We start from the raw sequence: 121,896 nt of genomic DNA on the forward strand, positions 1-121,896 counted from the left end.
GAGCCTCCTGAATACGGCTACATCTGTAGCAACAGCAGGACAGTTTTGCAGTTTTGTTCATTACCTAGACATCTATTTTTGCAGACGGAAAATTGCTGCATTTGCAACAATATACATTTATTTTCACATATATTCACAATATATACATATATTCATTTATTTCTACCAGCGATACCAGGGCAAATCTAATGTGGCACACTCTTTTCTGAAACAATTACCAAAAAGCGTTGATTGTTTGATAGACTTTTATCATCAGACAAAGTCTGAAAATTATTTTGTATTACAGAGGCAATATTTGCCACATACAAATCGAAGATACAAAGCTACAAACATTTGACACAACATTGAAACTTCAAACAAATATCCAAAGGCCTTTGAACGTGCTTTTGTCTAAGCTTCAACCACATATTCAATTGGCAATTTCGATTAACTTGTGTACAACAGACGGCTACAGGCTGACTCTAAATAGCATTGTCATCTAATCTTTTAAAGGCTATTTGCACTGGCAATATACTGTACTGATAAGTCTGCATTTCCGTCTGCAGCCGGAGAGAAGACAAGCTGAGGATCCCAAACGGCTGGCTGTGTCACCTGGCCCCAGAAATCATCCAGCAGCTCTCCCCAGACACAGAGGAGGACAAGCTTCCTTTCTCCAAACAGTCAGATGTCTTTGCTTTTGGGTAAGTGTTCTTAATGCCTTACTATTTGACAATCCAGGCATAGTGAATGTTGAGGAGCCAAGAGACGTACTGTTGGTGACTTTAAAAAGCAGAAGGAATGAGTCAAAGAGCAGAGGGGATAGATTTACAAGGCACAGATTTTCTGATTGAACATATGTTTAACTTTACCTCATGGAAGCTTTTTTGGGCCTCCAAACATCTGCTGTCTGGTTAAGGTTTTGCAAATGAGAAAGTCTGAGTGATTAAATTTTCAACAATGGGACCCGTTTGGCAAAACCACATTTTTTCTGCATAAAAATGATTGTAGTATTCCTGTCTTCATTTCAAGCCTTTTCAGTGTGATCTATTTTTCTTGACTTTACACTCAACCTCAGTCTGTACCTCTGCGCTTTGTAAAGCACCTTGTTATGAAAAGTGTTGTTTAAATACGTTTGGGAAAGTTATCCATTTCATAATTTTTCAATGAAATGAAAAAAGCACTACTTTCCTTGTGCCTCTCTGTCAAAACTCCCTTTTACTTTTTGGACTCAAATCTTTTTACCAGCCCCATTGGGTATTAATAAAGAAAATACAGATTGCTTTTTTAAGTGTCACTTAGGGCTCTCAGATCAAGGTGTCCTCCCCCTTTGAATCTAAAGTCCAATTTAAAAATTGTCCGACTTATTTTAAAAATACCCACAGCTCCTGCTCCCCTTCCTCATCCGTTAATGATTCACTTGTGGAGGAGGACCCAAACCTGTTGACATCTAGCACAATTACATTTTCAGATCCCACACACACACACACACACACACACACACACACACACACACACACACACACACACACACAGGTTTTGTTGCTATATCACACTGAGGAAAGAAGAGTGCAGCACTGGTGCCCAATGCCCAGCTGCTCTTTTAGCTCTTGTGTTACCTTGAGGTGACCCCCATGGCTGTTTTACATATTCATTAACAATCAGCTGTCTTTTATTTTACCATACTCCTGGCACAGAGCTATTTTAGGCTTGTCAAACATAAGACCAGAATGGAAACAACAGCTCATTTGCACAGGGAGGGGAGGTGTATGTTAATTTTGAACAACCCGTAATTATAAATGTATTCTTTCTGAAACTTATGGATAGAATTGCTCTTCAAAACTTAAGCTGAAGAGAATATGTATCCAGACAGGTTGTTTGTGTCTATCCATAAGAGGAAATTACCACAGAGTTTAATGGCTTTTAGTTGCCTTAACAAAAATCTTTCTTAATAGAGGAGATTTAAATCATCAACCAATCACATCGCTGACATCTCCTTCATAGGAAGCCCATATACTCTTTACAACAAATTTTGTGATCCAGATTTGACTTAAGTGTTTTAAACCTCACCAACTGTTTTCATTTGAACGCTTCCAGATTGAACAGTCACTAAAAATACAACCAAACGTTAAAATCAGGAGGGACAGTTGTTCTTATTTGATCACATGAAAGCTAAATATAGACCACAGCTAATGATAGCAGTAAGCCAACTTCTAGCTAATATGACAAATAAGATAATAAGATAACAGCTCTTGTTAGCATACAGCCACATCATTGTTCACTTAACTATCATGAGAACTTACTCAAAACCACTTGCTAACACACAGAAATTGGCGAGTTAATGAGCTATCTTAACTTAAATTTTAAAGATGATGAGACACAAAGAATGGGTAATGTTGAAGCGAGGAACGTAGCTGAATGCCAACATGTTATGGTCTTTAATGCTAGCCAATTTGCTATTTAATATGTTATCTTAATTCGAAATATGATGAAATGTCACTCAGGCTTTTATTTGTCATTCTCAGTTCAGTTGCTTATTAATTTGGATATGTAGTAATAATTCTCAATCAGTCAAAGAACTACTGCATTAATGATGTCAGGAGAAATGGCTGCCAAGTGAGTGTGGTCAACAGTGTTTTCACAATAATGATATTCTTCTTTTACCAGAAAGTTCATAGAACCTTATTTTCCTCTTCCTTTACAGCACCATCTGGTACGAGTTACATGCACGTGAGTGGCCTTACAAGAGTCAGCCAGCAGAGGTGATCATTTGGCAGATCGGCAGTGGGATGAAGCCCAACCTCGCCCAAACCGGCATGGGGAAGGAAATATCTGTAAGAGCTCTTTTTTCATTTAAATTTGTTACACTATCTGTTTTTTTCATCTGTGATGAACTTGCATATTGTATACACTGGATTCACTGGAGAGCTCTCAAAGTGAATCATAACACAATGTTCAGGAATAAAGAACAATTTCTCGAAAATGATTCAAAGTGAGGCGTCAACTAAAAAACTCTCTCGAGATGAAGCTTAGTTATTTTTTCAGCCATCACAATGTAATTAAGCATAAATAACATCAGTAGTTATACAATATTTGGAAAAGTTTAATTATACAAATTTTACATACAAGTTTTACCCATCTTCAGAATTGATTACGTTTTGGCAGTACTCATGAAATGTGTTTTCATGATCTATAATTAGACCTGCTGTGCTACTCTGTGCTCATGTAGAAACAGATATCAGTTTGAGCTAGACTTTTAGACCAGTGGTTTTCATTCTGAATCTGTCAACCCCCCCAAATAAGGATATTTTTTAAGATACCTGTCCCCCATGTGATAGTGGCTTTGTCTGGTTTTTTTTCATTTGCAGTTACACATTGTTTCCTCCTTGTTTCCCCCTAACTTTGCTAAACTCATCTACCAATCTTTCTCCTTGAAACAACCCAAGATTCTGTTTTTAAAGATCCAGATGGTCTTCACTAAAAATAGACCCGTGTAATGGTGGTAGTAAATGTGGCGGGAGCAAAGGACGAAGTCAGATGACGTAGAATAAAGTGCAAGTGCAAGAAAATGTGTTTGAGGTGGCAGTTTCCTGTGTCAAACAAAAGCATGACTTCAATCTGGGAAACTGGTGTCTGAACATAGAACATAACCTTAGGTGGATGTAGCCTTTAAGCATGAAACCAGTATGGTAGTGCCTTAAACCTATATTCCTTCAAATGCTGACTGTATAGAAACAAATGAGAAAGTAGCCTTACTCTGTGATGATTTATGTAATCAGTAAGAAAAAAAAACAGTAATTGGTCACAACACTTAGCTTAAAGTCTTCTTCAGTAGAGCATGATGCTAATTTTGTAAACTATGGCCCAATGGCAGCCAAGTATTGTCACCTTAAAATCCAGGATAAAGATGTCTCGATGCACATCAACGCGACGATCCAAATATGCTCATGTATGGTTTCCGAAAACAAGATGGTGTCACAGTGAATACTAGTATTTGAATACTCAAATACACATGAATGTATCTTGAGACCACCTCTTCAAGTAGACTCAGGCACAGTAACTGAGTACGTAACAAGTGCGGTATGTTTGTGTTCACACTGATCAAATGAACCACACTTGGGGATCCAGCATACTTGGAACCAGGCCAGGGTCCTTAAAGTGAAACTACCCTAATTTAGGCATTAATAAATCTACTAATTCCTTTGCTGGATTAGTTAGATTGACTGACCAAGGATGACACAGAGTTATAGCGTTATTTATAAAGTGAAAGGCTGGGATTTCCAGAAAACAAGACATTCATTGTCTGCTATTTTTCTCCTTTGGCTGTTCTTGGCTAACTTCAGCTGTTTTTCTGCAATTGATATGATTGAATTAACTATCCAACAAAAAAAGTGTTTTAGTCATCCAATAAAAAATACTGTTACTTCAGTGAATATTTTTTTTGCCCTCACATAGTTCTCAGCCTTTCCAAGTAGTTAACATGCCTAAACTTACACTGCATCCCATTTAACTTGGAACTTGGTTCTAGGACCTGGGAATGACGTCACACCCACATTAACTATGTTCCAGTTACAAGTTGGACAAGCACCATTGGTTGCCTTCAGGAGTACCTTTGTTTTGTTAGCTAATACATGGCAGTAACAACTCAATAACTGATAGTTTGCATGCAAAAATAACATAGATAGAACTTGCACAATACTTTTGGTGTCATTTATTTAATTACACTAAAAGAGGAAACAGCTTAAACGTTACTGTTGGATTTTGCCTCAAACTACTTCAGTAGATTATAGTTTCCAAGTCAGAATTCCGACCTCAGGGGGGCGATCCTGATGACATATCAAACCAGCAACTTGGAGTTTAGGACTTCCAAGATCAAATGGAACACACCATTAAACAATACTGTACCCTGTCAAATGAGACACTTGTGTGGCTCTGTGGTTGTATGGGTTAATGAGTTTTTAGATTGTTATTCTTTGGAGCTTAGTTAATATTTGCCAGCTTAAATGGAGGTCCCCAACAACGTTTAATGAGTAACTTTAATGAATTGGATCAAAGCCCGGTACATTTCTGATTTTTGATATTTTGATTATGGTAGCTATGTTTTTAGTTAAAAACTACAACTGCAAAGCAAAACAACAATAACTTTTTGTTGGGGTTTTTTGCCAGAACATGAACCTTCAATTTCACAAAATATATTTCCCTTCAATTTTTTCCACTTTAAGCTGAAAGCCGGCTTGAAAACAATTATTTGAAGCTAGATAAATGTAAAATTTACCCTAAGGACATAAATGTACGTTCTGCAATGCATCTCAAAATGATTAAGGCAATTTCCCATCATTCTCTGTTTTTTCTCAGGACATTCTTCTTCTGTGCTGGGCATACAAGCAGGACGAGCGGCCCAGCTTCTCCAAGCTGGTAGATTTACTGGAAAAATTGCCAAAACGGAACCGTCGCCTTTCCCACCCAGGGCACTTCTGGAAGTCAGCTGAGTATGTCAAATGAGTTAGGGACACAAAACAGCAAACAATCAGCAACAAGTATAAAAACAAGCAGCCGCCATAACTCTCTTCATAAATAACCCACCTCCTTAAAGAATGCACTGAATCCAAAAGCCAGCCCAGTGATGAAAACTGCCCGTGCTGTGTGTACTTTCATGGAATGTTGGCATGTGTGTGTACAGATAAGTTGACTGTCCAGCTTCTCAAAAGTCGGGACTCATATTTTCTTTGGTTTGATTTGAACCATACAGGATATTTTTTCCTCAATCTTTTTTTTTGTCTTTCTATTGACCTGAATCGCTCATAAAAATTGGTTTACTTCCTGGATTTATCTTGTTTGTACCTTTCAACTGATCACACCATCTTGGACTTTAGAAATACATGTTTGAGTACAAATGAAGATTTTTTTCCTTGTGTTTTTTTATTTGTATGAATGTAAACTTTGTATGTCATGCATTGTATAATTCACGACATTGTCTTGCCATTCTTGTGTCTGTCAACCGTGAGAAAGCATTTTGTCAATGTTTTGTCATCGTCTCATGTGTGGATGTCAGCACAGGTTCTACGTTTGCCTAAAAAGCTTTCTTTGACTCTAAAATGTCCTCTTATTTACACCGTACCATTTGAATGTGAAGAAGCCAGCACCCCTGTTTGTATGGGGATGTGATGGTGCAGTTTTGGAGGGAGATTGTTCTCTGATCAGCCTGTGCTTTGAATTTTGCCTGTAAACATAATTAAGACAATAGAACAATAACTTAAGAAGGAAAAAAAGGCGCTGGTCAGACCGGGACTCCCACACTTGATGCTGTCCTTTGGAATTCTGACACTTGAAATGTATTTTGTCAACAGAACTAACTACACAAGACAAATGCTACCACTGAGCCCCTTGCAAAGTCCCTTTTCTTAGAAATAACTATAATGTATATTATTTGACTTAAAATAGCTAATCACAGAGAAAGAATCTAATAAAAACAGATACTTATTTAAACATTTTACTGTTCAGTAACTATGTTTATTTACGGAGGTTGTTATATTCTTAAATACACAAAATATGTCGATCAGGAATAAGAATTACATTTCTGAGTAATGAACTAAATAGTCTAAAACAATAGTTTGGAAACTACCTTTTGCTGATGGGTCTGAGGACTGAAAAAATAGGATGCAGAAAGTAAAAAGGAGGTTTACAGATTTAGAGCTCTATAATGATGTGACTGTTAGACACAAAAAAGCATACAATATGTGCTTAGAAACCTAAGATTTCAGTTTATTCTGAGCTCTTTTCATTTGTTCATAGTTGCCCAAAGGCAGTGTTGTTGTCACTTTGAATAGTCATTCTTAATGCATCCTACTTGTTTTTCAAATATTTGATCTATTTTCTATTTATGTTACTTTTATGCTCAATTTTAATCCATTTCTGTCATAAACAACACACAACAAGTAATTGTTTTACAAAAATTATGATCTAAAAAGCCTCATTGATAGGTTATACTGTGTAAGCTATACAGTATAAAGGTGTGTGAGAAAGTGATGCACATTTAATTTGAGAGACAGCTTGATTGTGTTAAAAAACAAAGTAGAAGAACAGAACAGTTTACTATCAGATGCTCAAGATTTGTTTTAGGTGAGGGCTAATTACAGAAGCTTGCTAAGTGCCAAACTCCAATAAGAGTCACAGAAACGGAGAAAAGTCAGAAAGAACCAGCAAACTGGCTCTGAAATTTCCCTCACACAAGCATATTAGCTTAGTTCCAGCAATTATAAATTGCTGTGTTGCTGAATTGAGCAGTGGGGCATTTTAGTATGTGTGGCTCGTAGTTTTACTTAATATTTCAAGTTTATATCATCACTTTAAGTTGGTTTAAACAGAGGACAACAGTCTGAGCTGTAGTTTACAGAGGCTGTGCACATAGCGAGCTAGCCACAGAATAGACACATGAACAAAAAGAGCAAATTAAACTTTAGTCTAAACAACCGTAGAGAATGGTGTAAAACTTGAGGAGCAGTTGAGAGAAATGTGTCTCGTCCTCTCACATCAGTAATAATTTCTCTGATGTTTTAAGTTATAGCTAGTTCATGGGGCTGCTATCAGACCGCAGAATTTCATATTATTATTCTTTTTCACTTTCTCATTGCACATATCCAGTTTTGTTTTTTTAATTTATGATTTTTTTTTTTTTTTTTTAAACAGAAATTGTCATAACTGAGCTGCTCGACTTCAACACTGCTGAAAGGGTGACTGTGGAAGACAAATTTATCTTTTTAAAAATCTAGAAATAATTTATGTACACAGACATGAAATGTGAATTTTCTTGGATTATAAAGTTAAAGTAACAACTGAGTAACTTTAATCTGGCTGAACTTTCCCTTTAACATATCAAAACAAACATATCAGGATGCTAAAGACCACCCCCATTTTTCTACTTCATACTGTATATCATAGTATATTTTAAATGTCATGTTTTTTAGATATTGCAAATGTAAGCTATATCACCATGAACTGGAAGCTGTGGCGTCATTCAAGCTGTATACTGCTTTTGATTCTCTCTAGCCACGTGGAATAGATAGAGACAATCCGATCATGTTAAAATAGCCATTTTCCACCTCATTATATACACATCTGTGTGTTGGAAAATGCATACAAACAATCTGCTGCTGATTTTTGGAGTCTGTCTGTCTATTTTGGAATTGCTGGGACTCAAATATTGTAAGTGGGTCATTTATATTTGTACTGTTTACAACTTTCAAGTGCATGAGATGGACTATCAAAGATTGAGTCTTGTAATGAAAAAAATACTCCTTCTACACTATATATAATAAGTATGTGAGCATTTTTTCTGATGAACTGTTGTCCATTGAGCAGTTTGATCTCAATATCTACTGAAGTTTTTCGTCAGGCTTTGCAAAACTTTTCAACAGCTTTGTTTGAGGGAATGATTGTTTCAGAATATTTATAGATTATATAATGATTAAACTAGCATTTAAATTAAAAAAAGAAGAGTTGCAACATGTGCACATTATAGATTTGACAACAACCTGACTGGACAACAATTAAAGATCTTACATTTAGTGCCAAGTGTACATAACAGATTGTAGACTATGTTTTACCGTCACTTGCCGTAATATCAATATTCCTTGTGAGATTTTTTGACTTCTTTCTTTTGAATGTACAAATTGTGTTGTGTTACTTTTTTTGTTTGTTATTTGTTTTCTGTTCATTTGAGTTCTCTTTTTCTCCATTTTTCCTTCTTATTGCATAGGCATTGATGCTGTGTTGTTTCTTTTTCTTGATTCCGTCCTTGTATTGTAGATGATAGTTCCGAAAAGCTTGTATTTAATGATGCCTTATGGTTCATGGCTTAGTGATGAGTAGATTTTGATCACAAGCTCTTTTATTTGCACTCATCCTTTAAAAAGTGTATGAAAAATAAAAAGATGTTTTCATTTTGGGCGTTTTCTGTTTCTTTTTATGTCATCTTTTATCTTAGTCAACCCTTATCCATATTTTACTTTGTTTGAAATTGTTCATGCCTTCGGAGAGAAAACTTAAGAATGAACCACTTTCTGCTAAGTCTATTCATCTGAGCTTTTAGGATCACTCCATCAGGGTTGCTGCACTCATGTTAACATAGGATAAAATACTCTTTAAAACTCAAACAAAGACACATTTATATCATCTTTCCTTCTAACTTTATTGAAGCATATGGGACTAAATGGCTTTGATGCCATTATCCTAACTTTAAAAGCTTGTTTGCCTACCTTGCAACCATTCCCTGTATCTTTCACCTTAAAGTCAAATTTCCTTGAACTTGCATTTTCCTTCTCCCTTCCATTACCAGTTCAAGTTTACTTAACTCAATATGCTGCCATAAATGCCGCTGTAGTTGATTTGAATTGCTGCCTGAACAAGAAAATCAACAAAAGGAATGATAAAAATAAAAATAAAAAAACCTTATAAAGCTAACTAAACTTTTGGTATCATAATCAGATATATCTCAGTCCATCTACAATTTAAGAACCCAGGAACCCTGTCCGTGTTGAGAGATGCAAGCTCTGTTCTGATTTTAAAAGTTTAATTTTGATGATGTCTGTGCTCTAGTTCTTCAATATAACAATAAAACACAATTATCCTCCAAAAAATGTATGAAACACCAACCAACTAAAGACATTAGCAGTGCTGTTAGAAGGCTGTACCTTCATCTTTGACACAGAAATATGCTTGTTTATCTGGAACATGAACCCTCAGAAGAATAGCTTTACTGGGATAAACACATGGGGAATAGAGTTATGGGTTAATGTCAAGAGACCATCCTCAAAAATACTAAATGTCTTTCCATCTGGCAAAAAGATTGTCTGACACAACATCTCATAACCACAACTGTTACACTTTTTAAAGATGAAATAAGGATTAGCCTTTTATATTTCATTCTTGAATTAAACACTGGCTAAAAATAAGGCTTCTATTTGTTGCTGATGTAGTACATATGCAGCCACCTTGAAGCTTCTTGTGAATGAAAAAAGTAACCCTAAATGTACATCCTATTAGCTTAAAAATACATGTGGTTGTCCTCCAAATAGAAAAATGCATAGATTTTGCTTCTATAAATAGGTAAGTGGGGACAGAAAATAAGAAAGACAAACTATACCTCTCTATTACATTCAGGTGAAAGATGTCTATATTTGAAGTCCACTGGCTTATTCATTTCTACACTTTAGCTCTCCTGTTACCATGGCATCCATGAACTGAGCTTGGTTGGCTTCATCGTTCAGAAGAGCTTTAACATCTTTGCAGTTAAATTAAGAAACCATTTTCAGCTAACTTAGTTGAAAGCAGGAAAATAAATCTGCAATAACCCTGAAAACAAATAGTTTCTTTTAGTATTTTTTTCATTGGGAAACAGTGAACCTTTTGTGGTTGTAGAGCTGTTCTTTATGCTTGATACAGATGATCAAAGCAAAGAACGACTCCATTTACACCTTGTACTTCTATTAAAAAGGTGAGAGGATTTCCTCAGTGTATGAACTAAAAACTATAGCTGTACAAAGGAGTACTTCATGCGTGTGACCCTGTTCAAGCTGTAGAACTACTTAGATCTGCTGTGTTTTTGTCTCTCATTGTCCTTAACCTCATCTATGAGCAAGTTGGTATATTAAAGACAGTTTGAGCATTTTAGTGTTTGTGTTTGGGTAGATAGCTAACCAGAGAGAGTGAGTCAGTGCAATCATGGAGCTGTAAAATGCAATGATAAAGTAGAATGGGTAATTCCTGAAGTAATTGCAGTGTGAGAGCTGGCAGAGCAGGGTTAAGCTACCATAAGAGCCATGGTTGTTGTGGCTATCGCTACCACAGTCTCATTTTTTGCTTTAACACCATAACCTGCTCCTTTCATGGTTCAAACCTGCAACCGTAAGATTACCTGAGATTAGCAGTTTTACCAAATGACCTAAAAAGAAGACAGACACCATCAACGATACAGCAAAATAAGGCAATGTCAAAACACAGGAACAGCTTTGTTTTAACCTTAAACTTAAAATACATTTATTTTCAAGCTGTGGAAAGTAAATGTAAAAAAGAACAGTGCAGTGAACGTCCAAATCAGTGACTGTTAACACAACAGGAAAAAGATCATCCATCAAAAATGAGTTCCACGACTGCTCTCGATAATCAAACCCCCAATCGGATTATGAGTAGCAGTTTCACCTGCTGTGCTACAGAGAAGATGAGACACCATTGAACAATACCACAAATAAGGCGATGAAGAAACACTGTAAAAAAAAAAGAAGACCTTAGACTTAAAACATTTTTATTTTCAAAATGTTGATCATCACTATCTAAAATATCAAGAGCAGTATACTTCTAACTTGACTACAGATTGTAGAATAGCAAACAATCAGTATAATCCAATGAACTTTCCAAAGGCTAATGGAAACAAGTTATTAGCCTTGAAAACAAAACTCTTGGCGATTGACCCGATGGTGGCGCTATAAGATCATTTTTGAGTATACTGAGCATTGTCTAACAAGTAGGGTACCTATTGTATGTGGCCAAGTTTCAATACTAGAGAACGTGTGGTTTTTGAGATCAGCGTTCTCCAATTGCTTCAATTGATATTTAATGTTTCAAAAGTTCATACAAATTCATTTAAGTGTTGAGAAAAGCAGAAGCCCTCAGAACACACATGAACTGGACTCTGCGTGTTAGTGAGAAGCTTATGTGTCCTTAAGAATTGAACCCAGACACTTTGAGTTAGGTGGACTTGTCAGCAGCCTAAGCCACTGTGCCACAGTTATAAGACTTAGCAGGGACTTTGACTATATGAGGCAATGACATCAGGCTGGGAAAACTCACCAAATATCCCACCATATGGTGGCGCTATAAGTAACATCTTTTAGTATGTTAAACATTCCACCATTTTACATTTCTAGAACATTAAAACACTAATAAAGAGCAAAGATAACATAAGTGTGTGAGCTGCTGCTAATCTAACACTAATAAAAAGATGGACAGATGAAAACTATACTTATCTATGTTAGCCAGCTGTTCATACTTTTCTTCTTCTCCAACTCCACCTCCACCTCTGAAGTCCAGCCTTGCACACTGATGTGGAATAAGATCCACATCATCCAATGTCAGGGAGGCTGAAACCTGTCAGAGCGTGAATGTTCGGTTTCTGTCAAGAGTTTTCAAAGTGTTAAAACCTTATAAGGTTCAGTGCATTACTTGTCGCAGAGAACAAAAATGAATACCGTTTAAGATTTAGGTGACAATTCCAATCAAACATTTACAGGTAAAAATTCTTGAAGGTAATTTTATTCATGAATAATAAATAAAATAAAAATCCACTCTGCACATTCCCACAGATAATATAGGTCATGTGTAACTCCTTAACAAATCCCACTATGCCTATACAATAATAGTTCCTATTGATATTGGTTTAGTGAAGCAGCATTTATAGGCTAAGGAACCAAATCAAGTTGAGTCAAAATTGGAAAGAAAGAAAGAAAGAAGAGTTTCATTAGAGTTCAAAGAAATTCATTGATTGGTGTCACATCCAGAAAGAAATCCTCCACTAAAGGCATTTCTAAATAGAAATAACAGCCAACTCTTTTATTGGTTCACACACAAGACCAAATGTGAACCCTGTGTTTAGAAATGCTCAACCATTTGCTTGTAATAAATGCAACAAGACACCCTGAAAGTGTTTAATGAGTCATTCTGGATGTGTAAGGTGTGTAAGACGCCAACAAATACCTGAACATATATAGCACCAAGAGTGAATGAAGAACATCAAACACCACATCTGGCAGACAAAAATGTATTTTGAAAATAGCCAATTTTGAGCAGCAGATTAGGTCTGCCAAGTATCCTCGAAGGACCATTGAGATCTCTTTATTCATTTAAAGGCACCCACATGGATGTGTTTCATTAGTCCAGAGATTGGAAAACGAGTGAGAGAGAGAGAGAGAGAGAGAGAGAGAGAGAGAGAGAGAGAGAGAGAGAGAGAGAAAGAAAGAGAGAGCAAGAGAGAGAGAGAGAATATGAGCAGTATAAAGTGTGCAAAAGGTGGATGTCCTCAAGGTTTAGCTTTACTGAGCCAAAAGAAATACTAGTTAAGGCTGGAAGCTAGAAAAACATGTTGGCAACACCTTTATGTGCACAGCAGTAAATCCCACACAGCTGTTGGCCTAATTCAAAGAGCAAATACATTAAACACTAATGCCATACACTACACTATCAAAACAAGTGGAGATGTCTTTCTGACTGAATAGTTAAAACCAGCGAGGCAGTTTGTCTGAAATAGTTGTAGAAGAAATTTTTGGCGCAGTCAAACTGTGCTGATTTCACATTGTGCTCAATAGCCTGAGAGTGGTTGACTGTCTGACAACCACTTGGCAAACCCACACTGGTTTGAACTGTACATCCCAAAAATAAATCTTACGTAATGCAAGAGGATGGAGGATGTGACCCTGTCTTTCCCTCCAGCAGGCCCTATGCTGGCCCATCTGGCAGATAGTGTGCAATGGCAGTGCCACTAAGAGTCGCTACCATCTATTGTGGTTTTCCTGGATAGGAGATTTGAAATCTCATCTGCACAGTATTGATAATAGTGACTGTTGTCTTTCTGAGGATAGCCTTTTTAAAATGTATTGCTATATATATACCTATAATATACCTATTATCATTTTGTGTTGTTTTCATGTAAAAGTAAATCATGAAATTTAGAATTTGTTGTATTATTTCAACCTCAGTTGTTTGTGTCCATGCCTCATTTAACTATGTTTCAACCTGAAAATACAATTTGTTGTTAAAAATATGATATATGTTACAAATTACAAACCAACACATTCCCAAACCTCCTTTCCTCTACTCAACCACTGCTATGGAATCATGAAGGGGAATGTACAGGTGCAAGGACTCCAGCTCCATTCCCCATAAGGCTCCATGTAAAAAAAAAGCTAGACTTAACAGAATAATTAAACATATACAGCCTGGTTCAAACAATAGTTATGCTCTCTAGATCTTATTGTGTGCATTCATGATAACTGTGCAGGGATGAGTGTTTTAAATATGACATCAAATTTATATAATAAAAGGTCTAATGTTATTCATAAAAAGGGGTGACGTAAGTCTGAATTATAGGTAGATACTACCTAAGTATCAACACAGCAAATTTAGTCACTGAACTTGAGATAGCTGACTGACTTTAGATTATAAATTACCCACCAGTACCATTTTCAGTAAACCGGTCTTTTTAAAAACTGTCAAAATAATCATTCATGTCGTTGTCATCCAATTCCTTTGTGATTTTTCATCTGTTTTTTAATCACTCTTCTTTTGTCCATTGTGTTAAAAGGCTCATGGACACATTTTACTGAAGAGGGAAAGTTACATTTGTTGGACATATTTTTGTAGATTGATACGATAAAAAATGGTCAGACAATAAGATGGGCTCATACCAGCCGTTAATTATAACAGCAGTCTGTTATAAATACATAATAAGCCACATAATGACATGATTGAACAATCAAAAAAATATTTATCCTGACATTATATTTTCAAACAGAGTCCATCCCACTTCCTATAAGTAAGAGAAGCACAGGCAGGACAATAAGAAAAAAAGAGTACTCTTGCATGTGAGTCCCAGTACATAACATATTTATACAATAATTTCATGATGTCAAGTGTTCTTCCATTGCTGTTCTTGTACATTCAGAGGAGCACTAAAACACGATTTGTGGTGTCCCGCAGGGCACTATGTTAAGACCTTTTCCAATTTAATGTTGTTTCTGTTTTCCTTCCCTCCCCCTCCCCGCTCTAGGCTGTAACGGAGGCATCGATGGGACTGTGTCTTTGCGTGAAGCTCGTCGTCAGCTCTGCTCACATCTGCTCCACCGCCCACCCACCCTCTCTTGCCCCACCTTGCTTTCTCAACCCCCACCTTTCCTTCTCCCTTTTCCTCCTTGCTCTGACGCATGCACCTTCCCTTAATGCCTGATTGGACCCTTTAGTGGTCAGTATTGGCCCACTTTGCCAGAGTGGCTGACAAACACTCTGCATACTTTCAAACAGAGAGGCCTTTCTCCGCACTATGCCTGAAGCCCTTCCCCAAAATGACATCCTTGTCTTTCTGTTGAGGAAATTCAACATACATACAACACCTTTCATGCCATGCTACAACTCATCCAAAGCTGCAGTTATGTTGTTTTTTTAAAACCACAGTTGTTTAACATCATTGCCAGCTTTATTGTGGGAACCCCTGAGGTACAATTATCACAACTCCAAACAAACTTAACATCTGGCATGTAAAAAATATGCAAAGAATTTTGAAATGTTTCGTAACTTGAATAATTGCCAAATTTTAAGACAGCACATCTCCAAAATGTCGACTGTCAGTATAATGCATTATTCTTTTCTAATACATTTGTTGACATGTTTTTATACTGATTTAAAAGTGTAAACTTTCTTTCAACTTTAAAGGAGACATTAATTGTTTAGACAAAAGAGTTTACTCATTTGGAGATGAATAGGAATTTGCAAAACATTACCACTGTATTTCAAAATATGTATTTCTGTGATAGGAACTTACCAACTAATGCATTTCTTTATCATTTTTCATTTTGTTGTCTGTAAAATGAATCTTTTTTTGCACCTGAAACAAAAACAATCTTACACAACACCACATAACATTTTAACCTTGAAATCATGATACAATACTCTTAACTTACAAGCAAACAGCAATTGCCTTTCCTAGACAAAAATGGTAATGATGGAAATTAATAATTAAAGAGAACATAATGAACAAACCATGTCAATGACCTTTCTGCCAAGACACACTTAATACACCATCTCCAAAATGCTAACGTACTTGCGTTAATATGGTTCCTTATTAAGGATCCTATAAATGAATAGAAATACAAAGTTAGCCTCTTACTTTACTTTAACACAACTTATAAACATACACAGATATTTCCTGGGAGACAGGGTAGAAATGACGGAAAACTTTGTGCAGTGTTGTGATTGCTACATCCAGTCAGCTCACATCTGCAGAATGCACTGCAAAGCAACACGTTCCACTTCCTACTAGCACCATAGCAGCTACAGGTTAAAGGGCCCTTCAGTAGTGATAGCAAAAGAAAGGGAAATCTATTTTTTCTTCAGCTTTCCAAGCAGCTCCAACTTTTCTCTTATTATACATTGACAGACTTAAACTTTGTTTTATTCCACAATGGTACCAATTAATGCAAAACAGCCAACATTTGTTTTTCGTATTAGTTCACCCTTCTTTTTTCTGCACAATGGTTAAACTTCAACAAAACTGCTTATTTTTTACTTTAAACTCAGATCCAAGCTAGACATGTGATGGCTTTAGAAAAAGTATTTGTTGAGAGAATTAAACCTTCAAACGCAAATATCACACTTAAAGATATTCTATTATATGGTCAGCATCACTTTTGTCCAGACTCGGAAAATTAACCTCTTACCATTGAGGAAAATAAAAGGAAGTACATTTAAATGTCTTACTCACCACAAGACAATCGTGAAAATGAGACTTGCATACATTTAAATCAAAACGGTTAATTATTTTTAATACCACTGTCTGTTATTTTAAACCTCCAAGTGTAACACATTGTTTTTGAGTCACATTTTGCATCCTGTCAGAGAAAATTGCACAGGCAATGAAACAGAAATAATGAGAAAAATACATTTGTTTGTGAGACAGTGAGCTAATGGATGACTCAACTCTTCCTAACACAGATATACAGTAGGTGTCTAATGACCTTGATACTATGCAATTGAAATTAAAAGATACTTAAAGCTTAATGTTTTTCAAAGTAAGTCCTTGATTCAAGTGCGAATAATGCTGACTTCATTACATTCTTCAACGTCTTGGTAATGCATCATTCTAGCTGTCATCTAAAACAATACAAGTATTTATTCTCTTTTAATACATTGTAACTGTGGTTTATATTCAAGGCATGTTTTAATTTTGGGGGGGAGAACATCTTTCAATAAGGTCTGATTCTGATTTGCTAGTTAAGTTCAAGTATTGAATATAAGCCCTCCCAATACAGCACACAAGGCTTCACACCGCTACATTTGACTACAGTCAACAGAGACCAGCATCATAAAGAAAAACATGCACTCCAGTCGTAAAGATATAGCATATCTTTGCAATTACTTTTGCAAATCTCTGGCTGTCATGTTCTTTCATTTATTTGAACAGGTCCCCTTAAATGAAAACAATATGCTGTTGCTAATAATGTGAGCTCATAGTTTCACACTGTCCACTCCACCCAGTTAATAGTATCATTTCATCCCTTCTGACAGAATTGTGAAGGGTTTTCTCTTGTCTCTTCTCCCTGTACTGTTGCTATTCAGTTTCACATTAATCTCAACTATAATTTTCACCCACATATTAAGAATTCTAATTCAAAGTGAACAATACTCAATCAAGGTAGGAGTAGAGGAATGTCTCTGGAATTGTTGTGCTGTGTGCTCCGTCTGCAGGTTTGAAAACTGCAGCATCTTGTTTTCAAACCTGCAGCCTGACCACAAAGGAAAACTACAACTACTATGCCACTCATGTGCTGCTGGCGTTGCCAGATAAGGCTGTTTCTGACAACAAATCCCATCTAAAGGCCAAAACTAACAATGTGTTAATCTAACCTCCTATACTTTCTGGCTTCCCTCTCCTTTTCTGGGGCACTCTGCACAAATAAGGCACAAATCTTTCAAGAAAAAAATAGGTTTCCTAAATCAGCAGGGTCCTGTGGGTTTTAGCAAAAGTAATTTGGCAGTTTTAAGTGACTATTTTTAGCTTTGGATTTGGAGCTAGTATTAACTCATTCTCCGCCATTGACGGAATATTCCGTCATTTGGAACCCAACCGTTCCCCGCCATTGACGGAATATTCCGTCAATTGGTGTTTTCAGTGTAATACGATAGGGGGCGCTCTGGCGGACATTGTGAAAAAGTTACAGGACTGTGGGGTCAAAAACCAACAAACAAGACCACCCGCGGGAAAGTAGAGAGAAAAAAAATAAACATTTTCTTAGTCCTTATTTTCCAGCGGGCGGAGTTCTATCAGTCTGTATGTGAGTTTGACGCGCGTCAAAAAGTCAACATTAGCCGTATAGATATGAGATAAAAGCTCTTGAACAGTACAAACATGCCGGCGCCAGCAAGGAGATATTCGGCTGCGGAAACTACAGAGTTAATTATCGATACAGACTCTGATAATTCATTTTTTGACCTCCGTGAAACTGATCTGGATGAAGACAGCAGCGGCGACAGTGAATGGAGGGATTCAGGACGTGTCAGAGGTAAGATATGATCACGTTATTTTTTGATTCACCATGATAGCATATGCATCTGATAATTCATGAGATAACGTGACGTCGAAATAACATATCTCTCAGTTTTGTACATAAAGTATGTACAAAACGAATTTTTGACGGACATTTTATTGTAATTTCCAGACACAGAGTCCAGGTCTCCAAGGTCCAGACATACACGTAGGTGCAAGAGGTGAGTCATGATAACATATTTTATTTAGTTTGATAGTATGTTACTTGGATTGTATGATTATTAGATACTACAAGACAAGAGCATCTGCTAACTTGTGAGAGAAGATAAAAAAAGAAATAATTTAGCTTTCATTTTGTACACAAACTATTTACCAAATGAATATTTGTTTGACATTTTACTGTCATTTTACACACAGAGTCCAGGGATTCAAGGCCCAGGTGTCCTTTATACAGACCTACCCAAGGTGAAAAAGGTAAGATGTGATATGAAGAGGCCGAAAAATAACGTTTCTCTCTTTGTGCACATCACACTGTTGAATAAAAAAAATGTCTTTCTAATTATTTACAGGTCGAACACAGCAAAGAGGCAGAGGTCGGACCTGTGGATCTTATGGGTGTGGTGGAGGTCAAGTACCTGGTGACCAAGCAAGAGGGTCTGTAAACCAGCCAGGTGCAGGTCCTGGTCCAGGTAATCTGATGTGGAAAGAAATGAACTGGCAGCCAAAAGACTTTCCTTTTCACTGAGAATCCTGGACCTCTAAATGATGCTGCTGCTCTTGATCATATCATTCGTAAGCCTGACCTTGAAATGTACTGGTCTACAGATGACATTTTGGTCACCCCCTACTTCAACAAGGTCATGTCCCGCAACCGGTTTGAAATCATATGGAGATTTCTACACTCCAATGATTATGAATCAAGGCCAGCAAATAGCACTGACAGGTTGTACAAAGTCCGCCCTGTCTTATATTACCTTATATCTAAATTCAGTCAAATGTATCAACCTAACACCAACATTTGCATTGATGAGGGTATGCTTCTGTGGTGTGGACGGCTAGCGTTCAGGGTGTACGATCCCCAAAAACCTGTCAAATATGGGTTCAAATCCTACATCCTTTGCGATTCTGACACAGAGTACTGTTACAACATGAAACCCTATTGCGGAGAAGGCACTTCCCTGGAAGACACAGCTGTCTCTCTTCTTGATCAGGTTTTTGTTCAACTAATGTTTTATTATTGAAAATAATAATGATATTTAAGTGTTTGTAAAAACAAAGTATTTCTGAGTGTATAAGAGAAGAAAAATGTATAATATAGTTTGTAAATGTTGTAGTGCTACACTATTCAAAGAAAATTAATAATTTTATGTAATCATTTTTATTTATTTTAGTTATTTATTTTAAAATATAACTGTAGTTGGCAAATGAAAGTAAAAAGAATCCAAATGTAAACTCAAAATCACTTTTTTTTCTTGAAAATAAGTGTGTTTTACAAAAGTGCTGTTTTCTCAGCTTTTTGTCCGGAATGTGGTTTTTTTGTGAAAATGGCCGATATTCAAGTGCTGATAAAAAAAGATTGAATGAAGTTTGAATAAAATAGTTTTTTGTATATGAAAGCAGAGGCTCTGATCTTTCTTTTGATGTATTCAATATTTACATATTCAAAGAACAAAATATTCTGTGAGTCTTGAAAGATTGGTGAAAATGGTGAAAAAGGCTGGCGCTGGCTGGCAAACATTCTAGAATTCTCTGGCGGGGAAAGAGTTAAAAGCATGAGGATGCTGGATATGGGATTGACTAAAACACACTTGAGTGTCCATTTTTATGTTAAAGCTATGATATATAACTTAGTGCAAAGAGAGGTTCACTGATGTGTTGGAGGACTAAGGTAATCAATGCTTTTTATTAGAATAAAGTCATCTTTGGTTTTAATGAGGTTTCATTATATGGCATTTGCATAGTTTTGTCCTGCTTACTTAATTGTCATTTTCACATAACTGAGTTCAACCGTCACCCATTTTTCAAGATTTGTGGAAAGAATGAAAACATACCATACAGCTCAATAAATTGATTCACGAGTCATGACCAAATAAAACTAGTTAAAAGTCTTGTCCAATCTAGCTCAAGTTGGCTTCCAACAGTTTTTTTAACACAATAAAGCTCTGCATCACGTATGAGTGTACACGGTGTGGGCAGAGGACAAACCCTGTTAGACCTATTTCTCTGCAATTCCTCTTAACCTTCCTACATACACTTGGCTAATAGGGCCCTTCTGAGATCAAACACTGTGGCAGGACATCAAAAACAGCAAAGGAAACACAAAACATAATTCACAGAGGAAGAAAGGCAGCTCTGCAAAATGAGTTGTTCGTAGCTCCCCAGTTTGCCTGTTTTCCTCCAGCTTGACAAAATATTGACGTGAGTGTCTTGCAGCACACTCTTGGGAAATCTGCTTTCCATGACAAATACAGATGAGTCCATGCAGATGAGTGGATACAAAGAGGTTAATTTTCTTACTAAGAAGTCTTCACAGTTTATCGGCAGCAACAGTGACAAACATGACAGACTGCATGAATTGTGTGAGCTTATTCCCTATGTGATATTTCACTCTATTTCTTTTATGAACAGGCACATTATAGAACGAATAAAAACATCTTCTTTTAAATATCTTGAATTCAAATTATTTAAAAACAATATTGTTATTGTTATGATCTTTAATAAATATTATTATTTTTGTCTAAATTAAAACAAATGTAATGTACTTCTTATCTGTACGGAAAGCAAGCGTCACCAGCCAGCTAACTAAGTTAAAAATGACCCATCTCTAATCTCACTAATCAACAAAAACACATTCATTCAAAGTTCACTTCAAAGTTAAGTTTTCACTAAGCCAACAGGCTGGTGGTTAGCTTGAAGGCAAAGAGTGAGTCAACACTCTTTAAATGTCTCTTCCTTTAAAAGTGTTTCAAACTGTCTAAAAATGCAAGGTGTTGTTATAATTGCTTTTTTTCTTTGTATTATTCAGCAGAAATGCTGGGCCCTATCCTAACATTTACTGTATGGACATTATGTTTGTATTCATTTTCTCATCAAGTTTTCAGAAGGAAGACAAAAAGCAAGAAAATGAATAAGTAAGTTAAAATAAGCTAAATTATTGAAATTACAAACCCTGTCTTTTAAACGAAGAGGTGAAAGAAGTAGAGTGAGTCTGTTGTGCTTGTTGAGGCTAAAAAAACATGAAATTGTTCTCAATTTGACTGTTATTCAAGGAAACACACAGAAAGGGCTTCTCAAAATTGTCCTGTCTAGTTTTGTTTGGTTTAAAAGGTCACAATCAAATCAAAGTCATAAAAACTTGAGAATGTACAGGATGATGTCAAATATGAGAAGCTTTTCCCAAAAGGGAAGGGCTGATCAGATTAGCCTAGATATATCCTTCTTACTTATGGAAACCTTTCACAATTCAAATGTGCTATGAATCAGCTTTTATCCTTTCAATGATTACTGCGTGCCTACAGGAAACGTGTTTTGTCTCAACTAAAAATGCCATTGTTTGTCATTTTTTACCTAAAATATTCTGCTGCAGCTCAGTCATTATGTAACACCATGTTGCTTCTTCCTCTTTTCCACACCTTGATTTGGACAGATCCTCAACCTCAACCTAAAATCAACATCATGGTTCTCATGATAACACATGTTGTCCTTATGGAAAAAGCACATGTCATTCAAGCTTTTGACAGATCTTCATTTGTATAATTTGTACAGAAAAGTTTATAGAAAAGTTTTCTACCCTTTCAGAAAATGTTTAGTTTCTGCCGTTCAACTGAATGTCAATGATAACAATTTGCAGCCCTTGTTATAAAGTTTGTGTTTTTTGTGCAACATCTGGGTTTGTTCTACTGTCCAGAGGAGAAGAAAAAATTGTCAATAAAAACCATTAATGATAAATCCATGTTGCTTCTGTTGCAGGTTGTCTCCTTCTCTTTAGCATTTCAAGAGTGTAAACTGTCCCCAAAGCTAAAAAAAACAAACAACAACAACTAACTTTTGGATACCTGAACTAAACAGAGAGTGGTGGAAATGACAATGACTTTGTGTCTCTCATTGAGACTGATATTCCCAAACAGTGTGACTCATCTTGTGCCCCTAGGCATCAACATTTTTTGAGTCAATTTATTATTATTATAATACTGACCAAGAAAGCCAATTGAACTCATTAATGCTCTGCCATTATGGCTCATGGATTTTTTTTTTTTTTTTGATATAGCACACACTCGCTGCACCTTCAAACTAAAACTGGTCATCACACACTGAAACATTACTATGTAAAACCTGTTTGTCACATCTTTCACAGTTTAAAACAAAGTGTTAGGTGACTATAGGCAAAATGCCCAGAATACATGTTGACCGTTTGAACTGACATGCTTCAGTGTAGCAGCTATTTAAACAGGTTAATGTTGACATGATGACATTTACTTACTTGAAAAATTACAGTTGAGGCAAGTGGTTCAACGGATCACAGCTTATCCGCTCTTTTCTGAGAGCCAACACCAATCCTTCCTCCTTTCAGCTGTTTCTAATATTTATATAAATAACAGTCAGATAATCATCTAACAATAGGTCAAATTAAAACAACACTAGAATTTACTCTCTCATGAAAAGCTTGCTTACATACTTCTTGCACATGCAGTCTAGCAGTCAGCCAGCAGGTTGCCCCTGTTCCCCAAAATGACCATACCCCTAATTATGAGCAACTTAAGGTTTGAAATGATTAAAATAGGGTATACAAAAATCAGAAAACTAATAAATTTTTCTTATTTTGAAAATAAATAGGATACAAAATAAGAAATATGAGAAGTGAGAAATACCGAACAGCCTCCTGTATACGACAAGAATATAATAAATATGTGTTGTACATGGCTGTATTGACTGCATTGGTAAGTGTAAACCCATAGCAAGCAATGTTTTCATTTTTAGGAGTTAGATTGAGAGAATTATGCAACAATTTAGAAATTAAAAAGACTGATTAGTTTAGATAGTAAGATTAGAAGCAAATTTAAGACATGTTTTTGATTTGATTTTATACAGTACGGTTTTGATGTGTCTCTTTTTGAAAGTGTCCTGTAATAACTGGGCACTGAATAAATACAAACGTATTGATTTTTCTAAATAGTACAAGGTTGTTTTGATATCAGTATTGGGTGTACAGAGGCTACAGTCCTCTTCAAAGCCGCCATCAGTTTGTGTATACAGCATGTCAGCCCCACTCTCTTTCCTGTCTCTCTTCAGCTGACCTATACAATCAAGGCAAAAGGCTCCAAAATATATTCTTAGAAAAGGAAACTAAAAGTGGGACCATAAATAAGTATTAACGATCACTTGCCGGTCAACACGGGTGTTTTTGTTTTGGATAGGATAGACTATTGTTAATAAAATCCAAAGAGTGGAAACCAGCAGGTCTTAATTTTCTCACTGATTACTGCTGGTTTTCTCTCCTACTACTCACTTATAACCAATTATGGTTAATTGCAGTTAATTGATTTCACCTTGGTTTCATCTTTGGCACATCACACCGTGATGAGATGGTTAGAGTAAAAACTAACAGGAATGCTGAGACCAAGCATTATTAATCCCAAACTTGTGTGGTTTAAAGAAATCATGAGGAAGCAAGCTTCAAAAGAATTTTTGGGCAATTTGTTGGATATACAGAAATAAATGTTAGATGGAATATGGTGCCCTGTAGAGAAAGCTGTAACTTATATTATTTTAAAAATGTACTTTCAAACAACACAAGTTGTTGCAACATGAAGGCACTGAACAGGTTGTGCATTTCAAAGTTTCACTGACAGAAAAGACATCAATTTCGACAAAGAGAAAGGGTTGTTCAGATAAGACATCATGCTCTGTGACACTGTAAGGCTAAATGATCCTTGGCCTCCTCCAGCAATTATTTTTCAGAGTGCTCCAGATTTGTGTGAGAGGAAGCTGTAAAGAGCCTCTGAGGTAATGACAAGTTTGACCTTTCATGGTGAGAAAAAAAAACTGGAGTTATTATTTTTCCCCTGGTGGTATTCTGAAGGAAAATGGGATAGGGATAAGGACATGTTTAAAACACAGACATGAAAACCAGCCTGTCATTAACCCTCAGCCTCTTACTCAGAAATAAAAACAATCATGATTGGTACAGTTTAAAAAAGAAAAGGGACATGGTCCCACACAACATGATTAGAAGTAACATTTTAACGTTGGAGAAAAACTGACACATTCCTTCTATTATTGCATTAGCAAGTTCACACTGCCGAAATAATTTCCATTATTGTTGTTTTCCTGAAGAGTATGTATTGGTTGCAGGAGCCATTATAATTATTTTCCATTAACACATCAATTGTTTTGATTTATTTCAACGCCAAACTACCCATGATTCGTTTGTTAGAAGTTTTTGCAAAACTAATTTAGAGTTCCAGAGATCAATAGCACCTGAGGGCTCATCTAGTGACTTATAGATTATGAATCTGAAATTGTTCACCACTCCCATGGAACCAATTACTATGCATCAATGAAAATTGGGGAAGTAATTTCCGCAACTAATGCAGCTAACTGTTAAATCTGTAATGGGTCCAAGCAGCCTCATGTGGACTGTAAAATATCCGGTCATATTCTGTTCATGGACAAAGTCTCAGAGGGAAGATTTAAAGGGCTTAAAGCCAGCAGAGAACCTGGATCTAACCAGACATCAGTTATCCTACCCAAATTTTCATCATCATAATGCAATTTCAAATGTGAGAGGATTTCACAGTCTGTGCTCACACTGTTGCTTTTGAATTTGTGGAGAAACTCTTTGAAGGGCTCAAGAGGAAAATGAGCTGTACAAAGCCTCCTTCAATCAATTTTTTCATAACATGACAGGTTTCTTTGAAAGGCTTTGCAAGGTTTTTACAGCCTGAAGTTTAAATCAGAAGCTAATTTTCTTCACACACAATGGTTTTATTTATTTCAGGATAATCAAACTCAAGCTTGACAAGAATGGAAAAGTGAAAGTAAATTTAACTTAAATAAAATTATAATGAAATTCAAAGCTGAACATTCAATGTTCACTAACGTGGAGTCTTCGTCTCACTGTGATTCCAAATTCATTGAAAAAGACAAATGTTTCAATGGAATATTCCTTCAGTTTAACTCTGAGCAAAAAACAAAGACAAGCAAAGGTACCAAAAATAACATTTTGTCTCTGTTTTTATATGTTATATTTATAAGTCATAACTTTTGTTTTAGAGTTTTTCTTCTCATTTTATCTAAAAATCTTTGTGTCTTTTAAACTATTTCAGGAATCAACCCTAGTGTAAAGTTTATACCTTTGATGGGATTAGTTATGGAAGATGCCATAGCCACTTGTTTTCAAGTTTTGTGTCATGCTTTAAGTACTCCACCAAGTAGTTTCAGGTTTATCCTCGCACTATGAACTGTGTTGGTGTTGGTTATAAGTATGCAGCATAGAAACCAATAACAGAGGCAGTTGACGCACATCCACATTTCTAATTCTTATATCTTTAAGAGTTGAAATGGCTGTAAAATTCATAAAATGCCATACTGCTAGAAATAGAATATTTAAAATCAATGTCAAACAGGAGTAGTTAAGTGTGTGGTTTAGATAAAAGACTTCCCACATCTAAAACACTGCAAGCTCGTGCAAACCACCCACCAGGATTTGGGGGCTGCCTCCACATAAGCTAACATTATCATCCTAAACCGAGTGTCAAGACGCAGAGAAATAAGATAAAAAGTTTACATTAATTCTGCCTGAAGACCTTGCCAAACTGAGAGCATCGCCCTCGTTTTTTTTGTTTTTTTTTCAACTTTGTCTATGCTGCTGCAGCGTTGACCCTTTTAGCTGTGCTCACTTTCGTGGTTACACGACAATCTCAATGCCAACAAAGAGTGGGAGTTTTCTTTTCAAGTAAGATTATGCATGAAAATGTGCGTGCTGTGTTCATGCCTTGCTGTGGCCCACTGGTCCTAACAGATTTTTTTCAGTATCACCCAGGAGCTACAGGGAATTTACTGATGTTATGTTTCGGATCACATCAAAAGGAACAAGTCCTCCACATCATTGCTAGTGGGCAGGTGCTGGCCTTGTCTTGCATACATTAAGACCTTCTCGTTTTATCACCATTTTGCCTGCACTGCCCACTTCATTTGGTATTCTGGAATGTTGCACAAGCAGTAAAGCTGGCAACTTCTAAGCAAGCTTCCAGCCCTCATGCTGGGGAGAAAATGTATTACAGGTTCTCTCTGAAAGTGGGCAGTCTCAAAAATAATTCTTCTTACCTTTTGCCAACAGGGAATTTCCCACCTGTTCAACTGAAATGAGTTTTAGAGTTTTTTGAATGATGGTTAGAAAGGACTGCAGGTGTATAAGGCAAGTGGTAATAAAAGAAACAATACATAATATTTGAAATAGGGATTAATCCAGAATTTTAGAAAGGATATGTTAAAAAAAACAACTAAACACAATAAGATTTGACTAAACATGTTTTGTTCTTCACCTCTTGCATCCACATCCACATGATGAATGATACACAATAATATTTTCTGAAAAGCGTGTGTAATCTCGTATGTAAATGAATACTCTGAACCCGCAAAAAGACACACACTCTTAGAAGAAATTAAGGGCATTTACTAGACCCACATTGATCACCATGGCAAAATGAATATCCATCAAATCTTGAGAGAAAGAACTCCAAAGCTTTGCCTCTTTTGTATGTTAAGATTCAAGGAAAGGCAGCACAGATTAGCCGAGTTAAGACATTTAGTCTGTGCTTGATAAACTGGGTTATTTTGCTTCTCAATATTCTTATTGTTATTATTCTTATCTGATAATATGAACATACAATGCTTAGTTCAAGGTTTAATTTTTATTTCCTTATTTTGAAGATTTTTATGATCTCATTAATTCACATCCTTGAATTCTGAATGGGCTTTTTTTCTAACTCTTCAGTCTATATTTTTGTTTAAAACATTACCTATACCTATACATTACTATACCTATCTATAGAGTAGATTACACATTTAGGATAGGATAGGATAGGATATAACTTTATTGATCCCCAATGGGGAAATTCAAGCAGCCCGTAGCATGTATTTTGTGAAAGCAGCTGGAGGCTAAATCATTAGATCCATTCAAAAGCAGATGTGCATTTAAGACACCAGCTATCCTTTCAGTCTGTTCTGTTTGTAATGCAATTTAACATTAAAAAGCATCCAGTGCTAAAGTATAGAGAGATGAGGTACATCTGCCTGGAGCAGAAAACATAGCAAGTCTGGAAAAAAATTGAATAAACTCAGGGTGTTTCTTGCATTTACAAGCTGAGAGGCAGACATATATGTCAACATTATAGACACAAAACTTACTTTGGTTGCAGAAAAGCCTGTTATGCTACAAGTTACACAGAATGATTGTAATCATAGCTGGAAATATTAAATAAAAAAAAGAAACACATTAAAACAATAAGGACAAAGAAAGTACATAACACAGTTATGTATTATGAACATTTTGCTTTTATTAGATAGGACAGCTGAAGAGAGACAGGATATGTATGGGAAAAAAGAGTGGGGTATGAAATGCAACAAAGGGCTTATCTTGGATTCGTACTGTACCCACAGCTACCAAGACTACAGTCTCTGGACACGGGTCGCAGGTCTCAACAGCTCGGCTATCCAGTATACCCAGTTGGCCAAGGTTTTGTGGATGACTGCACAAACATGATTGGTGAATACCACTGAAACAAGATTACTTCACATCAAAAACCTTGTCTCACAGTATATGTGGAATTTGTGTGTAACTTTCATGATTACCATGTTGGTCGAGCATGTTATAATGTTAAAATTGAGAAATTATAAATTGTAATACAGGCTGATGGGCTTCAATCTATCTCAGGTTGTTCAGATATTCAACTTGAAACAACATAATCTCAAACTATCAGTGTCAATAGAGGTCAGGTAAAGGGATTACAATTTATCAAGATCATGCCTTCTTATTTTCAAGTTTATTTTAGGGCTTTTTATGTCTGTATTCCAGAGACATAACAGTGGACAGAGTCAGAAACTGGAAAGAGAGAGAGCAGAGAACAACATGCAGCAAAGGAGCCACAAGCCGGACCCAATCTCGCCTGAACTCCAGCCTTTGCACGTGGGGCGTACACATCAACCACTGGCAGAAGAATCAAGTGACGACAAATGTAATTTGGCTTCATCCCTTCAGAACCATGAATTTCGACAAGTCAGGATGGACATTTTTAAGTTAGAAACAAAAAGAATTAACACTGATATCTTGACACAATGGTTTTCAAGACATTCATGTTAGAATCATCATAAAATTAATTATTATTGACATAAAAAAATAATTTGAAAGAATGGAAACACTGGGATACGATTCTGTTCATTAACATGTATTGTTTAGATGTTGTATTAATCAATATGACTAAACCTACTGTTCTAATTAAAACTCAACATGCCAGCATGCAATCAATCAGCAAGCATTTCAGTGAAGTACTTTTGAGCATGTTTTTAAATCATAAACACATCGGCCAAGTGATTTCACAATAGACAAAGGGATTCTAAGCAATTAATTTGTGTAAATTGGCTGTAAACACTTTTCATTTAATTTATAAAACAATCATTGAGCCGGCAGGTTTTTGTAAATGCTGATAAACTGTCTCAATGGATCAACTGAGAAGCAGAACATTAAGAAAAAATATGTAATTAGATGTTTCCATAGAAACAAAAGACAGAGCCCTTGTTCAGAACAATGAGTTATTCAGTGTCTTAAACATCTTGAAAAGTGGTGAGATAGAAAAGCATTACGGGAGTGGAAAGAAAAAAAAACATGTACCTAGAGCATGTCTTCATTGTGCTGCATGTTCGGCAAACATTTATAAATGAGGCTGCACTCCTGCAGTTTCTTCTTCATGAAAGGTAAATACAATCAAATCCCCAGTTCAGAGTAAATGAACGACAGTAAGATTTTGTAAATGTAGCGATTAACGGGTAGTTTTTATTCAACAGGTCGATAGTGGGAAGAACACTACATGGAAAAAGCTTTAAGAGAGGAAAGGGAGGTGAATTATGGTTGGTCCTGGATTACGTGTGTAGAGTAAACCACTGGCATAGGCATTCATGCAGGCATAAAAATACAGTCATGCAAACAAAAAGTCTCCTACAGCTACATACAGTACACACTCACACACAGATGCTTACAAGACAACTCTGTGTCTTTGCCTGAAAAAGAACAGAAAGAGGCTGAGGGTTTAATATGAAAAGGGAGGGGGTGAGATATAAAAATACATTTTAAACAGCGAGTCTTAACTCCAGGCAATGTGCGATGTAACGGGGCTAAGCAGGGGCTTTGCACAGTGAGCCACATGGTGTGGCTTTATGAGAGGGCAGATGGTACCACTCAAGCAGGAAGTGATTGACATAATGACATGGCCGGCCATGGAATGTGGGTGTATGAGCGTACAAAGAGTTTGTATGTGGTCTATGTGTGTTTCCATGGATACATCATTAAAATTGATTTTTTTTTTTTCATTAAAAGTCTGTTAATCTTGAGTTTATGAGTGTGAGTTAATATGTATGGGACATGTTGTATGTGACTCTGCACATTACCTGATAGATGATGCAAGGAAAAGGCCAGTCCGGTTTCCCTGATCATGCATAGATAAATGCACAAACACTTTGAACACTACCAAGTTATTTCTCTGTGCTCAGCTAAATAATTTTAATTCAGTTGTGCCAGTGGGCTCCATATCTGACAACCTGAATGTCTGTTTGTCATCTGCAAGATAACAGAGAGAACGTGGTGGAAAACTATACTTCTAAACCCGCCATGATAAATGGAGGTAATTATTTTTCTTCTATTCTGAAGAGAACTTTACAAAGTGCTGGGGAAAAAAGGCTCACTCAGCGGTCCCATGCAGAGAAGCTCTGCTGTAATGTCTGGACTGCTATAATTTGTTATCACTTTTGTACCAAAGAGAGGAAGACATAGGGACAAACCTGAATGTGTATGGTGATTATGTAGAGATGATTTGAAAGACCTACAGGGGTTAAACTTTGTCTGTCCTCGACTAAGGGTTTATAAAGTCAAATCTGATTTGTCAGACTTTGCTTATATTATTATTATTGTTATTGCTTTATCAGGAAGACTGAAGGTATATTTAAGACACAAAGTAACATACAAGTAATAATATTAATAATAATAATATATTGGGTCAGCCATCTGCAACAAGAGAGTTGTGAGGGTGATTAAACTTTAATCATTAAAGTGTGTTAATCATCAGCTACGTTTGTTAAGTGTTGATTTCATGAAAATCATATGGGCCAATGTCAGTCGATAGCTTACAATTAAATGCATCAGAACTGTCATGGCTGCACACAGAGAACCCTATAGCAACAACTCAGAATCGGCAGGCAGTTTCAATCCGTTTATCCAGTCCAATAGTCGGTATACAAAAATCCAAGCAAAGGTACAAAGTCGGCAGACAAAAGACATGGTCAAAAAACGTACAGGTTCAGATCAAAAGTCAAGACAGAATTTAATGCTGGACCGCTGACACAAAGAACAAGACAAACTGGCACAGAGTGAAGGGAAGGCAGACATTAAATACTGAACAGAGGGTGGAGTTACCAAGACACAGGTGAGACACATCAGCAGACCGGGAAACACTGGGGGAAGGGCATGCAGCCAACAGACCTGAAACGAGACACAGGGTAAGTATCAAAGTAAAACTCAAACACAAGACATGAAACATGAGGGAAACAGAAATAAACATAACACTTAACCCGGGGATGTGGCAAGAACATGGCAACTGCTTCAACAACACTTTTCAACACTTTGATGATGTCAGTCCTAACCTTACTGGACCTAAACAGTCTTGGTTATATTTCTGAAAACTGCCAATGTCAAGTCACTGTAGGCTAGAATTGACACAAAAAACCACTTGGAAATGTTAAAAAAAAAAAGTATAGTAACTTCAGGAAACTTTCAAAGAGGGAAATCGCGTTATGTTAGTCTTAATGGACATGGAAATTGTTGTTTGGAGCATCTATATAAGATAGGTGTATAGATGCTCCAAACAACAATTTATAAAGGCCATTAATTCATTGTATTTGCAATACAATGAACAACACAACGTTATCATGCTGCTGATGCTAATCCTCTGACCCGTGTTGTCAGTTAACAATCATTCTTAGTCACCTGTTAGACTCCTTTTGTCCTCATCTGTCCTATCTAAAAGTCAAAGATTACATTGCATCTTTAAGATTACATAGGCCCTACATTGACAATGGATTACTGAAATGAAAGAAAACAAGATACAGTGGTATGAATTTTTAATATGTATGTATAGAACTTGTATGGTTACCATACTTGACTACCATTCAAGTCTAAGAACATCAAAGAAAATTCAAAGCACTAAATATCAACACAGCAGGTAAGCTAGCTGTTTTACACCAATCTTTAAATAAAATAATAGAATGTTTTTATTGTCTTTAGCAAATCTACATTAGAAACAAAAACTATGTATGGAACTAAATTTAACATATACAAACATATGACAGTGTACTGTGTAACTATTGTAACTCAATGAAGTTATTGACTACAAATTGACAAAAATCTTAGTTCTGTCACCCTGAACAATGGATTTGAATTGCCCGCTAATAACTTCTGGGAACTATTTGAGTCTACATGAATCACCTGACCAGCACGTCAAACTTTCGTTGTCAGAACTCTCTCTTTCAAGGTTTTTTGATTGGCTTATTAGATTTCTGAATAAGTAAATAGGATACTTCCCTACCTTATAAAGATATTCCTTGCAGCTAGCGAAAAGATCTTTGGACTCAGAAAAAAAGCCTCACTGCTGGAAACTTTGTTAATGCTTTCGAGCATTAGTTATTCTATAGCCTAAAGGTGACCCACGCCAATTAGAATTAAGAGGAAGACTTGAGTAAACATGGCAGCTGCAGGTTGGGCGGGTTCTGAGCCCACAGCTTAAAGGGGATGACCCTTAAGAAATTGGGGAATTAATATGAACAAATTACATACATTCTTCTCAAGACGTTGATATGTCTTTTTTAATAAATAGCCTATATGTAGATTAACAGTGTTGCTGACCCTTGACCTCAGATGCTGATGGTTTAGTTTCTGGCAACGCCATACATTGCCATTAAGTTTCCAGGCTAAGGCTGAACATATTACGGGTCAAGTTGATTTGGTAAAATACAGTAAATTTGTTGCGTTTAACAACACTAAAACCAATGAAGGATTATGGACCAGTTTACTCAACTCTTTTACTTTTCTTTATTTTTGCAAGCGAGAGTGGTAATAATGACTGTATCACAGACTGCTAATTCTAGCAATAAGGATGCTGACATGTAGCAGGAATGGTATCACCAAAAAAATATGGAAGATAAAGGCCACAAGGAGAAGGATAGGAAAGACAACTGTCTGACTGAACTGCTTTAATAATGGAAGTTAGCCTTTGTAAAGTAAGTAAGTTAGAAGTTGAGAAAAGGCTACTTCAGTTAACTGCTGCACTTCAGCCTAACTTTACAACTAGCAAGTTGCTTCCCGCCAGCAGATGTGACTATTAGTGGTTATTATAAAGTTTTTGTATTTATTTTGTTTAATAGTGTGTTAAGCAAGGTGGTTTTTATATTGAACCCTAAATGCTAAATAACTGAATAGACTTAGTTGTTCTGACTTATATTGAGAATATTTTGTTGTGTTAAATTTTTTGCACTTTGTTTAAACAATCATGCCCAAGATATATCTCTGCAACCCAATTATTTGCTATTGAATGAGACAAGTAGGATTTGGTATAGGCCTAATTGCTGTATTCAGCAAGACTTGTAGTAAGAAGATCAGCTTTATTCACAATTTAGACCAACGTATTCCAGCTCGTTGCCTTCATTAGGATCATCAAGAAACAGATTTACAAACATCATTCAAATAGGTATAGGTTGAACAGTAAAATAAAGTTAAAACAAAACAAAGAGGTAGGGACAACCAATCAAATGCCTCCACATATGTGTATATGAGTCAATAGGGCATGTGCAAGGTGAACTGGTTAGGTTTGTTGGACAGGCAATATGGAGGTGAGGGGCGGGTCCAAGAGAAGTAAGGCTGACACCACACTTGGTCAACAGGTAGGGATCAAGGGGTTAAAAACCTGCACAAGAGTAATTTAGAATGCTTAAGCAAAAAGAGTAATTAAGAGTATAAAACAATACGAAGGTTTTTGTCACAAAAAAACAAATACAATAAGGGATTTAAAATGAAAACAAATCTTACTAGATATTAAAAAAAAACATTTATGTGCTTCATTTATATTTATTTTTATCAGGAAAAAAGAGAAGCATTTAGGATTTGTTGTGCGGGAATATCCTCTGCTTTTTCATTATTGCTGTATTCCAAATGAGATAAGCAAAATGCAATAGTAGCCGATATAGATATTCCCATCAGTTTCTGACTCTTTGTCTGCGTTTTCTTTTTGTTAAAGTTACTTTTTCAAATTTGTTTTCCAATCATTTGAATTATATCAAATCAAAACTTTTAAAGGAGAAATCTCCATGTTGCAGCAGGAGCATGAGGGACACCTTGCCTCGTCCCTGCCCCCCTGTGAAGGCCCACAGCAGGTTCTAAGAGGAGTGGATGTGAGGAGAGTCGGCTCCAGCATGCTGAGTGATGACGATAGCCGACATAACTAAACCCACCCACAGTTGATTTAAATGCCCGCGCACGGCTCTCTCCCAGCTCGTCACAGTGTCTCCCGTTGCTCTGTATTTATAAAGCGCCCCGGTGCGCGAAGAGGCACAAGCATGCCTCGTCTCTAGAGAGGCAGAGCGCGTCGCTGTGACTTGGACACATTTTTGGATGAGACACTTGAGCATACGCTGCAAAGGAAACGCAGGAGTTTAATCCCAAAGTTCACTGCAGCAGGTCGTTGGGACAGCGATTTTGTTCTCAGGGGTGAGTTGTTGAACGTTTTAATTAAATGTTTCACCTGTTATGCTTTTAGTTTTGTTCAAAATTAGGCTGCGCATTCCATTGAAGAATAATGGTGCAGGAGGGTAATTAATGACTATGGAGCGCTATAACTAATGTACATACCTGTGGTTAGGACATGAAGCCTTAAATTTGCAAAATGTCTTTTTCATACAAGATATATGAGGTTTTATATTACCTTTTTGCAAAAAAACAAAGTCGCTAGAACTTGTTGAACCTGTGAAAGAGCCGTTAAATTCAGGCTCAAGCGGGGAACATTTGGGGTGTTCAATTGCACATCGGGATGAGGAGGACAATTGCAAAATAAATCAAAATAAACGTTTAAATACTTGTCATTGTAGATTTGTCTAATCATTACGTTTTGTTTTTCATTTGTTTCGAATGACAACGGGATAATGTTATTAACATTAGCTTTACATTTTGTGAGGATTTTTTCCCACAGAAACGAAAGGTAACAGTCTTACTCTTGAAGCAACTCGTAGTTCTTTGGAAATGAGAGAGGAATATAGGATTCTAGTTCTTGCTGTCAGACATACATCAGAGAAATGAATCACCGCCTGGTTCATCCATAGTCTTACTGCTACTTAGTTTTGAAATCCTTTTTTTTTTAATATTCTTTTTAATCGCATTTGTAGTTTCTTGAATTGCTTTTGAGAGCACCAAATAAGGCTTATAAACTTCATTCTTGTAAAGTTATGAAGACCTTACAGTTACAAAGTCAGTCTATGCAAATTTGATTACATCTTAACCCTGCAGTGTTTGTGACAGGAACAAATATTCACATCATGTTCTTAATCACCAGAACAAAATGTTACTTACAAGTTTTGTGCAGAGACAGTGGGGAAACTAAAAACAAGCCAAGCGTAGCCTAAATCTTTGTTGTCACTATAGACCAGGAAGTAAAAAAAAAAAATCAGTATTAAAAGCAAAAGAAGCTAAGAAGTAGTTTCAAAATATAAATTTTGAATTTTATAGTTCTCAAATATACACATTTAGATATGATACTGATGAGTCTACATACATAGTTTTCTCAATGAAACGTTTATTTAGGTCTGATTAGGTTTCGTAATGGTAGCTATAGTTAATTATGCTTGTTTTATTGAACATAATTTTAACATTAATAAGACAGAATCATCCCAGAAGCCCCTTCAGTCTCTTCATATTCAGAGCACATTCCCATCAATATTCAAATCCGTGATATGACATTTCTTATCTTAGTAGGATGCAGCTAAAAAGAGTTAGGATGAAAGGGCCCGTCTATCTAAAGTTATTCCTGTGCCCAGGGACAGTTTAGCCAATATTTTTGACTGCGCGCATTTTTTTCTAAAATCCCTGTGCCGAGGACCTGATCCCCTAAATGTGTGAATTCTGTGATTTTGCAAAGAATCAGAAGATATGGCATTGATTTTCCAGAAATATAGGACTTTTATATGTTGACATAACAGCATGACTCAACCAGTTGACACAACATATACATTAAAGGAAATGTCTGCCGTTGAAAGTTTTGAAGTAAACAACAACTTGATATAGCCTACTGATGCAGAGGAACAGGTATGACAAGATGAGGATTGTAAAGCAGTCAACACTCAGAGGTTGAACACTGTCCTTGGTGCTGAACTATTCCTAACGTTTGCCCGGCACAGATTTCAAAGCACACGCAGTATCAGCTTTTGTGCCATTTTTTTTCTACACACTGTACATTCAAGGCCAAACCACCCACACGGCCAGATTAATTTATTTCAAAGAACAATTTACACGCATCAGAGGAGGTTAAATCATGAATTCAGCGCCTGGAAAACAGGGCAAAAGAGTGCTTTTTTTGTTTGTTGCTTAAGTTCATTTCAAGTGAAAAGACAATGAAGCACAGGGTGGAATAATAGGCCTCGAGGAGCTGAGGGATCGGCTTCAGTCACATTTCTTGTGTTTATTCGCTCAAGAGTTGTTGGGTTAATGCAGAAATTAAAGTGTTGACATTACTGTCCTAGACTTTATTGGTCATAGGAAACATTCCTTGCAAAAATCTAAGTGTCCCGTTTGCTGTTCGTTGTTATTATGCCTTTAATTAAAGGCATTAATATCCTTCTGTGCAAGATACCAGAAGTTTGTGTTTGTAAAGGCTTCTGTCCGTCTCACCTTTAATGGACTGCAAAGAGTGAAAAAGACATTATTGCTAAAAATACAAATGATGTAATGTTACAACACTCCATTTGTGTACAATACTGCAGTTAAGGTAGTTTATTATCAAGAGTAAAAACCTCGAATGATATCATGGTGTATTACAGAAGCACTTGTTGATGCATATATGAGAACGCCTTTACAAACCTCTTGGTTGAATATTGGGTAAACTAATCATATGTTTTACTATCGAGCATCTGAAATGACTGTCATAGACCAAGCAGTCAATGTAAGTGAACACAGGTTAAAAGTTCAACAACCAGGTTTCTTTATTCAAAAAATGTATTTAACAAAGGCAAAAAGTAAACTGTCAGAGCATATAGGACTTGTTAAAAGAGGTCAAAATAACATAACTCTACTGAAAGTTTGCGCTAACTGTATAGGATGTGAATTCAACTAACAGACCTGACAAAATGAGAACTGAGGGGGATATTTAAAGCTGCTGACCAAACTAAAACTAACACACAGGGGAGGATGACATACAAAATAACTAAAGGTTAACACCAAGGGACCCTGACCCCTCCTCCTGATACCTGAGCACTTGGTACATTCCTCCAACACAAAATCAAGTTCCACCCTCAGCCTCATCCTTTGTTCGACCAGGAAGGAGAGCACACCATCCAGGTAACTCAAAAAGGAAAAGAGAAGAAATTAATATAGCTTTACTTGGTGAACAAACAATGACCAAATAAATGTACTGACTACTTAAATCAAATGCCTGTGTCATTCTTTGTAAATGTTTGCATACATGTGAGTGTTAGTTGTGCGGCCTACAACACTTCAATGTGTGGCTGTGTCCATTGCAACGACTGTAAGCTGGAACAAGTTAAAATATCTTATATAGAAATAAAATGTCGTCTATAATGGAAATAAAAGGAGAGCCATTAAATTGTCGTCAGTACTGATGTGAATACTTTACACGACCGCTGGAGAAGACAGAAAACAGAGGCTTAGAAACAAGCCTAGCCAGTATTTGCGTTTGAGAAAAAAAAGGTTTGATACAGCGTTTAGTCATTGCAATGTCAATATAGAGGATCAAAGAGGGTTTTATTTGATGGATAATACATTTTTACTTCGTCGTAACACAACCTTCTAAAAACACTAAATGACTTGTATATCCTCTTTGACTTATGTTAAATCAACACACTGGACGTAAATGATGCAGTCAAGGTAATTTCCCCGAAAACTAATAGAACTTCTATTTACCCTCCTCCCTCTCCTTCTGTTGCTTTTCAGAAAACATCCCTGGGGACACACGAACACTCTCACACAAGCACACAGTAACAGTCACACACACAGGCACCATGCAGGAGTCAGAGCCAACAGTGTGCCAGCTACAGCCCAACATCATCTCTGTCCGCCTTTACAAAAGGAAGATCGGCGGTCTGGGCTTTCTAGTGAAGCAGAGGGTGTCCAAGCCACCTGTCATTGTGTCTGACCTCATCCGTGGTGGTGCAGCAGAGGAGTGCGGCCTGGTGCAGGTGGGTGACATCGTCTTGGCGGTCAACAACAAGCCCCTGGTGGACCTGTCTTATGAGCGGGCCCTGGAGACATTGAAAAACGTGTCACCAGAGACCCACGCTGTGCTGATCCTCCGAGGGCCTGAGGGCTTTACCACCCACCTGGAGACCACTCTTTCCGGAGATGGCCGCCAGCGCACAGTGAGGGTCACACGGCCTGCCTTCCCACCCTCAAAGTCCTATGAGCACTGTTCCCCTCTAAGCCCGTTCAGCCCCGGGCAGCAGCAGCAGGTCAATAAGGAGTCCCAGCTCAGAGCCATTGAGAACCTGTCCTCTCCGTCCATCACCCAGTCTATCCTGCAGAGGGGAGGCGTGCAAGCCCAGGACCCCCTGCTTATGAGGGATCGTGGAGCCCTCCTGTGCAATGGGCTGGAAGAAAACAATGAACTGCTGAGGGAGATCGAACCAGTGCTGCGCCTCATCAAAAACAGCAAAAAGGAGATCAATGGAGAGGGCCAGAGGAATGCGGGGAGAAGAGATGCCCAGATTCAAGTGGCTTGGTAATTTTATGATGCGATACAACCTTATTGATCCCTTGGTTTGATTGTCCTTGTGTTTGTTAGCCTCCACATGCAGACTGGAGTTAGAGCCCAGCTCGAATTAGAATCAGGATTTAGGTCAAGGACACTTCAACAAGTTGGTTATTAGCAGATATAAGAGTCTGCACCTGGTCCTCTTATTAAATAAAGTCTCCCTCCACACTTTGTCACCCTGTACTCCCCAAACTACCTGACCCAGCTGTGTTGTATTAGCTGCTACAGACAGGCTCTCTTTCATCTGGTATGACTCAGAGTAGATTGCCAAGTAATTACTGTCTGCATGCTGGCCTCTAGAAAACCTCAATTAACATGATATTGCTCACAACATTCATCCTCACAGTTTTGGTGCTATTTTGCAAAGGAACCAGCTGAACTGGGTTCATGTAAACCCTAAAAAAAATTTGAACAAATAATGTTGCTTGACTTTGGAAGTCTTTCATAATTAACATTAAACCTCCAGTCTGGGATCAGTGTTATTTAGCTGAATCTGCTTGAATTATAGGAAGTTTTTCCGCAGTTCATATCTAATATTTGAGAACAATTGCATTTGCTCTATTAGTATTTCAGCTCCAATTAAAATCACATCGATAATTAGACCCCAATTAGCACCTTGCCAAACACAAAGCTTATCACAAATGCTTCATTAGTGTCTTAATAAGCTTTGAAATATCAAAACTTCTTTTATTCTGTCTTTTCCGTTGAGGTCAGCTGCAGCAGAGTTTTAAGCAGGCAGGTAGTTGAGAAATGAGGCTCTATGAATGTAACATGGCTCCTTTTGTCGCATGTAGTAAGGACGACTAATAGTGTCTTTTTTCAAAGCATTATTTTATTTTTTTGCTCCAGATCAGCCGTTATCTTCCAGTCTCTGCCTAAATTGTTTCCGCAGTGTGATGTTGATATTGGCATTTCAGTTATCTGCTGTTCTTCTCCCAAGACCAATTGAAATCTAATGGAGGCTACAGTCTGCTTGAATCAATGTGTCATTCTTGGCCAATCCATACACAACCTCCTCTCTTTTATAAATACACTTTGAGTGATTCATTGCATTTAAGAGAGACATGCAGGAAGAAAAAACATGTAAGTCATATGAAAATAGCTTTTGTTAATGGGGCAACCTTTGGGCAGGAAGAACCAATATAACCAATAGACGACCTGGAAACACACTGACGTGTTCCGCATTAGCAAAACAACTTACTCATCTTTGATTTTAGAAGAAAACTCTCTAAAGAGTTGCTGTATATATGGAATTATTATGAGAGTTATTAAGAACAGAATAGCCAAAATCTTTTTTCCAGGGTTTGTCTTTGCAGTTATGCATCTCAGCTTATTTCTGAGGGACTATTTCTCTGGAAGAGAAAGCAGATTATGTTCCAGAGTCAGAGATAATGACAAGTATAACCTCCCTCGTCATTTACTGCGTGTCTGAACTACACCGCAAGAATACAAGACTAAGGGGAAAATATGCTCTTGCAAATTGTGACAACTAAAGAGATACAGTGAGAAAAGGAGAGGGAAAGATGCCTGTGAGGATTTACAATTAGTATGGACGCATGCACATGAGAAAGACTGGAGGAGGGGGCGAGTGTGAAAGTCGGTAATGGGTGATATATGTGTGGGTGTTTTCAATAGGAGGAGGAGGAGAACACAAACTTGAAACCACTCGCTTATGAGTATGCTGAATTTATTCATTTCTCATATGGTTTTCTACAGTGGCAGCACAGTGACATCCAGCCCCCCCTCAGCGTCACAGGATCAAATTATTACAGCTCAGAGTGACATCTCTCAAGTCATATTCAGTTTCTCTTTAACTTTTGGTCTTCTTGAATGTGTCTGTTTTTATCTGGTGATATATTCTTTCATCAAAAAAACAGAAACATTTGATTTGTATTGGGTTTGTGCAGCCATGTTTCTGTGTCAATGTCTGGAGACGCCTTAATAAGTCCTTGTCAACTTTCTAAATGCAGATTTAAGTCCAAACAAGAGAATTAATCTAGAAAAAAAAACCAGACATGTCTAAATCAACTTAATGAAATTGTTTTGTTTGCGAGAAAACTGATATAGGGACAGCACATTAAAAGCACAGCTAAAGTAATTGAAAGAACAAATGCAAGGTCAATGTACCTTTTTAGTTTTTCTCCCTTCTGACTTGTAAGAGGTGTTCTGGAGTTGGGTAGATTTCGCCCACTTCGTCTCAGTATGAAGTTGATGCAAAGCTGTGGTGGGAAATCACTGAGACAAGCGTACACAAAGGAGGAAGCTGTCCCACTGCAGCTCTGCAACAGGTGCAAACAACATCGATGCAGCCCAAGCTGTGTCTGCACATCCACTATGTCCTGTGGAGAGAAAACGCCTGGGTGGGTGTTCAGAGCCTGTAGAAATGGTGCAGGGATTCCTGATTTGACAGCATTCTGGAGGGTGTACAGGCCCGTGGTTTAATGTGTAATGGTAGAAGACAGGTGGATTCCTCACTGTCTTTCTGTGTTTGCATGTGTGTGAACGTTCTGCTCCGGTTTTTAATGTGAAATGAATGGAACATTTTGCACCGGGTGTGAGCATAAAACGCCTGACAGTAAATTGTATGTGACTTCCAGGGACCTTGGTGTGGGAAATGGCACAACTCCACAGCTGGCGTCAGATAACAACAGAATGCTGGACAACATGACGGTGGTACTTAACAACGCTGACACTGACAAGGTAAAATTAAATTAATACTAAATATCCAATGAAACAACAAGTCTGCCCACTTCTACACTCCTAAATCGATAACTAGAAGATTGTTTTCCCTCTTGGCCATGTGAACATTGATTGCAAATATTCATGAGGAGGCTCTCTACAGCTGTATAATGCATGTGTGTCCATGACTGCCTGTACAATAATCCACACTTTGCACTTTCCATGCTTTCTGAAACCGAGCATGCACATCTGTGTTGCTTCTTTGCGCATACTCGTAAAGCCTTTGCATAAGATCCCATCACCTAGGCATTAGATCCTTCCGGGGGGAAAAGCTGGAGCAGCATTAAATCCAGCTTATGCCTTCTACACAGAAGGGTCTCGCCACAGGTCTGAGTATCTATGACAGGGATAGTGTCGTAATCTGCACATGGTCTGTGTTATCCACCCACTTGTGACGTCTCTCAAGCCCCCATCAATGGGACCGGATGTGGCGAAATGATTCCAGGAGGCATAATGAATGTGTGCAGCTGCTGATCCGCCACTCTCCATCAAATGCGGTCCCTATTGAAATGATCCAGTCCCTCAGACCTGCAGAGAAGTGAATGTTAATGTGCATGCTTATGAGAATGTTTGTGCGAAAGCGTTGGAAAGAGGGAGGGATGAGAGGGTGGATGATCCATGCTGTAGCATTTTGAGAGGATATGAAGTGCTACTGTAAGAAGCCATATGTTTTTCCTGGTCGTGTGTGACTGGGGTGCTTTGGAGAAGGTGTGTGTATGTGTGTTACGAATGTGTACTGATTGATCAGTGCAGCAAGCATTTTCACTGCAGGCCTTTTGTCAGACACAGCCTCTATGCTAACTTTAATGGCTCATCGATTTGTGTTTAATTTAATAGACTCAAGTCAGACGCTAAGTTTATGCTAACAAAGGGGGAAGAGAAAAATGTTTTTGGATTGTCTCTAAGTTTGTCCCTGACTAATCACAAGGATTTCAAGAGACTGTAATGCAGGCCCGCAAAATAATTGCATCATTTTGCTGAAGGATGCCTCAAGCCTGAGCTTCTGCATAATTTAATGTTTAGTGAGTCTGCTGTTAAGTAAAGGTGCCAGAATATTCTTTTGACTTTCACCAAGTCGTCAGACTTGGATGATTAAATAAAAGCAGCGAAAACAAGCACAATGATAATGTGCCTCATAAACTTGATTAATACCATGTCTTTCCACTTCTCTAGCTCTCTGTCTCACTTGTTCTACTCCCTCTTTTTGTTTTGCCCTCATCTTCATTTCCCATCTGAAGTTTAAATTGATGGGTACATGAAGAATTGAAACTACATAACTCGCTTTACCAGAACAAAAAAACATAGGTCATTATCTCTTCATGAAATTATCCTCATCAGATTAGGTTCAATCAGCCTCATTAGTAACTCAACAGATGTTCTCCGTTGTTACATCCACACCTCATTCTTGACAAAGCCTTTTGATTGACGGATGATGAAATATACAAGTGTTGTAAAAGCGTGTATGTTCCTGCAACAACCATCAGCTATATGAGTAGCATGGGGGCATTAGTGTTTTGTTCGTGTTTGTTAGTTTATTTTTGAGTTACTTAAAAAACTCATACCCCCTGGAGTATTAGCTGAAATATTAGCATAAGATATTAGCTGAAAAAAACAGACACGTTAGTCATTCCAGACTCTAAACATGTTTAATTCTGCTCTAAAGTTTGGGATTTGTATGTGGGCCCTTTTGGGAATTGTTCCTCTTCTGGAACAATTGTGAGCCAGGCAACTTGGCAACTTTGGGAACTGCAGTTTGTGGCACTTTTGCTTCATTTTTTAGCACTGCTTGCCACTTGGTTGAGAAGTAAGGGTTTGTAATTTCTCTTTATAGTCAGCTAGTGGGCATGCTAACGTTTGTCCTCTGAAAGATAATAAATGCAAAATCCATGACACCTTTTCTCTGTTGTATGTTTTTGTCAGTAAGAACAGACAACAACAAAAAAATGATACCAACTTTACAATTTAAGTGGGAATATTGCTGTTACTATGCTCCATCCTTAAGACTTCAGGGTGTAGAGCAATTTAAAGCTTGGTGTCACAAATCAATCTATGAGCCTACAATGACTTATTTCAACTGTATGCCATTTTTATTTGGCCTCAAAAATTATACAGTAGAATGACCACAGTCTCTCCATACCATGAATTCAAATCCAAAGTTTTGAGCAAAAGACCAACTGGATAATTTGTACATAATCAAATATGACAGATATTACATTTAATGTATCTCTTGTTATCTTTTTCCTGGTATTTCTGGACATTCACTTAATGGTCGTTCCTTAGCTGACCTCTCTTTAACATTTATTCAAACGGTTTGTCTTTCCACTGTGACATTTTAGAATTAACATGTACTCATAAAGAAAACTGACATTTACAAGTAGCTCATCCATACAGGCTGATCTTAAAGCTGCATGTATCATGGTGAGAAAAGAACTAATGTAAATGCCAAGCTACAGCTTCCGGTCAGTGAGCCACAAGCGTTATATTCATATCCTAACACACAACCACTGTGCGTTTTATGTCAACAAGCCTTAATTCCCTTAATCTGATTTCCTTCGCTCATTCCACTGAGAGTCCCTTTACGGTACAATGATCTTTCTTCCTATCCGCAACTTCAATGATAGCAATGTGTCATATGTGAGTCGCATAGCAAGGGTTACTGCTGTTGGAGCATGAACACACAAGAACTAAGCTCTCTATTCTCAGTGTGTGCAAAATCAAATTCAATCCAATCCTCCTCATTCCTCTCCGCTGTTGGAGAGGACACGCAACGACAATGAGACTCAACTGGCGTGACACTGTTGGTATTCATTTCCCCGGCAAGCATGATGATTGTGTCACTGTTGTTCAGAGGCCGCTCCTCTGTGGGCTTAGCAATGCTGAGAGAGATGATGATAGGGCTTCCAAGGTGTGGGATTGATTACCCTGATCTTAGGCAATGCCTCTTTGCTTTTCTCTGGCAATGCTAACAGTTGTCTTTGTGGTTAAATTGCAGGCAGTCATCAGTCAATAGCTACTGTATTGGAAAATACAGTGAACCAAGAGTAAGCTTGCCAACAACCTGCTGTTTGATGTTGATTGCCTTTATCCTAGAGTGTGAAATAAAATAAAAAAAGGGGGAGAGAGAGAATGCACTTGGGTCATGTGCAAAAGTCAGAGAGACTTAGTTACAATGGCAGAGGAGCTGAGAGTTCACAAAAAAAAGCTCTTTACTATAGAATTTCTGGAAGAAGAAGAACAAGCTTTCAGATACTTTCCACATTTTGAACTGACCAATCAATGTCAAATTGTGGCACTTGAATCAATTTCCCCATAGTGGGATAGAAGTGTCTCTGTTCAGCATGACGCCCAGTATTAAACAATGTATCCAGCTAGTACCAAAGGTGATAATATTGGTCAGGATCCACTTTATTTCCAAGATACAACTCAAAGACCAACTGTAATGACTCATTTAAATGGGGTTGCACTCCTTTTTCAGCCTCCAGCCCAGGGCAGGACCTCTCCCACTAAGACACTGCAGAATGGCAGCCCATCAAAATGCCCCCGCTTCATAAAGATCAAGAATTGGGAGACAGGCACCGTCTACAGCGACACACTCCACCACAGCTGCAGCAAGGTAAGGCATATATGTAAAGAGTTTAATAAATGTCAACAAGGCTGTCTGCAGCCATATTTACATTTGTGGCTGAGGCAACCAGGCCAGCAGGGAAAGCAAGGATTATTTGGTCGTAATTCAAGCAATCTTGAAAGCTTTTACGCCTGTCTGAATCTGTATGAAGGCTGTGAAGTGCAACTGTGTCTTCACACCCTGACACCCTTCAGGAAGTTGAAAAGATAAAAACTACTGGAACCAGGAAACCAGAAAAAAGAATCACCTGTATGATGCAACTGTAATCCAATACAAAAAAAAGGAAAAATGTGACATTTATGCTTGAGAATTGTTTTTTAATGTATCCAAACTTTTTTATCTTTGTGAATCCTTACCATAACATATCATTTGGCGATACCATCAATTCCTTCATGATCAAAAAGAGACCACTGCATTTTATACATCCAAGCTTGGAACTTTGGTCTCTGATAAATAGAAATTAGTACAAATAATGTTTTGCTTTTTAACTGGTTTTCTATATCAGTACTTCCAATGTTTGATCCAGAGAGGCGCTTACCTTTCTTGGCTTCTGTAATATCACCATTAGAGGAGGAAGCCTATGTATAATCTTAGGTAAAATAATGAGGTTGACCAATATTACTGTATATCCATGACTATGAAGTATCTTAGAGGCACTTATCCAGGTAAAATACTGTACATTATATAACAGGAAAACATTCAACCTACAGGCTGAACAACACATAATTTGCAAGTCAAGTAGATTGAAGAATAATAGCTCAGCATGGCATGCCTTTCCTCTTCCTCACACTTACTGTTCATACATTGGAGAGCTCTTGTCTGAAATGTTAGTGATTCAGCTTGTTACTGTTTAGCCAGAGAGCAGGGAGTTAGGGGAAAAAAGGTACCGCTTATGAAATAAATATTACATTCTTCATTTAAAGAAATGAGGACAGCTGACATGATCATGCAGTCACTCAGATGGTCATATAATGAGTCACCAGGCTCAGGAAACTGAGAAATCAAATGTGACATTTGATACTTGTGCTGTCTTATGAAGCATGACTACCTCAACAAAACTGTTTTGTTCAATCACATGAAACTGTAGATCAAGCTGACAAAAGCTTCTTTCAAAGCTTTTGTAGAAAAATGCTATTATTTCCAACATTTTAAAGAAAAACAAACGGCACCAACATTAGAGGTTATTTTCCAAACCATAAAATTAAAATTACCATTTTTTGACTTTTTGTCATTAGCCATGTTTCTTTTTTTTCACAAGCACATGTAATGTTTTCAAGTTTACTGTCTTGGCATTCTCATTCTCATACCTGCAATCAAGCACTTGAGCTAATGAGTAATGGATATGTCATTAGTTCAGATTTGAATAAAAAAGAAAAAGTGCTATGACCTATAAAAACGTTGGTGACGCTGAAAAATGTCCTTGAAATTGATGAAAAATTACAGCCTGGGGCTTCAAAGCATAACTGCATGGATACAGTAAGCGTAAGGCATCTGACATGATACATCCATCAACTAGCAAACATCTTGTTTTAACTGGTCATTTTCATCTGCTTTTAAACGGACTGCGGTTCACCGTCTTTTAAATAGACCAAATTTTGCTCCTACTATTCTCATTAGAATAGTAGACTAATTTAGACTCATTTCTAAACTCCCATTTTTATACAAAGTTTTAGATAAAGTTGTTTGAATCGAGATTATATCTTTTATGAATGAAAATGAAATCTTTAAGAAATTTAAGTCTGGTTTAAGAGCAATGCAGTAAAGAAAAGCCCATACTTAGAGAAGCAAATTATCCTCTTTTACCGACAGAGGATACAGCTCAATTTAATTTTTTTATTTTTTTAAGTGCAGCACTTCACTCAGTAGATTATGTCATTTTAATTGAAAGCCTCAAGACTTGGATTGGTGTGAAGGGCACTGCTCTTGCTTTTATTCCTATCTTTTAGACAGAACCTCTTGTATTACCTGAGGTGTACCACAAGGTTTAATTTTAGTTCCACTTTTATTTCCAAAATCAGAACTCATACTATTCAATTATCCAAACCCAAACATAGGCCAAATTGAAATTTCCCTTGGTCCACTCTCTGCTAACACCACACCTTTTGCAGAGATTTAGTGGTCAATCTTGATTTCAAAAATCAAATGGAAAACGTTCTTAATTCATTATATTATTATATTATTATTTTGCTTTTACTGTCAGGGCTACTCAACTTTGGAAGGACTTCCACGAGGCCATCGAGACAAAGCGTGCAGAATCATTATCTTCTTGAAACACACTTTTACAGACTTGCTTCTCTGTGAATCTAATTTTACATTTGCCTTTCTTCCTTTATGTATTAAAATTGTCTTATATTTAACTACAGTTGCCACTCTAGCAGTCAAATTTTGTTGTGAACATCTATTTACCTTGAAGCCCTCCTTAACTGATTTTTTTAAGAGATCAGCTGCTCTTTTTTTTTTTTTTTCTTGAATTAGTTGCTCTTAGATGCTAAACAACGTCCTTCCTAAAAACCTTTTTTGGGAAAAACACCAAAAGTCATCACCTAATGGCAAAACTGGCCAGAAAATGTATTCAGTGCGTTAAATGTCCATCCCCTTTTATCGATCATCCCCCCCGATCCATCCATTTCCTTCATTTTATCATGCAGCCAAAGTTTCTTCCTCTAGTTAGTAAATCAGTCTAGCAGGCACAAGGTGAACTCCACCGTTTAATAATTCAGCCCCCAAAACACTGCAGCCATTCGTACACAGCAAACAGCCGCCTGATTACTTTGGTGACTTATCAGACACACTATGCATCCCAATGAATGTTCTGTGGTAGCATCTTCAGCATTATTATTTATCTCAGACACTGCTGTATTGGAGGATGATCCGTCTTTTTCGAAAAGGACAGCTGGCTGGCATGAATGCCCTGAGCAGTATGATGAGCGGACGTGCTGGAGCACAAGTGATTACTTTGTCTTATTTTTAACACTCCCTGCTCCACTCATCCATTTCCTTATTTACTTTGTCAAATCTTAGTGTTCATGTTTATGTATGTCATGGTTGTTTCCTTCTTACTGTCATTTATTTTTTCTAACCTTTGGTTTACATTAAAAGTTGTCCTGTTATTTTTATCCGTCATTCTTAAATGCTTCCTCTTGCGTTCATTCAGTTTCCTGTTTCGATTGTTTTGACTGTCTGAAATTGTGTCCTTGTAGCCCTGTCCAACCTTTTTTGCCAAGCAAGTGGTAAATTTGTTGGAAGGGACATGGAGAGAGGTCTATTTGAGACAGACTGCCAGTCCACGTCTGGTTTAAACAGCGCAAGTGTGTGGTTCAGCCTAACAAGCCAATTTTAGCAGCACTGGGGTCATTGTCAAATTTCCTCTCCGCCTGCATTATCATTTCTGTCATCCGCTCCTGCTCACTCATTCCATCTCTCTCTGAGCTGGTGAAGACATTTGGCAAACCAAAACGACAGCTGACTTCAGCTTTAATCACATTAGACTGACCACACAAGGTTGCTCTCAGCTATGAGCCTTTCTCTCTGTACATCTTTCTGGTTTCTTATTTTCTGCCTGTTATTCTCACTCTTTCTGTCATGCTGTCTCTGCTTGATGGATGGATACCAATCCATGACTCACTGACTTTCTCATTCATTAACATTTGTGCCAGCCATTTTTGAGCGATATAATGAAAGGAATTGTAAAACAGAAATGATTTCCTTCCGTGCCTTCAAGGAAGTTAACATAAAAATATATCTTACTTATAATTAAAATGTTTATTTTATTATTTTAGAAAACTGTGTTCAGATGATCAGCATTCTTAGTCAGAGCCACAGAGAAATGGAACTGCCCCACAGGTATCAGAGGCTTCACAGGCCTCAGTTTTAAAAACTAAAGTCAAATCATGGCTCAGGGCAAATCCATTAAGTGACTACTGATTTAAACCTTTGAATTATCAACCCTGAAGAAGAATGTAATGTAGTTTTCTCATTTTTCGTTTCATGTGATAAACTGTTTGTGAAGTTATATTGTTCTCTATTGTTATTAATTGATTATACTATTTGTATTGTGATGGTTAATTTTGATATCTTTCTGCACAGAGACCAGATATGTAAATGAGCTTCATATCTAACTCTGGCCAAACTGTTTTGTTGTGAATACCTCCTGTCAAATAAACCAATTAACCAAACTAAACAATGATATAAACTCTAAATTGGTAGATTTGAAGACCTTTTATTTAGAATAGAAGGGATTTACCAAGGACCCCAGGCCTTGCACATTAATCAGACCTCAAGTTTATATCATAGAGACACATTTTCATCTTGTAACCCAGAAATGGTTTGATAGTAAAAAAAAAAAAAAAACTGGTTGCTAAAATAAAGTTTTAAAAATGCCAGACAACAATACTGAAGTAAAACTTACAAACAGGCAAATGAGGAACTGATTAAGGTTGTAAAGTGGAATTGTAAAATGTTTTTCTTCTTTTGGCTTATTCCACTTGCATACTGCACTATCAGAGCATTTCATTTGTCTGTCTGAAATGACAGAGAACCAAGAAGTGTCAGGTTTATCTAAAATAAATTGGCAAAGTTATAATGTGATAGATTTGTGTTTTATTGATTAAAAGGATGCCATGCTTCTTTCATTCAGTCCCAAATCACAATGCAAAGACAGATACAGAAATCCAGATAGCCATTGACATAAGTAATAGAAAATGAGTTCTGGAAATAGAATTAGCATTTCGCACAACAAAGTCTTGATTGAATTAATTGCTCCATATGCCATGATCTTCTGCCTCTTCAGTTGCATTTTGGAACTGAGTAAAAACCAACATGCTCAAATCATCCTTGAAATATCCTCCCACATCTGTCATGTTAATTTTCTTTATAGATGCCAATCTGCACTGAAAATGTCTGCATTGGCTCTGTGGTGATGCCTAACCAGCATGTACGCAAGCCAGACGAATTCAGAACTAAAGACGAGCTTCTCCCACTGGCCACTGACTTCCTCGACCAGTACTACACCTCCATTAGAAGGTAAGCACAGCATTTTTTTGTTCTTTTTTTTTTTATTAACAAAAGCAACATAATTAGATTGTAAGACTAAAAAACATTCAGTAAGTTTCGAAATCATCAGTATTACAATTAAAGCCATGTGGTTCTTATCTAGCCACATGTCAGGCTGCTGTCTGTGCTACTTATTAAAGTTATATAGGAAGCGTTTAAAAGTTAAACATACAGCTTGGTGCAACATGTAGGACAGCTCTCAGCCCAAGATCAAAAATGGAGCGAGTCCTAGGTCCCTTTACTTTACTAAGAGTAAGTTTATGTTCATGTTAAAAATGGTTTTAAGAAAGGGGAAAATGTTAGCTTAAATAAACTATGTGTCAAAGTTGTAAAAAAAAGTTCAAACAAACACAAAAGTACATCTAAAAAGCAGACATGGCAAAATGCATCATCCATTTCTGAAGATGGAAATTGCAGAATGTGTGTAGAGCAGATCATAACTTATAAATGCAGAACTGGCTTCTTGAATTGAATTGCTTTCCTAAATTAACTGAATAACGCAACTCTACAAAAAGTAACAAACACATAATATTAACTGAGGACGACTGTGGCTGTAAGTTCTACATTTGAAGAGGCTTTCTTTCTGGATAATTAAAACTCCACAGCAACTTTTACCAAAGACACATGTATTACAGCCAGGGGAACGCTGCACAGTTTTTGCAGAAAGTACTTGTGCTCTCACACAACACTAGGTTGCTTAGCAACATGTTATCCCATGGAAAGAGAGTAACAACCAGCTGAGAATTTTATTGTTATACTCAGCTATCTGATTGGCATTTCGTGAGCTTTATGGTCTTTCACAATCTGCTCTCAATTCCACCTCACTGCTTGTGCTTCTTTAGCATGAAAGCACCAGCTCACTCAGCTTCACTTTTCCAACTGCTTCGTTAAAATGGAACAAATAGTGGTTAACAAACTGCAAAAATAACTCACAAACACAACGCTAAAGTTTAAAGTTCCAAATTGAACATAGTGGTTTACCGCAGGGTAAGCATTTTAGCATTTAGACCACTGTATCCAGAATATAGATGTATCCAGTCAGTGTCGACACACGGCAGTTATTTCCACCCCAGTGTCTGATAAGCTCTGTGGTTAGCTTGTTCAAGTTTGAATAAAAAAAAAAGTCCATGATGTTTGAAATTATTTTTAATTGATTGCAGTTTTCTCTATGTTAAGGTCAAAGGAGTGTTAACTAGCCTACGCTTGATCAGTTCAATTAATTGTGTAACAAATAACTCAGACTGGCACGTGTGCAGGAGGGCCTCCTCAAACAAATATTACACTGTAGATGAGTATGACGGATTTGTTCATGGGCCTATGGTGGATTCTTGTTGTGCTATACTGAACTGTACAGTATGCGCATGTTTTCCTATTCTGTTGTGACTTTGGATCTGTCCTGTCTACAGGTATGGCTCTAAGGCCCATGTGGACAGGCTGGAGGAGGTGACGAAGGAGATAGAATCTTCAGGAACATATCAGCTGAAAGACACTGAGCTGATTTATGGAGCCAAACATGCTTGGAGGAATGCTGCCAGATGTGTAGGAAGGATCCAGTGGTCCAAGCTACAGGTATAGAGAGCAGGTCTAAAATCACAGCATGTGGCGGTTAATATATTAGTGTATGATGATTTGACAAGTCATGTGGGTATTTTCAAGATGTAATCTGCATTTCTACTAACTTTGAACTTCAATAACTTTTCAAAAAAAGATGGGTTATAAATTGCCACTTCTCTAAACGAGTTGACATATCACCGTGGACCTTTTCTGGCAACAGAGTAGCACCCTGGTTGCCCTTAGAAAGAATCTAAGTTGAAGACATTTCAGGACTGGTTTCACTTTTTGAAACCAAAACACCTCCTCTACTAGGTCAGAAACTATGTTCCTGTTCAAGGTAATGTCAAATCACTGTGCACAAATGATGTTTTGACTTTTCACGTTTCCGTTTTGCACTTCAGGTTTTTGACGCTAGAGACTGCACAACAGCTCATGGAATGTACAACTACATCTGTAACCACATCAAGTATGCGACCAATAAAGGCAATTTGAGGTAAAAACACAGAAACAAATATCGCTCTTCATTAACTCTTCACTTAAGTTTTATTTCCCTACGCAGTCCATTGTTTCCTCTCGTTCAGCTCTGCTCGGGTTCATCTCCCCTCACTCCATCTGTCGTTCCATGTATTTCATCACCCCTCTCGATCTCTTGACTACCCTGACTTGACCCGCTGTCCCATCTGTCAATGTATTCTCTGTCTCTTAATGCTGCCTCTGACACTATCTGTGTCCTGTCTATCTGTATGTGTCTCTGCAACAATCACTGCCCTGTCAGTGAGGCGGTGGACCCTGCTTGTAACAAGCAGTCATTTGTAAGACCTGAACAGCACTCGCTCACTTCAGCCAAGTCCTAATCACATGTGACACCTCGTATTTAATTCTTGGATGATGGATTGCTACTGACTCATTACTACACTTAGCCTGGCCTTCAGAGGAACAGAATGGATACGTGTTGATGGAAGCCAGCACAGTAGCATCCTGGCTGGTGCTCTGCATACTAGAAACTGTTATTTTGTTCAATCAAAATCATGCGTTATTATCACAGAGACACAGATGTTTCTTGGTGATCCAAATTGATAATTATGATCTTAAGAAGAGAAGAGTCAGTTGTTGACAAATGGTGGGGGTTTTTTTTTGGCTTTTTTTCTGGGAGAAAGTATGCCAACTATACAGCACATACCTTGTGGGAATAATTTTGTAAAATTAAATTAAATTCAAAATACTTTCTTTGTCTCCGGGGGGCCATTCAAAGGCACACAGAGCAGTAAACTAACAACAGTGCAGCTATACTAATAGACATAGAAAATAAAGTGTTAACAAAAAGTACAGTATCAAGATTTAAATACAAAATGACAAAGTTGAATTTTTTAATGACAATAACATTGTGTCAGATTTCCTTCTTTTAACACAAAAAATGAATGTTGTAGGTTTCTTAGAAATATTAATACATAGATGGTCTATGTGTTGTAATGATTAATTGTTAGTGGTGATTTATAATACTTTGTGATCACAACTCAGAATTAACACGTTTTAAGTTGCTTCTTTGGAAGAAAGACTTTTGGTTGGAAAAGATGCACAGATTGTAAAAATGAGGACCGATGTTGATGTTTAAAATAAGAGATTATTAATAATTCAATAAATGCAAGACTTTGGGATTGAACAGTATGACACACAGGGTCAGTGTAAACAGCTTCCTGTTACAGAGTATGCCTGTTGGTTCCTCCACTTGCAATAGTTTACACAGGGACTGAGAGACAGTTTCCGGCAGATGTACTTGTGCTAGCACAACTGGCCCAGATTCACACAGCTGCTTTGCTCCTCTGCATCTTATAACCAGCTTAGCAGTATTACTTTTAGCCTTTCACTTTCACCCAGTCATTGCATTAAAACAACACTCTGATGTCGAGCGGGCTAAAGGTGAGCTTTAGCTTAGCTATGTCCTTTTGGTCTTACGTGTGTTGATATTAAGTGCATAATAGCAACCATGTGTTCGCAATCTTGATGATTAAACTGGGATCTTCATTATACAAGATTAAGTCCACATTTACTCACTTTGAAAGTGCACAGACATTTTCAGGAACCTGATATAATTACTCTGAATGCTACACAAATCAGATTAGATTTATTTGCTCAAGTTACTTAACAATTCAAATACTCTAGACATCTAAACAAACGTTTTCGGAAGACTTTTATTATAGTCTCTCCCTGTTTGTGTTTTGCAGGTCAGCCATCACCATATTTCCACAGAGGACAGATGGCAAACACGACTTTCGAGTGTGGAACAGTCAGTTGATCCGTTACGCGGGTTACAAACAGTCTGATGGACACATCATGGGAGACCCAGCAAATGTTGAATTTACTGAGGTACACAAGAGAAAAAGTTTTTAATTTGAAAACATTAAGCCACACAATCTCTCTTTTGGTCTTTTTTTTTTTTTTTTACTTTTTTTTTTTTTTTCGTCATCAGATATGCATGCAGCTGGGATGGAAAGCTCCAAAGGGTCGTTTTGACGTCCTCCCCCTCTTGCTTCAAGCCAATGGAAATGACCCTGAGCTGTTTGAGATCCCTGAAGACCTCATCCTGGAAGTGCCAATCACACACCCAAAGTGAGTAATGCCTTTCCTTCTGAAGCACTCAACAAATAAACACAATCTAGCCAAACAAGAACAGGGGGAGCTGCAAAAAAAAACAGCCACCCACACACGTCTCTGAACAACAATTCAACAATGGGGTACTTTTAGGCAAAGAAGTCTTATTGGGTTTTCTGTCACTTTCCAACAGCGCTGAATATTCTCAGCTAGCACAACTAGCCATGCTTTATCTGTTGCTATGCCAGATTTTGTGGTAACCATGGGGCTTGTTAGGGAAGTTGCAGTCTTCCACCTGTTTTTTTTTTTCCTTCGTTTTTTTTCATTTCTTTCAAGAAGCATTTTCTCACATTGATGGCTTCACTAGAAAAGGCAAATAGACTGTTAGCAAGCTGCTGCACCTAATCCATCTATTCCAATAATTATAGTATACAAATATATATACTGTGTGTGTATATATATATATATATATATCTTGGTTCTCACAAAACCAGATCCACACAGAGGTATCACAATGTTGCAACATGCTACAGAAAGCATTTCATAATCCCTTGACACTCTGGCCTCCCTGCCAGACTCCCCCAAAATTGGCATCTCATGCTCCATATCCTGCATTAACCAGCTCTCAGCTGGTTGCAGCTTGGCTCAGACCAAGACCACCAACAGAGTCTCATCATCATATGGATTAAACCCAGCTCTGTAAATAATACACCAAAGCAATGTAATCAACGGCCCTTGGAGGGTGCAAGAAGGATATTTGGTCCTAGTTGCTCTTTCCAGCTCTGGAAAGCTGTCAAAAGTGGGGTATTTCTGTGTTAATGTAGGTTTTGGCTGCACCTCATGTGTCTTGGGGATAAACATTTCAGCTCAAAGCTATAGTGTATTTAAGTATTTGAATGTGTATATCGCAAATGTTGGATCAGAATTTATCTCACATTGATGTCTTTGCGCAGATACGAGTGGTTCAAGGATCTGGACCTAAAGTGGTACGGCCTCCCGGCGGTCGCCAACATGCTGCTGGAGATCGGGGGCCTGGAGTTCACCGGCTGCCCCTTCAGCGGCTGGTACATGGGTACAGAGATTGGCGTGAGGGACTTCTGCGACAGCTCACGCTACAACATTCTGGAGGTAGTGTGTTAGGCCAAAATAAAGAGTCACGTTTCATTGGATTGGGGGGGGGACAGAATAGGAGGCATCTTGATTGAAGCCTTGTGCAGAAAGGAGCTCAGGTCACCTGTCGACTCAATCAGAACACAACACAGCTTTCTCCTTTTGAGTGTGCACACCGATGAGACAGCAGACTTTGCTAATATCGATAAAATGTGTTATTATTATTATTATTATTATTATTATTATTATTTATTTTAACCTTAACATAAGCATGTATTTGTCTATTCTTTTATTTATTGAGTCCTTCACTGTAGCCGTGGACTTAAAAATTGAAAACACAAGCTAATCAAAATGTCAAATGTTATTTACATAGGTATCTAAATTATTTATAAGGCATTATTTATTAATAATATATAAGCGACATCGTCTACAACCCTTGCATGCAGGTAAGCAAGATTTCCCATTTTTAACACACAGTTCTGACCTGACGAGTGTAATAGCTGAGCACATTGGGTGCACATTTTGTCTTACAAGTGTGGAATATATTTTTCTGTGTTGCTAATGAAATTGGCTTATGTGTCTGGGATTTATTCTTTGAGGATTTTTTTTTTTCATGACTTGATTGCATGAATTGTTTGGTGAATGAGCAGCCTGAAATCTCAGGCTTTGTCACTGACGCTCAAATAAAACAACTTAACTTTCAAGAATAAAGGCATCTTCACTTTAATGACAGACTTTCAAAGAGGGTTTTTTTTATGTAACCACTGCTGGGTTCATGAAGCATAACTGAACATCAAACTTGAATTTAATGAAAGTTTTGGGATGACACGGAGTGACAAACATTTCTTCACAGTTAGTTCTAAGATCATTACTATAGCTTACATTTAGTGTTGTGGGGACCTGAAGTGCTGTCGCCCCGGTTCATCTAATAACCAACCTTTTGTTGTTTCCTTTTATTTTCATTTAGTACTGACTTATCATGTTGCATCTGTTGTCTTGGCATGTGATGGCATGCATTGATCAACGTGAATCTTTTTGTTTGGTTATGGTTGACCCAAAAACTTCATGAAGTAAAGGAATCACCAACAAGAACAATGACTTCCCCTTGAGAACTCTTTTTTTTCTCCTTCTATCTAATGCAGGAGGTTGCTAACAAGATGGCCTTAGACACCAGGAAGACCTCATCTCTTTGGAAAGATCAGGCACTGGTGGAGATCAACATTGCTGTTCTCCACAGTTTCCAGGTACGATCATTCATTTCTTGGAACAATTGTGTTTGTACAAATGTTTTGGTTTCAAACATGAAGATTCTGCAGCTCAATAAAACTACTCATCTGTATACTCAAAATGTTCCAAACAGACTTTTTTGATTTTCCATAATATTACGAAACATGTTTATCTGGTCAAAGTGAGCTGTTAATGTTTGTTACATATGAGTACAGAAGCAGTGTGATCTAGCACAAAAGAGTCTTAAGGGGTAACTTTCAAAAATACTGCAGCCATACCGCATGGCTGTCAGGCGAACTACCTAACGGCCAAATGATTGATATATAGCTACAAGTTACATATATATGTAACTTTTTCAATGTGTAAATCGTTTTTTATCTCCCATTAATAAGAAGATGTTTAACTGATGTGAAAAAAGTGGATGTTCACTGTCTACCTGTGTTGCCTGTATACATTTTTGCCTGGGTCCAATTTTCTGTGAAAGCTCCAGGAAGTGTCATTTTATTTGCGTTCTCTACATCCTCCTTATTCCGTTCAGCTTACAGAAATCAACAGTACAAACTACAGACTCATCCCACACTCCACGTCTTCACCTGCACAGCCAGAGGCTGCCTTCCACACACTTCTATCCGTCCTAGGAGCTCTCACAGGCGGACAAGCTCATAACACACTCCTGCTCTTAGGCAGTGCCTGCCCAGACTGTCGTTTGTAGGATGTAGAATGAGACACACAGACTCCTTCACAGACTTTCACATGTGTATGACTACTTACCTCCTCTGGAAATATAATGCGGGTAAATATTTAGTGTTTCAGCGGCGATGTCAATGCTCGATTGTGTACATACAAACACGTATGATGAGCACCCGAGGAAGTGCAAGAACAGTAACAGTTTACTGGTGCAGTTCTCCTGCCATGTGGTATCGCTACAAAAGCAGTATTTTTGAAAGTTACATATGGCACCTTAAAGTGAATATGACTTTAAATGTAATCAAAAAATAATCTTTATGAGGTTGTGAAAACTTCTGGACACCTTATATAAAAATGTAAATTCTCACACTACCACAGTCATTGAGTTAAAAACAAAATCAATGGGTTTATTGTTTATTCTTTTAGACATGCAAAGTGACCATAGTGGACCATCACTCAGCCACAGAGTCCTTCATGAAGCACATGGAGAACGAGTACAGAGTGCGAGGCGGCTGTCCCGGAGACTGGGTTTGGATTGTGCCGCCCATGTCAGGAAGCATCACACCCGTGTTCCACCAAGAAATGCTCAACTATCGCCTCACCCCTTCCTTTGAGTACCAGGTAAGATGAAGATGAAGAAGGCTAAACACAATAAATGACTTGCAATAATGATTGTAAATGCTGAATTGCTAATCTAGATTGAGAAAGTCAAGTATAGTCAAGTTTGAAATCATTAGCTGGTGTTGAAGAAGGCGAGGTACTTTTGAGTTAAGTGTGAATTTTAATTGAGTCCACTGAAAATCAAAGCTAATGTCATTATTGTCATAATTGATATGAACCTTATAAAAAAAACAGCCTCTAATGTGTGCCTATTTGCAAAAGCCTGACCCTTGGAATACACACGTGTGGAAAGGAGTCAATGGGACGCCGACAAAGAAAAGAGCCATCGGATTTAAGAAGCTTGCCAAGTAAGTGTGCGGTCGCTCAGAAATAATAAAAGACAACAATGCTTCAACAATCATTAGCTCAAGGTTTCCTCGGGGCCTTAAATGCCACATGTAATTCCCGTTATTGTGTGTATTTATCATCTCAAGAAAAAACAAGTAATCACTTTCCTGACAAAAGTTAGACACTAGGGAAGGAAGCTGGCGTACTCAGCGGTGAAACTCATCCAATCAACCCCACAGGGAGTAATCAAAGCTTTGTCAGTGTTTTCTTTGTGCATGCATGAACTAGGGCACGTGTATTGTCTGCCATTAATATAATTGCCCCGGGGATATGACAAGCTCGCTAATAATAAATGCCATCCATCCTCCGCTACCTTGATAGAAATTCTGTTGCCTGCTGAAGAGAACCGCATTATTCCTAATAACAAATGTTTATCAGACGTATCGACACCAGGGAGAACTCTGGTGAAAGTGAGAATCAAAGATTGCAATCAGCCAATCATAGCGTTCAAAAGTTTTGTCGACAATACCAATTCTTTTTGCTTTTATCATTTTTGGGAGGGCCTTTTTGCCTTAATTGTATAGAACAGTTGTATATAGATAGTCAATGTTGGGAGGAGAGAGAGGGGATGACATGCAGCAAAAGGACTATAGCCTTAGTACATAGGGCGTGAGAAATAAGCTTGAGGCATAAATTGTAAATAATATTGGACAAAGCCAGAGTGACCACACCTATTTCAATAAATGTCAGCATCTACTTACATCACACTTTTGGTGTTTGCTTTAATCACAGGATAGTTGGCAGAAAATACTTTCTTATTTTGTGCTGGCTAAACGGCTCAGAACTAGTTTTTTAAATTAATCAAAATAATTCACAACAATAATCAACAACTTATGATAATCAATTTCACCCCAAAATTGAATTCAGGTATCAGATCGGTGTACTGTTTGACATCCATGAATTAGGCTGTATCTGCTCAGAGGCTTTTTTTTATTACTGGTTGAAGTATCAGAACAACAATAAACCAGTCAGTGTAAATTTACCTCCTGTGCTTGTTTTTTTGCATTTGCAGGGCTGTGAAGTTTTCGGCAAAGCTCATGGGCCAAGCCATGGCCAAGAGGGTGAAGGCCACCATACTGTTCGCCACAGAGACGGGCAAGTCACAAGATTATGCCAAAACTCTCTGTGAAATCTTCAAACACGCTTTTGACGCAAAGGTAACCTTGCCCCTACCTTGCATCACCTTATCTCAGGGTTGAGCATGAGCGTATGTGTCAATGTACGGCCGTCCTCTCGAAGAAAAAGTAGGAAGTCAAACACACCACTCCTTCATACCACTACTCCCTTCCTCTTCGCTCTCGCACTCATGAAGCCAAGCAGATGCCAGATGAGCACAGGCGGAGCGAGGTTAGAAGAAGACAGTGTGTCTTTTGTCACATTTTCTTCTTCTCTTATGCAGCAAAGTGCCGCAGGTCAGAGGCAAGATTTAAGCACTGAAGCGTTGAGCAGCGCAGTAGTTCAAGACAAGATCCCGAACCACCTCTGGCTGTGCAAATCTGTTCAGAAAAAAAGAGAGAGAAGGAAGCGCAACTGCTGCTCTCAATCATACACAGTGTGATTTTTCTCTCCTCCAGGTCATGTCTTATTTCTTTTCCTGTTTCCCCGAGTGTGATCAATCACACGAGAGCAGATTTGTGCATGAAAGTGTGCGGTTGTGTTTGTGCGTGTCACTGAGAGTGGGTGTCTGTAGATGCATGGCAGGGCAGATGTGAGTGCCGGGGGCAAATCCTCGTTTTTTTTTTTTTTTTTTGTGGGGCTAAAGCCTGTTTTCTTTTCACGCCTTTGGTTGTATATCTTAATGTATGTGCGCGCGTGTGTCGGTGTGAGCATGTTCTGTGGAAGACTCACACCATCATGTTGAGTGGTGTGCATCACGGCTGCTCATTGTGTTGCAGCATCATATTATCATCTCGTTAAAGGCGAGGACAGAGTGGTCATTATAACCTCCTCCTCTGCCAGCGGCTATGTGTTCACCCTTTTTATTTACACACACACACACACACACACACACACACACACACACACACACACACGAGTCATCTGTCGTGTGCACTATTTGTGTGTGTTGAGGAGAGAAGAGTGAAATATCCATTGTGCATGACAGTGGAGGCTCACGCGCTCCATGATGCTCTGTTCTGTTCTTGGCTTATCTGCAGGTCATGTCGATGGATGAATATGATGTAGTGGACCTGGAGCATGAGACGTTGGTGTTAGTGGTGACCAGCACTTTTGGTAATGGTGACCCACCGGAAAATGGAGAGGTGTGTATGTTATCTAATACTCAATGAAGCACAGGACACATGCAGAGCGTGTTTACAGCTTCTCTTTGGTGCCTGTAGAAATTTGGAGCCGCCTTAATGGAGATGCGCCACCCAACATCCAACACAGAAGACAGAAAGTGAGTTTTTTTTTTTTTTGCGCATGTCATGTCACACTTGATGTTTTTCTTCCCTTGAGGTTCACATCCGTGTGTCTCATCTCTTTGCTTTCTCCTCCCTTTCAAGGAGCTACAAGGTCCGTTTCAACAGTGTGTCCTCCTACTCTGACACTCGCAAGTCCTCCAGCGACGAGCCAGAAGTCAAGATTAACTTTGAGAGCACGGGACCTCTGGCCAACGTCAGGTAAAACTAAACCACACTAGAAAGCACTGGAATTGATTGAACATAAATTGAAGTAATGATCATCTTCTAAAGGAGCGGTATTGATTGCACTTAAAGGGATACTACATCCATTTACATGAAGCTGTGTATCATTAGAAACATGGTAGTAGTGTTGAATGGTCGTGAATCCAGCCCTCATTTTGCCCTGAGACGAGAAAAATATGTTTTTCTTTGCCTGGAAGTTTTCTTCATGTGATGCAAAAAGCGTCATATTGCATCACATGAAGAAAACTTCCAGGCAAAGAAAAACATTTTTCTCATCTCAGGGCAAAATGAGGGCTGGATTCACGACCATTCAACACTACTACCATGTTTCTAATGATACACAGCTTCATGCAAATGGGTGAAGTATCCCTTTAACATTCATGTATAAAAAATGTATCATAATGAAGATTTATCAAAACATATGCATATAAATACTCTTTTAAACTGTCCTTTAAATAGAGCATGGATGAACACTTTCAAATAATGAGAATAAAATAGCACTCATTGCACTTTTATTATAGAATAATCATAATTGGTGAAAAAGCTAGTTGGTAGAGCTTAGTGCCAGTACAGGAGACATCAATGGGGAGTGCACATTGAAACACAGGATCCCCTGCTGCTTGATTTTGATGTTTATTTGGTGACCAGGTGGATGATGTTGTAGAGGTGGATGATTTTTTATCAATAACGCATCCGATTCCCTGATCAAAAGGTAAATACAAAAGGTTTGTCGGTTCCTTTTTTCTTCTTCTGACTGCCAGGCTAGGTTTGGAGAAACAAAGGATCTTGAGGTATGAGGGCAGGCTTTATAATGTTTGGGGTGTGGCTTACACAGGTGTGGTGGAGGTCAGGTGTGGTGAATCTAGGTGATTGGAGCTTGAGATTTTAACAATTGGTGTATCTGTAACTTATTCTTGATTTGAGATATTTTTGGGGGTTGGGGGGGAGGATGAACTTGCAACATAAAGAAACTCATTTTTGGTTTGTCCCTTGCCTTGCATATGATTTCAGTTTTGGCAGCAAGGCAACGGACCCAAAAGTTTCGACAGATAAAGTTTTCAGATATAAATGAGATCATTTGGAAAAACAAGAACGGCTGTGCCTTGAATTTGGAATCGGTTACGAACAAAACACTTGCCAGCAGCATTTCAACTCTTTTGTTGTTGAGTAGCAAAAAAGTGGCAAGTATCGTTAGGCTTGTAATGAAGAAGTTTTCAAACATTCTAACAGAGTGCTCCAATATCAATCGAGTTCTCATCCTCACTCCTATGAAATCTCAATGAAAGTGGAGTCCTGAGGGTGCTGATTTCGGTGACAGCAGTGGACAGTTTGATGACATGTTGCAATAAAGGAAAAACACGGCAAACGTTCTCACATTTGAACCCGATGTGGGCTGATGGTTTCACAGCAGGAAGTGATCTTTCCCGTGTTTACATTGATCTAAAAGTAGACAGCACAAGCACTTGTGAATAAGTCGGCTGTTTTTGGTGCATCTTAAGAGGGTAGAAAGGCCAAGTTCTCAAACGTAGGCTCTGATGCGATGGCTGTTGATGTCTTTGCTTGTGTTTTGCTTTTGGAAGAGGACCTTTCTTTTCCATCTCTGTCTCTTTTTCTTAAATGTGTTTCTGTTTAGGTTCTCCGTGTTTGGCCTTGGCTCCAGGGCCTACCCACACTTCTGCGCCTTTGCCCACGCTGTGGACACGCTGTTTGAAGAGCTTGGGGGGGAGCGCATCCTACGCATGGGTGAAGGAGACGAGCTGTGTGGCCAGGAGGAGTCATTCAGAACCTGGGCCAAGAAGGTTTTTAAGGTCGGTTTTGAGGGACTCTTACAGCTCAATTAAGATCATTTTGTCAATCATTATGATGTAGTGTGCCTGGAATGGAAGTGCAGTGCACATTTTTGGCTTGTGCCATGCAAGTGGCATGTAATTGGCCTACATTTGAAATAAATAAAATTCATTTAAAAACCCCTTTTAAACAACCATAACATTCCAGATACACTTTTATGGCTTTTCCAAGACCCTGAATAAGTGGAGGCTGTCCTATTTAAAGTTCAAGGTTTTTTTTGTTTTTTTTTTAATCTGCTATTCCTGTGGTGGTGTACTTTAAATAATTCTGATGCTCTTTCCTCTGGGTGTGCTGCAACACGTAAAGGCTGCCTGTGATGTGTTCTGTGTCGGGGACGACGTGAACATCGAGAAAGCCAACGACTCCTTGATCAGCAACGACCGCAGTTGGAAGAAGAGCAAATTCCGCCTCACATACACAGCTGAGGCTCCAGCGTTGACTGACGGTAAATGATAATCCTAAAGAAACAGTGAGCAATGCACCGTTGATGTTGTTTTCATATCATTCGTGCTAATGAACACTGCAGCTTAAATTGACCGTATTGAATCTGCAGAAGGTTGGCAATGTTATTGATCAGCGCCAGTGACTCATCTGCTTTAGCTCCTGTAGAGTTGCAGCAATGGAGTGAAAAATCATAATACAGGATTTCTTTATTTTGCATTTTAAGGTATTTGTATTTTTGAAGACAGCCGACTTTTATTGATTTACAAAATAACAAAATGTACAACTACTGTATGTTCCTTTCAAAAAAAAAAAGAAATCAGATTCAGAGAGTATCTGCCTATTAATAGTTTGACGCGTCACCAAATAAAGCAATTGTCATGTATGTGATGCCGTATTGTGTCTGTCTTTCAACAGCATTATACAGTGTTCACAAGAAGAAGGTTTATGGAGCAAAGATGCTAGAATCTCAGAACTTACAGAGTCCCAAATCCAAGTAAGTATCTTATTACCAAAGAAGCAAGTCGCACATATCTGGAAGAAATGTCAATTCCAGTTTCACTAACCCCTTAATGGGGTGTCACTATCTTGCATAAACTAAAAGGAAACAGGCTGCTTGTGTTGCAGAGTTTCATTCTAAATCCCCGATCTCTTTTGCAGTCGCTCCACCATATTTGTGCGACTCCACACAAACAACCACGACAAACTGAGCTACCATCCCGGCGACCATCTGGGAATCTTCCCTGGCAACTACGAGGACTTGGTGACGGCTCTCATAGATAAACTGGAGGACGCTCCACCTGTCAATCAAATTGTCAAAGTGGAGTTTCTGGAGGAGAGGAACACTGCCCTAGGTGGGTGATGCTATTAGCAACGTCACGCTAATTTACGGATAGAGTGGGTGTGCGGTCATGAAGGTTGCAGACTTGAATGTGGGCAGGATGTCCAAATCAAAACATGAATAAGAAACTTGTCTCTCAGACAACATGAAGTCACACTTCAGCGAGGTATGTGTGCCCAGAAATCTCTCAGTGAAGCTGCTTATTGGCAAACAGTTGTGGTGACACTCTGTGACATAAGTGCGATTTCACTGGAACTGTGAAGCAATGCATTTCTAAAACAGTGTGTGTGTGTGCTTATTGAGACTGAGGTTCACAAATAAAACATCCCTGCTAATGGCTTATTAAAGTCCTTTTTTCTAACTGCATATACATACAAGAGTAGTTCATATTTAAAGACAGCACTAAGCAGCTCTGTAATGTTTCATGGGTAACTCTTTATTTTGACTCCATTAGCATTTGTAAGCAGGGTAAAATCCATTAACGTAATCATATTAAGTCATAATTGATGGCTCATAGCTGATTATAATATCGCTGAAAGCAGTTATGAGGACATGTTTATTTACGCAATCACTGATATCATCTTATTCTATGAAAACATAAAATTACATATTAACATTTGCTGACAAACACGTTTCTCTACCAAAACTAGATAGGGCACCTTAAAGACTTGCATATTCCCTATGTGCTTTCCACATGCTTTATTTTGTTTAAAAAGTGATTTAAGTATTGCATTATAATAACTTGTTAAACGGCGTTGCCATCTATCAGAGTGTTGTGCACATGTAGTGAAACTGTCTCTAAGGTGATATGATTGGTGTAATCAAACTTAAAATATCATGCTGGGTGTAACTTTCAGCAGATCACTGACATGTAATAATAATAATAATAATAATACATTTTATTTGATGTTTTAGATTATTAAAGCATTGTGGAGACCATGTTGATAAACATTTGCCAATTAAAACATTAAAAAGATATAACAGACACCATATCATTGAATCATTTGTTTCCTTGTACCTCTGTTTTGGTCTTTACCAACTCCTGAAATATCGGGCTCTTTATCAGTAAAAAGAAGAAGCTTGGCCGTGCTCACGCTGTATTTGCGTTGAGAACGCTGGGTTTATCTGTGCTTTTTTTCCACATGCATGATTTCCTGCTGAGCATGGAAACAGGTTTGGCTGATAAGAATTGGCAGGATGGAAAACAGTCATTTGATCCACTGTTAGAATGAAATAAAAATCAATTATTTTTCTCTGCAGGTGTAATCAGTAACTGGACAAATGAGACACGGATCCCTCCCTGCACCATCTTCCAGGCCTTCCAGTATTTCCTGGACATCACCACCCCACCCAGCCCCGTGCTGCTCCAGCAGTTTGCTGCTCTGGCAACCAATGACAAACAGAAAAAGAAACTTGAGATCCTTAGTAAGGTAAATTCTGAGATTGAGATTGACTTAGTCTTACAGTTAACGATGGCCTATGAAGTTATTGAAAAAACTTAAAAGGGATATGGCGCAAAAATGAATGCTCCTGATCTTACCAGGACCCAGCAACCCCCCCCTCCCGTATTCCCAACAATTCACTCTCTATTTTTGTGAAAACTCGGCTTGGGCCAAGCAGTGAGTCATATGCTCATACACATCATTGTCTCCGAAGCAAGACAGAAACAATGTAAGGCTTCAGTGTACAGTATAATCACCTCTGCAGGATTTTTATTTTTTGTGTGTTTTCGTCAATAAGCGTTTGCTTATTTCAGAACAAATTGTCTCACTATGTCTCAACTCTTTATGATTAGCTATGGAGAACAGGCAAGCTGTGTTGGTGCTTTGTTAAAGTGTGTATAATTTTAATACAAAAAAGACAATGCATCTACAATTTCTGACGATCTATGAATAATTTCAAAAGTTTCAACTATGTATGAAGTTTTAAGACCAAAGCCAGAAAGTACTTTTTGCTCTTACGTGGCTAATTGTACATGCGGTGCTGCAGGCTCAGGTTAAAGACCACAGCTGGCTTTATAATTGTCCCTGTGTCGCTCATTATCAGCTTTAGAATAAACCACTAGTCCGGGACACATCAAAGTTTTTATAGTGCTCCAAATTCATCACGTCCAAATGTCAGTGACGACACAAAGAAACAGTTGGTTAGTGAATGGTGAATGACTCTGCTCCGGGCTGCCTCCTGCTCTCAAGTCAGAAATGTTTACAGAGCTAAAAGAGGAAAACAGATTCCTTTTCTCTCTCTCTCTTTTTGTTTCTTATTTTAGATTACTTTATCAGGGCAACAACAACTTTTAGTAAACATTCAATCAATTAGCTTTCATTCTTACTGTCTCTTTCAACCCAACTTTCCAGGGCTTGCAAGAGTATGAAGAGTGGAAGTGGTACAACAATTCAACACTGGTGGAAGTTATGGAGGAGTTCCCCTCAATCCAGATGCCCTCCACTCTTCTGCTTACCCAGCTGCCCTTGCTGCAGCCTCGCTACTACTCCATCAGCTCCTCTCCAGACCTGCACCCAGGAGAGATCCATCTCACTGTTGCTGTGGTCTCATACCAAGCAAGAGGTGAGGACGTAGTTATTCATTGGAAGCCCCCCCTTTTTTTAGCTGATTATAAGCTCTGGTCTCCAAGGTTTTAAGGCTGTGTATAGGCTCTTAAAGCGGTTCCCTATTTTCTGCCATTTTTTGCAGTGAGATTACTGACATGTCATTAACATTTCATTTCATTTACTTGTTCCTTCCTGTAGTTAATAATAGATTGAAAATTAACAGTAAAATGTTCAGAAAAGTAGGAAACCTTTACTAAAACAATAAAAATACACCTTTCCTGGTTATTATTGTCTTTCATGGTTCGAAGACAGTGTGCTGTGCTTTTCTTAAAGATTCTAGTATAGATGCAAAAAGTCACGTTGCCCAGCCTCTCCGAAAACCATTTAGTGGTTAAAAAAAGTGGTCAAAACACATTCTGTTATGGTAATATGAAAACAATGCCAGTCTGTCATATATTATACGAAATGCACCAGCTAGTTAATTGTATGTGTAAAAAAAACCTCAAGGCTCTTACAGTACCACCTTTAAACTGATATAAGTAGAGAGCAAACATGTCAAGTTGCCATCACTACTATATTCTCCCCAAACATATAATCTCTACTTTTGGAAACATGTGTCATTGAATGTTAATGACTGAGTCTGAATTACTGTGATTTTCCTTTTTAAGAGAGAGAGAGGGGGGGGGGGGGGGGGGAATGGCTTTAGCCTTGTAAAGTGTGAAAAGGCTACTCTTTACCTGTTAGTTTGTGCACTTAAAGAGAGTGGGAGGCGGAGGAGACAGAAAAGGTAAAGTGCTTGCTTGGTAATAATCCCTTACAGATGGAGGAGGACCAATCCACCATGGAGTGTGTTCATCATGGCTCAACAGGATAGAGAAGGGGGAGATGGTGCCATGTTTTGTCCGAAGGTAAATGTGAAATGCGTCAAGTATTAAAAACATTAAAGCCAAACACATGTACAGTATGTATGCATACCTCAATTTAGTTTAGACTGAAAATCCAGGCTATTCCACTAGAGGGATGGCCACCTCATATGAACCTGTTTAAGGAAATTCAAGTGATGAGTGATATGGCTCCTGCCAGTTGGGAATCCCCACATGCATTTCTTGAGTTTTACTGCCTGAGTGTGACAGAGCCCTCTGTGGCACCCTCTGTCCTTCGTATTGGTCCTTCTTTAGTGGGTGCTAGCAGCAGCAGTCAGAAGGGAGGCCCGTCAGAGCAGTGTCAGCATTTTTTAGTTTGATACTTTTTAAATATTGCAAACTCTTCTCAAAATTGCACACCACAGATTTAATACTCTAATCAGCAAGCTTCAAAGTGAGTCCAATGTTGTTTAAGTCGCATAGAACCAGGATAGCTTTTCCCAGTCTTTTTACCTCATCTTTATCTATTTTGTTATTTCAGCGCACCATCATTCCAACTTCCCAAAGACAACCAAGCACCTTGTATCCTGGTGGGTCCAGGAACGGGAATCGCCCCCTTCCGAAGTTTCTGGCAACAGAGACTGTATGACCTTGAACACAATGGTTGGTTCTGTCTTTATTCCAGAAATGTATTTATTACTGCCTTTAAGGATTTGCAGTAGATCTTTATGGCTATGCATGAACCTGCAGACAGAATCTTCAATTTGATGACTGCATTTTTAGAATCTCCAGGACAAGGTGTTAAATGTATTCATGCAGTTAGAATGCTGTCATATGCACCTGTGAGTAATAATGGAATTCAGAGCAAATCCCTGTCGCTCCGAAAGCACCATTTAGAGTAATGAAGACTCTCTGCCTGTCGTTTTTAGGAATGGAGTTGTGCCCCATGATCCTGGTGTTTGGCTGTCGGCAGTCTGAGATGGATCACATCTACAAAGAGGAGACCATCCAGGCCAAGAACAAAGAGGTGTTCAAGGAGCTGTACACGGCCTATTCCAGAGAACCCGGCAAACCAAAGGTACAAGTGCTAAACTGTCCATATCTCTGACTGAGTCAGCTTGTCATAAATCCTTGTGGAGCTGTGTGGGTTTGAAATAAAATCACAGAGTGAAGAAAGAGCTTTTTTCTTTTCAAAGAAAGCTTGTGAGTACTTCACTTCCGTTGAAATGTTGTTTTTCTGTGTAATGATTTTCTTTTGTTTTTCATAGTTATGAAACAATGTTTTGTACTTTTTCAATCCTTAGATAAACAAACATTGTTAATAGCAGCATTTGCATTTGCACTTCTTCATTTGACTTTACACCCTGTCTGTCAGTTGTCCCCTGAATGCATTTTTCATTGTCTCCTTTCCTACTTTCTTACAATTGACTTCGTCACACTAATGTATCACCCCTTCATCGCCTCTCTGTAAGAAATACGTACAAGATGTTCTGCGCGAGCAGCTGTCAGAGACAGTGTACCAGTGCCTGAGGGAGGAGGGCGGACACATCTATGTCTGCGGGGATGTTACAATGGCCGGAGATGTTCTCAAGACTGTCCAGCAAATTATCAAACAGCAGGGCAGCATGACCCTGGAAGATGCTGGCTTCTTTATCAGCAAGCTTCGGGTAAGAGGGAGAAAACCATTTTCTGTTCAATAACTGATTTGCATACTTTTGACCCTGCCACACTTGTAGTTAGTTGTATCCCTGTTGTTAAATATTTGAACAGAATGAAATCAGTGCACCAGTAGTTAAGAGCAGAGACTTAAGAGAGCATTTTATTGGAATATTCTTACAGAAGAAGCCCTTATGACCCCCCTTTGTCTTAATGATTGTGTTTTAATTTTTACATCAGGCCTTTTTAAAACTAAAAATATGAAGAAAAAAATCATATCCAGTTCAACATTTCCACATTTTCTTTTCTTTAACCACGTGATGGTTTCCAGGATGAGAACCGCTACCATGAGGACATCTTTGGTGTCACCCTGCGCACGTACGAGGTCACCAACCGGCTCCGTTCAGAGTCCATTGCCTACATTGAAGAAAGCAAAAAGGACTCAGATGAGTAAGTGGTTCCTTTCTTTCGCAATACATTGTAATAGTTCAGGGCAATTCCTTAAAGCTTCTCCCTTAATGCAGATTGTGTCTCTCTTAAGGAGTTAGATTTGTTCCTCCTCCTACACCATTGGTATTGACAATGCAAATGTCAGAACAAGTCCCACCCCTACTTGATTTTGATTGGTTGGTGAGGGAAAAGCGAGATTGTTTAAGTGAGAGGGGGCTGTCCTCAGCCAGCAGAAACAGCTGACACGTGAAAACACTGAACTGCATTGGTTTGGTTTAGATGATAGACACTGTAAATCATTGTCAATGGACAAAGGTGCTTAATAGTTGTTTAGGTTTCTTGTTCCACATTGTAAATATTTTGATTTTTCTTCAGATTTCATTTTCATTTACAAACTCATAGTCTCCCGTCCTGAATGATACCGAGTCTTGTGACATCATTTCAGGAATGTTCTTATACCATGTCCAAACAGCATGCAGAGAGTGTGAGCAACAAAGTCCACTTCCATTGTTTCCTTTTTCGATTGTGCTAAAAGTATGCGAGCAACGCAACATGAAACAGGGCGTCACTTCCCGTAGTTTTCACCCTGGATGCCGTGTTTCTATTTTCATTTCTGTCGCTTGCGTAGACATGGACAAGGAACAAAGAACAAGGGAGAGCAACAAGGCCCTCGGAGTGTCGGAATCAGAATAAATGAATTAGTGGCACTAGTCGTACTGTTTACAGGGGGAATATATCTGAGGCACGTTAGAACAATCTGCAAGAGTTTTTTTCTGGAGCCACAAGAGACATACAACTTTTCACAATGTGATACACCTCCCACAAAGCTATCCTTTAAAGTCTGCACAAGATTTAGGGATAATCTTAGTTGTATCATACCGTGGGTAAATACTTAAATGGCTCTGCGTTTATATGTTTCATCCGTTTCTATCATTCTTATAACCTTCTGTATGTTCCCCCGTGTTTTTGTTTGTTTTTGTGTGGAGTAATTTGCACAAAGTCATAACACAAATATGGCCAGTTAGCAAGCTTTGGTTACCCTAGCAACAGGTGGGGGGGGGGGGGGGGGGGGGGGGACTGTATGTGTTAATATTTGAACACATTTGAAAATCAGAGAAGCAAAAATAAAAAGTGTAAAAGAGAGAAATCAAGATCAGGAAAGGAACATCACTGATACAGAGGTTGTATGTTACTTATGGACAAATTAGCGTTGCTCCCCCTTTCCATACTATACTATGCCATGCTGCCATGTTTTTTTTAATGAATTGCTTTTGTCATTGAATTATCATCCGTTGTCCTATTTCATTTGTTCATTGTCAGTTTGTTTCTGACTGGATTTGGGGAGGCATGGTAATGTGTGGTGATGTATACACACACATTACTTATTCCTCATCTTCAACACTCCTGTGCTGTGTTGGATGCTTAAGATCTACGATGGGTTCAGTGATTTATTCATTGATGCTTTTTATCACTCAAATTTCCCAGCTGTTGGCTTGTATTTTAGGAATGAAAAAAATATATAAAAAAATGTTTTGGCTCGGCCCATTGAGATTTATCCCAGCCCCGGTAAGATTACCAGAGCGGCTTTATCTCAAAGAAACGTTTGTGTAAATCCAAATCCAATCTGCAACCTGTAGTTGTTGGTGTTTACTGATGTGTGATCTTTCCCCTACTTTAACATGAAAACAGAGTTGGTTTCCACGGAAACCTGTGGACGAGGACCTATAATCTAAGAGGATTACAGTGAAAGCGAGTGGCTCTGTTCCATTTGTTGTTTTGCCATTATTTGCACATATTCAAGATATGACACTTCATATAGCCCTCGTCATGAGAGCAAAACAAGGACCCTACATAGCCACTATGGCTCATTAAGCACCAACATAATGCATCACAGACGATGGTTCTGTGTGGATTGTCACTTGAATTTCACATTTGGCTATTAAAGCCTCTGTTCTCTGGATGAGTAATAACGGTAACGTGTCTATTTCTATGTCTCTGTTTTTCTGTCTGTCTTTCCTTTTCTCTCAGGGTTTTCTGCTCGTAATGAAACAGGGGCTTTCTGATGGAAACCAGTTCAGAAGACACAGCAACTGGTTGAAGAATACTGTGCCAATTTTTGTACTTTAAAAATGGGTTTCTTTCTTTTTTATACCAATTTAATGTTTCTGTTGGGCTCTGCGGTTTTGCCTGTAGCAAGCTGAAAATGTTCTGTTCTCTGAGACTGTTTTTTTTGTTTTTGCTTGTTGATGATACTTCAAAAAATGATAAATTGATCATTTGATTCATAATGTGTTCACCTAGTGTAATGACCTGCCTCATTGTGAATGCATGACCAAGATGAAAATATACTCAAGAAATATAATGTACTCTGTGTTATTGTTAAAGTTCAAAGGCTTTTATTGAGGTTTTACTCTAACAAGGAAGCATCAGGCATTGCTAACAAACTCACAGACATTACTGAAGTATGAAACAAGTATGAAAACTGTTGTTGTTTTTTTTCGTCAGAGGCTGTTATTTTAAGGGAAGTTAAAAAGGGAGAGGTATGTACAGTATATGATGTACAGGCATGCAGATGGAAACAAATGGAGAGACTGATTTTTTTGGCAAACAAGTTTGGCATTTTGACAGCTCATCCTGAATTATGAAAACAGCTATTCTGTCACAGCCGCAACCAACGGTTATCTTACTCTTTATTGGCAATCCATGAGAATGCATCGGCCTCTGTGCCAGATCTGTTTCTCATGGCCTGTCCAGTCTGTCATAACATCATCATGCTTTTTTCTCTGCTGGTGTAAAATTACAGTGATGGTGGAGGGAATTTTGAGAAACTGAATTCAATGAGAATTGAGAATTTTCTGTGAATAAATCCAGTCCTTTGTAGTTTATTTTCACCCTCTGGGACTTTTCTCTTAAGCCGTGCATACATTATGATGTCAGGCCGATTGAGACCCAAGTTGTGAGTCATGCGGCCGAATTTCAGTCCAGTCGTACGTTGTTGGTGGTACAGCGTACACTGAGGCCCGATGGCCGATCACGGTCTGAGGATTTTCTGCCATGTTAGTTGGTCTTACAACTTTTTGAATCACTTAAGCTTGTGTTAATAAATACCTTATTTCAATTTCTATTCTAAATGGAAACTCGTTCATAATCCCATAGTCTTTTAAAACGAGGGAAATGGAAGTGCTAGATTGCTAATTTATTTCAGAATCTTTACTTTGGAGCTCTATTGATACCACAGTTAAGGTCTGAATGGGAAATATAAGCAAAAGTGATGGTGTGATCGTAACTGATCAAGCTCTTTTTTTTCTTAGAGGGGTGAAATTGTTGAAATGGTAAAATGTACATTGTTGTTTTAGTAATTGCTTCAATTTAGAAAATAATCCAGGATTTAGAGTTTAAACAACCACATGCATGATCATTTTAGGTACTTTTCACTGCATTTCTTAGCTGCATACAAATGCTCAGTGGCAAAAAGCTTTACATAAAAACTGTCAATTTTGGTAATTCTAAAAATATCTCCTTGTTGGTGCTAACAAATATTAACAGTTCTAATGGACAGCAGTCTTACTCATCTTTCTGAGTCTTTAAAGTACAGCTTGTTATAAAGTCTTTAGTTTTGAGGTGAGGTTTATACCCATGTGGCAACTTGCATGGTGTTGAAAAATGAAGCCAATGCGAGAGTGCAAAATCCTGCAGTTTGTTGAGTGTTAGCTTGAGGCTGGCTCCAGGAGCCCCTGATGTCACTTGCACACAACAGCCAAAAAAAGCAATTTTCACAGCATAAGTAACGGATAAGGGGATTTTTCAAAAGAAAAAAAACAGCTACATTTTGACTTTATTAACGATGCGTGTTATCCATAGTTAGGCACGTAGCAGACTGACAGGTGGGCTCGATGTAACAGGATTAAACCCCGCCTCAGCTCCAGCTCTCAGTTTGTTGTTAGGTTTACTGAAAATTTGTCTGAAACAGGATTCCCAGCATTGTTGCTGCTATTAATGATAATTATGGTCTATGGTTATACCTAATTTAACTGTCACCAGGTTAACAACTCCTCATTAAAAAGTTTGGGGATCGTTTGTTCATCTTACTCCCATCAAGAAAACTTACAATTGTTATTTTCTCCCAAAAGATTAAATAGAACCTAATATTATAGTGTCTCTGCAAGAACTGAAGTAAACAAATAGACCTACTAGCATTAGCATTGTCTGCATCATGACTCCTCTGCCTCTTGCCTTACATTAACTCTCTGCCTCTGCCTACACGAAGCACATTCATTCTCTCTTACGTCTCTCTGCATGATTACGTGTGCAAACCCTGCAGCTCACGCGCCGCCCTTTCACTGTGACCTGACACCTGCTCAGTAGCATCAGCATGCATGTGCGTGCGTGTATGCGTGTGTGCGTTTGTGTGTGGTCATAAATGTCCGCATGTCTATCCGAGTGGGTGTAAAACACGCATGTGCTCAGGTGTATGTTTTTACATGTTGATTCTGCTCTTTCTCCGTCACTTTGTCGAACTGGTCCTATTCTGATGAATTTGTTGCTTTATGGGTCACACAAGGCTGCAAGTTTAATAGTACATATGTTATTTTAGCGACAGGAAACTGCACATTTAGCTTTAATGTTAATGTTCAGTTGTATTATTTTATGTTGCAAGAAAGTTTTTCATTCAGGGACAAGGCGATCACACTGCTGTGGTCATTCGCTGCTTTCCAATGAGTCAGGGTTCTAATTAGAATTTTTAGTGCAGGGGGCCATGTTGTTTATTGATCACACTCTGCAGTAACTTGATGCTTTTCTTCTCGGCTTCTTGGTCTTGTTTGTTACCTTCTTTGTCTTTCAAATTAAAGATAACTGTTAGCATGATCAACAGATTTCAATGTGAGTTTCAAATGTCCCTAAAGCTGCCTAAAATGTGTTTTTTTTTTGTTTTTTTTTTCTTTCTTCCCAATGACAACTGTTTTACTGCCGGGAAAAATGGGTTATTCTCATTGTCCCCACCTATGTTCATTCTATATGAATGTCTCCTCTGTTTCATTTTTTTTAACAGATTTAGTTTAATTGGAATGAGAGTGTCAATTAAATGTCAGTGGTGTAAAATGTGCAACAAAACCAATTGATACAATAAATAGCTTCTATATACAGCTTCTATATAAATATATATATATATTCAAATATAAGTCTTACATATAAAGAATACCACCCCGATCTTTTCTAAGAATGTATTTTGATTATGTAAAGGAGCGCTATGAATCAGCTTCATTTAAAAAAAAGAACAAAAGGCATATTCTAAAGTGTCTCTCATATCCTTTCAGTACGGCGATAAAGCAGCAGCAGTAAATAAATGCATGGTGATCTTCTGTCTTCTGTTCATATTTAGAAAGCTCTGTCTATTTACCAGCACTGTGTCACTCAGTCAGACTGTATTTGTGAGGTTTTCAAGCCTTCCTCACTGGCCTCTGGGTGGCCAAAAAAAGAGAAAAAGACGAAGGAAAAAAGAAAAACACTTTGAAGGGGTTTCTTTTTCTGTGTTTGCATATCGCTGCTGCTATGAACAACTCTGATCCAATCAGCCTCTGCTATAATGACCTTTGTCGTGTACAAATAAAGAGAAACATTTACAGAATATGTCAACACATTTGCTTGGTTTGTGTTTGTTGTTTATAAGAGATAGACATAGGACTGGATAGGTTTATTCCTGCCGTGGGACTTTTTTAAGACCAACATGTTTTAATTTGACGTTTGCAGCAAACAAGCCCTTTACTTCCTCTCCTTCTTTCTTCCCCTGTATTCGCTCTGTATACCTCCACACCATAATGCAGTGCTGCCTCTCAGCACCATGGCAACGTGACAACAAAACAAGCCATCCAAACTTTACTCGGGCAGTCTGATTGGTGACTGGTTGTCACACACAAGCAGTTTCCATGCTGATATGCTCAAAGAGTTTGACCCTCCTGTTGCGCAAGCTAGGTTGCATGAAAACACTGAAGTACCTGCTGGTTGAAAGCGCAGCAGTGATTTAACCAGCTCTAAAATATTTTTACGCCACACTGAGACTAAAAACAACCCAGCAGAATTCAGAGGTGATATTTATTCATTTATTTTTACCTTTGTTGCATAAAGACAGCAAAATATATCTTTCATCAATAGCAGCATTACTCAGAGCTGAAGTAAGTCATGTATCACGGGAAGGAGTCAGCCAAGGAGACACTGCTGCCTTCTGTGCTGGAAGATGATGACGCAGAAATACAAAGTGAGAAGCTGCAGTTGTGGGAGGTAGGAAGCTGAGCCATCCAGCCAAGTCTGCAAACTCTAAAACAAGGGAAGTGTCAACAGCAGGTAGGGATGTGGGTTTTCATGAAGATAAATAAGACACAGGAGATGGCTTTTTTTGTGGGAATTGAAAGGTGGCTGTACACCTGCAAAAGTTCATAAAGCCTTAGACATGAAGGACTTAAAAATAACACAAGCTCTTAGTAAGTCTGAGCACTTTTCCTTGCCCAGGGCAAATATAGTCTGGAGACCCGTTATTTCTTTTTTATGGATTTTTCTCTTGACCTCTATACTCTGCAGGAATTAATTAAACAGAGGGGACTCGGAGGCTCGCCCTGACAGTCTGTTTTAATTGCACTTTTATGTGGCCTAACCATGGGGCTGCATGAGGTACACTTTAAGAGAGAAATACAGTGTAAGCAGTGTACTGGTAAAAACATTTCTACACACAGTAATGCTCTAGACTAGTGGTTCTTAATTCATCTATAGCCTCATAACCTGCAATTAACTAATCCATGATTTGTTTTTAACTCGACAGATTTATTTAATGAAAAAGTGTGCAGTTTGGACCTGAGACTGTACAAAACAAGCATGTTTAAAAAGCGTTTTATAGACTATTTGGCATATATTTTCTTCCAGGAAAACATTAGTGACCTAGTGAAATGTCCCGACCCACCAGTTGAGAACCACTGCAACACAACTAACATGCCAAATTGTATTCATGTCTGAAATAAAGAAAGGGATCCTGAACTGATAGATCAGGTTATTAAGTTCAGTTTTTCATGAGGATCAAACTTCTATTAGTCTTAACTTTAAAATGAGGACTGGGATGCTTTGATATAAATCTGTTAAACATTGGGAATGGGCCAGATTGTGTGTTGTGCACATGAAAGATAACAGGATAGGTGTATGTTATATTTTACTCAATGAAAACAAATACATTTAAAATGACCCTATGCTGTTTTTGATCTATTCTGGAGCCCACATTGTGGTATGTGGTCATGTTAAGAGCACTGGTTATCTGGGTTTGGTCATGGATAAGGTTGATTCAGTCAAATATTAATTGAAAAAAAAACAACAGGAAACAGTTTGTTGGATTTAAAGATCAAGAACTAAATAGGATTTCAGAATCCAAATCATTTTCAGCTTGACCTGAATATAAGATAATATACACTGTATATCTTAGCTGCATAAGATATGAGAGAAATATGCTGTAAGCCAAGAAGTGTAGGAAGAAAAATGCAGTTCAAAAGTTGAAAGGGAGGTAGACAGAGGAAGTGAGAGGGAAAGGATGAAGTAAAATATAAAGGAAGGACTTAAGAATGCAAGCTTAAAGACACAACTTAAAAAGGATACTCTGCATTGCAGGACTCAGTTGTTCTAGGTGTAGGTATCACTTTTATTCTCTGGGCAAATTCATCTAATCGCTTCATTCAGGCTGCCAGCAGCCGACTCTGAGGAGTCACGATGTCTTATTGTGTCATTCTCCTCCCAGCAAAGAGTGAGCCGGACAGAGGTCAGCGTGCGTGGGCTAAAGGACCAGCACTTGAGCCCTGATGGGAACGTGCTGGATGGGGGTGAAAGAGAGTGTGAGGTGGAGGAGGAGAATGAAGAGGAGCGTGTGATCTCTGATGAGGACTACGACACAGATTTAGAGAGCGGAGGTAATGAGAAACTCGATTTTGGATAAAAAAAAAAAAAAAAAGAAAGAAGGAGATTAGTGGTAGGGAAAGTTATTAAATCTTATTTTTTAAAAAAGGGCATGAGTGGAGGCACGTAGAGAGCTTAGTAAATGATTGAAATGAACCATCCTTGGTGATGTGCATATAGCCTGTAACATAGAAGAAAAAAAACATTTTGCAAAAATGAGACCAGAATCCAAAAACAGACGCTACAAAAATAAACACACTGTCCCGAGGGTTTGTCCCAAATTCTCAAATATCTATGCACAAAACATTTCAGGATTTTGAAAATACATTACAATACAAACAAACAATTTAAATATTCTTGAGGCATCATAACAAGGACAATAGAAAATAAATAAAACTTTATCCACTTTATCCTGAGTTACTTCTGGATTAATTTCATCCTGCCACCCCATGAAAACAAACATTACTGTCAAATAAGCAACCAAAGACTTCTGAATTGTTGGTTAATTTCTTATAACTGGAAGTTCACTTCAATTATTATGCTTGATTTGGATATACAGCATGTTCAGAATTTAAAGTAGAGCACTAAAAAAGCCCAGTTCTTCAATATTAATTTTTTCCCTTCTGACTTTTCATTTTTCAACCTCTGTATCATCTCAGAAAAAAACAAAACAAAAAAAAAAACAGAAACTCCTCCACACGCCTGCCCACACATGTGGCGCCCCATTCTGCATCTTAATGATCTTCTCTCAGTCTTTGTGTCAGGCTGAAGTGGAAACCATCTGGTACGAATGAGCTCCCCTGAGAGGACCAAATCTGACATGAGGGACTTTTCAATATCACACTGAAAGGGTCCTCCTCCGGGGGAAGAGTTTCTGCTTTCTCAAAAAGGTATTAATAATGAACAATTCAGACAGACAGTACAGCTAGTGTTTTTTATTCATTCTGCAGATAAGGAGGAGGGATATGACCCCACGGGGCAGATGAGCTACATGGAGGCGTGTGAAGCTTTAAAGGTGGCGCCTGTCTCGTCCTTCCTGCAGCACATGCAGAAAAGCGAGCTGAACATGATGCACCGGGGTCTGGGGCCTAAGGTACTTCCAGTGAAATTTAGGGAATGTGTGAAAATACAGAAATGGAGGGCGGGGAATATATGTGCATTTATATAAGATTTTTTCTGCTAAAGAGAGGGCAATCTGAATTTTTTTGGGGATGGATTTGGGTAAAGTTTGATGGTCATCATGGTGTGAAAACAATGTCACAGACGATTGGGGTCCTGAAAAACGTTGACATGACACGAGTAGCTTCAAAAGGCTAACTTCTACAAGAAAAGTCGGTGACCATAACAGAGCTAAAAGAATTGTAGAAATTGGTCTTAAATTAAGAAAGGTGTTTTGACGCTTAAAATAACTGAAGAGGATATTCTGGTGAATATATGACAATATTTTGTCCAGAACTTATTGCTGTTGTCCTAAAGTAGCCAAGAGAAATCACTTATTTTTGGCTTCATGTTAATAGTATTGTAGATTGTTCTATATTTATGAAGGGTTCTGAGAAAATGTAAGAAAAACTTTGAACGATCCTTAAGAGTGAAACAAGAAGATCAGCCCTCGACTCCATATTCAAAATGTTTATAAAGGTTCATAGACTCATAGATTTTGTCTTATCTTAAGTTTGTCATCAATAGTTTTTTCCTCACATGAGGTTCACAAATGAACTTGAGTTGAACCTTCCTCTCTTGTAAAGGACGTACAGATGTTTGAACTTCCTTGCCTGTGTGACGCCGTGTCAGATCATGGCAGATCTCTGATCAATGACTGACTCATTAATTCAAAGTCACATTCTCCCCAAGGGAGAGGGACTGAGCTGATCATGACAAAGTCTGTGCAAACTAGAAAGCAGCTGCGATTCAAGGAGCTTTCAGTCTCGGGAAAGAGATCATGCAGTTACACATCTCTGCGGTGCACTTTATACACACATAAATGCACAAGTACAATAGCATGAACACAGGTTCATAGAGTCCTCTGTATTTGATTAAAACAAGACAAGGCTGCTTGTAGTGATTTACATTTGCAGAGCGTTCATTATGCAAATCTGATCGTTAATGAATGTCTTAGGATATATTTAATGTTTGTTAAATAAATCTTTGTTTCTAAATAATGGCAAATGCTCTTCAGTTGTTACCTCATGTACACTTTGTAGCCTGAGACATAATCATAACCAAACTAGACTTGAAAATACACAGACTTACTTTTCATGTATCAGCTGATCATCTGTCTTTCAAAGGAAGCTTTAGACTAGATATAAAACACATTACTGCAAATTACTACATGTTTTCTCATCTCTATGTGGCTAATATGAAAATGCAAATGTATAACACAAGTCCTTATTCATTTTTACAATACTTCCCTGGAGCCTAAATTTAGCCCACAAGTCAATCCGTTGCTTAGCGAGCTATTTGAGCTTCAGAAATATAATTCAGGCAGAATTTAAATGTCTCCGCCTGCCAATCCCAAAGAGTAGAATTAAAGGAACTATGTGCAGCTGCTTGTAATGTCGTTGACGTTGAAAGACTTCCAAAATCCTACGGAAACATGTTCTGCATGCATTAAAACACCTTTCATGTGCCTTTTTCTGATCTACCTATTTTAGATCACGTTAACATAAGGCTTTGCGCCCTCAACTTTCTCATTAGCTGTCCTAGAAATCATTTTCATGTTCTGCGCACTTTATTTCTGACCCACGCCTCCACACAGCTCCCTTCTGCTTCATTTGTCTCACACAGGTTTAATATTCCCTCTCTCTCTCTCTCTCTCTCTCTCTCTCTCTCTCTCTCTCTCTCTCTCTCTCTCTCTCTCTCTCTCTCTCTCTCTCTGCCCACCTGCATCTCTAAATGAACTCTTTTAACTAGAAATACAGATAAGAAAACATATAGCAGTGAACAAACAGAAGAATTTCACTTTTGTGTGTGTATGTGTGTGTGTTTACAGGGCACCAAAGCACTGGCGGTTCCCTTGGTAACCAACACTTCAGTACTAAGGCTGAACCTGCGAGATAATTGGATGGAAGGAATGGGTGGAGCTGCTATAGCCGAGATGTTAAAAGAAAATTGTTACATTACAGGTGGTTTCACTGGACACTTAAGCGTGCATGCTCTCGCCTGAACTCACTGTGCTTCACCTTTTTCCTAGCAGGAGTGCAACCCCCACTCCCACGCTTATGCAACTCTCACCCCAATTATATGTCGGCCTATATGTCACACAGCACATGATTTAACATTTGGTGTGCCCGTTCAGTATAAGTTCAATATCATGTACAGTTCAGGAACCTATGGGGGGAGGGGGAGGTGGGGGGGGGGGGGTCGATGTAGAATAACTTCTGTGACTCACACAAGCTCTTTGGGTTTTGGTGCTATTTTTAACATCCATTATCATCCATCACTATTCACATTTCTGGGGTAATCCTGTTTTATGAATGTATATTGTTTGACAGATGGGTTGCAAATGTATGTTTTGGTGATGCTAGGAGACATTAGCTAACACAGAATTTTGAATAAGAAGTATTCTCAGTTTTTAAATGACAAATTAAATCACATAATCATTCTCAAACACCTTTGCACGCTTGTAGCTCCTGATGTTGATGCCACATTCCATGCCAGGTTTTTAAAACCAAATATGTGCATATATAGCTTGAAAGTTCATATCTGCAAACATTGAAATAAAGAAAGCAGTCCGCAAATCCATGACTAGGCTTTCAAACTTCCTGAGAGCCGCTTAGAATTCAGGCAATGCAAGAATTGTCATGTCTATGGTGATAGTACGAATTTCTGTTAATACGTTTAGTTTGGATACATCTTGTAGAGAAGACTTTGCTGTTAGCAGACTATGATCTATTTGGAGAAGCTATGACCATATTTGAAGAGAAACACGATATATGAGGTATCATAAAAGTATAATGTTCGGCCTCAGTTGACAGTACAATGTTGAAGTGTTCCTCAAATATAGGCGTGACATTTAAAGAGTAAAGGTCATGTGTTTCTTCATACCATGTACAGAAGTATCTAAAGTGGGAAGGAATTTGTGACATCTGTTGTGCTGTATATAAGGGTTCAACAGCGACTAATAAAGTTGTCTACCTTTCAGCCTGCACAGAGTCTCAGTGTTGTCTGTCAGAGTAGAACCACGGCCGTGACATGCTGTTTGAATATCATCCAGTCTGTTGATAGATTCAGCTTTAGGGACAGTTATATTATTCAACCCATCATACGGTCTACTTTTTTTACGGAAAAAAAGATAACTGACACTAACAAAATCTTTATTGACTTCCCTGGTCTTGGAGTTGATAACTTTGTTTGTTTGACTTATCCATACTCTAGATGAAAGCAATGCTACACGCCTTTTTTACAATTAACTAATATATAAATTCATGTGGTGGTTTTCAGGCTGTTGAATTTATTTGTGATGTTCTTCTGTGTTACCAGTGTTGGATTTGCATGACTGTGCTCTAAATTATATGCCTTGTTAGCATCCAGAGACAGTGGGGGTCCCCAGTCTCCGACACCCTAACTGATTTATCCCTAGTTATATTAATAGAAGTAATGTTTTATGTGATATTTACATAATTTATATAAACATCATTTATTTTAAAGTCGCACCAAACAACATGACGTCATACAGTAATTATAGGCATTAGTATCCTCACAGATCATACCTCTTTTGAAGTTTGGCTCAGGTTTGCCCTCTTCCCAAAGGGCATTTCTTCAAAAAGGTAGAGATGATGTCAAAGACTCATCACTTAAAAAACTCTGAGCCTTTTGATGAAGCCTAACTCAAAACTGATGAAAGGGAAGGGTAAAGTGGCCAATAGATTTCGATATGATCACCGTTTTTAAAAAAAAAACAAAAAAACAAAAAACTGATGGATGAAACGAACAAATAAAAGTGAAATAAGACCATCAACATAAACTTTGTGTAACATTTTGTGGGAAAACGTTGTACTCTTCCCCTTTTAATACTATTAGAATGATTGATTTTAGAAGATGATCTTCTCTCATTTATGATTTTTTTTTAATCTGCCTTTTTATGTTCACTTGTGTGCCAACCCCAGAGGTGGACCTTTCTGACAACAATCTTGGGGATTATGGGGCAAGAGCCTTTGCTGTTATGCTGAAAGAGAATAGCACCCTGATGAGCCTCAATCTATCAGGAAACCATGTCACAGACCAGTCTGCTGAACACCTTGGTCCAGCACTGATCACCAACACGAAGCTGCAGCACCTCGACCTCAGCTACAACGCTCTGGGAGATCATGCAGGTAATACAACAAATATTTAACTGTAATAATCAACTATGCATGACGTCTGGAAAGCCTTTGCATGTTTGAGAAACCAGTATTAATTTTTCCGACTTATTATGTTGCTATTAAGATTTACACTTTTTATTTTTGCATAGATACTAAAACCTAAGGACCAAGAAATGACATGTTAAATTAACAATTAACAAAGGGCAATAAATTAGAGTGTCAAGTTTCTTACTTTTTACTTTTTTACTGACAGTTTGTTTTCTGAAATTCAGATTAAGAATAAAAAATATATTTTCTACAATTCATGGCAAAATGTATTTAGACAGAAAAAAAGAGACAAAGAAAATATCTATTTAAAAAAATATAGACTATATAGAGAATAATTACTTATAGTGTCATCATTGCTCGTACACAAGTTGCCCCACTTAATGACACCAGTAATGCTGTTCTAATTATTGACCTTTACTTCATTCTGAAATATGAAACTAGGTATCCACTTTAAAACCATCAAAAGAATGATCTGATACAGTGATTAATAAGTTCACCTATTAGCTGGTTTCAGATATCATGTGAGGATATCAAAAAACAAGACATTTAGTGGGAGTCAACAGTTTAAAACTTAAACTAGCTGTTAAGAGCAGCTGTTTAAATACATGGCAAGAAACCTTTTCTGTCATATTTAATCATTACTATACACAGGGACGACACCATGGATGACCTGAGAATGTATAGGCCCCCAGAAATGTGATTGACCAACAAGGTGTCACCCCATAAACCTAAATTAAGATTGGCTTTCAAAGGCGGTAATAATGTTTAAATCAGTGTCATGGGTTATATTGCAACAGGCTTCTTATAGCTTTTTTGGGCATGATAACAAATTCTTGTTTTTTACTTTCTCGTGATTTTTGGAGATAGATCTGTACTTGGAATCCTTCAGGAATGAAGCGCAAATCACTTATCACTTCGGACGTTACCATCCGGTTGCATATGTTATCTGCTCTAACTGAGCTTACCTAAACTCAGAAGTTTGGACTGTAGAATACAAATAAAAGTAAATAAAAAAAAAACAATTACTGTGAAGGGGCAGATAGATTTAATGCCATTCTGGTATCTACTGTATTAGATTGGTCAAAACCATTGCCATAAAACCCCCAGTAGTATTCCATACAGTGCAGCCTTATCTCAAAGCAGTCACAGGAGAGGAGGCAGCAGCAGACTGTGGCATTCAAAGGTCAAGAAGATATCCCCTTCATTAAAAACCTCTTTCAATTATGCTGAGGATGAGCTCTGTGACAGGCAGCCTATGGGAGGACAGCTGACCAGGATGCACTGAGCATCTGATGTAGGTAATTGAAAATAAATCTGTCTGTATAAGGGGGCGCCGCAATATCTTATTGATGTCTGTACGTCTATGATCCCTCCCCACGTTTTCATTTCTATTTCCTCCTCTGCTGAACTATCGAAGAACGTCCTCATTTGATTTGAGTGCACACTTCCGTACGGGTCCCAATCTAACACTGACATGCATACTATGGTGATATTGCTTTTTCAACCGAGCACAGTAAGAGCTTCTTTTTCTGTCATTCTGAAGCACTGAGAGCAATGCACTCTTATCATTAAAATAAAGTGGTGAGATAATGACAGGGAGCTCTCTCTGTGATCTCTACGTCAGCCCTTACTCACTTTTCAGCTATGAAACATACAATCACCCCCATCTCAGTGGAGATAAGATACCCGCAGAGAGTGTAGAATCGAGTGTTTGATCTTAATAAGTACTTGTAGAATATCTAAAATTGATCTGTCATTTCATATGTCTTTCTTTCTGCACCAGTCTGGATGCAAAACAGCCATCAAAAGCTCATTTAAAATGACACTGACCGACTAGTTTTTATAATTAACTAAGGTTATTAGACATTTCCTTGGAATACTACTTAACAGAACTTTTTAGTTTGTCATAACGCCCTTTTTTTCCCATTTTGTTTCTCATCAAAAGGGAAAATCCTGGGAGACTGTCTGTCAGAAAACACAGGGTTAAGATCATTAAGTCTGGCCTGGAACTGCTTTCAAGGAAGAGGAGCTGTGATACTGGCCAATGCCCTCGGGGTAATACACCTGAAAACCAATGTTGGAAGACTAATTTTAGTTTTTTGAACACCCACAATGCAAAATAACATTTTCATTAAAGTGGATGCTTAGAGCAGTATGGCTTGTTTCACTAAAATCATATGAAAAAAATCAAAAGAAGTTGTTCTGATACAAAAATAAGTATTGATATCAGCCTCTCATAAAACCGAAAATGTGCTGTTGGGTAGTGATGAGTTTTCAAGTTCATGTATCAAACCTGTACCATAACCAAAAAGCCCTCAAAATCACCTGTTTGCAGACTGATAACTGGTACAAATACGACTACTATATTGACAGAATGGTGCTGTCCGAGCAAGTGTGATTATCATATCAGAAGAGTTCCTTGTAAATTGGCCTATGCTCAAGCCTAGTTATCAGAATTGGTATCAGGAAGGATAAGAAAGGGGCATAGAAATAAGACCATTGCAAATGTCTGAAGAGCTGACTCGTTTTAAAACTGATTTCGTGCATAAATCTTGTTTCAGTCATATGGCACATGGCCAAAACCATGTTGACACTCCTGTGCTTTTTGTTCCATGTTTTATGGATTTGCACATGCACAGTATTAATCATTGCAACACATTCTCACGTACTGTAGCTATACCCATTGAAAACACAACTGTACATTGTGCACATTCTTAGTTTCATTCATTTGACTCCCTCTGGGTTTGTTGTTCTCACTGACAGGATGTTGTTGCCAGCAGCTTTTTTATGTTTTAATCAGAGGTTCAAACATGTTTTGATCTAACAGATTAAAAGTCACATTATTACATTAAGATCATGGTAGATCTTCCTTATGTGTTCTGACTAAAAGTCATAATTACTGTGGATGTCATAATGATATCCTGGAACAACATATTGTGTTGCATTAGGTCCTTGCCCTCAGGATCGACACACTGTGTTGCCAGGAAGGCGCTAACATTTGCAGATTATATTAGAGCAGATAAACTCATCAATTCCACCATTTATAACACATTTGCTAGTGTGTCTAAATTGTCAGCTATTTATGTATAAAAGTGTGTAGTTAATAGCACACCTATTTTAATCAGTAGTACACTCTTACAAGCCCTGCACTTCATTGGCATGTGGAGACATAAAGTATAAAGCTAGACAGGCCCATCCCAGTCATTTAACAATGAGCCATTGCCATCTCAAGAGTCAATTTGGTATTTTGAAATTCATAATGAACCATTAGGCCTAGGTATACCCATATCCAGGATTAAAAAAGAGTGTGCTTCAGCTATGCAGGTTGATAGAAAGAAGAGCTGTACAGTATATGAAACACTGGCTTGTTTATCTTGCTTTGTGAACCCGCCCTCAGGTCAAGTGTTCATTAAGAAACTCCCAGCAGGAGAGACAGTGAAGCAGCCTTCCTTAATGACCAAACTGGTTAAGAGGACCCTGATCAGTAAGCTGCACTGACAGCTTGGATTGATTCAGGTCCTCAGAGGCTTATTATTCCAGAATCCATCTCTCGCTCTCTCACTTTAAATCAAGTTGTGCCTTTGGTCTCTGGTTAATATTTTTAGAGAATGTGTTCAATCTGTACTTAGTCTTGCTATATGAAATAATTTGTCTTTTCTTTGTAGGGAAACATTTTCCTAAGAAGAGTGGATCTGTCGTTTAATGGTTTCAGTAAAGAAGGAGCCGTTGCTTTAGGACAGGCTCTGAAAGAAAACAATGTTTTAGAAGAGCTCAATGTGAGGTATGGGCCTTTGTTATCTGTGTGTGATTATCCCATAGTAAGTGAGTTTAAAACGGGAAAAAGTAAACACTTTGGTTGAGATTATGCCTTTAAATCACAATAAGAGTAAATCACTTTATTTGTTAAATCCTGTTTGGTTCTTACTGTGAGACTAAACTTACCCAATAAATCTTCATCAGTGGTCTTCTTTTTTCTCTCTTGAACTGTCTCTTCTTTATTTCTCAGGCAAAACAAAGCTTTATTCACAATTTATATACATGAGAGCAACACTGAAGAAAAGTGCTCTTAAAAGATAACACTTTATGATTACTTTTCTCACACTCCAACCCACTTTTTCTGCTGTTTTAGCCTTTTTTTCTCTCTCTCAACAGCAACAACCGAATACCCCCTGAAGGAGCTATCCGCCTAGCCATGGGCCTCAAAGCAAACAAGACAATCAAATCCCTGAATGTAAGCTTCTAAAAAGAGATTGGTTGGAGCTTTTAAAGCAACAGGGGGCTGAGTTTTGAGACTTCATTTTATCCTGATACAAGTTAGTGTTAGAAAAGATATTATCGATAAAAGTTGTGTGAAATTGCGTTACAGCCCAATAATCTATGTGAACTCTTGAATTTAAATCAGAGTTTGTGTTTTATATAAACTCTGTGAACAACTCAATTAGGTAAAGTTTTAGATTTAAAAATGTTATCAATTGAATTAAGTTTCAATGTAAAAGAAAAGGTTGTCACTTGTTTTTTTGTGTTTGTTTCATGAAACCTAATTGATTAGCTAGAACATTACGTCAATAAGAAGATGTACCAAAAGTGGCGTAGACTTGCTAAGCTCTATCTAAAACAGTGTATCACATTTTCAGCTTTACAATTTTCGGCAGGAGAATTACTTTAACACCTAGACTAATATCATTCCATAGGCTGTTGTTGGTAAGAAGCTGCCGCTAGTGCCCAGTTGGCTTAGCTTAACATAAAGCTTGGAAGCAAGGAGGAAGAGCATTTCTCTGTTAAAAAAAGCAAACAAACAAACAAACAGCTACAAAATCTGTCCAGCAGCACTCCGAAAGTTTTTCTTTTTTTTAGTTCTCACGAAAAACATCTTTAGATATAAAAGAAAGTAAAGAACACTTCAAATAAGGGAGATACTATATATGTGCTTGCTAACTTGCTAACCTAAGAGGTGCTTTGGAGATAATTGATTACCACTGAACAGAGCCAGGCTCTGACCCTGTCACTGTTCTCTGTGATAAACTATGTCAAGATGCTGCAAGCAGTAGACTTAAATTAACCAGAAAAGTGTGAAAGTGAAGTTGAATTTGTCATTTAAGTTTTTGCAAAAAATGCCAGAACACTCATATAAACATATTGAATCATTAGCATAACCACAGAGACACTTGTGCCAATATTATTATCAAATTGTTACATTTTTTATGTTTATCTTTGATGGCCAGATGGGGAGGAACCCAATCCAGAGTGCTGGGTGCTATGGGATCCTTAAGTCTATACAGGAAAACCCAGATTCCGCCATGGAGACACTTGACTTTGGGGTATAAGTCACACATATTACACATGAATAAAACTTTTTGCAGATCCTCCCCCTTTAACCTATTCACTTGCTCTTCTGTGTATCTCTCTCTCAAGGACATCACAGTGAACCAGGATTTTGAAGACTTGTATGCTGCTGTGAAAGAAATATTTCCTTCGCTTACAGTAAATCACAGGGGGAAATTTGGCACATTCAGAAAAGCAAAAGCCTGAAACATGTTTTTAAATTGTGTGGGAAAAGAAGTGTAAATGATGTACTTTTATGCCAGGAGAGATGCAAATAGTCTTGTCAAAGCCCTGTGGACATTTCTAACGAAAGATGAATGAAAGGAGTGATGCATGCAAGGATGTAACTACAAAAAGAAGTAATTTTGGTAAAATGAGCCATTAGAGAATATTCCTCCGTGAAATGGTTTTATATGAAATAAATCTTGTTAAATACCCAATCAAGTAAAAATTAAGAGGATTCAGAGGAGGTTTGTGCATTTTTTAAAATGAACGTGTGCATGCTTGAAATATGGTGATAAAGCCATTTAGCACAGGCACAAGACAGGTATTCATTTTAGGGTATGATCTGATTTGATGTTATATAATGCCAGTGGGTAGAATGATAGAGAGGATCAGAGAGCAGCGCATTGTGTATGAAAAGAAGTGAAAGTGGGTTGCACAAAAAGGATTTAAGTACTGCATGACTCGTCTAATAGAGCGACCAGCTTTGAAAGAACAGTCCACTATTAGATAAGAGACCTGTTTACTGCAGCAGGACAACTCAAATAGTGTTACTGATACAGTAAGCTGTCATTTGGAGACGTGTGCTTCCTACACAGACTCACAATAACAACAAACCATTTAATTGTAAAAAACTATTACGTATGCCTGCTTGTTTGTAAGATGTTATATTGTTTGACTATTTTGGCTTTTAATCTTTAAATGTATAGGCAATGGAAGTTTATAGCTCATCGGCAGGATTTTTAGAGGTAACTTTTCTCCTTTGTAAAGACTTTTAGGCCTTTGCAAGTATTTTAGTGTAACTCTCGGCAAGGGGTATCCATAATAGTAATACTTTGCTTCTAAAAAAAATCATTTTGTAAATACATTAACTGTATAAATTGATTTGGTCTGTGTAACTTCAGAAAAATGCGTTCGTGGTAATTATTATTATTTTTATTGTGTTTAATATTGTTGATAAATTGTATTGTGACACGTCAGAAATTCATTCAGAAATACGTTTAGTTATCAGGCTACACTAAAGTAATGCATACATTATCTATAGGTTTAGTGGTGGATCTTGACGTATTTGATGATCACAGATCAACTGATCGGGTCTGATCGATGGTGCTCATTGATCACGACGTACTGCGTCACAGAGTCACGCGTGCTTTTAAACCACAGGCGCGCGAACTACTTAGCGAGTATTTGACAGGATTAGTCGTCATAATCCTCCACAGACAGACAGACAGACAGGGAGGTAAACATTAACCAGAGGCCAGTGTGTGTTTGCCATTCACAATCAGTTTTTACTTTAAAGAGCAACATGGCGACCAACAGAACTGTTTGGTCTAAAGGACAAATATTGTTCAAGTATTCTCTGAATCTGCAGCAATCGACCAGGTAAAGATGTTTTTACATTTTTATTTGTTACGTAGCATGAGCTATCAAAGGCCTGCATAGCGTCAGGTAAGATTACCTGGAGGCTAACGGTAGATTTTGACATCTTCCTGGCCTCAGAGTGAGAACAAAAAACCCCCTTCAAACATTTAAAAGCATATCCTGGGTTTGTTTTACTGCATACAACTTCAAATTAACCTTACAACATTTTTTTTACAGCTAATAATTCATCAGTTTATTAGCCCATATGTGTTAGATGGATGGCTTCAGGCCCTGTTGTCTAAATGTAAAGGTGATATATTTTTGCTTTACATAATGTTCTTAATGTGATATACAAGGCTCATTTTTCCCCCCAAACAAACATGGCAGTTTATCCAAACCAGCTTTAATCACTGACTGGACTTCTGAACTTTGGCCCGTAAACACGAAATGTAACTGTCCTGCTTGTAGACGCCTCCTCTGTGTGCTTACACACAGTGTGTGTGTGTGTGTGTGTGTGTGAGTGTGTTTGTGTGTGTGTGTGTGTGTGTGTGTGTGTCTGTGTGTGTGTGTGTGTGTGTGTGTGTGTGTTCAATCACTCAGTGGCTGGCTGCATTCAAAAACAAATGATTCTGCAGTTCTGTGAGAGGAACCCAGGGGAATTACATTTATAATTATAGCTCTCAATTAAAGCCATTTGCCCATAAGGTTATTAAAAGAGGCGTCCCACTGACCTTGGAAGTTTTTGGGATTTTAGAAAAACAAATTAAAGCCTTCACTTAGAAAGTGTTTGTGATTGACAAGCAGCCTTTTCAAGTGCTTTAAATGTACTATAAATCTGCCTAATCCATAAATGGGCATAACTGCTCTCATTGGGCTGTTCTTGGTTTAACATTTAACATCCTGTGGAGGGAAAAAAAAGAACCAAAATAGAGTTCAATATTGACATTTAAGCAGCTTTAAAGTGGCTGCAGAATTATGACAAAACGATGAGTTTATAAATACCAGTGGAAGTCATTAAAATGTCCTTGGATATGAGTTAGGGAACTATCTAACAGCATGTGAATGCCAATTATGATGCTGCGGAAATGTGACAATGTTTTTTTTAAATCTGATCAAGTCATGTTCAATTAAAAAACGTTTATATCTTTACACAATGCAACACTTACATTTCCCCCATTTTTAAAATATCTGCTTCCCAAATATGAGATATTAAGCCAGTTAATTTTCCTGTCATTTCAGCCCTAAATACTTTGGTTGATTTGACTATTTTTGCACAAGTACTGACTGGCATAGTCCCTATAGTTAATTTTAATGTGACTAAAACACTCTTACTTTCTTGGGGACAGTCTTCCTTCATTGCTCTGTGATTTTGAGGGACGGCCACGTGTGACCGGAGCCTCTTGAAATAACAGCAGTTGTCAAAGTCAGAGATATTCCCCCCCCCCTTTTCTTTTATCCACTTCAGAGTGGGAGACCAAAAAAGTTTCTTGCTGAAGATGCAAGCTATGCCGTTCAGCCCACTCACTCATACAGTATGCATGTTTATCAAATTAGCATGACTATCTTTCGTAGCCCTCATGTCACGCACATTCTTCATGTTCCTTTTAAGTTAGTCTTTCTCGCATCGATAACTTCCTTGTTTTATGTCACAGCTTGGAGCCTTTAGGAGACTTTCTTTCATCTCGTTTCTGTGTAGGAGGGTTTCAGAAAGCGGTGACAAAAGCTGGTTCCGTTCCTTATTCGTGCACAAAGTGGATGCCAGGAAAGATGCCCACTCCAACCTGCTGTCGAAGAAAGAGACCAGCAACCTGTATAAAATCCAATGTAAGCAGACACTCTTTTACTTACTCCTCATAATCGGGTTGCAGGGGGTCATATATGCAAGTGAGTGTGATGCGGGTTTATTATCTGTTAATGAAACGGATGGGGGTTTGAGTCTCCACAGGAGTTGAGGCAGTTTTCTGTTTGTGGAGATAACCACTAAATAAATCATGTTAATCAAATTCAATCTGCACTGGCCTCAGCGACCTCCAAGAAGTCGAGTGAAAGGCGAGCTTTGTTTGAAGTGTGTCTGCTCTCCACATAAAGCAGATGCACGTCATTGGATGTATCTCGCTTGTAAAGCTTTGTAAGTGAAATCAATACAATTTGTCTGGTTTCTTTCTTTGTGATAACTTTTGTCTGTCTCCTGTGGAGAAATCTACCATTCTTCCCCTGAGCTTTGATCTTTTTCTTTTTCTTGCGCACCTCTCATCACGTTGGGATTTTCAATTTCAACACTCCCTCAGCTGTAGCCCATAAACCAGTGAAATCAGCTTTTTGTGAATAGACGATTTTGCTGAATCGGAGTGTGAAATTACTTTGTTAAACAATTTGATTGTTGCTTGTGTTTAAAAAAAAAACAAAGAAAAACACACCCATTTCTTTATTTTATTTTTTTCAGTTCACAACGTCAAACCAGAGTGCCTGGAAGCGTACAACAGTTTAGAGTAAGTGTGTTTCGTATCAAGTCCTACATCAAGTCCATAGTTAAAAAAACCCCCCAAAAAAAACATGTTTAAATCCTTTGATGGTTTGATTAAGTTGCTGTAAACCAACGAGGTGCTTTTTTTCTTAAAGTTATGGAGGATACAATTTAAATGGACTTGAGCCTGTGTAGTGTTTTTCTAGTCTTCTGCTACTCAAAGCACTTCTACACCTCGGCTCACACTTACACGTTCACACACTGATGACAAGTAACTACTACGATGCCACCAAAGCATTGGGAAATCCATTTACTGCTAAGTGTCTTGCCCATGGACACATCGGACGGGTGGCTGCGGGAGCTGGGGATCGAACTCCCAACCTTCTGGTTGAGAGACGACGACATTACCAGAAGGTTGGGGGTTCGATCCCCAGCCACAGACGTCCCATTTGAAGAATTTCCTGAGTTGAAGAGATGGACTTTATTCCATGGTTTTCTTCTCGGATCTTAACATGAATAAATCGTTCAGTCATAACGTGAATGTATTCTTTGGTGTACCAGGATTGTTGGATAGTTGTGCCCTCTACTTGGCCGTCGTTGTTGAATGAGTATAATGTACTACAGATGTGTGAAGATTTTAGTATTTACTTTCATTGTGACTTCAGGGCCGAGGTGCAGAACAGGCTCCATCAGGACGAGGACTACCCGTGCGAGGTGGTGGGAAGCTGGAACACCTGGTATGGAGAACAGGACCAAGCTGGTAAGCAGGAGAGAACAAATACACAGGAAACATGATGGACAGTGTTAGTGGTCGTACAAAGGACTAGATGGATTTTTCTGTCTCAAGGCCTCATGAACAAAAAACACTTCAGCTGAGTGGCTGCAATGTGACTGCGAGTCGTGTGGCAGAAGCGTCACAGAAAGATGTACAGACACGATCAGACGAGTCACCGCCGACACTTCCCCTTCTACATCTGAGCCTTTACAGTGTTTTGTATCGAGTGTGAGTGCTCGGAGAAAAGCATTTAGTGATCCAATATGCTGAAGGTGCTGCGAATTGGCGTTTGTGTGCTCGGCGTCAGTCCTTACGCAGAGCGACAGTGACATCTGCTGTTCTGTTTTGGCAGTACATCTGTGGAGATACAGAGGAGGCTACCCAGCTCTGACTGAATGCCTGAACAAGTTGAATGACAACAAGGTATGAAGTGATGCTTTCACCTGTTCATCTGTAATACAGAGCACACATGTCATTACAAAATCTAAAGTGAAGAAAAACTGATATGTGAAATTTGTGTACATTTTTTTCAACATTTTTTTTTTTTAACATTTCTCTACAGGAGTATTTAGAGTTTCGAAAAGAGAGGGCAAAAATGTTGATTTCAAGACGGAATCAGCTCCTCCTCGAGTTCAGTTTTTGGAATGAACCTATGCCAAGACCAGGACCCAACATCTATGAAATGCGTACCTATAACCTCAAGGTATCACCATACTAAATATTACACAGTAAAAGTGCTCTGACCAAGATCATGTTTTAGTTCCACCAGACTTTCCACAGTCAATAATTCAGCGCTGGTTCTTACAGGAGCTGTTTGACATCTCGAATCCATTCCATTAAGTTTTAATTTGAAACTTTTCAACCCTGCTGAGTGTGTGGAGATTTATACAGTGCAGCGTCTCCTGAGGGATTGTAATGTTTAAAAACACCAGCGGCCAAACCCCCCCCCCATGTGTTACTGCCAAAGACCTGCAGGAGGATCTGATACACTTCACTTCAAGCTAACGGCACAACCAAAGTCACATTCAAGGATTCTTTTGAAACTGGCTATCCAAACCCTGTGTGACAAAAGAGCTCTTTCACATGCTAGGACTTTTTCCAAGAAGAATGTAATGCCCTCAGAATGTAACTTGCACTCACTGGATCTGATTTTCCATTTGGAGAATCTTTGATTGGGATTGAAAGAAAGCTGTCACAGCATGCAAAGCAATTTGCTGCGCTGAGCCGGAACTTTTTTTTTTACCAATAAGTAACATGCTAAGAAGGTGATCGAAAGTACCACAAGTGTTTTTATTGGAAATCCTAAAAGTCAAAAAGTGAATCAACATGGCGAATAGATTGTTTGTGGTTTAAGAGTGGTCTGCTTTTTGGATGAGCAGTAGTTATGAACACTGTCATCAAGAGGTGTCTTTGCTTTAATAACAAGCCGATTTCCCCGGAGTATGTTGCTACTGCTACCTTAAAATGGGAGGGCAATCATCTGATCTCTTTGATCCGCACTGACACAATGTGTGCTCTTGATAATTAAATACACTTATTAAACAGAGAGCTGTCTATCTCAATGGATTTGTTCATTGCTAGGACAGAGTCTGTGTGGGTTCATATGTTTGGTTGGATTGTTTAAACGGGTAAGCTGTGAATGAGCCGTTAAACTCGTCTGTCTGCAGCTTTTTCACTTGAGTAGTCTTTATGTGTTCATGACATGCACACTTCCAGTTCATCAAATGAAGTTTCCAAACGGTGTTCTTATTTGACCTCCTTACTTGTTTTTCAGCCAGGAACTATGATCGAATGGGGAAACCACTGGTATGGCTTATCAACCTGAATTTACACCAACAATACCAATTCATTCATCGTTCATATTTGATCACTCGAAACCTAATTGTCTCACGGCAGGGCGAGGGCCATCAAGTTCAGGCAGGAAAACAAAGAAGCAGTCGGAGGGTTCTTCTCGCAGATCGGCGACTTGTATGTTGTTCATCATTTGTGGGGTGAGTATGTTCCACCGATTCACACATGACAAACTAAGGTCCTGAAAGTTTCAGGTTGAACTGCATGTGTGAATGCAAACAGATCAACTTTACTTGATTCAAGTTTTTCTTGATGAAACTGCAGACTCCGCAGAAGTAACGCTGCATCTTTTCCTGCTACAGTTTCCCATGTTGCTTTGGACTTGTCTGTACATTTTCTCCTCATCATTGTCCATTTTTTCCTTCGATGACTCAGTTCTGATCTCCTACATGTCTCCTGCATTCTCCTCTTACAAGGCTCTTTGGGTTATTTCCTTATCCAATTGATAGTCTATTAAAGGAGTGTGTCTTGTGTACATGTTACAGAGTAAGACTTGTGATTATGAATAAAGATGTCAAAGAATTGACAAGCAATTACTTTTAAACTTATCAATCAATATTTATTTGTATAGCACCTTCCTGTACCAAATGGTACACAAGGTGCTTTCCAGGGTAAAAAGAAGAACAAAAGCAATACTACCGTAACATATAGCTAATGGTTGGACATGAGGTGGTATAAATGTGTGCACAGCAGATGTCATGTGGTTTGTTTACAGCTTATGAAAGCCTTCAGTCCCGGGAGGAGACCAGGAACTCTGCCTGGATGAAGCAGGGATGGGATGCAAATGTTTATTATACAGGTAGGTGCAATGCAAACTACCCATCTATAAAGTCCTAAGAGAAAGAGCTGCCTTCTAATAAAGGGTGATGTATGCAATGTGACATCACAAGCCAATATCTAAGAGAATAAACAGTATAGTATGTCATTGTTCTTTGTACATACAGATACAATGACTGATGTTTAACTTCACAGGTTTATTTTTCCTCAAAACGTTTTGTTTTTGTTTTTTTTAATAGAGAATTTAAATCTATAGTATGTATGGCCATTTTATTGCTATATATTTTTTGTTCTGTATCTTTGTGCGTATGGTGTCCCCACATTGATCCCCTCACACAGATGTAGTAACACAACATGAGTTAGCACTTTTGTGACTGGTGCTGTGGGCTCACACATTCTGGGCTTCATTAATAGCACAGTCATTTTCACAGTGCTCTGTACTCTGACTCAGCTCTCGCTTTTTCAAACTGACAGGATGTGTGAGATCATGTTTTGTTTTCCGGTCCATATGAAATCATGTAAAATTGTTGCATTTTAACTTAAGTAGACCTACTTTAAAAAAAAAGTTTTTATTCCATATTCATTTTAAAGTGTCCTTCTCTCCTCAGTGCCTTTGATCAGAAGCATGGAGTCTAGAATAATGATCCCTACCAAGAACTCGCCTTTACAATAAGAAGACTGAAACTGGGAGCTTCTCTGGACTGAAACTCATGTACTGACTGTCGAAGCAGCGTCTATATGTTTTATCTTCTGTACGATTCATGTTATGTTTATGTTTGTACACACAATGTGAATCTTCAGCGGTCATCACAGATGCAGTGTTTGTATTTTTGAGAATCCTGAAACACCTGCATTTCAAAAAAAAAAAAAGTTGTTCAAACATGAAACAAAGGAATAATGAAATTAAAAATAATGTGTGTTATAAGAGTACCGTAGATAGGAGTGGCATGTTTAAGGGTTTTATCTTTTATAATGAATTAGTGTAATGGACTGTGTACGTGTACTTCATCAAAAAAATGATCTTCTCCACCCTGGCTTTTATTATTACGCTTTGTGTATAAATGACTGGTGCATGAATCACTCTGAACAGGTCATGTTGAACTTTTCAGTTATTGTTAATTATATGTTGGACAAAGTAAAACCTGTACGACTACCTCAATCAATCTATCTGTTCATATCTCTGATTGAAATTGGCAAGATGTTGTGCAGGAAACTGGCACTCGCAGAATGGTAATGTGGTATGTGTCTCAGAATAAAAGTTGACAAACCCATACCCGTGTGGGCATTGTTTTTCTCACAAAGTCTTTGAAAGATCAAGAATGTGATGAAACTTTAAATCTGGACTTCTAGTCTAGTTTCAGTCTGGTCTAGAAATAACAAAGAACTTAAATAATATATAGGGCCTCCGGCCAAATGACTGAACTGGAGGGAGTTGATCACTTGCAGAAGCACAAAAGTTATATCCTGTATATCAGACAAAAAGACCTTATAGTCGACGTTTCAGATTGGATGGGATAAATGTCTGGTTTATGTGCAGTTGGGTGAACTTCTTGTAGCTTGTTTCGACCGGAGGAACTGTCCCCTAGAACGATGGTCTTTTTGAGGAATTACGTGCGTCTCCACCAGATCTACCAGGGTAGAAATGTAATTCTGGGGTGGAGGTTCAGCCACAAAAAAAGATCCTGCTCGGGGTTATGTACTCTCTGAAGGTCCAGGAACGTTTGACAATAGAGCATGCAGCCCCTGCAGGGCTGAATGTCTCTGATTGGTCATAGCAGGGTTTAGATCACCCACTGTGTTTGAAAGACTGCAGCTGAAAGCCCATTGTTTTTACACTACCTTTATTTTAATCAAAGTTTGACTTACAATTATAAAAAGGTACAAAACACAGGAGTAAATTAATGACTTCAAGAACAAATTTACTGAACTAAAAATAAGGTGTTTTTTTTATCTTTTCAACTTGTTTAGTTTTTCAGTGTATTTTAAGGTATTCACTCATTCATGGTGAGAAAACAATTTGGTTTCACTTCTTCAGGAATAATCTTTTGTTTTTATTGTTTGTATAAAATAATAAGGGATGTGTATTTTTTCTTTTGTATTTTTTTATTCTCCATTAAAAAAAACATCTTTAAATAAAACATATTCTAACTTTGGTGATGGAAAAGCTTTTTCAGAAATAGAATTTCAACACTTGTCTTCTTTTTATTGTTAATCAATTCACAAAGCAATACAGGCTGATTCACACTTCCCAGAACTTCAGGCAGCAGTGGAAACACACAACTACTGTAACACTGTTGTATTGCTTCTTGCAATCCAAGGTTCAAACCTTAAAGTCACAACCCCCACAGTGATTATTTATGGTTACAAAGTATACAAAGAAAGTTTAATTTCTAGATTATTGTATTTGAAATTACCTTTTGAAGTTGTGCACTTTTTACTATTCTAAGAAATGCATCATGTAATAAGGAGTTGACAGTATGTTGTTTTAATAGGGGATGTGCAAGTAAATAAGGGTTGGGCATCAGTGTCCCGTGCTATTGTACTTTATGAACTCACATTATTTAATTCATTTATTTTCTAGGGACAATGCAATTGAAGATAGTTTCAAGACAGGGTATGAAATTCTGTTGCACAGAGAGTTAACAGCTATTGCTAATTTCCAACTTTTGTCCCTAATTTGGCCTTTGAATAAACAAATGTACAACATTTGATCACATAAAACCCTATAATACTATAGGAGGACACATTTACACACCTGTCGCTATCAGCGGGCCCCGGGCTCGCCGATAGCGATCTGTCGGTATCAAACATCCCCCGCAATATCAATGAAATAAGATATCAATGAGAGTCTAATTTGTAGTTTTAAAATCCGATGCATGTTGATGAAGCAGGTCTCGTTGGTGTGTAGCACATGTCCTCCATATTGTGTTTCCTTCTCTGAAAACTGCAATTGAAATGATCCTCCAAAGAGTCTCCATTCAGGAGTTGATGGCTTTGGGTATTTTAATTTAAAAAAAAACGGAGAAAAATAAGCAGTAGCATATTTTTAGAAACAAAAAACAAACAACCTAACATATCACATTAGTGATCGCGCTCCAAGTTCTCAAGGCAACACACTCTTAAAAAAAAAAATACTGCAGTGTCCTGTAATTTAAAACATCAGTATACTGTTTATGGCCTTTGTCAGTTTGCTTCAGGGTGAGCATCACAATGCATTGCTAGCTACAGTTCTTAACTGTTTTAGATCAAAACAGTATTTTAGTGTTGAAAATTAGCCGTAGATTAACAGCAATTGCTTTCAATGCAACTTTCAAATAAAGCTAATTGTTTTCTTAGTGCAAATACTCGCGATATCTTTCTGATATTGTGGTGCAATACCATCACACTATAGCCTACATTAACATAACATGCATAGTTTACCTCAACAGTGTCTCTGTCTCTCTGGATTACTTTGCTTGCTAATTTTCTTTTGTAATGTAGCATCATAGACTGTAAATATTATGCGCATACAACCACAAGTTGTCATTAACATTACAGTATAAAAAAACCTCTCCTATGTCAACCAAATGAAAATGTTGAGTTAAATTATTCTTATTATTCTTTATGTCTTGTGACCAGATGATAGCTGCTGAATTCAAAAGCAGAAAAAAGGCGCAAAATAACAGGAAGTGCTCGTCAACTAAAAACTGGCTAATTCTATTGAATTGGATTCATTAAAAATTCTCTTAATTTAGAATTACATAAACATAATGATTATGATTAATGCAACCAAAATGATCAGATACTATACTACTACTATCTATTTATATTAGATACATTTTATCAGATATATTAAGTTAAATGTACATGACTACAAAATCTTTTATTAGTGTACTGGGTCATGTTGTTTTAAAGAGACGGCACGACGTGCACAATGTTGGCGACCTCTGTTTCATATATATATATATATATATTTATATATATGCAAAATAAAACAAAAAAACAGTTTAAATGATGGATTCAAGATACTATTTAAAAGTGGGTACAGCTGAGGTTAAGTCTGAGAATTGTAGTTCAGGTGGTGATGTGTTCCACAGTTTACACCCTTGCCCTGTTACTGCCCTGCCTTTGAACACATCTAGAGAGAGGTGCAGGGGCCAGATTGCTGATACATTTAAACTATAGTTTAAGAGAAACATAAATGCATTAAGCGCTCAATAAATTATTTTTCAGTGTATGACAGCGATACACAACATGTCTTTTGCCCATTATTTTCAGGGTCTGGTTGAATGGTGATGAGAGGTTTCTGTTTGGGGAGGGGGAAGACCAAAGAGCAAGTTTGGTCCAAGTAAAGACCAAGATCACAGTTTAAGACCAAACTGTCTTACAATATGAGAAATGAGAGAACATGTTTGAATGCATGGACACCTTCATTTACTACTATGTGTGCCTTTGAATTGAGTTGACCTCACTCTATAAGTCCATAGGTAAAGTTGATGGAAGAATGGAAGCCACTTAACAACCCAATAAATGTTTCTTGTTCAATACATATGCATACATCACCTGAGTGTTCAATTTAATGTTCAAAAAATGTGACGGTAGCATTTGGGGACTGCACTATTTCTAGGTCGAGCTTAAGTATCAAACTGCCTGGTTTACTATATGACAATAACAAACAAAGTCAGATCAATGACACCAATCGCAAAGGTTAAATGAAGTAAAGTGTGCGCAATGAGGCCATGTTTACTCTTAACTTCGTCCTGCATGTGCTTCGCATTTAATAAGACAAAAAGTAGATACACAGCCGATTTTTTTCATGAATCATGAACCTGTAGCTTTAAGAGGAGGGGGCGTGTCATATGTGGGTCTGTCCCTGTCATTTGAATATACAGTAGTTTAGATGGGCTGGAGTCGGATTGCGTCGGATTGTTTTTCTGCTTGTGAGTGAGTCGAGCACAGCGGGACGTGGTGGCTTGAATTTGTAATTCGCAATGGTCATCATCAGCCGGGCCTATATTTAACATCTGAATGACATCCCTCAGCTAGAGAGTCCTTTTCTCCGCTGCATGCACACACACAGAGCGGAGACTGCACTGCTTCAAACCGACAACATGGACTTGCACATTTTGGACCATAGACTACGAGTCATCAGCATATCCAAGAATGGGCTTGTGAATTTCACACACCCCCTGATTAAACTGATATTTCTCCGGAGCAGAACACGGTAAGATCGGGCTCAGATGTTTTGTGGCGATCCGGTTTCCCTTCAGCCTCTGATCCAGGACGGCGAGCCTACATGTGATAAACTAGTTCAGTGCTAATTCATTCATTGGGTGGCCGAGCTATTCTTCGGCTGTTTGCCCGTGCATGCCCTGCTCTGCCTCCATGAATGATACAATGCCATGCACGAAGTTGATGGCAATTATAAAGGTTTATGATAGATATTTAGCGTTTGCAAACCTACAAACCAGCCGGTGAGCTTCAGGGCTTTGGGAAGCTTTTCTTACAGTGCATTGCAGCTGGAATGTTTTCTTTAAGAAAATCCTGCAGCGGTTTTAAACATTTTACTCCCACATGTTACCAACCATGCACTTGTAATCCTGTTAATTGCAGACATGAATGTCTTTAATGCATGCTGCATCCTCTGGACAAAACACCTCCAGTATTGATTAGAAACCCCCCCCCCAGTCTCCTGCAAAGTCTCAACCTTTGACCCTCTTTTCCTAAAGCCAACATTCAGAATGTGAGTTGCCAGGATCTCATGTAGGCATCTGTACCAGTTCTCGGTTAATCCCTGGATATCCTCTCATTGTTATGTAAGTGTTTATTGCTCTGGCTGCCCCACATATAAATGGCTAGAAGAGCTCAACATCTGTCTTTAAAAGCTGCCATTGATACAAGATGCAGGCAGATACTTGCGTTCGTAAGTTACGAAGAAGTTTGGATAGAAATGGTAGATTTTTTCCTCCTCTGGATTCTATGACTTGAAGTATAAATATACTGTCCTCAAGGATGTACTTATCACAAGCATACAGTGGATAGAAGAAAAACCCCTTATTAATCCGTTTACAAGACAACCGGAAGAGCCTGTGCATGCCTGTGTGATATCCACGTCATGTAAAGTGATATGGTAACCGAATATTTAAGTCTTAAATGTTTTTTTTGTTGTTTTTTTTGGTCGTGCACTTTGCATCAAGCCACACCTATGTGCACTCATTTATCTTGGAGTATTGGCTGATAAAGGAGGTTTGGACATGTCCATACCAAACGCATTGTGTCATGTTGGTAACACCTTACAAACAATCCCACTGAGGAAATCAGAGTGAATAATAGCCAGATTTACATCTTTATTGGTACAGGCCAAACGGTCCAGGATGAGTAAATGTTCTGCATCTAGATCTGCAGACTGTAATTTATTTCATTCCATGTTAACAGGCTCCGTACAGTGTTGGTACCTAGAGTAAAACACTAAAGCGTGTAGGCTGCACTTCCTTGGATTTAGCAGGCCTGTCTGTTTTTCTGTGGTTTGTTGTGCGTGCTTTGGAGTTATGTCATCATTCAGTAGCGCGGACGGGTTTGTGTTTTGCCCTGTTATTCCTGTTTTATTTTTTGTTTTATCTGCAGCAGAGGTTGTTTTTATTATTATATATGATTTGTTCCCCTCTGGTGAGACGAAAGACAATGGGAGATCGGGGAGTGGTGAAGAAGTAGGGAGTTCAACTCAAAACAATTGTTGAGGGGAAAACAAACGTGATTGCCTTGCTTCTCTTCAAAGGTCTCCCTCTCTCAGGCCCCTGCTATTCATTAGAGATCAGCTTCACCAAGAATGTGCTCAAAGTAATTTGAAAGCAGTCCTCCTGAGCAGAATTTTAAAGAGGTTATCTCTTGCAGTAAGCAGGCTTGTTCGGAGTGAAGAGGATCGGTTTTGTCCTCCAGCAGAAACATCTGAGGCACTTTCACACCTCTCGTGCGGGAGATGGAGGCCCAGAGAAGCACATTCCTACGATGAATGAAAATATCAAATTTGTGGTCTTGTGTTCTTATTCGACTTTGTTTGGGGTTAATGGGTGTGGTAATAATCACAGGCCAGTATCAACCCAACATATCAGTGTTACTGTACTGTGTGTGGACACAGCCCTGCAGGCTCCACACAGTCCTGCTTTCTTCTCTTCTGCAGGCTCAAAAACGAGAGCATGAGTCTGAACAATACCTCAGCTGAGCCAGAAACCCAGTGGGGGGGTTTTCCATTTGTCTGCCTTAGTGATCTGTCAAGGTCGGGGCTCTCTCGCTGTCCTCGTTTACAAAAGGCTGGCCCCCTCCCCCTCTAATAACAAGCAATGATTTCTGGAAAAAAAAAAAAAAAAAGTTTATTTTCCCCATTGTTTCTAAATAGGAAGAGTCCATGAGAACCCGAAAGATAGGTTTGTTAGAAGCTGCAACAATGCGACTGAGTTAGCTTCAGGCTAACTCTTCACACTTCAACAACACTGGTTTGCGCCCCTCTTATCATGTGTCAACAGCTGGAGCATCAGTTGTAGAAACCCCCCACCAACTCTCACCTCTGCACTAGATTGAGACTAACTTCATCTTTGAGAAGCTGGATCAAAGTCAAGACTCTCGTGTGCTTGGTTTGGCTGCTTCTTTGCTACCTGTTGCTTCCTCTTCTGTTTGGTTATTTTCCACTTCCTCCCGCCTATATTCCTCCATGCCTCAATAAAACCTATCACCATGCGTGATCATACTCAGATTATGTCGGAGCTGTTGGGCTGTACAAACATGTTTGATTTGTTGATTAGTCAGAGAGACTCAAGTTTCCACAGCTCAGTGTAGTTAACAGACCTTAATCTCAAGGAATGGTTGGATAATAGTGATGTCAAATCAAGCATAGAAGTTATTTAAACAAGTTGCACATGCTAGTGTTCATATATTTTGATTGATTAATGGAGCATAAGATTTACTGAACATTTTAAAAATTGAATGAACTAATCAGTCATGCATCATAAATGCACTTTAATTACGTCTTGAGCTGTTTTCACGTACGCACTCCTGAAAGTACAGATAATTGAGGCTCTCCTGTCAGACGCTACAGAGGAAACTATACCTCTTCAATACGATGCTAGTTTAAGAATATTTGCTTTAAACATCGATGTTGAGTGTTGTCCAACAGAATTCCAATATTCGTGTGTGTGAGGAGAACACACTGGCGAACAGAACATGTAATGCAGCCGATTTAATAAAGTGCAGGAGATCGTAGCAGGTAGGTGCATTCAGGTCTGTTCGCTGATTTAGGTCATAGAATATAAAAGTCACCACCTCTTCCTACTGGCTGGAGGGGAATTCTCTGAACAATATGTTGCTGCGTTCTCACATCAGCTCACATGGACCTTATGCACCTTATTGCTTTCACACATATACAGCTCCTCCTGCATATCAGCTTTTTCAGGTGCGTGAAAGAAGGCACTCTTTGTTTCATGTTTTCTTTGGACATTGGAGTCAGTAAAACTACATGTGCCCTATTTGTTGGCAGTATTTAAAGTTTCAGAGATGCATTTCCTGTAGGCAGTAAAGCTGTATGTTGTCATGTGTTTCTATAGAAGTGCTTTTTGTTTGTTTAGAAGTTGTTTTTTTTTTTTTCATGGCTTGGAGACTCTTTTCAACACGTCTGGAATTATGAGAGGCGGAGACCCTGCATTTCTATCCATCTGGCACTAGTTGAAGGTCTGCAGTCTGCAGGGGGGAGCCGGGGGTTTGACCTTCCCTCCCAAACTCAGATATTCTTCTTGATAAAAAATATTACTTTGCCAAACTTATTTGATATCTCTTCTACCTCCCTGTCAATGCCTGCTTTTCCCTTCACCTTCTCAGTTTGTCCCTTTTTTAACTTTCAATCGTTTCCGAACATCCTTTCCCTTCAATCATTTGTTTTCTTACATGGTAGGACAAACTTTTTCAAAGCTTATCCAACACATCAATAGTGAGCTTCCTTTGGGCTTTCTTTGTTTGGCACTTTTAGTTTTTTTCCCCCCTTTATGTTTTGATGCAGAGACTTTGATAATAGGAACTGTCTGAGCAGAAGGTTTTTGTTGCCAGGAGACATTATTTAAATAATTAATTCAGATTTTGGGGTTAGATGCACATATGTACACAAATGGCATTTTTCATCACGATTAATCCTGGACTTTTCTCCGCCAGCTCCGTAGTAAGATTTCCATGTGAAGTTGAGGTGAGCCGATGTGTTAACAGCAGGAGGTGATATTTAGGAAAATTCATCATGAGCGAGCTGGCAGGGGCGATAACTTTTAAATCATGTAAGCAGTAAGTGACGGTGTAATTGTCGTGCACATAGAGAAGCAGCTTCATTCTATAATCTGTTCAACTTTGTGTTCATTTCAACTTTGTTGATTCTGTGAATAAAACCTGTTCCACAATGCTATAATGATGATATGAAGGCAAACAAACAATCAACTTTGTCCGCCATCTGAAGTCCTTTTTACATTTTTACGTCACATTTTCCCGCCGAGAACTTTTCCAGTCATTTTCAAGCACGCATGGCTTAACGTTCATTTTTCTATCCCCATGGAGGAAGGAGACTCTGTATGGATGTGATGAAGAGAACTGTAGTGATTTTAAATGTAAGGCCTGTTTTTATTCTACAATAAAGCTTAGGTGTTCTATCTCTCCTATCTGTACTATTTGTACTTTATAAACAGGAAACACAGTCGGGGTTGTATCACTGCTAGAGCTCCCTCAGTTTGCTTGACAACACAGCCACTGCTTTTGTTGAAGTTTGGCTGCCTTGGAGGTTATTAAAGAAGTGCCTTTATCTTCTTTTCTTGAAACACATCACATGCAGTGAATCTGTCTTTCAGATTCAGATTTATTGTCCCACAAGGGGAAATTCATTAGATTATTCTCACTTTCAGGTTAGATCGTTGGCGTGCTGTGCACTATTACCTGTAGAACTCTGAGAGCTAAGAAAGGTGAATGGTAGACAGGAAATGAGCGGGGTGTTCTAACACAATGGGCCAGCTGAGTCTGCCTGCACAGCTGATAGTTTGTGTTATCGTGTTGTGCCTCTGTCTCTCTTTGTCTCTGCGGGTGATTGTCTCATCTCATGGCAGGGATTACTTTTTGCTGAGTCAGGAGTCTCGCAGTCTCACTCAGGCTTCTACTGTAACAGCTTTAGCGGACTGATAAGCAGAGGAAATGTAAGGTGTATCTTGATGTGGACATCCTGAGAAAACAGGAATATGTTGTGCTTCTTTTTTTTACAGGAGCAGTGGAAATTCACCGTATGTTCTCTCTGCTGAATATCAAAAGCCTTACTAACTCAAGCTGTTTGAACATGTTTAAAACATGTGCTAATAAATGGAGGCAAGAAATGTTGTAAAAAAAGGACAGTTGCAGAGAGAGCGACAGCCGAACACTACAATGAATTAGTTTTGCCTGTTGTGTGTAATTCGACATATTCACAGTATTGACAAAGAAGGGCAAAAGAAAATACTTGCAAGCAGAAAATAATATGAAGCAGCTTTATTATGTGCACAATGATTGCGCTGTTGCAATAAAAACATCAACCCCGCCTGATGACATGATGCCTGGTAGTCATTTTTTCCAGGCCTTTTTTTTTTTTTTTTTTGTAGTTAAATTTGTAACTACAATGGCCTGAATCAGTTAGCAGCTTGACACAGTCCTTTTCTAATATTTAAACAAAGGGGCCTTTTTTTTTAGAACAAGTGATGGCAGGAAAAAGTGAGTCGTGTAATTTGCTGTTTGTGTTCACACACACATCTCAAAAATATCATAAAAAATGTATACACTTCTATCTACTTGCATTGTACTTCTGGTGGATATCCCCTTTGAATGATTTGATCCACTCTTTGTTGCCATAGCGTTATTTTATATGTATTGTTTTGTTCCGATTAATCACAGACTTGCTGCTCCCTAATCTTTCCTGTATTATGCTAAGCTAAGCTAATTGTTTACTGGCTCTGACTTTCTCCTCTACATAGAAACGTGATAGTGGAATTAACAGTGTAATATAAATGACTCAACCCCCTTTGAACTCCAAACTCAAATCTAGTGAACACTGGTTGCAAAATAGATGCTAAAAGCTAAATTGAAGGCTGCAAGCCTGAAATGGTCAGTTGAGATTGACCTCAGGTTCTGCTGTTGAAGAAGCATTAAATGGCAAAATCAAATAGAGGCTAAAGAGCAAATCCAACACCTGAGTTACACTGCAATCACTTTTCTTGGCCAACAGTTGATCCTTTCATTCAATCCTATCTCTGACGACTTTTTTTTTTTGCTCTCATACTTGCTAAAACTATTTCTCGTGAAAAGAAAGGAACGCAATTTTCTCCTGTCCAGTAACAGTTGTCTGTGTTTCACTTGACGAAACCTGTACCAAACCCAAGGGGCCCATTTATCCCCCCCCCTTTTTCTCCACATAGGCAACATTCAATAGAACTAAACCCGCCGGCCTGACGAAGCAACAGCCTTTGCAAGCAAATGTTTTTAGCCCCAATCCTGATGAGGGCACAAAACACCAGAGTAGGGAGAGGAAGTCGTATGAATTGTAAAGAAGGAAAGTAAAGGTTTGTTCATTAGAGAGAGCTAAAAAAAGACGTTGACATTATGCCTGGTCAGCTTTATAATTCCTGTCTATTTTTTGGCCCACATCAGTTGGCAAATGGCACAGTCCTTTCAAATATTTTACCACAGGGGACAGAAGATACAAGAGGCAGCGAACATTAGTAGGTTGACCAAAAGCTTGAAAAAAAAACAGGCCTGACTGTGTTGACACATAAACATTTTAGATGATTATATAATAAGTTTTTATGTACATGCAGGTTTTGTGGTCTCTCCCTGAACGCAGCAGTTGAAAACTGAACAATTGCCCCAGTTTGGTGTGTTACCCAGCATTTTCTGTAGACAAAGGAGCGTTGCTGGCATAATACTGTGCTTGTGCTTGCCCTAATTGAGTGACAGCCGGTCCTGAAACCGGAACAGATTTCGTAGAAATCCATTTACAGGATTCCTGGTTGCTGTTATTATGGGAATCTGAACTTTCTTTTGTTGTTTGCAGATGAATAACACTGCTCTTCCACTTCCTTTCTCCTTCCCCTCTCCTCATTATCTCCCTTTTTCTTTTATGCTGTCTCAATTTTCTCACCATATGCTCCCTCAACTTGTACTTCCTGTCCTCTTTCAGATGCAAGTTTTTCAGTCTGACGGAGACGCCAGAGAACTACACAGTCGTCCTCGACGAGGAAGGATTCAAAGGTGAAACGCTCTCTGCGCACACGTCCTTCATCACTGTTATGACACATGGAATGACCTCACATACACTGACTGCCCTGAAGAATCAATGTATTCGGTTCATACTATGTTTTGATAAATGTTTAGTTTGGTGCAGTGCAAAAATATTGCTGTGCCTTGGCTTAAGAGTTTGTAGTGGCAGAAAATGATGCAAGACCTGCACCTATTGACGTCAACCACACGACGACTTACATTTAGGGAAGTTACTGCCACCGTCAAATTTGGAAACCCAGTGGGGAACTCCAGCATTTTTACCCCTCAAGATTATTTCACTAGAATTCATCATCTAGTAGTATAGAAAGCAGAATTTCAGTCCATGCATTTTGTTTTCTTAATGTTTTGTATCAGTACATCACTGTAACGTTGGCCTCATTTGATACAATTATCAAATTGCTAATACAGTATATCTACTTTTTTTAAGTCAAAGAAAATATGGTTCCCTGCCAGTTTGACTCACCACCACGTCCTGACTTCATGACCCCTCATGATGGTCAGGACATGAATGATGGTTATTTGACCAAAGAAGAAGTTGACAGCAGGATGAAGTTGGAAGAATAAGAAGAAGACGTCAAGACAGGGGAGAAAAGAAGTTCTAAGTTAAAGCTGAAAGAGTTGAAACTGACATCAAATCTCAGTGAATACTTCCTTTCTTCCTGCAGTGAACATTTTATATTCTTCGGTGAAGCAGATGCTGTATGTTGGTGTACCATGAGTTACCCTGCAATGCCCAACCTATTCTGACCACCTTAAACCTCAAACTCCTCAAACTCAAACTCAACTACCTGGGTTAGATGTTTCCACCGAGTTTGTGAAAGCTCAACATTTCTTCAGTGAGAGTTTTCTTCAAAAGACTGGAGTCCTCATTGTCAGACCAGTTTCCTCTCTTTTGCTTGAAGGATTTGAAGCATCACAGATAGCGTCATGACAAAGTGATCCATAATATGCAGTCAAGCTGTTGCTGCTATTTGTGGCCTCCAACTTAGATAGAGATAGATAGATAGATACTTTATTGATCCCGAGGAAAATTCAACATAACATGAAAATAACATTGCTCTGATTTCTAAAAGGTTCACAATGCATCTTTTAATTTGTTTATATATATATCTTCATATACATACATCAAGACCTCACTTTGAAAGGACAGTACATCCAAACTTCAAAAAAATAAAAAAATATATATATTCATGTGTATATATATATATATATATATATATATATATATCAAGCAAATATTGAAGCAAATCACGGCAAACGCGAAGCTGTTTTTGGTTGATGATTAATACATAAGAACAACTTTTCAGCATTTTTTATTTTTCCATTTTTAAATGTGTCTTCTTATTTTCGTACCCAGAGTTTACCTCCAGAATTAGCACTCGTGTCTGACTACACTGTTGGGACAGAGTCTGCAGTAAAAACCTTCTTTATGTACCCCTGTGCTCCTCATCTCTTACACAGATGTACTTGTTAAAGGCTTATATCGCCTCTGGGTGCTCTGTTTCTCTCCCTGTCTCTTTTGCTCTCCTCCTGACTGAGTGGCTATTTATAAGAGGTGAAAGCTGGTGAAGCGAAGCCACACTGGAACTTTGGTGCTTTTGAAGGGGAGTAAAGAAAAGGGGAAAAAAATGAGTATTTTTGCTGCAAGTCAGTGTTCATTTAGGCAACTATTTAACCTCATTCTTAAGACAGAAGTGTGTTTTAATTTTAGTCTTTTTTTTTTGTCAAAGTGTATTCCTTACTCTGTCTTTGTGACAGACAAGTTATAGCTGCACATCTCCCCAAGTTATCACCACTGTATCTCTTTCTTTCAGCCCCGTGTTTACTTCCTGGATAGACATCTGTTTCCCAGGTAGCCGCCAGCTTCCACTTGTGTCTTGTTTTGGTACAAAGAGTGAAATTTCCTGCTTTTCCCTTTTTGGCTTAGAGACTCATGTTGTTCCAGCTACATCCGAGGGATCACCCTTGTAAACTTTTGACCCTTCCTTGACACCGAGTCCAACCTGGACGACTGAACACATAAATGCATTCGTATCAGATCACACTCTATGCCCAAACATGTTGTGGCGCTGAATGTGTCGCTGTGCTGTATAAATAGCATGGCTGTTTAGGTCCCCATGGTGGAGGAAGAGACAGGCCCCCCCCCCCCGTCTCTTCCTCCACTACGGGGGGGTAGAGGAAGTGGAAGTGTATGTAGAGGAAGTGTATGTACGTTTGTACCCAGCAGATTAAAAGAGGAAGTTGTTACTTAAAGCTGCATCATATTTTACACCTTCATGAACATGAAGGCTTGAGGGTAGTAAAAAGTTGCAAGTGTGCAACAGAAACCTTTTGTGAGAAAGGAGGCTTTGCTATGAAGTGACAACATTGTGTTTGCTGTAGAAATGTTGTGAGCAGTTCAGTCCTGATAGACTGAATACAGCTCATCTGTCACACCTGACTGGTTTTGTTAAATCTTTTTTTTTTTTTTTTTTATCATTGATTAACCTGCTGCTGGTTTAGCCTCTGCAGAGCTCCCACTGTCAAACACAGAGTTATAGAGCACAGCTGGTTAGTGCACTGCTGAGCTGCAGAAGGTTTATTTTGTAAAATATGAAAGCTTGGATTTGCAGACTTTGCAACGGTTTTTGTGTGAGGTTTTGCATTGGAAAAATCCATGCTTACAGATTGCCACTTCATCAGTTTCATCTACAAAAACATGCCTGATTACAAACCTGCCTGAAACTCAAGCCTCAACGACTCAGAAGATAAAGGTTGTTACATTAACAGAATTTAAAGTCGGATATGATACAGTAAAATCAAACGATTCAACAACAATAATCTAAGTGGACTTGCACACTAACAATTTGTACAACCTTACAGCTGATATCAGCTTTGTTTGCGTCAGTTAGAGAATTTTAAAGAGAGAACTTTGTATTACTCCTGCAAAGATCTTTTATCTGCTCCTGTGTCGATCAGTCACAATATTTAGGAAGCTCGGCACTGTACCAGCAGTGAGAAGCTCCTCCCCATGGGACCATTTGGTAATGGTTACTGTTCTTATAATGGCTGGAGTTGCACCTTTACTGTCCTCCTTTTTGTGGTAAAGAAAGGAATGAATCAATTCTGTTCACACCAATTTGGTGCGATAAGGAAAGCTTCCCTTCAAAGTAAAAGGTGTGGTTAAAAGGAAAGTACAGTACTTTTATTAAAATATGGACATAAAGAGTCAGAAAAAAAACAAATTGTCTGAATTGACAATGTTGTGATCTGCAAATAAATGAATCACTTTTAACCGTGCATGTTTTCTAAAGTGCCTCAGCGTCAAGTCCTGAATCCTGTATGCATTCCCACTGACTCCGAGGCTAACTTCTGCCCTTTTAACCCCCATTCAGAGCTCCAGCCTTCAGAGCACCTCAAGATAGAAAGCTCCATCTGGCTGCCTCTCAACGTCGTCTCCAACGGAAACTCCTCCAGCAGCTCGCAGGCAGTCGGCGTTACAAAAATCGCCAAGTCGGTCATCGCCCCGCTGGCCCAGCAGCACGTTTCTGTCTTCATGCTCTCAACCTATCAGACTGACTTCATCCTGGTGAGTCTACTTCCTCTCTCGCGTTCGCCCTCCAGTTTAATCAGCACTCACTCGTCGCTTGTTCAAATGAAAGAGGCACTCTAAGCTCTTCGCTGTTGTATAATTTAGCAACGTCTGGGGCAATTCTTCAAACTCTTAATGTACTCAAACTCTGGGCGCCTTATCTTGCAGTGATGCCTTTCCCCTACTGAGCTCTGCCAGACAAAAGAAGCCACGGTGTCTGAGTTTTGTCCGCTCGACAAGTTCTGCAGTTAAGGAATTAATTCCCGACAGAGCTGAGAGCATTGAAAAGTTAGTTGATGTATTACATGAGAAAGTGTAAAGTGGGCAGAAATAGGTAACACAGACGTTTGTGTCAGCAAATATATGAATGTGCCACTTACTCCTGCAGTGTTATCTTCAAGTGAGCGTGTGTTTTTCGCCTTTACCACATGATATACTGGCCCCTTGTGCTGCTAACTAGCTCATTGCAGACTATAAATACATGTTTCACACCGTGGTTTTCACCACCAATGTCTGTGTCCCACATGCACGTTGTGTAAGGTGAGAGAGAATGACCTGGCTGTGGTCATCACTACTCTGGAGGAGGAGTTCAATATCTACAAGGAGGTGGGAGGAGAGTCTGTCCCTGTGCGCTGTCAGGATGTTTCCAACGGCCTCCAGAAGAACGGCAAAGAAGGTAGAGGTCTCAGTCCGGACCAGTTCAGTATGAATTCTGTAACGTCCTCGATCTGAAGATAAGTTCCTCTAGCATCACCCTCAGGTTCCTCATCAGGAGAGGAGAGACCCATAGTAGTAGTCACATAGAACATTAGATCATTGCTTATGGGTTAAATGAGTTACTCAGATATGTGCGATGTCACATGCCACAATTTAAACTCAACTGAAAATGACTCGAGTTATTAAAAACTCCTTTAGCAGATGTTTTTTTTTTTTTTTTTAAAGAAACTTCATACATGTACGTTGTTTAGAAAACGCAACTTTTTGATCCAGTAGAGTACAGCCTCCACACATGGCACTTGTGTCATAACCTCCAGGCTAATGGCACCTCATAAGAAGTGTTAATAACCTCACATGAGAACGTCAACTTGAATGACAGGGACTAATGCATGAAATAATGCACGGCAATTAGAGTTAGAGAAAGAAGAGCTCATGACAGGAGGTGAACTGTGTCCAAGGCCAGTTTTGTCTTTTAACTCAGGCGACGGTGCCAGTGAAGGCTGAAAGGAAAAATGTATTTCCATCACACAGAAACTGCAGTTCAAAGACACCTTTTGTTCCAAACAAAGCCTCTTCCACCCAAACAAACAGCACGCTATACCACATTATACAATGCAACAATGCAAACAGACTGGTTCCGCACTAAGTACCAAACATAAAGGAACCTTTAAACTATGTGGACAAACTGTGTGTCCTTTACAGGAAGTTATTTTTACTGTGACCATAACGAACAGGACATGCTGTGCCGTGAGGGCAGAACATGCTGTAAAATGTGTCCACCCGTTTCACATTCTTTTCTATCTTTGTTTTGTTTTGTTTTTTTTCCAACTCAACACGAAACACTTAAAGACACTTTTCACCGACCAACCGTGCTTTGCTTGGATGTAAACTACTGACTCACTGCAGTGACCTGAATGCAGCACTGGCTTCATTACTTTCATCTGCGTGACAGAAAGAGGAGATAAAATAATGTTGAGAAAAATGTTCTAGAGAAACTCTACTTTAAGGAACCAAAAATTAATATGAGTCAATTTAAAAGAGACTGAATTAATGTTCTGTCCTCAGTAGGGGGACAAGTGGGGAGATGTATCAAGCATGGTGCAGAGATATACTGCATAAGGTGAATTAAAGCTTGGAAATTAGTTGAAACCGACATTTAGTATCTCAATTATTTTCAGGGTCAACAAATCCAATCTGCGACATGGAAGCAATGTCTGTCGTTTGGACACATTTTGTATTTTGGGAAAAACAGAAAACAAACAAAAAGAAGTCATGTTTCAACACTGCAGAACCGTTTGCAAGCTTCATTTCTATGTTCAAACAAAAAAAGTGTCATTTCATCGTTTCATTTCAAGTAATGCTTTGGTTTCAGTTCAAAATATTCAGTAAAAAAATCACAGAGCAGTTCATCAGATATATTCCTACATTAGAAAAGATATCCCAGCTTAAATCGCTGAGCATATTTACAGTAGAGACCATGTCATGGATGATATTTTCAATCTATACTTAGTTAAAACTAGAAATGTGTGTAAGCTTTAAAGTGAATGGGTAAAGTGCCACACAAACCTGGATGACCCACCTCTCTGTCCTTCTCTAAAGTTTCTCTGCTAAGATTTAAAGCAGAAGAAATTCATTTAAAACCGACTTACTCCCTGCATTAGGCAATACGGTCATGTTCTTGGCACTCAGGGTTTATGCCTTTACAGGTCAAATACATCTATAAAGAAAGTCTCAAAAGTGTTTTAATACAATTTAAGACTGTCAAAGGGGCTGGCGTCTGAAAGAATACTTACAATGGATCTGATGCTGTGTCCAACCAAATCCTGTCATTGCTTTTCCAGCCATCCAGCCTACAGTTCACCCAGTGCTGATCCCTCAGAACCAGTTCTGTGTCATGTCTCTGGACCCAGACACACTGCCGTCCATCGCCACCACGCTCATCGACGTGCTCTTTTATTCCAGCAGGTGAGATGATGTAAAATATTAGAACCTTTCATTAGTCCAGAGAGCATTGCAAGTAGTTGTAGTGAACTGTAGTACCTTTGTGAAACACAAGGTGGCAGCACATGATGCAAACTAGATTTCGCCTACTACTGAGTTATTTGTATTGCCTCTTGGGTAACATACAAACAATATGTGAAGTTCAGTTGTTTCCACATGAGACCAAGCAACAAAAAAAAGTGTTCTTCCTTTGGAATAACTGCTAACTTTATTTTATCTTCTGTTTTCTTCTGACAGGATCATGTATTATTTTCTATCTCACTAACAATCCCTTTTTTTTTTAATGACTTTCATGACTTAATGTTTTACATATGTGACTTCCTCTGTAGTCCAAAAGAGGACGCACAGTCCTCTCCCAACCAGGACATGGACTGTATCAAGTTCTTCTCGTTCTCCCTCATCGACGGCTACATCTCACTGGTGATGGACACTGAGGCGCAGAGACAGTAAGGCTAACACTCTACACTACCTAGCATCTGCACATGCGGTCGATGAAAACACTGTAAATGTGTTTCTCTGGCATTTTTTTATTGATCTACAACGACTCTTTCATGTCATTCTGCTTTATTGGCTCATTTAATTTAAGCCTTCTAAACAGACAGTAACTTTAACTCACTTCATTCTTCTGTTTTTGCTGTGTCGTTACTTTATTGGAGTTTTTCTGTTTTTGTTTTTTTTAATGCATTTATTTTGCAACATCTATAACTTGCTCTTTCCCTGTCTATCTTTGGAATGGGCTGTTTGCATGGTTGAAATCACTGCATTATGTTTGTGCTGCAGGTTTCCTGCTGATCTTCTCTTCACCAGCTCCTCTGGGGAGCTGTGGAGAATGGTTCGGATAGGAGGACAACCACTGGGCTTTGGTAAGGAGAGCCTGCTTTGTTATTACATTAGAATATCTAAATGGAGTTCAAATATAGTTTAATGCTCAATAGTCATAGGACTTTTGTTGAAATCTTTTGTCTGCTTATGATCTGACAGAGAACGCTGATGATAGAAACATCTCAGTGTTTTATAATGCAGCGTCTTCTTGTGATGATGGCCTGTGACAGCCCGGCTCTATGAAACTGTAGAAAGAACTCAGAGTGACACGTTCAGTGTTACAAACTATTGCTAGAGGAGATCTTTTCTTTATCAGAACTTAATTGCAATTGTATTAATATTCATTACATTGATTCTGTAAATTGAGCTTCAATTATTTAAGGAGAAGCTTTTGTAAAAAAAAAAAAAAAAAGGATTTGGACAGTGTGTCTGTTGTAAAATACATGTTCAAAGCAGAGTTGGTTATTTTCTCCAGAGTTCAACGATTTTGGTCATAATTGTCTTTAGGTTTCTGAGAGTAATTAATAATTCATGCGAAGAAACAAAAATATAAATAAAAATATCTGTCATCTGTCGCAGCACGTATAAATTCAACCAATGTCGGCTCTCGGTTCGAGTTTCACGAACCATTCACGCCTCCCTGTCTCCCTGCTCGCTCTGTACCCCATGCATGCACGAGCCCACACTCAAAGCATGAGCTAAAATCCACTTCTGGACCAATGGCATGAGTGCATGTAAGTGAGGGGCGGGGCTTTTGAGGGAGCACAGAGGGGAGAGGGTGAGAGAAGATGGAGAGGATGCTACTTTCATAAAAAAATTACCAACCCTGCCTTGAACTTCTCTGAATGAATTATTAAAGAACATACTCAAAAGAAAACATCAACAACTTAGAGTCTGATGTAAATGTGTATACAGTAGAAGAGCAGCACATGTTCATATTGAAATGTTTCACTTTGTCTTTCTGTTGTTTTAGATGAATGTGGTATCGTTGCCCAGATATCTCAGCCTCTGGCTGACAGCGACATTTCTGCCTATTACATAAGCACATTCAGCTTCGACCATGCTCTGGTGAGTCAAATAGTTCTACATTGTTTTCTTTCCAAGCTTGCCAGTTATTACATTAGTGACTCAATGACACTTATTTTACATCAATTATTAAAGACAAACGTCGCCAAACATACATCACGGTAAACAGTGTTTTTGTGACGTTTCATCTCAGCAGCTGAATCCACATTCGCAAATCATTTTTTGGTAACCAGTTCCATCATCCATCTCTCATAACAAGAACAGATTTTCTCGATCAATGTAAAACTGTGTTGTTGTTTTTTTCTGAAACAGTGCTTAAATTCACAGGCCTTCATGTGTGTAACGTCTTATCAGATGCTCTCTGCCTTTCTCAACCCAGAATTAAGTTTGCGTTCTCCTTTAACCTCGTGATGGTCGAGTTAAATACATCTGCAATCATCTGTCAATTTAGTCAACAACCCCTGGCATCAAATTACCAAGAATAGATTATCTCAGTTTTTGCTTTTACACAGAAACTTATCTGAGAGTGTTAGTCATCTAGTTAATCAGCGGAGTCTTATCTCCCTCCCTACCTCAATGTGGGGGATGAATTTTTCAGACGCATGGAAAAGATCTCCTCAGATGATCAGAAATAAATTTTATTTAGAATTGATTTGGTTTCACCCTGACTTGTTAAAGAAGGGTGGTTATAAGTACATCCTGTTGGTGCACAGCGATTTTAAAATAGCAGCAAAGATAAGCAGTGACACTCCCTTGTCTTTAAAGTTCTCACGACACTGATCTCTGCCAGGTCACCGTAATGAAGACTTGACTTGTTGATATGGATGCAGTCGGCTGTCAAAGCCCTGCACATTTAGCGTTAGTCCCTTTTTCTAGAAGCTATCTCTTCACCCGTGACAGATAAAGACTAAAGGGGAAAGGGCTTCCCTGGAGTAAAACGTCAAATTATTCACTAGCGAGTGTGAAATGGAGAGAACTTCCCTCCTCTTTGCGTCACAAATCATTTGAACGATCTTTCAGCCGACATAATTAGAGCTAGTCACCAAATTCTTCCGAAGGTAAGCCGGAGAGGAGGATGTAAAAAAAGGTGAACGCAGTAGTGATCTCAGGGTATCCCACATTTATTCCCGTGGTCATTTTCACTACTCCTACTTTCGACATTTTTTGGAGATGAGCAGTGCATTATTAACTGAAACAGCTGTATTGTTGCACGCTAGCATGTCATCGGGCTGAATATAGCTCTAAAGTGTCATAGACATCCATCGCACGCAATCTTGCTCAAGTAATTCTATTTCTAAATAAACATTGTAAACTTGAGTGGGACTAGCGTAAACCACAAGCTGACCTAACAATAGCAAACTCCATTCAGAATAACAGCTATTACATCACTCCCACTTCCGTTTGTGTATTTCTGAGAAATGCTCTGCAACCATGCTGCATGATGAATGTATGCAGAAGAGAACATGTTTCAACAACACTAATAGGAAAACATCACTTCCTTTATTAAGTCATCATAGTTGAAATCTTTTCCGTGTCATCAAATACTGCAGAGAAGAAGGGGCGTTTCATTGAACCTCGAATTAGCTCCAAAGTAAACATTGTTTTGTTGCTGTTTCTGTTCCTCTCTCTTCATTTTCTTGAATTCGGTAGGAAATGAAACACGGCATTATTTTTGGATGAAGGTCATTTAGAAAGCTGTTGAAACAAGAAATTACAGTAACAGAAATCGTTGAGGACATTTCGAAAGCAAAGTCACAAACGCACGTGAAAGAGAGCATGCATACAGTAGGGGCTGATGGGTAGACTAGTAGAATACTTGAATGGATTAGTCAGGATCATTCTATCTTTAATAAAGACCCAGGGATATGCCAGTTAATACTAATGAATTATATGGAAACTACTAGAAAAAAATAGAATATATATATATATATATATATATATATATATATATATATATAGAAAAAATGTATTAAAAAAGATTGTGTTCAAAGTGAGAATCTCAAAGATGAATCTGCATTTTGTTTGTTTTGTTTGTTTTGCTGGAGTTTATTATATTTGAACAAGTTCCCCAAATGACAGGCCAAGGCCAGCCATGGGAAATAAAAAAAAAAAGCTCCCTTTGAGTCAAGGAAATTATTTTTTTTGCTAGATGGCATAAAAATACTTACCCTTTTTACTTATGTCACTTTCATATTAGGATGTCTTATTTTGCATCTGTTTTCACATCTTTTTGAATCAGACAAAATATATGATTTAGGCATATGCGCAGACATTTCTTTCTCTCTCATTTCTGGATCCGAACCTGGCCTGCCCACTTGGCGGCCTACATCCTCTGTATATAGGGACGTGTGTACAGTCCAACTCTGGGTTTTTCTCAACACATGGTTCCATATGTGATGAAGAAAAATAAACATTTCATCGACCAGATTGAGTCGGTTGAGAGCATCAACCAGAGAAAAGGTCTTCATGATCGTCCATGAAGTCAGTGCAGTTACAGTTGTTCAGGTTTTATAACAAGTACTTAACACATTTGGTTCACTGCCAGTCTTCCCTTTTGTCCTTATTGAGAAAGATCTGTGGTGCTAATTCCAGCTTTTTTTCATCAATGTGTATTACTGATATGTTGATGGATTTTCATTGTCCTAATTCAATACAATATAAAAAAAAGAGAGTCCAGCTGTGTTTTCTGACATTTTATCAAATGTTTAAAGTTTTATTGAGGTTAAAACTCTGCATACTTTTTTTTTATTGCTACCTCTAAGTGGTTTAGAATAAAACCAACTAATACTGTTTGAACTTGACTATTTTGTAGGTCCCTGAGGAGGACATAGTGAGCGTGACAGACATGCTCCAGTATCAGAGGAAGGAACAAGCAACCAGTTGATTTTCTGAAGTCCGGTCGGAGCTGAATCATGCCAGCTCAGTATGCCATCCTTCACTCCAGCTCCAGTGGCCTGAGGTGGCAGACCAGCAGGAGATGGAGGCTAACTGTGCCTAGACTAGCACTGCTTCACCAGCAGTATTAATAACTACGGACTTGCCATCACTACCAGAAGCGTTTCTTCATGATGTGCACAGTTTGTTTGTGAGGCCTCCTGTCTTACCTGTGTGAGGCAGGATGCACTGAGTCCCAGGGGCCCCACAAGTGCACATAGGCACATCAACATGCACAATCACTCCTGAAACATCAGCATATCCACACACACACACACACACACACACACACACACACACACACACACACACACACACACACACTCGAACATACAGAATAAAAGCACAAAGTAAGACGTGTGAACAGCGTGATTGAGTCTCTTGAACTGTTCATATTCTTGCATACATCACTAGCGCTATGAAGTGATGAACACACAACTAAGTCTTCCAGTAACGTTTATTTGATGATGCCATGTTTCAAAACTGCAGTTTATTGTTTTGTTTTAATTCATTTTTTTATCAGTGGCCATTTGCAAGAACTGCTATTTTTACCGCTATTTTTTTGTGGAACTGAAAGTGTGAAATTTGAAATGCAAGGCTGTCGTTAAATCATTGAGAAAAAAAAAATTCATGAAAAGAAAACTGAGTTTTTTACTAGAGGGCTCACTCATTTTGGTTTGAGAAGAGTTATCGGTAGTTTTTATGTGTTAGGATTAGTACAAATGCTGTGAAGAAGTTAAGCAAGCTTAGTCAGTGTTGTTGTTTTTGGAGAGAGAGAGGTCATTTCTTAACCATAGTATTACTCAAGGTCAATAACACTATGTCTTATTTTTTGTTATTTGCACAATAAACTTTCATTCAGTCAAGGTCACTCGTATTTCTTGGTACATCCACATTTTGTACAATTTGAAGTCTATTATTCTGTACAAATGTTTTTGTGTGCTGCTTCATTCAATAAATGGTATTGAAAAAAATAATCATTGTTGACTGACTTCTTGAAATGAATCAGTGGAATTCTTAAGACATAAATACAGCACATTTCAGCATGTAGAAAAACTTTTGACTCATTATTCTGACAGGCATGACAGAAAGTGCATTCACAACTTGTGAGTCAGATGAATGGAGTTAGAATGAAGGGTTATTTTTGTTTTTACAGGAATTGAAGCAATTGAGGAATTCATAGTGATAAAAGTGATGACGTTCGGGAACTTCTTGTGACACCCGTATCGTCCCAGTTGATAAAAACGGTGGTTTTTAGTGGTAAAAACAAGAATAACGTTTACTTCAGGGGGCAGTAAAAGGCTAAGACCTGGTAAAATTAAATGAAACAATTATGAAGTTGGGTCAATCTGGAAATAAACAGTTTCCTCGAGATTCTGGAACACGTTAAAATCCAAACCTACTGTAAAATATTGTGTACAAAATTGATTGATGAATATTAATTCTATGATTAAGTATAGAATATGACAGTGTTTGATACTTTTACTTTGATGATAGTAAAAGTGTTCCTAAACGTCATTCATTAAGAGATTGATTGTACTTCTAAACTAATGATTTTTTTCAATAAGGCAAATAAAACAGGACCCTGAGGAACACTAAACCAAAAGTTAATCAGAGAGGTTGTAAAAAGTCTTCCGGAGATTTCTGTACCTATACCAGGGGCTGATCTGTGTTGTCATTGAGCGAGAGGTGGGGTGCATTCTGAACAGGTCTTCAATCAATCACAGTGCTTGGACACACTCGAGAACAAGTCACTTGGTCAATGAGAGGAAGCCTGGAACCAACACATGCAGGAAAGAACATACAAAAGCCACTGTCTGGTGAGATATTTGCTGCGAAACGTTTAAGTCCTGTTGATTGTTTGATTCCAATAAGATATGGAGATATTATTTACACTTGGATAAAGTATAGTGATACAGACCGTAGGGAGCTGTGAATGAAGGACCACAGTATGACTGATATATCTAAGATGAATAGTTAAATACTCTGCGTGGGCTTTACGGTAAACAAGTGTCAAGGAGAAACTGGAAAACAACTCATAGGTGTCACTTGAAACTGTAGGTGTAATGGGTACAAATTGGGCCTGACTACATGCATTTGACCTTTAACACTGGATTGAAAATGATCCCAATCCTGGTTGGAAGGAGAAAATACCAGAATGTAGACCAAAAGGGAACCAATTTTTTCTTTGCTGATTTTGTCTTGTTTAATTTGCTTTATTTCCAGCTGAGGTCCCTGAAATCTGTTTGTTTCTGAAGGCTGCTTTAACTCACTGCAACAGTGTTAAAAACAACTATATATGTCTGTTGCTGATTGTCTTGTTTGCTTTTATGGGTATTACAGGGGCATAAGTATTACTTTCAGTGTTTGACAACTAATAATAAAAAATAAAAAAAACACAAGCGCAAGAGCAACTTTTTCACAAATACATTTGTGTATAGAGTTACAAACATACACTTTGGAATCTGGACATTTCTCCAACTTTAATATTCCTCTACCAAAACTCTATGCTGCACCTTTAACTTGTGTTATGTGGAACCACATTGTTTTGTTCTGACATCTTGTCCAATTATAATATACAGGTAAGTGTTTTAACACCAATTGCTGATTAACTCTTTTCTGCGGGTTACAGTTGGACTTCTCTTATAAGTGTTCTCTTACATATACCAAAATATAAAGCACATTTAATTCATACAAGCCCATTTGTGTGCCACAGTTGTTTATTCAATTAACTTACACATGCCACATTAAAATTGTCCTATCATTTTTTCCCCATGGAATTATATATTTTTTTATCATATCCAGATACCTAAAGGAGAGTGAAATGGTGTCTCATTTGATCTGCTGATATTTTGTCATTTTAAGTGACAACCCAGTCTGCAAGATAACATCTTAGGAACAATTATACTAGTCACACCTCTGTCATGTCATCATGTTGTCATTCCATGTAGTGTGTGTAAGTGTGGGTGGATATAATACGGTATATATAGGCCAGAGAAGTGATGAAAAGTCCTGTAATGTAACCACTTGCTGTT

At 38.3% G+C, this 121,896-nt stretch overlaps 6 protein-coding genes across 10 annotated transcripts in view; all 6 read left to right on the top strand.

Moving 5' to 3' along the window:
- ksr2 (kinase suppressor of ras 2) overlaps window positions 1-7,544 on the top strand; it is an 87,889-nt gene extending 80,345 nt beyond the window's left edge. For all 3 annotated transcript variants that reach the window (XM_079340156.1, XM_079340157.1, XM_079340158.1), the window contains 3 exons: window positions 546-680; window positions 2,681-2,810; window positions 5,332-7,544. In XM_079340156.1, coding sequence (XP_079196282.1) covers window positions 546-680; window positions 2,681-2,810; window positions 5,332-5,478 — 412 coding nt within the window. In that variant the 3' untranslated portion in view covers window positions 5,479-7,544. The remainder of the gene's footprint in view (window positions 1-545; window positions 681-2,680; window positions 2,811-5,331) is intronic.
- Window positions 7,545-17,829: 10,285 nt separating this feature from the next.
- On the top strand, window positions 17,830-19,954 carry LOC306833702 (uncharacterized protein). Its single transcript, XM_079359171.1, has 4 exons — window positions 17,830-18,296; window positions 18,453-18,501; window positions 18,698-18,754; window positions 18,850-19,954. The coding sequence occupies exons 1-4, from the start codon at window positions 18,246-18,248 to the stop codon at window positions 19,023-19,025; spliced, it is 333 nt and encodes a 110-aa protein (XP_079215297.1). The 5' UTR covers window positions 17,830-18,245; the 3' UTR covers window positions 19,026-19,954.
- Window positions 19,955-34,049: 14,095 nt separating this feature from the next.
- Window positions 34,050-71,921, top strand: nos1 (nitric oxide synthase 1 (neuronal); the record flags this gene model as incomplete). 2 transcript variants are annotated; one of them, XM_079365949.1, is made up of 29 exons in its annotated part: window positions 34,050-34,304; window positions 37,752-38,535; window positions 41,166-41,268; window positions 44,783-44,920; window positions 49,809-49,954; window positions 51,391-51,553; window positions 51,940-52,031; window positions 53,761-53,902; window positions 54,006-54,145; window positions 55,081-55,255; window positions 56,380-56,481; window positions 57,578-57,772; window positions 58,034-58,119; window positions 59,172-59,316; window positions 60,316-60,420; window positions 60,499-60,557; window positions 60,664-60,780; window positions 62,438-62,612; window positions 62,959-63,097; window positions 63,511-63,589; window positions 63,754-63,947; window positions 65,195-65,364; window positions 66,289-66,499; window positions 67,304-67,391; window positions 67,888-68,009; window positions 68,276-68,424; window positions 68,819-69,013; window positions 69,334-69,452; window positions 71,481-71,921. In XM_079365949.1, exons 2-29 carry the CDS (start codon window positions 37,820-37,822, stop codon window positions 71,494-71,496), a joined length of 4,281 nt encoding a protein of 1,426 aa, XP_079222075.1. In that variant the 5' UTR covers window positions 34,050-34,304; window positions 37,752-37,819. The 2 variants fall into 2 exon arrangements, with proteins under 2 accessions (XP_079222075.1, XP_079222076.1); XM_079365950.1 differs by lacking the exon at window positions 71,481-71,921 and having other exon boundaries at window positions 69,334-69,456.
- A 3,456-nt stretch (window positions 71,922-75,377) lies between these two features.
- Window positions 75,378-88,509, top strand: lrrc74b (leucine rich repeat containing 74B). Of its 2 annotated transcripts, XM_079355660.1 has the most exons (11): window positions 75,481-75,535; window positions 75,645-75,728; window positions 77,221-77,389; window positions 78,326-78,468; window positions 80,365-80,497; window positions 82,481-82,687; window positions 84,669-84,778; window positions 86,389-86,504; window positions 86,876-86,954; window positions 87,946-88,041; window positions 88,136-88,509. In XM_079355660.1, exons 4-11 carry the CDS (start codon window positions 78,358-78,360, stop codon window positions 88,250-88,252), a joined length of 969 nt encoding a protein of 322 aa, XP_079211786.1. In that variant the 5' UTR covers window positions 75,481-75,535; window positions 75,645-75,728; window positions 77,221-77,389; window positions 78,326-78,357; the 3' UTR covers window positions 88,253-88,509. The 2 variants fall into 2 exon arrangements, with proteins under 2 accessions (XP_079211785.1, XP_079211786.1); XM_079355659.1 differs by having other exon boundaries at window positions 75,378-75,728.
- Window positions 88,510-89,364: 855 nt separating this feature from the next.
- Window positions 89,365-96,767, top strand: nipsnap1 (nipsnap homolog 1 (C. elegans)). The gene is made up of 10 exons (XM_079340347.1): window positions 89,365-89,650; window positions 91,326-91,453; window positions 92,073-92,118; window positions 92,759-92,853; window positions 93,221-93,291; window positions 93,431-93,571; window positions 94,643-94,674; window positions 94,765-94,859; window positions 95,435-95,518; window positions 96,105-96,767. Exons 1-10 carry the CDS (start codon window positions 89,574-89,576, stop codon window positions 96,167-96,169), a joined length of 834 nt encoding a protein of 277 aa, XP_079196473.1. The 5' UTR covers window positions 89,365-89,573; the 3' UTR covers window positions 96,170-96,767.
- A 3,578-nt stretch (window positions 96,768-100,345) lies between these two features.
- On the top strand, window positions 100,346-119,727 carry castor1 (cytosolic arginine sensor for mTORC1 subunit 1). The gene is made up of 9 exons (XM_079340325.1): window positions 100,346-100,699; window positions 107,690-107,760; window positions 111,165-111,358; window positions 111,902-112,037; window positions 113,920-114,043; window positions 114,409-114,525; window positions 114,860-114,942; window positions 115,875-115,969; window positions 118,740-119,727. The coding sequence occupies exons 1-9, from the start codon at window positions 100,542-100,544 to the stop codon at window positions 118,809-118,811; spliced, it is 1,050 nt and encodes a 349-aa protein (XP_079196451.1). The 5' UTR covers window positions 100,346-100,541; the 3' UTR covers window positions 118,812-119,727.
- Window positions 119,728-121,896: the final 2,169 nt, after the last annotated feature.

This window comes from Symphodus melops (genome assembly GCF_947650265.1).
Source record: "Symphodus melops genome assembly, chromosome: 1".
Lineage (NCBI taxonomy): Eukaryota > Metazoa > Chordata > Actinopteri > Labriformes > Labridae > Symphodus > Symphodus melops.

What these genes read in the sequence shown, in the direction of transcription:
- lrrc74b (XM_079355659.1), top strand. Translation starts at nt 75,630, where the DNA reads ATGTATCACGGGAAGGAGTCAGCCAAGGAGACACTGCTGCCTTCTGTG. An exon ending in CGCTCTGGGAGATCATGCAG is followed by an intron (nt 82,688 to 84,668) that starts GTAATACAACAA and finishes TCTCATCAAAAG; the next exon opens with GGAAAATCCTGGGAGACTGT. An exon ending in TTAGAAGAGCTCAATGTGAG is followed by an intron (nt 86,505 to 86,875) that starts GTATGGGCCTTT and finishes CTCTCTCAACAG; the next exon opens with CAACAACCGAATACCCCCTG.
- castor1 (XM_079340325.1), top strand. Translation starts at nt 100,542, where the DNA reads ATGCACACACACAGAGCGGAGACTGCACTGCTTCAAACCGACAACATG. An exon ending in CGACGAGGAAGGATTCAAAG is followed by an intron (nt 107,761 to 111,164) that starts GTGAAACGCTCT and finishes ACCCCCATTCAG; the next exon opens with AGCTCCAGCCTTCAGAGCAC. An exon ending in ATCAGACTGACTTCATCCTG is followed by an intron (nt 111,359 to 111,901) that starts GTGAGTCTACTT and finishes ACGTTGTGTAAG; the next exon opens with GTGAGAGAGAATGACCTGGC.
- LOC306833702 (XM_079359171.1), top strand. Translation starts at nt 18,246, where the DNA reads ATGAAGACAGCAGCGGCGACAGTGAATGGAGGGATTCAGGACGTGTCA. An exon ending in CATACACGTAGGTGCAAGAG is followed by an intron (nt 18,502 to 18,697) that starts GTGAGTCATGAT and finishes TTTTACACACAG; the next exon opens with AGTCCAGGGATTCAAGGCCC. An exon ending in ACCTACCCAAGGTGAAAAAG is followed by an intron (nt 18,755 to 18,849) that starts GTAAGATGTGAT and finishes AATTATTTACAG; the next exon opens with GTCGAACACAGCAAAGAGGC.
- nipsnap1 (XM_079340347.1), top strand. Translation starts at nt 89,574, where the DNA reads ATGGCGACCAACAGAACTGTTTGGTCTAAAGGACAAATATTGTTCAAG. An exon ending in TGCGTACCTATAACCTCAAG is followed by an intron (nt 93,572 to 94,642) that starts GTATCACCATAC and finishes CTTGTTTTTCAG; the next exon opens with CCAGGAACTATGATCGAATG. An exon ending in TGTTGTTCATCATTTGTGGG is followed by an intron (nt 94,860 to 95,434) that starts GTGAGTATGTTC and finishes GTTTGTTTACAG; the next exon opens with CTTATGAAAGCCTTCAGTCC.